A 102500-nucleotide genomic window follows, 5' to 3' on the forward strand; every position below is an offset into this window, starting at 1 on the left:
TTAGAGTAATGAGGGCCCACTTTAGAGTATGGAGGGCCCACTTTAGAGTAATGAGGGCCCACTTTAGAGTATGGAGGGCCCACTTTAGAGTATGGAGGGCCCCTTTAGAGTATGGAGGGCCCACTTTAGAGTATGGAGGGCCCCTTTTAGAGTATGGAGGGCCCACTTTAGAGTATGGAGGGCCCCCTTTAGAGTATGGAGAGCTCACTGAGGGTGTCAGACTTTGACTCTGATAGATGTGTTTATCTCTTCCTCCTCCTCCTTCCTCTTCCTCCTCCTCCTCCTCCTCTTCCTCCTCCTCCTCTCCCTCCTCCTCCTCCTCTTCCTCCTCCTCCAGGCTGGCTGCAGCACCATGTCCTCCGCTCTAAGTGGGGATATATCAGGCTACCATCTGAGTGGTGAGTGGACCGTTCATCTTCCTCTCCTGGTGTCGTTCATCTGTCGTGTTTCAGAGGATGAGAAACCCGTTTGTGTTTCTGATGGCCGTCGACGTGACAACACATTTAGACGCGCCCTGTAATTGGCTTGTCTCTTAAAGAACCAGGAGTAAAGATACAGCTGTCAAAGCCGACTCGGCACCGGCTCATCATCCACCTGTAAAATGTGACATGAGACGCTTCAAGTTTTAGGATCGGCATTTAATTTTTATGAACAATGATCTGATTTACATAAAACTTTAGACACCGTGAAGTCATCTCATGATCTCAATACTTGAGGCGGATTGTGCTCAGTGATCGTGAACTTCTAAAGACTCCTACTGATCTCTAAATAAAATAAAACTCTAAACTCTCGGTACTGGGCACCGTCACGTATAAAATAAACACGGTTATGAAGCCAAAACGTCTCTTGGAGCGCTTGTTTTGTGTGCTTGTTACAGTGGTGCGGAACCCACCCGGCTGGGAGTTGGGGATCTACCTGGTGGGCTTCTTCGTGCTCCTGGCCGTGGCCGGGATCAACATCTGGAAGTTGTGGAAATCTGGAACCTTCCCCGCGCCCTCCCCCTTCCCCAACTTTGACTATCGAGTTCTGCAAGAAAAATATGGAACCTCCTTCTCAGAAGTCAGACAAAAGGTACCTATGTGTTTATATATTTTATATATATGTATATATATATATTCATTTATTTAAAGATATATATATATATATATATATATATATATATATAAATGTATTTATTATTCATTTATTTATTTATATATTTATTTGTTTATATATATATGTATATGTATATAAATTTATTTATTATTCATTTATTTATTTATATATTTATTTGTTTAAATATATATATATATATAAATATGTTTATATATATATAAATATGTTTATATATATATATATATAAATATGTTTATATATATATTTATATATATAAATGTATTTATTATTCATTTATTTATTTAAATATTTATTTGTTTATATATATGTATATGTATATGAATGTATTTATTATTCATTTATATATGTATTTGTTTATATATATATATATATGTTTATATATATATGTATATGTATATAAATGTAGTTATTATTCATCTGTTTATTTATTTATCTGTTTATTTATATATTTATTTATATATATCTCTCTCTTTAAAGGCAGGGAGGTGAGAGGTTTAGTGAGGTTGAGGTCAAATCAAGAATCTTCTTCGCTTGGCGAGCCCTCATGTGGCATGGAGGGTCGATGGGTTTTCGTTTCCAATGAAGACGGAAGCGGCTGATTTCAAAGGAACTTCTGGTCTTTTAAAATTCATTCGCTTTGGTCTTCACCGTCAGAGTCTTAGGCCTCGATGGCACGTCAATGGCTATCTCCACGTCAGAAGATAATCCTGGTTTCTTACCACTTGGGGTCTTGTTGTTGTAATTGCCATAGAGTTTCTAGATCTCACCCGCCACTTAGGCCAGTACAATAATTGAGAACTAGAAGATGTGATGGTTCCTCCTCGGCCTACGCTCCAAACCATCCGCCGAGCGTCATGAAATTTGGGGCGAGTGATATTTCTGTGTTCCCGCTGAGAAACAGACGAACCAAACCCCCGAAACGAGAACCTCCTCGGTGGAGTTCATGACGGGACCAATGCTCCCAACGAGGAAACTATTTGAGTTGAAAGGCAACCGATGTGAAAGGTGTGGTTTGTAGTGATGCAACTGGAAGTGGAGCATTTAGCTTCCTTTGATAGGAGGTGGAGACCAAAATCAGAGCTAAAAGGAGTGACTCATGATTCTCTCTCACTGTGTGTACATGTGTGTTCCTGTTGTTGCAAACAGTTCACTGTGAGTTAGTTGTCCATCTCAGTACCCTCTAAATGTCCTTACACCCTCTAAATGTCCTTCCTCGACTCCTCCCTGAAGCGAGTGGCCGCCAACAACCACCGGCGGACCTCCACCACCTCCAGCCGCAAGCCCAGCCTGGCCTTCGGCGACACCCCGGACTGTTTGCGGGATCTGGGTCACCTGGAGCTGATCAGCAGGGAGCTGGACCCGAGCGGCCAGGCCCAGCTCAACAGATCCATGTCCACCGACTCGCTCAGCTCCATCTCCTCCATCGCCAACAACTTCGGCCACGACTTCACCGTCGGCCAGCTGGAGGTGACGCTGGAGTTTGAGCCGTCCAGGCATCCGGGCCACGGGGCGGGGGTCCTCCACATCACGCTGCACCAGGGCAAAGACCTGCTGGAGAGGGAGGAGGGGGACTTCCCCGGCTGCTTCATCAGGGTCTCCCTGGGGCCGGATGAGATCAGCGTGGGGGTCACGAGGGTGAGGAAGTCGAGTTGTGCCTGTGGACGCATGCTGTTGTGTTCTACTAATCGACAGGAAGACTTCATAAAGTTAACGTTGAAGGTTTCAATGAATCAGCTGCAAATGTTTTGCAAACAAAGACACAAGTGAGGCCTCAAGGAGTTAGAGGGTTAGAGTTAAAGGGTTATGGTTAGAGGGTTAGAGTTAGAGGGTTATGGTTAGAGGGTTAGAGTTACAGGGTTAGAGTTAGAGGGTTATGGTTAGAGGGTTAGAGTTAGAGGGTTATGGTTAGAGGGTTATGGTTAGAGGGTTAGAGTTAGAGGGTTATGGTTAGAGGGTTAGAGTTAGAGGGTTATGGTTTGAGGGTTAGAGTTAGAGGGTTAGAGAGTTAGATAGATGGGGATGAGTCCCACGAGATGAGAGGCCTCCATCCTGCAGCCGGGCGGAGCCCCGTTTCAGTTACTGGACGTAGTGGTGGAGGTTGTTTCTACGCCCTGTACCTTCATCAGGAGTTGGTGTGGTTCACTTTCAGCTCACTCTAATTTAACCTGCGTTTACTCTCATTTTAGGATGTAATCATCGTTATGTGTATTAAGACATTTTTTTACGATGATACGATTTGTCGCGATCCTAATTAAGAGTCATAATATAATAAATCTGTGTAGAGTTTAGATGATTGGGTTATGCGATGTGTGTAAACTATATTTATCCTGAGTGTAAGAGACAGTAAGATAGATAGATACTTTATTCATCCCCAGGGGGAGATTTGTTAACTCATGTAAATCATTGAGCGAGACAATGTAATGAACAAACACATTTCACCGAAGGTGAAATCCCCTCCCCCTCCCCAGATGTACTAAATGTCATTATTTATATCACAATATGAACTTTAATATATTGCAATATAGGATTTTTAATTTTATGGAAATCTATTTTTACAAGATCCAACAATCTGACTTTCATTTGAATCTCTCCTTCAAACACATTACATTATATATATTTTAAGAAGGGTGCGCTTTTCTTTGAGAAGCAGTTTAAAGCTTTTTAAAATACAAAAAAAAAAAAATTTATATTAATACTCACCACCATGACTACCATATTATGAGTTCCTGAGTCAAACTTTAGTAAAAATAATAATTATATATTATGTGATTTCGCGTTAGTCGCAGCGAGAGAGGACCCAAATGCCGACATTACTGCAAAAAAACAATCTTTAATCCAACAAACCAGAAGGGACGACAAAAACTCGGACCAAACAGTTCGAAGCCACACCGGGAATGAGACAAACAGGGTTTAAATACACAGGCAAGGTGAGAGGATTGGACAACGGGGAACAAGACACAGGTGGAAACAATGAGGGCGGGACCAGCAATCACACAGAAGGAAACAATCAGGGCCAGGGCAGACAATCACAGAGAGACAGACGACACAAGGACTTCAAAACAAGACACAAAACGAGACACAAACTCCAGATCCTAACATTATATATATTATATATTATATACATAACATATTATGTATTATTTATACATATATATATATAATATATATGTATAAATATAATATATATATATATATTATTTATATGTATATTATATATAATATTTATATATATATATATATTATATTTATACATATATATATATTATATTATATATTTATAATATATATATATATTATATATATGTATATTATATATAATATATATATATATATATATATATTATATGGTGAAAAGCTTGAACCTGAGGTTTAGGGTCAGCTGAGACAAGAAGAGGACGGGTGGCGTTCACCTGCCGCTCGCCTTCTGCTCTCGGAGCGATGCCAGAGGACCGGCTCCTTCCTGCCGGGCCTCTGTGGCCTCGTACAGCCGGTGACTCAGACTCACCGGCCCTCACCGGCCCTCACCGGCCACGAGCATGATGTTGTGTTGTGTTAACATCATTTAATCTAGAAGAGTGAAGACCAAAGAAACGCTGACATCGGCTTCTCTCGCCCTAGTGTTCAAGCCAGCTCCTCCTCCTCCTCCTCCCTCTGTTTCCCTGTGCTTTCTGTCGTTCGTTTTTCTCCTCTTTGCTGTCACTGTTTCTCTTTTTGCCCATCACCCGTCTATCACTCCCTCTTTCCACAATTGTTGCCCCCTCATCTCTTTTTTGTTGTTGCCTGAAACAATGTGCATGCCACTCTCCTCTCATTCTCCCCCAACACACACACACCTACACACACACACACACACACACACACACACACACACGTTATCTCTCTCTCTCGCACACACAAACATACACACACACTCTCTCTCTCTCACACACGCAGACAAATGCACATGAACACAGACACACACACACACACACACATTGCCATTGCCAAGAGAGATACTGCGTTGTATCTTTATGTGCTCAACATATGTTGCAATTGGTTGTAATATTAAATATATATATATATATAATATAAATATATATATATATATAGATTATAGTGCTCTTCATCTGTTCGATATGAGGCATGCACTCAATTTGGCAACTCACTCGTGACCTCCTCACTACACTACACACTCCATGTTTTTGTTGTATTCATTCCTACTGTATCTGTATTAACGTGTTGTGTTGAGCAGATATATATCTAACACTTCCGAGAAGAATCACAGGTGTGAGAAAGAGCTATTATTAGATCCACTCTCTCCCCCCTGCACATTCACCAGTTGCCTGGTAACCTCCGACCTCCTCGTAAACCCTCGTCTCAGCTCCTTCTCCAGCAGACGCTGGCCAAATCAGCTTTTTATTGTAAAAGCTGATTTGGGTGCCAAGAAAATCAATTGAAAAGTGGTTTTGAAACCGGATGATGAAAAACACACAAAATCAGTGTTTTCATGGCGTGCAGACGGGTTTGCACGTCACTATTTTTAACCGTGTGAAACTCAGTGAAAACATTTCTTTGCAGAGGGAAACAAATGTGTTTGTAAACACAAATATCCACCATGACCGTGTCCTCAGAATGTTCTCCATGTTCTCAACTATCCAGACACTAGAAAACTCAAATGTTAGACATATATTCTGATAACACATTTTGTTATGGCTTGTTGTTGCTCCTGGTATTAAGCTAAGTTAAGTTGTACAGCTTCACTGTCTGTCTATTTTGGCTGGTTCTAAAAAACATAATAATTTGGTACAACAAAATATATATTGGCAGGCATCTAAATATTATATATATATATATATAAAATATATAATCTATCATATATATAATATATATATATATTTAATATATAATATATATATATAAAATATATATTCTAAATTATATATTTATATATATATATATATATATATATATAAATGAGGGATGTGCACAGAATAATTGCAGCTCCCCTCCCACACAATAAAGGTGATTATAATTTAGTTTGAGTGCTGAAAATTGCATTTAAGAAAACAGCAACGTGCCTTTTTTAGAAACAATGACCCCATTATATATGGTTAATCCCACACGCTGCTCGGAGTTTAATCGGTACGATGCCGAGAGTCCAAAACAAACGAAAAAACCAAAAAGTTCACCTCATTTGTATTGAGGGAGCATAAATCTCAGAATCTGTAAATATTGGGTGTACCGCTTGAACAAAAGCTCTAATAAATGTAAAGTGTTGGTCATTGTGTGCTTCACAGCCGGACTGTGAAGGCCAGAGACATGCTTTCGATGTAAAGTTGATTATTGTGATGTATCTTACTGCAAACAGCCAGTTATGTGCAGGAGTTTTAGTCACCTCTATGTGTATTTGACCATAAATCATAAGTAGCAATCAACCCTTAATTCAACTCAGACCCCCGTGTCCGGTGGCGCCTCTCAAATGAACCCAAAGATCACTTATCCGAGATGTTACGAGTAAAAGAGAAGTGTCCTGTGCCTCTCACAGATCCAGAGCAACGCCTACACCGTGCTCTTCGACGAGCACTTCTCCGTGCCCATGGACTCGTCCCTGCTGGAGGAGTACAGCCTGCGTTGTGCGGCTTTCGGTATCGACGCTGACGAGAGAAACATCAGCGCCGGGGTCGCCGACCTCAAGCTGTCCGACCTGGACCTGACCATCCGGCCATTCAACGCCTGGCTCTACCTTCAGGACGTCAATAAGGTCGCTTAGAATTCTAGTATTGTGCATACAATTTGATACGATGCAATGCAGAAAATAATACACACACACACACACACACACACACAATATGCATCATATCACAATACTGCTGTAACAGATGATTTGGTTTCAGGCATAGTTTAGTTTTCAGTCGTTCCTGCAGTAAATTGAAGTGCTCTCTGGCTCCCCCTGCTGGACGTTCAGCAGAACTACACGTCACATTCGATAAATAGCAATAACAGAGTTGAGTGCGTTCCTCAGTAAATGTAATGAGATTACAGTCACAGCAATGCTGATGCTGACTCACATTAGTTTTACACCATCAACAGTAATCATGGCTGTGTGAGTCTGCAGTGTGCCAGTGGAATAATGACTCGGCTTTGAGCATGTTTCATTCACAATTAATAAATAAATTTAGCAGCTTTCAAAAAAGCTATCACGAATTAATTAATTGCATTTTCGTCGACATCACTCGGAATAAAAACGCAGAAGTAATAAGAACCCTCAAACGTGTGAATTCTATGTACTTATTCTGTCTTTTAAATGATGAACTTACAAAATGAATAGTGAAATGGAATCGCACCATTTAGAATTTTTCAAGTTTCTATTAAGTAATTGCCCGCATTAGATCAACGAGCTCCGCTCGGCTACATTCCAGCTCCGTGAGAAGGGATTTGCTTTTTTTCCCATGGACGACGTCGTGCTCGTGCAAAGTGCTTTAAAGCCACGTGTTGTCTTCCATGTCTGCCTCCGCAGGCTGTGGACGTGGTGGGGGAGATCCTGTTGTCGCTCAGCTATCTGCCGACAGCGGAGCGCCTCACCGTTGTTGTGGCCAAGTGCAAGAGCCTGGCGTGGACCAACAGCAAGAACACCGCAGGTAAGTCACTGTTACACTCTTGAATTACAGATCTGTCATCTTTATATAATCTACATCCACACTTCTTTTAACCCTCCTGTTACCTTCACATTTACTAACATATTTTACCCTCGGGGTCAATTTGACCCCAGCAATTAAAACCTCCAGAAAATTATTAGAATTAATATTGCTTCCCAAGTTTAAGTGTGAGGTACTTTATGTTTGTTTGTTGACTCCCTAAATAGACCTTTAAATATATAAAAAAGTTGATATTTCTTATATGTTTGACACAGTGAAAAACAGCCTGGGGTCAAATTGAACCCAAAGAACACCGACGTTAAACATTGAATGGGGTCAAATTGACCCTAAAGGTAACAGGAGGGTTAAATCACTCGTATGTCGTGACTCAGGCACGTGCACAGGTAGACCCCTAGTGGCGCTCAAGCTCCTCCCCTTTGACCCTGGATGAGAAAAGTGGCCCTTCTGCTGGAGCCCAATTTTGTCTTCATTCATAAGTATTTAAGAATAAAAATGACTCTGTCATCTGACGGGGCATTTATTTGAGTTCTTGTGAGGATTTCGCCCCGTCATGCTCCGCGGTAGCTCCTCCTCCTCCTCCTCCTCGCGCGTTTATTACGTGGCATTTTTCGCTCCCATCATTTTGTAAATGAAAATAAATTATAATAGAAAACATGTCATTTTGTTTAGCTCTCATGTCTTCTCACGACACAATGTGTTTCAGGTGTTGCGTAGCAACCAATTACTTGCTCACGTCAAGCTACAGTGATCAATAGATGCATCATTTTGGCCCGATCACTCTTTCATGAGGAGTTTATTAGACGCGTCACTAACTGAGTGTCGGGGGGTGTTTTTTTTGTTGCTTTTAGAACATGTAAGTATAAGTAAAGTTTATTTATATTCCACTTATCACAGATAAAGTGTCACAAAGTGCAGTGCAGTCGTCAATTTAAACAATTTGGCAATAACAGGGGCCAAAACACATCCACAGGTAGAAGAGCAAAGTGCAATACACTGTAAAAGATATACAAATAATAATAAATGAACAGGGAAGATAAAAAGGAGGAGATAGAATATTTGAATTAACCAAATGCCAGTGTAAACAGGTGTGTTTTTGAGATGGATTTCCTGCAAACCTTCGGGCTGCAGGCAGAGCGCTCCGCAGCTTTGGCGCCGCTGCTCAAAAACTCGGTCGCCGCGAGTTTTAATGCAAGTTTTTTTCCCGCCGTCGTCATTATTCAGATCCGTTCGTCAAAGTGTATCTCCTGCAAGACGGACGGAAGATCAGCAAGAAGAAGACTTCCACCAAACGGGACGACACGAATCCCATCTTCAACGAGGCCATGATCTTCTCCGTGCCGTCCATCGTCGTGCAGGTCTGTGGAGGCCGGGGGTCCCGAAGCAGGGAATGATGGGATGCCACTTTATTGATTCAATTCAATTAAATTCAGTTTATTTTATAAAGCCCATTGTCACAAATAACAAATTGGCCTCAGAGGGCTTTACAATCTGTACACATATGACATCTCTGACCTTTGACCTCACATCTGATCAGGGGAAAACTCCCACAAAAAAACTTTCACGGGGAAAAAAGGGAAGAACCCTTCAGGAGAGCAACAGAGGAGGATCCCTCTCCAGGATGGACAGAACAATAGATGTCATGTGACCAGAGGAGTATGACAGTGTATGAATATCCACATATAGGTCAAGGGGAAAGATGAGATAGAAATTTGATGACATAAAACAGACTCAGGAACCAGTGTTGCCAATAAATAGTAACTGAAATGACAGTACTTAAATAATTACAGGAAAAATAACAACACACACAAAAACAGGAGCGCAGGTGTTGACCTCTTTAAGATTAAAGGTGTGTAAGATTCCCATATCTTTAGCCATGAATACTAATACACCCATCGCTATGACATCATCTTTAAATGCTCCTGGAATATAAAATGACTCGTATCAGTCGATGCATTTTTTTTTTTTTAATCCCAAATATCTAACTCTATATAAGGTGATGTTTTAAAAAAGCGGCTACCATTACTCCACATGTCCATTACGCTAATTCCATTTGCTAAGAAGACGCTGACTCATGCTGACGCGGCGGGTTGCGTAACCCCGTTGTGTTGTTTCCAGGAACTCTCCCTGAGGGTGACGGTGGCCGAGGCCACGGACGACGGCCGGGGTGAGAGCCTGGGTCACGTGATCATCGGCCCCGAGGCCAGCGGCATGGGGATCACCCACTGGAACCAGATGCTGGCCACTCTGAGGAAACCCGTGTCCATGTGGCACCCCATACGCAGGATCTAGCTCGCCGTCCCTGTCGTACGAACCCGTCTCAAGTAAAACACTCGATTGTCGTCGCGCGTCCCCGTCGCCCTCGACGACGAGTCTGTTTCACTGTTTGAGGGAGATAAGAGTTGTTGGCCCACAGGACGATACCGTGTGTGTGTGTGTGTGTGTGTGTGTGTGTGGGGGGGGGGGGGTATGTGTCACTCTGCTAGTGAATAATAAGTTGGAGTAAACACCTTATCTTCATGGGGGGAGGAGGGGATGTGACACAGTGTTTTTACTGACCCCCCCCCACCCCTTTTGGTTGAGAATCATGGCTGAATTAAAAAAAACATCTTTCAGTTTGGACTTTTATTAATCTCCAGGAGCCCAGTCTAGGCAGGAGTGACCACCCCCCCTCTCTCTGCATGGTGCCTACTCTGGCTGCAGCCTGTTCTGTCGAGAGAGTGAGCGACTGGACGGAGGGGTGGACTCGCCTCTCATTTGTCTCCACGTCATCGATTGAGCCGACTCGATTGATTTGTTCCCGGCGGGTCGAGTTAGCTCTGCTTGTGTCATTTGTTAACAGTGAGACGGACAAATATTAGAGGAGTTTGGTATGTTCAGTATTTATTGTGCTTTTGAAAAACAACAAAAAACAAAAAATGAAAGAAAAAAATTAATCCAGGTATACTCTTATCCAGGTGAAATAATTGTAATTTGTAGCAGTTGTTACAGGGTGGCCAAATGTAATCAGCGTATGAATATCACATGACATTGTTCTATTTTTAACATTATGAATGCAATACACATTGCATCAGCCTATTTAACAGTGTAAATAGTGTACTAGAACATTCTTCTCTTTGCCTTTTTTGTTTGAGTGTGAATCATTACAACTTTACATCAGTCTCAGAGTTCATTTACACGACACTATATTTAACACCAATATCGCTGCTGGTCAATTAATTGTGATTAAAAAAAAACCTCTGGGAATTTAACTTGTAATGTAAAGTATACTAACCCCTTTAAATGGTTTCACGGTTCATTTTGTCTTTGAGGAAACACCTTGATATTCTGATTTATAGTTGTGTGTGTCACTTTTTCTTCTTCTCATTAGGATACCTGCAAACTTCTCATCAACGCTGTTCCTGGTTAAAACACCATAAGAGACACTTTGCAGCCTGAATTGTAATTTTGCTAAATGTGTTGATGATGAAAATGAAGATAATGTGACATGTGTCTCTCAAAAGTCAGAAAGTCAAGGTGGCTTTTCACCCGTCCGAGATATTCTCTACAACATCGTGCAATAGTGCTATTTTGTTGAACTTTGAATGTGAATTACCGTGTGAAATACTGCTAAATCTAGAAGCATCATCCGCTTCGTGTGATTTACGTTTCAATCACGCAGAACATAGATTATATTTCTGGTTGCGTTCCTCACTTCACTTCACTACAATCCAAAAAATAACACACCGAGACAATATTTCCTTCCGTGCCAAATAACAAAGCAATATTTTCATTTGCATTTGATTCCACAAAAGCTGTAGCCTTCAATTTGACCACGCATGAAGTTATTTAGCACTCGATGTGAATGTGCCTCAAGAATACAGTGTATTGTGTGAATGCTGTTTGAAATAAAAGAAATTCAACAGTACAAGTCTGACTCCATGTTTATCTTGTTGGAATGACCAGAAATAGAAGAGAACATGTAGGTTTGTGTCCAGGTTGTGAAAAGGGGACTGTTAAAATGAGCTATTGTGGAAACAAAAAGTAAGATTAAAACAGATATATATGTTTGAGAATATGCAGCATGGAGTAAAGAGTATTTAGATGTTTTACAGATAGTAAATTTAGCAATAGTACTGCTGGTATAGCTAAACTAATGATAATATATAATATCAAAAAGCTTTTTTGTGTTCATAATCTACATATGCAAAGGAAATTTTATTAAAGCGATCAAATATAATGCAGTGAAGTAAAGACTATCATGCATGCCCACGAGACGTAGTAAACTATAAAGTAGCGCAAATAACAGTAAAGAAAAAGTAACTTAAAATGTAACTTTAGCATCCTACGTTAATTACTTGAGTGCATGTATTTGGTGCGATTTTTACCATTAACTAATTAATATGACAACGGCCTGAGTTTATGACCTGAACTTTGTCGAAGGTTGGGAAAATATGACCAGGACGGCAAAGTAAAATTCAAAACAAAGTGGATTTAATTAAGTGTGGTAAAACAAAAAGTCCAAAGACACAAAATATTTAACGTGCAGCACGGGCCTGGATGAAGTCAGCTCAAAGCATCGTTCAATAACAGACTGCAGTTCTCCAGGAGAACATGACTCTTTATATCTTTAAGAGCCAGCGTGATTAGATAATATAGATGGAGACGTCACTCGGTTTAATCTTTGTCCGTCTCATCGTTGGAGCTCAGGGTGGTCCCACCCTCTGGGCTCACGACAGCAGCAGTGGTTGGTTAAAATGGAGGTGTTCCTGGTTTAGACTTTGAACACCTTCTGATGGAGCTCGGGGTCATCTTCTGGCCGAGGTCAAGAAGTGTTTGTACCTACAGTATCTGTGCTTCCTATCCAGCAGTGTCAGTATGTTCCACAACATGTGGGTGAGCATGCGTATGAGCTGTTCTCTCTGAAAACGGCATCGAGCCATAGAAGGACACAAGGTTTGGTGCTTCGGGGCCTTAATGCAATGTGAGGGACATGGGGTACTATGTATGTATTTTTATATTCTTAACAACTTGAAGATCTCCGGTAGTCTCGTGAAGACGCCTCATGACGCGTCCTCCTCTCGTGTCCTCAACAGCACCGCGGAAAGTGGGTCCCCACCTTCTTGGCTCACGATCTTCTCGCCATCATCATAATCAGTGTGTGTGTGTATGTTGTTCTCCATCTAAAGCAGGACCTGTGTAGTTTCTTTAATATAATAGAAACTAAAAAGGCATTGAAACTATCTGTTGCTTACATAAATAAATTATTTGACGGTGACAGGTAGGCTACGGCTCTTATTTAAATCTCAATTCTACGACTGAGCGGTCAGGGTGAGGTCAGAGCCTGTGTGGGTGTGTGTCATGTCTCGTCGATTGTGTTAAGTTTTAGGTTTAAGTCCTGTTTTCCATGTCTGCTTTTATTCTGAAGTAACTGTCCTCTCTCATTTCAGAAACTTTATTTCCTCCACTGGTGTTTCCTCGTTAGTGTGATTGTCTGCTCCACCCCTGATTGTGTCCACCTGTTCCCCGTTTCCTCATGTATTTAAGCCTGTGTCTACCTGTGTCTTGTGTCAGATCGTCTTGTCTCTTGTCTCGTCATGATCGTTCTTTATAGTGTAGTTTTTGTCCTGGTTTGCTTTTCCAACATAGTTGTGATTTTGTTTTGTACTTTGTTCAAAGTCTTTTTCCAGCATAGCTGTGATTTTCTGTTTGTCTTATAAACCCTTTGTTGATACCCCTGAACTTTGGAGTCGTGCGTTTAGGTCCTGCTTTTTGAGTCGTGACAGTACGATCTGACCACATTATGGACCCAGCCGATTCTGAGGCATTCAGAGATGCCTTGAAGAGTCAAGGCACCCACCTGCATCAACACGAGGAGCAGCTGTCCGCGATTAATCAGGGAATCAGCCACCTACACAATCAACAGGGAGAATTCCAGGCCTCGGTCTCTCAGCAAGTTGGCCTCCTTTCTGAGCAGATGCACCAGATGCTGACCCAGCTGAGAGCTGCCCCACAGACCTCACCGGTGCCCGTGATCCCCAGACCATGCCAGGCAGACCCTCACCTCCTGGCTCCGTCCCGCCTGGCTGACCCAGAAAGATTTTTGGGCGACTCCGGAGATTGTAGACCATTCTTGGTTCAATGTGGCCTGCACTACAGCCACCAACCTGCCTCATTTCCCACCGAACGATCCAAGGTGGCATTCATGATCTCCCACTTGACGGGCCGAGTGGCGGCATGGGCCACGGCTGAGTGGGACAGATACTCTAATGTGTGTGATTCTATTAGTTTATTCAGTGACACTTTACGAAAGATTTTTCACCACACGACTCCGGGGCGAGAAGCTGCTCGAGCCCTGATCGAGTTAAAACAGCAGCAGAGGCGTGTTTTAGACTATGCCATTGAATTCCGCACTCTGGCTGCTGACAGTGGGTGGAATGAATCGGATTTGTTAGATGCCTTTTTACATGGACTTTCTGGTCCTATTAAGGACCAACTGGCTCCTCTGGACGTTCCTGCTGACCTTGATTCTGTTATAACCATGGCCACAAGGATTGACAACCGTATCCGGGACCGAGTCAGACAGCGAATTGACTGCACCACGCTCATCTCAACACTGGGGGCGCACTCTCCCCCAGCACCCCCGGAGACTACCTTTCTCTGCGACTTCAGACACCAAGGAAGGAACAGCAGAGAGGAACCCATGCAGCTGGGGCGGGCCAAGCTGAGTCCCGAGGAGCGGCAGCGACGTCTACAGGAAGGGAGGTGCTTTTACTGCGGGGGACTAGGACATCTGCACGCTACCTGTTCAGTAAAAGAACAGGCTCATCAGTGAAGAGAAGGGCGCTGATAAGTCAAATTCAGTCGTTTGAGTACCCTTCTCGCCCTTTGTCTCAAGTGACCATAGACATGCATGGACTAACCGAGGTTATAGGTGCATTAATTGACTCAGGGGCAGACGAGAGTCTGATGGACTGGGGGTTAGCTAAGAAGTGGGGACTTCAGTGCACACCGTTGACGCAACCCCTAACTGCTAGAGCTCTTGACGGAGACCATTTATTCAAGATAACCCATGTTACTGAACCTGTCAACTTGATGATGTCTGAAGGACATCATGAGAGGATTACTTTTTATTTGTTTGACTCTGCGCAGAATCCACTCATCCTTGGCTACCCTTGGCTCACCCTCCATAACCCTCACATTGACTGGGAGTCTGGTAATATATTGAGATGGGGGGAGAGTTGTGGAGGCAGATGTTTTGCAAAGATTCCTAAGACTGGTCCTGCCATGGGCAGTGACACCACTGATTACAAGGAGGAGCAAGAACAGTTCCCTGATCTCTCTAAAGTACCTGCCTGTTATCATGGGTTAAAAGAGGTTTTTAACAAGGTTCGAGCCACTTCTTTACCTCCACACAGACCCTATGATTGCACCATAGAGTTGTTGCCGGGAGCGGCCATTCCCAAGGGGCGACTCTACTCCATCTCTGGGCCAGAAAGAGAGGCCATGAATGACTATCTCTTCTTCATTAAAAGCAGGGCTAATACGACCATCCTCGTCTCCGGCAGGGGCCGGATTCTTCTTTGTCAAGAAAAAGGATGGGTCACTCCGACCATGTATTGACTATAGCCCACTGAATAACATCACGGTTACGAACAGGTACCCCCTCCCACTCATGACAGAAGCATTTGAGCAGTTACAAGATGCTAAGATTTACACGAAACTTGATTTACGTAATGCTTATCATCTGGTCAGAATTCGGGAGGGGGATGAATGGAAAACGGGGTTTAATACCCCCACGGGACACTACGAGTACCGGGTAATGCCGTTTGGCCTCACTAACGCACCAGCTGTGTTCCAGGCCCTCATAAACGATGTGTTAAGGGATTTCCTGAATGTGTTTGTTTATCTGGATGATATTTTGATCTTCTCTCCTGATGAGAAAACCCACATCAAGCGCGTGGAACAGGTTCTACAACGGCTATTGGACAACCAGCTGTATGTAAAGGCTGAGAAGTGTCTTTCATGTCAACAAGGTGTCATTCCTGGGCTTCATCATTGAGGAGGACAGCATCAAGATGGACCCTTCTAAGGTCAGTGCGGTGGCTAATTGGCCGACACCCAGCTGCAAGAAGCAGGTTCAGCAGTTCTTGGGTTTTGCCAATTTTTATAGATGTTTTATCAGGAACTTCAGCTCTATTGCTGCCCCCTTGCATGGCCTGACTTCTAATCATATACATTTTGAGTGGAATTCCCAGGCGGAGGACGCTTTTCAGAACCTCAAGAGGAAGTTCACATCCGCCCCGATCCTCATCGTGCCTGATCCTCATCGGCAGTTTGTGGTGGAGGTGGACGCCTCCAACGAGGGGTTGGGGGCTGTCTTATCCCAACGCTCGGTCAGCGACAACAAACTCCACCCCTGTGCTTACCTGTCACGCAAGTTTTCCTCAGCTGAGCGGAACTATGATGTAGGAAACCGCGAACTGTTAGCAGTTAAAGCTGCCTTAGAGGAATGGAGACATTGGTTGGAGGGAGCCGAGCACCCTTTTATAGTCTGGACTGATCATAAAAACTTAGAATACATCAGAAAGGCTAAAAGACTGAATGCTCGGCAGGCTCGATGGACTCTATTTTTTTAATCGTTTCAACTTTACGTTATCTTACCGACCTGGTTCCAAAAATATCAAGCCTGATGCACTGTCTAGGATATTCCCTCACACATCTAATGCCAAGGAGCCGGAACTCATCCTTCCACTTAACCGTGTGGTTGGAGCGGTGACTTGGCAGATAGAAACTGTGGTCAAGCAGGCTAATCTTGAGGTTCCAGCACCTAGTGGCTGCCCTCCGGACCGGCTGTTCGTGCCGGAGACGGTGAGGTCACAGGTCATTCACTGGGCTTACACTTCCTTGCTTACCTGTCATCCTGGGGTGAAGCGGACTATGTTTGTGATCAAGCAGAGGTTTTGGTGGCCGGCCATGGAGAAGGAGGTGGGAGAATATGTTGCTGCCTGTCCCACCTGTGCAAGGAACAAGACTTCATCCTCATCTCCGAAGGGACTCCTGCATCCCCTTTCCATCCCCAGCAGACCGTAGTCGGATATTTCCTTGGATTTTGTTACGGGACTCCCGGTGTCCCAAGGGAACACTGCCGTGTTGACGGTAGTTGACCGTTTTTCCAAGATGGTACATTTCGTAGCTTTACCTAAATTACCCTCGGCTAAAGAAACGGCAAAAGTTATGATGCGACATGTTTTTCGAGTGCATGGATTTCCCAGGGATATAGTGTCTGATCGGGGCCCACAGTTCGTTTCCCGTTTCTGGAAGGAATTCTGCACTCATTGGAGCCACGGTGAGCCTTTCTTCTGGGTACCATCCCTAATCCAACGGGCAGACGGAGAGACTCAACCAGGAGTTGGAGACCTGCCTACGCTGTTTGGTGTCCCAGAACCCGGCCTCCTGGAGTCTACGTCTGATGTGGGTAGAGTTTGCCCACAATTCCCTCCCTACCTCGGCAACTGGACTCACTCCGTTCCAGGGTGCCTATGGTTATCAGCCCCCCCTGTTTCCGGAGGGGGAGAAGGAGGTACATGTACCGTCGGCTCATGCACTGATCCGCCGATGTCACCGGGTCTGGGCGGCAGCTCGGAAGGCCCTCATTCGCAACGCGGCCAGGATGAAGAGGATGGCCGATCGACGGCGGGATCCGGCCCCGGAGTACAGGACGGGGCAAAACGTCTGGTTATCCACCAAGAATTTACCCCTTCGTGTGACCTCCAAGAAGCTGGCTCCCAGGTTTGTGGGCCCCTATACCATCTCCAAAGTGGTTAATCCTGTGTCTGTCCATCTCCGCCTCCCCAGGTCCCTCCGGGTCCACCCCACGTTTCACGTTTCAAAGATCAAGCCCGTCAAGGAGAGTCCCCTAGTTCCGGCGGCTAAACCACCGCCTCCTCCTCGGAGGTTGGATGGGGGTCACGTCTACACGGTGAAAAAACTGTTGGATGTCGGGGTCGGGGACAACAGTTCCTGGTTGACTGGGAGGGGTACGGTCCTGAGGAGAGATCCTGGATCCCGGCTAGGTTCATTGTGGACAAGGGCCTGATTACAGACTACTATGCACAACGCTCACAGAACCCTGGGCCGTCTGGAGACGTCCCTAGAGGGAGGGGTACTGTCATGTCTCGTCGATTGTGTTAAGTTTTAGGTTTAAGTCCTGTTTTCCATGTCTTCTTTTATTCTGTAGTAACTGTCCTCTCTCATTTCAGAAACTTTATTTCCTGCACTGTTGTTTTCCTTGTTAGTGTGATTGTCTGCTCCACCCCTGATTGTGTCCACCTGTTCCCCGTTTCCTCATGTATTTAAGCCTGTGTCTACCTGTGTCAGATCGTCTTGTCTCTTGTCTCGTCATGATCGTTCTTTAGAGTGTAGTTTTTTGTCCTGGTTTGCTTTTCCAACATAGTTGTGATTTTGTTTTGTACTTTGTTCAAAGTCTTTTTCCAGCATAGCTGTGATTTTCTGTTTTTCTTATAAACCCTTTTTTGATACCCCTGAACTTTGGAGTCGTGCGTTTGGGTCCTGCTTTTTGAGTCGTGACAATGTGTCATCTTCTGGCCGAGGTCAAGAAGTGTTTGTACCTACAGTGTCTGTGCTTCTTATCCAGCAGTGTCAGTATGTTCCAAAACATGTGGGTGAGTATGAGCTGTTCTCTCTGGTCAGAGCCCGAAAACGGCATCGAGCCATAGAAGGACACAAGGTTTGGTGCTTCGGGGCCTTAATGCAATGTGAGGGACATGGGGTACTATGTATGTATTTTTATATTCTTAACAACTTGAAGATCCCCGGTAGTCTCGTGAAGACGCCTCATGACGCGTCCTCCTCTCGTGTCCTCAACAGCACCGCGGAAAGTGGGTCCCCACCTTCTTGGCTCACGATCTTCTCGCCATCATCATAATCAGTGTATGTTGTTCTCCATCTAAAGCAGGAGCTGTGTAGTTTCTTTAATATAATAGAAACTAAAGGCATTGAAACTATCTGTTGCTTACATAAATAAATTATTTGACGGTGACAGGTAGGCTATGGCTCTTAATTAAATCTCAATTCTACGACTGAGCCGTAAGGGTGAGGTCAGAGCCTGTGTGGATGTGTCAAAAAGTGTTTGTACCTACAGTATCTGTGCTTCTTATCCAGCAGTGTCAGTATGTTCCAAAACATGTGGGTGAGCATCAGGGATGGATTAACCAACGGGCCTACCAGGCCCAGGGGCTCAGGGGGCCCCTGGGCCTGAGCCTCCGCGCGTGACATCGCTGTTATTAACATTGATATGAATATGATGATATGACACGATGTGCCGTGGCTGTATATGCTAGGCTTAAGTCATTCATGTCAGTAACAGGGCCCCAATAGTCCTACTGAGGATGGATTACCGAACGAGCCTACCGGCACAATGGGCCCATGAGCTCAGGGGGCCCCTAAGCCAGAGTCTCTGCGTGAAGTCGCTTTTATTAACTTTGTATTGATATGACACGATGCTCCATAGCCGGTATATGCTAGGCTTAAGTCATTCATGTCATGGTCATATAATTTGCGTTATGTTGTCTGCTCAGCGCCGGTATCGTCGTTCCATACGGACTGTTTTGTTAGCGATGTTTTTCTTTTTTTTAAATACATTTTTTGTGTCACTTTTTTTTTTCGGGGGGGTGGGGGGGCCCTTGACACGTCCAGGCCCAGGGGCCCGTGGTTTCTTAATCCGTCCATGGTGAGCATGAGTATGAGCTGTTCTCTCTGGTCAGAGCCCGAAAACGGAATCGAGCCATAGAAGGACACAAGGTTTGGTGCTTCGGGGCCTTAATGCAATGTGAGGGACATGGGGTACTATGTATGTATTTTTATATTCTTAACAACTTGAAGATCCCCGGTAGTCTCGTGAAGACGCCTCATGACGCGTCCTCCTCTCGTGTCCTCAACAGCACCGCGGAAAGTGGGTCCCCACCTTCTTGGCTCACGATCTTCTCGCCATCATCATAATCAGTGTATGTTGTTCTCCATCTAAAGCAGGAGCTGTGTAGTTTCTTTAATATAATAGAAACTAAAAAGGCATTGAAACTATCTGTTGCTTACATAAATAAATTATTTGACGGTGACAGGTAGGCTATGGCTCTTAATTAAATCTCAATTCTACGACTGAGCCGTAAGGGTGAGGTCAGAGCCTGTGTGGATGTGTCAAAAAGTGTTTGTACCTACAGTATCTGTGCTTCTTATCCAGCAGTGTCAGTATGTTCCAAAACATGTGGGTGAGCATCAGGGATGGATTAACCAACGGGCCTACCAGGCCCAGGGGCTCAGGGGGCCCCTGGGCCTGAGCCTCCGCGCGTGACATCGCTGTTATTAACATTGATATGAATATGATGATATGACACGATGTGCCGTAGCCGGTATATGCTAGGCTTAAGTCATTCATGTCAGTAACAGGGCCCCAATAGTCCTACTGAGGGATGGATTACCGAACGAGCCTACCGGCACAATGGGCCCATGAGCTCAGGGGGCCCCTAAGCCAGAGTCTCTGCGTGAAGTCGCTTTTATTAACTTTGTATTGATATGACACGATGCGCCATAGCCGGTATATGCTAGGCTTAAGTCATTCATGTCATGGTCATATAATTTGCGTTATGTTGTCTGCTCAGCGCCGGTATCGTTGTTCCATACGGACTGTTTTGTTAGCGATGTTTTTCTTTTTTTTAAATACATTTTTTTTGTCACTTTTTTTTTTCGGGGGGGTGGGGGGGCCCTTGACACGTCCAGGCCCAGGGGCCCGTGGTTTCTTAATCCGTCCATGGTGAGCATGAGTATGAGCTGTTCTCTCTGGTCAGAGCCCGAAAACGGAATCGAGCCATAGAAGGACACAAGGTTTGGTGCTTCGGGGCCTTAATGCAATGTGAGGGACATGGGGTACGATGTATGTATTTTTATATTCTTAACAACTTGAAGATCCCCGGTAGTCTCGTGAAGACGCCTCATGACGCGTCCTCCTCTCGTGTCCTCAACAGCACCGCGGAAAGTGGGTCAGATTCCTCAGCCAATCAGAAAGGGAGTCGCGCGAAAAGGGGGCGGAGCCACGTCAAGCAAAGTCTAGGAGGCATTATTTATGTCAACACATTGGGACGTTAACTGCACTCCAGCATCGATCGGCCGGACAGCGAGTGACCTGTCGAGATGGCCGACAACAGGGATAAGGCGACCGACCAAATGAAGACGTGGAAGGAGAGCAGACTGCAGCAGGTGTGTGTGTGTGTGTTTTGTGCTGCTTGGTCCGATTTGGGCTAAATGGGCGAGAGGTCGTTAAGGGTAGCTAAACCAAACTAACGTTAGCGGCCAGAAAAACCTAAAAGCTATCTTAACTCGCGAGCCAGCGGAGCCGTGACTTTGCAGATATTTACCGAGTTACGTTACTTTAGTGCCGTTTGTGTCGGGGGTGTAATTTGTAATCGTTGTAACAGCAAACGGCTCGATAGAAAACTAGCGTCACCCAGTAGAAAGAAACTGACTAACGTAAAGCAGCGTGAACTGTCGTACAAAGGGGGGCAATTCAGCCCAGATAAAGAGAGTAAGTAACGAGGGCATTGTGCAGAGGCATGTTTATGGTTGAACTTCAACCCTTTGAGTTATATAACGAGAGCAAACAGCTCCTATCGCCTTAAATATCTGAACCCTTGTTCTTGTCCACGTCCCTCCAACCACTTTATGAGTCTGGACGTTGTACCTATCAGTATTATTATTATTATTATGATGATTGATTATGCTGTTTCAGCAGCTGTGCACGTTTCCACTCATCGTGTATTGAAAACACCCATAAAACTGTGAGCAGAGTGCACCTTCTGACAATTATTTAAAGCTGTGAAAATAATGAAGAAGGCACAGCTTGATATTGGTAATTCATGGAATCTAATAGTCTTGGTGCAATACTGCAAACATTGGTGTCACGCCAGTTGCAGGAATATGCACCCAGCTTTTCTGCATGTATTTTCATTTTATTCTGTTTATCCACTCATATTTAAAGGGATTTCTATTTATTTTTTCACTTAGTCGATTTTAAGAGATTGGACTGCTGACAGAAATGTATCTACAATAACAGATGTTTTGCTTCAGTTAAGATGAATATAACCTTTTGGTATGTTTAAAAAATAAATAAATATATATGTTCTGTTTCTGACTAAACAAGACCCTTTGAAGTTGTCACCTTAGACTCTGATGTATCGTAAATATATCGTATGGCTTGTTTTCAATATGTTTAAAAGTGTTGACCTAAGATGCATATCTTGCGTTAACTTAATGTGTAGCGTTTCTTTTAAAGACGGTTGTTTTTTGCAACAGAAGCCAGACATCCTGACCACAGCAGCCGGCCACCCCGCCGGGGACAAGCTGAACCTGCTGACGGTGGGACCGAGGGGCCCTTTGCTCGTCCAGGATGTGGTCTTCACGGATGAGATGGCCCACTTTGACCGGGAACGAATCCCAGAGAGAGTGGTGCACGCCAAAGGGGGAGGTGAGTGTTTGTTTAATACTGCTGTGTCACCTGCGTTGGCTGTAGCTAATCGGGTTCAGGTTACTTTATTTCTCCACGTAGGTAGACTCTGTTCTCAGTGGCGAGTGAGGCTTTCATCTCCACAAAACATGACAATCTACACACAAAAACAAGACGGACATGATGAGAAGAGGACACAGAGCCACAACGCGGTGTTCTAATTCTAATGTGTTCGCCTGAAAGATGGCGGCTGGAACAAAGCAGTTTTTATAGCGCTTAGTTCAGCACCGTGATACTAAATACGTCTCCGGGGAAGAAGCTGAAACTCACCGTGCAAAGGGTGTGAGTCGTCCTTTAAGATGGAGCCGGCTATCCGTTGTATCTGTGTTGTGTTCAGGGACTCCAACAATCTGATGTTGAGAGTTTCTGTTTTTTGAAGACAGTCCTCCAAACCACCACACCTATGAACTAGAACGGGCACTCGGTAGAGCGCATACCTTCGCATATCACAAGATTGGGCATTGAATTATGAACATTTTGGCATTAGTTGCATGCCAATTGGATAGAAATTGACCGTGCTATGGTAAAAAAAAGATGTTGACCTTTTCATGATCTTGACATTGACCTTTGACCCGATCGATCCCAAAATCTAAGCAAATGGTCCCCGGATAATAACCAATCATCCCACCAAATTTCATGCGATTCGGTTTAATACCTTTTGTGTTATGCGAGGAACACGTGGACAAATAAATAAATAAATACACGGTGATCAAAACATAACCTTCCACATTTTCAATGCGAAGGTAAAGATCAAATAAAAGCACGATAAAATAAGGTCCTCGTGGTTTTGTCAATGTGGACGTATAGAGACAGTTTCCTCAAACAAAACAAACGCTGGTGCCCCTTTTTTTGCACACGGCTTTACAAGTTTGCATCAAAATAAAGTTTGGGGTCAATAATTATCCCAAGATATTTGTAGGACTTTACACATTCCAGTGTCTGACCCTGAATGCATACGACCTCATGTGTGTGGGCATGTTTTCTAAAATCAATCATCATATCTTTAGTTTTGGACATGTTTAATTGAAGATAGGACTCCTCACACCACTTCACAAAGGCGTGGATGACCTCATCGCCCTGGAGCCGACTAACAACAACAGAACCATCTGCATACTTTTTAAATGGTCCTATTTTCATATATTAATAAGAGGAGGAGCCAGTGGAGGAGCAGAACTCCACTTACCCTCACTCTTTGTGTCCTATTGCTTAAAAAGTCCAGAATCCAACCCGATTGGCAACACAAGTTGTCTCCTACTTGTTACTCCTACTTGTGGTTTTTTTACATCGTGATTATGCTCAAAAGTTTGGGGTCACCCAGATAATTTTGGGGCGTTATAATCTGTGCACACCTCACATCCGCACAGAAAAAACTCCCCCAAAAACAGGGAGTAAAAAGGGAAGAAGCAAAGTAACGTTAACTCAGAAATTGTAATCGTCAAACTTGTTTTTTTATTATTTTACGTTATTGATTATATGCAAGCTATTCAGATCAAGCTCAAATACTTTGGGCAGATATTGAGCATATTCTTTTTATTGGCTTTTTTCGGAGGGAGCTGCATTTTTTTAATTTAATGCTTAAATAATCTGAGTCGACTACATTTCCTTTCATTCAGGCGTATTTCAAATGTTAAATTCTGTGTTTTTTTTAAATGTCCTCCCTGATGCAGGGGCGTTTGGCTACTTTGAGGTGACTCATGACATCACCCGCTACTGCAAGGCCAAAGTGTTTGAGCACGTGGGCAAGACGACTCCCATCGCCATCCGCTTCTCCACCGTGGGTGAGAACCACCACCTCGTGTGTTTCAGTCGGATTCAGTCCCGACTGAAGCATACAAAATAAGTAAAACGTAAGCGCAAAATGTCTTCTCATAAGCTTCTAGAAATATGACTGAATGTTGTTTCAGCCGGCGAATCAGGATCAGCAGACACGGTGCGAGACCCCCGAGGCTTCGCCGTCAAGTTTTACTCTGAGGAGGGCAACTGGGACCTGACGGGCAACAACACCCCCATTTTCTTCATCAGGGACGCCATGCTGGTGAGCGAGTGTCAGATGGCGTATGAGCCATCATTTAAACCGTAACTTAAAGTAACATTATGCAACAATTGTACCTTAAAATAACAGCTTGAAAAAAATTGTGCCGCTACAATGACTTTTAATATGGCGATTTGCGCCTCCGCCATTGCCATCGGGGGTCTGTGGGGAAATAACTCCGCTATGTAGGATTCTGGAGCCGCCCGATCCGGGGCGGATGTACTTCGACCTGCTTTCTGGCAGTGATTACGCAATGTCATAAAGTGCCACTCCACGCTCGCAGCTACAGTATAAGGGCGAAGCAAGCGAAGTCTCTTGTCATGAATTACACGTTCCAATGTAAATTATGAATATGTAGCTTTTTGGTGTTGTCAACAAGATTGTATTCGATCACACGTACTCCACATTTAGAAAACAATGTATATAGGCTGAAAACGCGATCGGTATTTCATCTAAACTAAATGTTGTCATTCTTTTGGTTATGTTAGCATTCATCTCCGATATCACAATGAATAAAACTATGCAGTCATATTTATGTAAAATCTTTGAATATTCTTAGCTTATCGGTTGACATCATTTCTTGGTTTCTGACTTCGTCTGGTCATCAATACAAGTGTATGCGAGGCTGCATCTATCGTAACTGCGTATTTACGACACTGAAGTAAACGTTAAATACCTCCAAAACTGAAGGGGGCTCTAAAAGGGAAAAACTACATTATGGGGCTTTAACCCTTGTGTTGCCTTCGGGTCAATTTGACCCGATTCAATGTTTCACCCTCCTGTCGCCTTCGGGTCAATATGACCCGATTCAATGTTTAACCCTCCTGTTACCTTTATATTTACTAACATATTTTACCCTTGAGGTCAATATGACCCCAGCTATTAAAATCTCCAGAAAATTATTAGAATTAATATTGTTTTCCAAGTTTAAGTGTGAGGTACTTTATGTTTGTTTGTTGACTCCCGAAAGAACACCGACATTAAACATTGAATCGGGTCAAATTGACCCGAAGGCGACAGGAGGGTTAAATATTGAATCGGGTCAAAATGACCCGAAGGCAACACAAGGGTTAAGGCTGGATCCAAGTAAATCTACCGTTTTGTTTTTTAAGAACTAGTTTAAACAGTCATGAAAAACACACACAACCAGTGGAGTGATCGAGGAATGATCGGACACACATTTTTCTGAGTTCCTCCACATCTTTCCGTGTCCCTGTGCAGTTCCCGTCCTTCATCCACTCCCAGAAGCGCAATCCCCAGACCCACTTGAAAGACCCCGACATGGTGTGGGACTTCTGGAGCCTGAGGCCGGAGAGTCTGCATCAGGTAGCCGATTCTGGTTAAGTGTGTTTAATTCAAAATATTCTCATGTTAGCTGCTGCCGCACAATCTCAATTGTATCGATGCCCGCATCCATCTTGCTGATGGTTCACAGTCGTGGATATCGCGGGACTCGTCAATATTTTTCGTCTTCTGTCCCGTCTCTCCCGCCCAGTTGTCCTTCATGTTCAGCGATCGAGGTTTGCCTGACGGGTTCCGCCACATGAACGGCTACGGCTCCCACACCTTCAAGCTGGTCAACGCCGAAGGCGAGCCCTGCTACTGCAAGTTCCACTTCAAGGTCGGTTTTTGAGTCCGAGCTTAACCCCCAGTTATCTGAATAGATCCACTTCCTAAGAATGTTGGCTTTGCTCCGTGCTGATTCCAGGAAAAAGAGCCAAGACCGTTACCGCACATAACTGCCAACCACTTAAATCTGCCGGACCTCAAGTTTATAGCTGACTTAAAAAGGAAAAGTACCACTGTTGCTCCTCCCTCGTGTGATGCTGATACTTTGCTATCACTTCAATTGGATATATTCAATTCAATTCAGTTTATTTGTATCGCCCAATTTTACAAATTTGTCTCGGAGTGCTTTACAATCTGTACACATAGACATCCCTGCCCCAAAACCTCACATCGGACCAGGAATAACTCCCAAATAACCCTTCAGGGGAAAAAAAAGGGAAGAAACCTTCAGGAGAGCAACAGAGGAGGATCCCTCTCCAGGATGGATAGATGTCATGTGTACAGAAGGACAGATTTAGAGTTAAAATACTTTCAATGAATATGACAGTGTATGAATAGTTCATAGTAGGATATATGAACTGTAATCTTCAGGGAGGCTTGCATTAAAAAAATTCTTATTTTATTTCCACTGAAACTTCAAATCTTCTCTCAGATAAAGATGAAAGTTTTTGTTCTTTGATTCTGAAGAAACTGGAGAAGAACTTGTTGTTATGATGAGGAATTAAATGAACAATGAAATATAATATCTTGTGTTTTTTTTATAGACTGATCAAGGCATAAAGGATCTGTCGGTAGAGGAGGCGGAGCGCCTGGCATCCACCAACCCCGACTACGCCATCGCAGACCTGTTCAACGCCATCGCCAACGGCAACTGCCCATCCTGGACGTTCTTCATCCAGGTCATGACCTTCGAGCAGGCTGAGCAGTGGCAGTTCAACCCCTTCGATGTCACCAAGGTACCGCGGGCCGCATTATAACCGGCTGCAGGATAACTAAACTGTTTGAGAGAAACTGTTGACATTTAACACGGATGTGTTTGTGGGATTGACATCATTGTAAGACGTTCTCGATAAAACCAACGAACTAAAGGGTGCGTTGCTTTCAGCTAATTGTGTTTTATTTTGTTTCCATTCAGGTTTGGCCACACAAAGAATTCCCTTTGATCCCTGTGGGGAAAATAGTGCTGAACAGCAACCCAGTCAACTACTTTGCCGAGGTGGAGCAGCTGGCCTTTGACCCCAGCAACATGCCACTGGGCATCGAGCCGAGCCCCGACAAGATGCTGCAGGTACCGACACGACGCAGACAGTGTTTCTGTCGAGAATTGGCACCTAGTTTTAATTTAATATGTTTTTGGAACAAACCCATTCACCTGCTTTCAGTATCCAATCACATGCTTCCTGGACATGGAGACAAGGGGTTCACGGTCCCTGTCGGTGGACCAGATCATCCCTCTGTTGTTATTTAGCCACTCCCATCTCTGGATAGTTTTATTCTCCATTCCAGCGGACTAATTGCTCTGTAATAAATTGCCCAAAAGGTTTAGAGAGCTCTGGCGTAACAATGCTAAGCCTCCCGTGTCTTTGTGTAGGGTCGTCTCTTCGCCTACCCGGACACGCACCGACACCGGCTCGGAGCCAACTACCTGCAGATCCCCGTGAACTGCCCCTACAGGACCCGGGTGGCCAACTACCAGCGCGACGGTCCGATGTGCATGTTTGACAACCAAGGTGAGTCCTCGGCCGGCCGAGTCCTCCCATTTACCACGTCGCGTGCGTCTTTCTGTCTCTCCACACATTTGCTTTGACATTGTCTGAAGCGCTACCGTCGTTCTTTCTAATAGCGATTTTGGTTGACAATTTATTTATTTTTTATTTTAAATATCTTTTCCTAATTATATATATATATATATGAAGACTAACCACATGAGAAATCTACACCGTATCAAACCGCTAAAATACCTTTAAATATTAGTGAACATACTCGTGACTAATCTAATTGTGTCAACGTTGAATTAACCGATCAGATTTACTCACTTTTCTTTTGGTTTTCTCAGTTAAAAAAGTAAAAATACAATGTCGTTCAACCCTGAACAGCGTTCTCTTCATCATGTGTGCGTGGCCTCTAGGTGGCGCTCCAAACTACTATCCCAACAGCTTCAGTGCCCCACAGACCCAGCCTCAGTTTCTGGAGTCCAGGTTCAAGTTGTCTGCAGATGTGGCTCGCTACAACAGCTCAGACGACGACAATGTCACACAGGTAAAGATACCATCACACTTGTATGGGCATGTTTTGATACTATATATATATATATCTGTTCACGTTGTTTGTGGATTGATTAATTATATTACGGCACTTTCAATACTTACTTTCAATATTATTTAAAAGCTGCTCTGATGAATATGTTCACGTCAACAACACCGACTCTCTGCAGCTCCCCTCAGCGTCGCAGACTCTCTCAAGTCTCTTTTTATTTTGAACCTTTTCTTCCGGCTGCCACCTCGGCGGCTCCTGTTCCCTCTTTTGCTTTTGTAAACCAACTGCTCACTTCCTGCTGGCACCGCAGGGCAGACGCACCGAGCTGGCCACCGAAATGAATACTGCTTTCACATAATGTCATATCGATCGATAATCCATATCTCATTACACCACACATTTAAAATACAATCAAAAGGAGATGGCTGTCCACATTTGGGCAGAGGCCGCACTACATCCCGATTCTCGTCCTCTTTAGCATATCGGCGGGGTTGAAACGCGGTCCTAGATTACCTCGCGTTCTTCTTTAAACGGCCATTTCTGTATGAAATGCGTCTGATGAATCTCATTTTGAGGTAACAGACTTTTTCTGTGTTTTTTTTGACCGCAGGTTCGCACCTTCTACTTGGAGGTCCTGAACAATGCGCAGCGCCAGAGACTTTGCCAGAACATAGCCGGGTCCCTGAAGGGAGCCCAGCTCTTCATCCAGAAACGCATGGTGGGTCCAGATCACCTGTTGTAGTATTAATAGAGGTTATTACTTTTCTTTTTTCCTTTACATTCCTTTAAAGAACATGTCAACTGATTTAAATAGCGGATATACCATTTACTAGCATTTATACACACATACAGTATGTATACACTACCAGTCAAATGTTTTAGAACACTTCCTCCATTTTTAGAACACTTCCCCCATTTTTCCAGTTTTTATTGAAATGTAAGCTGTTCACGTCCAGTAAATAACCTGAAATTAGATTAGATTAGATATTCCGTTATTAGTCTTATGAGTGGGGAAATTGCAGGATCACAGCAGTTGATGTATATTATTATTATTAAAATGATATACATATAAATAAATAAATATAGTTGTAAATATGGATTTATTAATAGTAAATAAATATATGTATATATTATATATATATAGTTATATTTATTTATTAAGAAATACATGTGAGTGAGTGGGATATCCAGTATTTAAACTAGTTGACATACTTTTACATGTTCATTGCACAATAGATAAATGCATCATTTAAAAGAATGATAGTTGGGTTGGGGAAACGGATCACATGAAATAAGCTTCGTAATGAAACCACAGGATTTTTCTTTTTTTTGTACAACGGTGAGCCTGTGCAGGGAACATGTGGTGATGTGGGCTTAAGGCAAGACATTTTTTTTTTTTAGTGTTTCAAAGAGCAATTAAAAACAACACAATCTGAAAGGACTTAAATCAAACTTTCTAAGATTGAATACAGGAGCATGTGTATGCGTGTGGAGATGAGGATCGGTCAATACTAGAGGTTTTACAGCTGCTTTTAAAGGCTGATTAAGCAGGTTAGCCCTTAATGTAGCTCTATAGGCCATTTAGGGATTCATCAGTTTTGGGTTATAGAGTAACATTTTAATTTAGTCTTTCTGGGTTGGAGAAAGTTTTGGGTCATGCATTATGAAATCGCCTTAATGCACTGAAAATATGATTCAACAAGATTAATGATGCCAGGGGAAAGTGATGTCTGACATCTGAGGACGATCTGCACGGTTATGCGGAGAAATTACAAAAAGAACACATTGTTTATGCATATTATTGGGTTTGGATTTGTTGTATTCATCCATCATAGTATCATGCAAATAATTATATGTTTAAAGAGTTTATCAGAGGCTTTGTGAAGAAGTGGGTTTTTCAGTTTGTAAAAAAGGAACCGTCGAAAAAAATGTTAAAAGCTCCGAAAACGTTGCTTCAATTTCGAAGAATTTCTCGAGAACGTTAACAACTAAAAATACAATCGTTGGGTATAACTTTGAAGATGTTATTCATCTCTACTTTAACAACGCTAACCTGCTGTCAATCGGATCACAACCACACAATCCACACAGCCCCCCCCCCCCCCCCCCCGTTGGTCACCACATCCTGATTTGAAGTGTTTCTAAATCACATTTGGTGTCCCAAAGGACGTGTCATCACCTGATTTCTCAAAGAACCTGACTCGCTTCTCATGAGAAGTAACTAAAAACTTGAGTCAACTTGTAAATCTGAGTCTGATCGTTTGGTTCTGCGTGCAGGTTGAGAACCTGAAGGCCGTCCACCCGGACTACGCGAGCCAGGTTCAGGCGCATCTCGACAAGCACAACGCCGAGGCCAACCAGGTACACGCACTTCCTGTAGAGGCTCATCCAGAGTTGAGTCCATCTCTTTGGCTCCTGCTGAACATGAGCATGTGGGCATTGTTACTGATAACATATGCAGGTTCATTCACATTAAATACAGGTTTCATCATTATATTCGAAATTGAAATGCATTTTAAATATGTGGGCTGTCCTTTTGAAGACGTGACATTTTCTGAACCCTTGAGTGCCACCACTGAATTTAAAGATTTTTAAAAATTTACATTTAAAATGGGGAAGTTCACCTATATTTGGGAGATATAGGATCATATTTCATGAAATTTCACCTTTTTTGTGTGTAGGGGAAGGGTTCTTATCATTTATTTTTTAACGCCACCATTTCATTGTTCATATGCTGGACATTATTATTATAATCTTTATTTAAAAGGGACCATGTACAGTTAAAACATAAATGATGCACTGCACCAGTGTAGCTACACAGCTCCTTTTTGCATCTGTCGTCCCCTGACAGACCATAATAAACATAAATCAATCACAAATACATAGTGTACAGGATGAGACACCCTACAACCGCACATGTGGTAAGAAGAACACACGATACACACAATGCGAAGCTGCAGTGCAGCACAAAAAAACGAAGTAATGCATACTCATAAAAGTAAGTTTTAAAAACAGCCCTTTGCTCTCTCTCTTCCTTCCACTTCCTCAGAGCGCAGCCGTGTACAGCCGTCCAGGCGCCACGGCCATCGCCGCGTTCTCCAAGATGTGAGGACTCGAACGTCCGCCTCTTCCGTTCATCTCACTTTCGGGATCACCGACTGAAGCGCTCACCCCGTCGGGTTCAGTCGGACGGGGTTCGTGTTTTTTTTCCTCCAACGTTTCAAATATCATGTCATCTCCGTTTTCAAGTGCTCAACTTTTAACACATAAAGGCCTTAAATACTAATTTTATCTCATTTACATGTGTGTTTGGTTGCATTTAATCAATTAACCCCAGCTGCTGCTGAGCACTATCACAGGCGATGATTGCGTCCGATAAGTTAAACTCAGGTTTCCTGCGATGTCCTGATGACCCTTTTTAAAGGAATCCAGCTCTTCTCAAAGTCTTCTGGCAACATGAGTCTTCAGTCTATGTTATGATTAGTAAGAATACCTTGATTTGTGACGCAGGTTAAGCTCCTGGCGGTGCTTTTTAATGAGCGATGATCAGTTTTGGCTATTTTTCTGGACATAATTCAGAAATGGGTGTTTTTATTTGAATGAGTAGAAATGGCAAAGGAAAACCCTCGTCCGTCTTATTATTAGCTTATTCCTTGTATATGTAATGGATGAAGAGCAAGGTTCACGATGAGGAGTTATTCACATTACAGCTAAAACAATAGTGCCTTTTTTGTGTGGATTAAAACTACCAAATACAGATGATTTTGACCTTAAACGAGAGAAATCCGTTCTGATTTGCCTTCAGTTTGATGTCTTAGTTATAACATTCAGAAGAGACCGTCAATAGATGCTAATGTTTATTAAAGGTGTAAATTAAAAGTAAATCTACATTGAGTAATAAGTTCTGGTCTGAAATGGTAAAATGTGGTTTAGCTGCAGAGGAGCTAAATTATTTCAGTTTAAAGCCATCATATCCGTCACAAAGTATCACGAATCGTCCATGTGACATAACATGCTTTGTTTTTCTTATTAATTAAAATTAAAATGAACCTTTCAGATGGGACGTGTGTTTTTTGTGTTCCTGTTTTAATGAAAGCTCGTCGGCAGCTTTCCTTCGTCTCCTTTTCTCTGCTTCCAGGTCTGGTCGATCTTTCGACGCAGTGTGCGAGGTGAACTTGATATGCGCTGAAGGAATGAAAACGTTGTTATTGTTAATGTGCAGTTTGCAAAACCGCCGTCATCTGACATGCGCGGGGTTTCCTGTTTGATGCTTTAACCGTCGAGTGGTCTGAAGGCTCTACATCAAATACCTGCGACGCAGATATGCGATATGATCTGTTTTAGACTCTTTTGATTCAGAGATTTAGATTTTTTAAATTAAATTTTTTATTGTGATTGTATACACAAATTAACATTAAAATCATAAGTCGTCCAGTATGACAGCACAGGGTGTCATATGCAGTCATAAAATAAACAGTCATAGTGGAGATTGTCTCATAACATGCATAGTATAGTTTTATTTCGCTGTTTTTCTTTTAAACTTATTTTTTTATTCGATAAGGGACGGTGCACATTAATAAAAAAACATTTCTGTAAATGTGCCAAAGTTAGCCAAGAGGCTATTTTTAATCCGAGAGCAAAAATAGAGATAAGATGACATATGCAAGGTTTATACAATATTAATGCTTTTAAATTAGTGCACAAACAATAGTGAGAATAGTGAGTATCCTCACTCAGGAGACTCTTAGACATTGTCATGTTTCAATTCATTTTACTTGTCAGTTGGAGGGGGAGGGGGGGGGGGGATTAGAAAGATTGTTTAATATACGACATGGACGGACTGTTTTTAATCGAATGCAAACTCTTAACACAGTCGAGAGGCGTGTGCTTTGCATCTTCCTCTCCACAGCCAACCCATCCACCTGTGGTGCGTTTGCCATTTCCTCATTGAAGTTTTGGTAATCCTACAAATAAAAAAAAGATGCGAAATGTGAGTCGTTGCGCAACTTCACTGTGCGCGTCTTCCTGCGACATCACTCTGAGCTGCAGTCGAGCCGACGGCCATGGATCCCGCGCGCTACCCCACCGAGAACGTTCAACTGGAGAGGAGCGACGGGTACCGCGGAGTCCCCGGAGTGACCACATCGGTCCACTACACCACCGTGGCCCCGGGGGCCCCCAGCGACCACGTGGTCTGGTCCATCTGCTCCTTCATCCACCTGAACCCCTGCTGCCTTGGACTGTTGGCTCTCATCTTCTCCATCAAGGTGAACTTTCATTCATGAGGGAATCGAGGAATGATCATCTCTTCTAGAAAAAATAATTTAAAAAAAAGTTAGATATCACGAGGAAGGAAAAGGAAAGTTTAAATAATACAAATAAGTAAAGGGGGGAGGGGACCTTTACAACTTTAAACGCTCAAACTAACAACTCTCACCTCTCAACATGTTCAAATGAAAGCTGCAACAAGTCATAATTGACTGCTATACTATTCTTTTTATTTGTTTTGTACATATGTTTATTAATTTTCCTCTGTAGTGTTTATATTTGCTCGTGTGTGTCATCCCGTGCACAAAGCTGATTTTCCCAGCTGCTCCTGAACGCATCATCTCACTCTTCCGGTAAGCTTTGGTTGCCAGCTCAACAGCGAGCATGACTTCTTCTTCTCTCCCTCCCGCTCCCTCTTGCTCAGTGTGTCTCATGTATAGTTATCCCCCTGCCTCCCTTAATGATAACGATACATGCAACAAGTGTAGTTTATTTGCTAGGTTGGAGGCAGGTCTAAGTGGGTTAGATGCACGGCTCCGCGCTATCGAAGCTCAGACAGCTATGCTAGTTAGCCCGCCCTCTCCCGTAGTCGGCGCGGAGCTACAGTCAGCTGTTAGCTGTGCCCCGGCGGTAACCGTGCAGCCGGATGGTTGGGTAACTGTTCGCAGGAGTCGTAAGTCTACACAGAAGCCCGCTGTGCACCAACCACTTCACGTTTCGAACCAGTTTTCCTGCTCAGCGACACACCCGCTGAGGAACACACCCTGGTTATCGGGAGCTCTATAGTCAGGAACGTGAAAATAGCGTTGCCACGGACCAGAGTCGTGTGCCTCCGGGGCCAGAGCGGGCGACGTGGAGTCTTGTTTGAAGCTGCTGGCTAAGGATAAGCGGAGATACAGTCAGATTGTAATACACGCCGGTGGTAATGACGCCCGAGCCCGCCGGGCGGAACTCACTAAAATTAATGTGGAATCGGTGTGTGCTTATGCCAAGATGTTGTCGGACACCGTAATTTTCTCTGGCCCTCTCCCAAATTTGCAGACAGACGAATTGTATAGCCGAATGTCGCTTTCAACCGCTGGCTGTCGAGGTGGTGCCCAGCGAATAATGTGGGCTACGAGACAACTGGAAGACTTTCTGGGAAAACCTGATCTGATAAGGAGAGACGGCATTCATCCCACGTTGGACGGAGCGTCTCATTTCTGCGAATATGACCAAGTTGATCACCGGACTTAATCTATGACAACCCAGGGTTCAGATCAGGAACCGGGAGCAGAGTTGTAGTTTAACACCCTTCTCTGCTCTTCCATTCGAGCAGTTACCCACCCTTGACTTTAGAGTAGAGACTGTGTCTGTCCCACGGCCACTTCAATTAAATAAATCAAAAGTAAGCAGAAGAGGAGTCGTACACAATAACCTTATACAAGTTAACACAATTATTTCAGCAGTGCAACAAAATAGGTCTATTAAATGTGGTCTCCTAAATATTCGATCTCTGTCATCTAAAGCTGTGTTACTGAATGATTTAATATCAGATAATCACATTGATTTATGTTGCCTAACTGAAACCTGGCTGAGCCATGAAGAATATGTCTGCCTGAATGAATCGACTCCTCCAAGTCATATTAATACTCACATTCCTCGAGGCACCGGTCGAGGAGGTGGAGTAGCAGCCATCTTTGAATCGAGCCTATTAATTAATCCTCAACCAAAATTACACTACACCTCATTTGAAAGCCTTGTTCTTAGTCTTTCACATCCAACCTGGAAAACACTACAGCCAATTCGATTTGTGATTCTGTACCGGCCACCAGGTCCATATTCAGAGTTTATATCTGAATTCTCAGAATTTATATCAAGTTTGGTTCTTCAAACCGATAAAGTTATTATTGTTGGAGATTTTAATATCCATGTGGATGTTGATAATGATTGCCTTAGTGCTGCATTCATCTCCTTGTTGGACTCGATTGGCTTCTGTCAGAGAGTACAGAAACCCACTCACAGCTTTGGCCACACGCTTGATCTTGTTCTTACTTATGGCGTTGACATTGAGCATTTGAACGTCTTCCCACAGAATCCTCTTCTGTCAGACCACAACCTCATAACTTTTGAATTTATACTACCGGAGTGTACTCCGTTAGTCAAAAGTTTTTACACTAGATGTCTAACTGATAGTGCTGTAGCTAAATTTAAAGAAGCGATTCCTTCTGTATTTGATTCGATACCACGTCTCAATATAACAGAGGACTCCTGGTCTAACTTTAGTCCGTCCCAGATTGATCATCTTGTTGACAGTGCCATAGGCTCTCTGAGAATGACACTGGACTCGATAGCCCTCTGAAGAAGAAGACAGTGAGGAAGAGGAGGTTTGCTCCTGGTATAACCCTCAGACCCGCAAACTGAAGCAACGTCACGAAGCTTGAACGCATATGGCGTTCAACTAATCTCGAAGAATCCCGCTTAGTTTGGCGAGATAGTCTTAAAACATATAAGAAGGCCCTCCGTAATGCCAGAGCAGCCTATTACTCATCAATAATAGAAAAATAAAGACAACCCCAGGTTTCTCTTCAGCACTGTAGCCAGGCTGACAGAGAGTCACAGCTCTGTGGAGCCGAGCATTCCTATAAACCTTAGTGGTAATGACTTTATGAACTTCTTTAATGAAAAGATTTTAACTATTAGGGACAAGATTAATAATCTCTTGCCCATAACCAGTGCCAATCTGTTCTCAAGAGGAATGGCCTTGGAAACCGCTGTATGCCCTGGTGTATATTTGGAGGGATTTTCTCCTATCAACCGTGACCAATTATTTTCAACGGTTTCTACTTCGAACACGCCTACCTGTCTCTTGGACCCCATCCCGACGAGGCTGCTTAAAGACGTTTTGCCTTTAATTGGCGGCTCTCTATTAGATATTATCAATGTGTCTCTGCTAACAGGCCACGTACCACACTCCTTCAAGGTGGCTGTTATTAAACCTCTCCTGAAGAAGCCCACTCTGGATCCAGAGGTATTGGCTAACTACAGACCGATCTCTAACCTCCCTTCCTCTCCAAGATCCTTGAGAAAGTGGTCGCAAATCAGTTGTGCGACTTTCTACATCATAATAGTTTATTTGAGAAATTTCAATCAGGATTTAGAAAACACCACAGCACCGAGACGGCACTGGTGAAAATTACAAATGACCTCTTAATGGCAGCAGATAAAGGACTCCTCTCTGTCCTGGTCTTGTTAGACCTTAGTGCTGCATTCGACACCATTGACCATGACATCCTGTTACAGAGACTGGAGCAGTCGATTGGCATTTCAGGCACGGCACTAATTTGGTTTAAATCCTATTTATCAGATCGATCTCAGTTTGTATTTGTAAACGATGACGCCGATAACCACCAACGTTAATCACGGAGTTCCACAAGGTTCTGTGCTTGGACCAATTTTATTTACCTTATACATGCTTCCTTTGGGCAATATTATCAGGAAACACTCCATAAACTTTCATTGTTATGCAGATGACACTCAACTATATTTATCGATAAAACCAGAGGAGAGCAACCAACTCTGTAAAATTCAAGCATGTCTTAAAGACATAAAACATGGATGACCTGCAACTTCTTGATGTTAAACTCAGACAAAACCAAGTAATTTTAATCGGCCCTGAGCACCTCAGAGATCAATTATCTGGTGATGTGGATTCTGTAGACGGCATTGCCCTGGCATCCAACACCACTGTAAAGAATCTTGGCGTTATCTTTGATCGACTTGTCCTTTAACTCCCACGTAAAGCAAATCTCAAGGACTGCATTCTTTCATCTACGTAATATTTCAAAAATCAGGCACATCTTGTCTCAAAAGATGCAGAAAATTGGTTCACGTTCGTTACTTGAGACTGGATTACTGCAACTCCTTATTAGCAGGCTGCTCTAATAAATCTCTTAGGTCCCTCCAGTTGATCCAGAATGCTGCAGCTCGTGTTCTCACTAAAACTAAGAAAAGAGATCACATCACTCCTGCACTAGCTGCTCTGCACTGGCTCCCAGTAAAATCAAGAATCACTTTTAAAATTCTTCTCTTAACCTACAAAGCCTTGATTGGTGATGCTCCATCATATCTTAAGGAGCTTGTCGTACCATATTGCCCACTAGAGAGCTACGCTCACTAAATGCGGGACTACTTGTAGTTCCTAGAGTCTTAAAAAGTAGAATGGGAGCCAGAGCCTTTAGTTATCAAGCTCCTCTTTATGGAACCAGCTTCCAATTTCAGTCCGGGAGGCAGACACAGTCACCTCGTTTAAGAGTAGACTTAAGACCTTCCTCTTTGACAGAGCTTATAGTTAGGGCTGAATCAGGTTTGCCCTGGTCCAGCCCCTTGATATGCTGCTATAGGCTTATAGCTGCCGGGGACGTTTAGGATGCACTGAGTACCTATCTCCTCTTTTTCTCTCCTTAAGGATGAATTTTCATCTCTCAATCACACGTTACTAACTCTGCTTTCTCCCCGGAAGTCCTTTTGACTTTACGTCTCATGGGGTCATCGGACCCTATGAGACGGCATAGATCCTATCTGCCTGATGGATCGTCTGGGTCGTGGAATTCCTGCTCATGACTACGCCACTGTCCTGTTGAGACTCCGCCCTCCTCCTCCCCACCGCCATCTGCCTGATGGATCGTGGAGGTCTCCATCGTGGAATATGCCTACTATGAACTATTCATACACTCTGTCATATTCATTGAATGTATTTTAACTCTAAATCTGTCCTTCTGTACACATTACATCTATTGCATCTGTCCATCCTGGAGAGGGATCCTCCTCTGTTGCTCTCCTCCAGGTTTCTTCCCTTTTTTTCCCCCTGAAGGGTTATTTGGGAGTTTTTCCTGGTCCGATGTGAGGTTTTGGGGCAGGGATATCTATGTGTACAGATTGTAAAGCACTCCGAGACAAATTTGTAATTTGTGAAATTGGGCTATACAAATAAACTGAATTGAATTGAATATGTTTATTAATTTTCCTCTGTAGTGTTTATATTTGCTCATGTGTGTGTCATCCCGTTCTGTATCTGTGCTGCTTGTGTCACTCGGTGGACTGCGCTACGGCCTCTTGGTCATCATTGTAAATGACAAATGGTTCTCAATTGATTTTATCTGGTTAACTTAATATTAATATTCATATAAACGTGTTTCAGGACATTCTTAAATATGAAGAATCAGATATAGGACAATGATGCAAGGACAACTATATTTGGGGAAATGGGTGAAAGCAACTGAACATGTTGGCAGTGAATATAATCCACTTCTTCTTTTTCTTCTCTCTTTTTTTTAAAACATCGATGTACTTTGGTGCTTCCAGGCCAGAGACCGGAAGGTGGCTGGAGATGTGGAAGGCGCCCGGAGCTACGGCTCCACTGCCCGCAGCCTCAACATCGCCGCCATGGTCATGGTGTCCATCTTGATCCTTATTGTCATCATTACGCTCAGCGTCGTGTATTCAAAAGTGGCGGCGTTTAGCCATGCTTATGGTGGTGGTTATGGTTATGGTTACAGAGGCTGAGTTTCAAATAGTGTGAGCGCGGCCTGCTGCTGTGGCTCAGTGATGCTCGTGGCTCTGCACTTTTTTTTTAAGCTTACTTTTTTCTTTTTTTTCACTTTACTTATATCCTCAAGCGAAACAGATATATACTTTTTTAGGGGAGTCTCAAACTCTTTCCTCGTAATCTGTAGCGCACATTTATGCCAGACCATGTTGTTTGATTCTGATTTCAGGCATTTTGTCTTAACAATGGTTCTAAACATTTTTTTAAAGAGAGAGAACTTCTTTATCTGCCAATAAAGATGTTTTATAACTCTGAAATGTGTTTGTGAGATTTTCTAAGTAATTAAACAGATTTTGTATGCTATGGTGTTTTGACATTTTCACTGGTGCTGATTTCAAGCCAAATAACTAATTTCTCATTGTAACTCTCTGAACATATATATTTATTTTCACGGCTTGACCCAGTGTTACAGATGCCAAGACAAAATAGTGGGTCCTATAAAATATGCATGAATAAATGCCAGAGATTTTCTGATGAGCTGATAAAAATTCTGCGTTAAACCAAAGGGACAAATATAAATATATATATATCTATATATAGATGCATATATGTATATGTGTGTTTGTCTCATTTACATATGCCAAACATTTCAAGATTTACGACGACTTTCAAGCAAATATGAGGAAAACATGTTTTTATATCACATTTGTGACGCCTCACACATCATGTGGAATGTAGATACACATGTTTGTAATGTCGGATTAACATTGTGTGGGTGGGTTTGTGTGTGTGCTGAGGGGAAATACAGAAAGGTGAACCACAATAAGCTCTGCAGCCTGAGACTCATTTCAGAGTTCCTGTCTGTTAAGTTTGAAGATTAAGTAGAATTTTTTTTTCACACCATCATGCTTGGTGCTGCACAAGCAATGTAATATAATTATAATTCAGTCGCAACACATCTGTATGTATTGCAATAAAGATCACATCCGTTTGTTTCTGAGGCGTTAACACAAACTGGAAACTACTGACGACGACAATCAGGGATTATTCTGAATTACCACAGAATGAGTGTTGACATGACGGTTTTGGATTTGATTTGACGGACTTTGTTTGGTTGTGAACTAAGAATTTGGCCTGAAGTACATTTTAAATACTGCAGATTTCAAAACTAAAAGATATTTTGTTTTAAAAGGTTTTAATCTCAGTGAAAAAAACAGTTTATTCTTAATGTTTATCTAGTATAATGTGTTTAATGTAATGCCTGGTGACGACTTGTATCAGTTGAGGAGTCAATGCTTTTAGAAATGCTTATTTTCAGATCATCTGCATGTCCTCATTGCTGTTGCACAGAATCCTGCATCACAAAGAGTCAAAGTAACAATAAATTAAACAATATAGAAACAATTTTCAAAGCATACGTGTCTCATAATAAAGTATATAGCAGTGAAATGGTCAAGAAGGACTTATTTATATCTTAACTGGTTTGGCTGCAGAGATAATTTATCTGTTGTAAAGGCCAAAATTATCAAAAATAACAATCTAGATGTTAACTTAAACACAAGCCACATTAAATTGTACATCTTCTCCAAAACTGGACCCATGTACAGGGTTACATTTCAGGTGACGGAATAAGTTTGCTAGAACTGTATATACAAACATGATAATAATGTGATACAATAATAATACATATATATATATATTAGGGCTGTCAATCGATTACAAAAACTTAACTAATTAATCGCACATTTTGAAATGAAAAGTTTTTTTTCTTCTAAAGACTAAATCTTCTAAATGAACGAGTAATCCCTTCAGACAGCGTGTATTTTAGACACTTGTTTAATTGTATTCTTTTTTAAAGACAAAACTTCACACAGAGCTGTATTTTCAAAGAGGCTTCTACCTATAAAGTGCCAGCGAGGTATTTAATATCGTGGATGATAAATTGTTTCTTCAGTGAAACATCCAGATTAAGTATCTTGTTTAAATTAGTTTCATCTGCTAAATTACTGTTGTATTTGTTGTTTAAAGCTGCTCGATTGTTAGTCTGTCCTGTTTTAGGATTTGTTTTGGTAGAGAGGTGTGTCCTGTGTTCCGACACCTGAATCTTCACTGATTGGACGAGCGCTCATCACCTGGTTTCTATTGAGTGTCATTTGAATACCAAAAGCCAAGGGGCGGTGTCAACTTGGGCTCATAACCGGATCGGGTCTTTAGCGTCAGCGTGACTCTTCGGACAAAGACTCGGAGGACAAAGACATAGGAGTCTTCCGTTGGAGTCTTCGGGGGTGGCTGAGTATTTCACCATTTTGTGAATGTGTGTATTTTCCATACCTGTGCGTATCTCTACTCGTAGTTACTATAGGACTCGTTCATTCATGTACCAGAACCCCTCCTCTGTTATCCTTCCTACCCGTTCTACTCACACCCAGCACCTTGTCACGGGAGGCCTCTGGAACTGTCAGTCAGCCAACCGCAAGGCCGACTTCATCTCTGGCTTTGTTATGGAGCAGTCGCTTGACTTCCTGGCTCTCACTGAGACCTGGATCACAGCAGACAACACGTCTACCCCGGCTGCTCTCTCCTCTGCCTACTCCTTCAGCCACACACCCAGACCCTCTGGTCGGGGTGGAGCTCCAGGTTTACTCATCTCACCCAAATGGTGTTTCGCTCCCTACCCGCTTCCACTCTTTAGCCCACTGACTTGTGAGTTCCATGCTGTGACGGTTACTCATCCGGTTCAACTACACATTGTTGTTCTCTACCGTCCCCCTGGTTCTTTGGGAGATTTCTTGGAAGAGCTAGACGTCCTCCTATCGAACTTCTCGGAACACGGCCCCCCGCTCATCCTTCTGGGTGACTTCAACATCCAGACAGAGAAGTCATGTGATCTCTTACTGTCTTCCTTTAACCTCTCACTCAGTCCCTCCCCTCCCACTCACAAAGCCGGCAACCGCCTTGACTACATTTTCACTAGAAACTGCTCTACCTCCAACCTCACTGTGACTCCTCTCCATGTCTCTGACCACTTCTTCATCTCTTACTCTCTCTGGTACTGACGACCCACACATATCTACAGACTCTGCACCTGTACGCCACAACATTCGCACCCTCTGTCCCCAGGGGCGTGTCTAGGGGGTGGCCAGGGGTGGCACGTGCTACCCCTGGAATCTGATTGGCCACCCCAGGTGCCACCCCATATGCTAAACTATGATTGGCTATCTGCCCACGGAGGCGGGAACGTTTGAATTGTGTGACTACCGAACTTTCATTTTCAACCGACAAGAAGACATCAAGAGATTGCGGCTACTCGCTCCTGAAAGATGTGAGTAGCTAGAATTATTGATAACAGTTACACATAATGAGTCAGTGGTTTAAAAAGTTTGAACTGTAATAAGCTAAAACGTTTTTTGATTTTCACGATATGTGGTGCAGGTCTGTCATCATCGCGACTGTCGACAGTGTCGACTGACTCAGCTTGCTGCCTAGCAAACCTGTCCAGGGATTCTTAGCTCCTGAAAGATGTGAGTAGACTTATTGATACACATGTGTGAATGGTTTAAAAGCTAAAACGTTTTCCCATCTTATTTTATTATTTCCTGACTCAGCTTACTAGCAAACCTGTCGTCATCATTGTTTGGTTATTGTCAACGATGCTAACGCTAACGCTAATGCTAACGCTAATGCTAACGCTGATGCTAACGCTAGCTAACTTAACGTTACAGTATGTAAATCTGTCTTGTATCTCTTCTAACTTTGTAACATTAGACCTGAGTAAGTTTTGCATGTCACATTCATTCATGCATTCATAATTAGGCTAAATGTATTGTGCAAGATATAGTGACATGCATCATGACATGCGACTATTACAGTATGAAAAGAAATGAGAACATTCAGGGATTCTTCAAAAGAAAGAAATCCAAAACAACAGAGCAGGACAGAGCAGCAGAAGCCAGCAGTGCTAGTCAGTCTGAGGATGAGAGCCAGCTTGACTCTGCTAGGGATGTACAGCAGGAGCCTCCAGCTTCAGCTGTACACATGGGTATGTAAAATCCTGATACCACTTAGCCTACTTACAAAAAGGCTGATTTTATTATCATTCTGATGACAACGTATGTGTTTTTGTAGACTCAGACAAGGATACTGGTGATGAAGGCCCTTCATCTTCACTTGCACATCAGGGTATGTAATGTATGCATCTTTATAAAACTATCTGCTATGACTTGAGATGTTTCACTTTTGCTATACTTATAGTGGCTTATACTGAGATTCAGGGCAAAGCCCTATTTTTAACAATACAGGTGTGAAAAAGCTAAATATGACTAATTTGACATACAAATAAATTGATACAACTGTTAAAATCCCTATATTACTTCAGGTGTGTCAAGTCAGCCACTCTCTGACAATGACACTGACACTGATTCAAGATTCAAGATGTTTTATTTCAGGAATGTGCAAGGGGCAACAAGTACACACTACAAAATAAAAAACAACACAATATTTACAGTAAGTGTGTGTGTGTGTGTGTGTGTGTGCCTAAGAGGGGCCTGTGTGGGTCTATGGGGGGGGGGTGTGGGTGAGGTCGACAGTCCTGATGGCCTGAGGAAAGAAACTCGTCTCAGTCTCTCTCTGCTTGTGCGCAGTGACGGCGCCTGCCTGACCCTGACCGCAGAGCTGGGTGGGAGTGTAGTTCAATAGTGCCGCCAGCCGAACGCACTACTCTCTCAGAGCCCTTCCTGTCCTGAGCGAGTAGCAGTAAACCAGGCTGTGATGCTTCCTGTCAGGACGCTCTCTAGCTCAGAGTAGAAGGACTGAAGGATCCTCTGGGAAACTTTAATTTCTCAGCTGCCTGAGGTGGTAGAGGCGCTGCTGCCTTTCTCACCAGAGTGTCTGTGTTTGCTGACCATGTCAGATCCTGATGTGATGTGGGACTCCAGGTATTTATACCCCACTCCAATCAGCTCCTTAGTTTTGGTGACATTCATGATGAGGCTGTTGTCGGCGCCTTCTCGTCGTTGTCGGATCAGGCCCACCACCACTGTGTCATCCGCAAACCACAGTCATGTGTGTACAGGGAGTACAGTAGGGGCTGAGGACGCAAGGGGGATCCTGTGTTCAGGGTGAGGGATTTGAGGTTGTCTGCCACCCTGACCACCTGTGGCCTGGCGGTCAGGAAGTCAGGATCAAGCACACACAGGGGGGTTCCAGTCCCAGCTCAATCTTGCCGGTCTGTCTGAGGGGGACCATGGTGTTGAAAGCTGAACTATAATCAATGAACAGCAGTCTCACATAGCCCCTCTGATCTGTTTGGGCGATAAGCAAACTGCAGCGGGTCCATGGAGGAAGGGAGAAGCGCAGATGTAGTCCTTTATCAGCCTCCTCAAGCATTGATGACCACCGAGGTGAGGGCCACCGGCGGTGAGTCATTCATACATGCTGGAGAAGCATTCTTGGGCACAGGGACAATGATGGATCTCTTGGCGGGGGGGACGGACTCAGCCAGGAGAACACTGGAGCTAGCTGGTTAGCACAGGTCTTCAGTACTCGCCCAGATATGCCATCTGAGAACCATCCAGCAGTACCTGCAGGCCATGCAGTGACACGTGGGGATGGTGATGCAGCAGCCCTTGTGGCCCCACCTGGACCTCATGGTATGCCTTAATATTTCATATGAAATATATTGTACTTAATTCAATTCTTTCATCTGTACTAATGCCCCAATGAGCACTTCTGTCCCAACAAGTACATGACACTGATCCAATTCTCATGCTTTTGTCACTTTCAGATATTTCACAGTCAAGAGCAGCAGGTCCCTCTCAGCCTCGTTTAAAGGTTTTTCCAAGAACCCTCCAAGGTGAGAAGAGGAGGCGTTCAATCCAGTGTGGTTTAACCACAATTCCTGGCTTGAATACTCACAAAGCAAAGATTCAGCCTACTGTTACGCATGCAGACACTTCTCCTGCCTGGCGTCAGAATCTGTTTTCTCCTCAGAATCAGGCTTTTCACACTGGGAAAAAGCAACGTACAAAGATGCTGGCTTTAAGTTGCATGAGAAATCTGAGTCTCACATTAATGCCATGTTTGCTTTGAATGAGCACAAGAGGCTATTGCTTACAGATTCTTCTATCTTAGATATGATTAACAAAGAGTACAAAAAGAAAGTTGAAGAGAATCGCAGTTACATTAAAACAGTTGCAGATGTACTGCTTTTGACAGCAACACAGAATATAGCACAAAGAGGTCACCGTGAATCGGAAGAATATGACAACAAAGGGAATTTCTTAGGAATTCTAGAAATGATCGCTAAACACAATCCTATGGTAGCCCAAAAAATGAAGGGACAACGATGCAAAATACACAAGCAATACCATACAGAATGAAATTCTGCAGTGCTTAGCAAGTATGGTGCGTGATGAGATTGTGAAGGAAGTGAAGGAGAGTGTGGTATTCTCTGTCATTGCTGATGAAACCAAAGATCTGAAAAAGAAGGAGCAGCTGTCATTAGTAGTTAGGTATTACTACAACGGGCTGTGCATGAAAGCTTTCTTGATTTCCAACATGCCCAACATCTAGATGCTAAGGGCTCAGCGAAATGATCATCCAGTGTTTAGAAAGATATGGCCTTCAGTACAAAGAAAATCTTGTTGGACAAGGTTATGATGGGGCCTCAGTGATGAGTGGCAAACACACAGGTGTGGCAGCCAGAATTAAGACAGAGGCTAAACATGCGTTTTATGTCCACTGTAATGCGCACTGTCTGAACCTGGTCTTAGTTGACACTGTGAAGTCAGTTCCAGAGGCTGATTGCTTCTTCTCACTGCTTGAGAAGCTCTATGTGTACATGTCAGGATCTTATGTGCACCAGAAATGGCTGGATGTTCAAAAGGAGATGTATGGGGCCAGCCTAGGAGTTACAAAACTTAGTGACACAAGATGGGCATGTAGAGCATTGGCTTGCAGGAACTTCATGGATAGGTTACCAGCTGTGTTGTGTGTCCTTCAAAATATAAGCGAAGAAAATCATAGAGACAGATCCACTGATGCTCGAGGTTTGCTTGCACAGATTGACCTCACATTCATATCCTCCTTGCAACCTTCCGAAAACTGTTCGAAACACAAAGCTGCTTTCTGACCTGCTACAGTCACCCTCAGTTGATTTAGCTATGGCAGTAGACATGGTGGAGTCACTTCACGATACACTTCAGGAGTACAGGACTGAGACATTTTGTGATCAACTGTGGCATGACATAGTAGAGACAGCCAAACAGTGTAATATAGCTGTTGAGAATAGTGAGAAGAAGAGATCACAAAAGGTTAGCTCCAAACTTGGTGGGTCTTATGTGACATGTACTATAGGCCTGCGGAAGGGTAATGATGACAAAGATACATTCAGACAGAGACTACTCTACCCCATCCTTGACTCCATGATTGGTGAATTGGAAAGAATGTTCTCAAAACCTAACTGTTTAATAATGAAGGGTTTACAGGCCCTAAACCCTAAAAGCAGTACATTCCTTCAAGACAACCAAGTATTTGGCTTGGGTGAAATGTATGGTTGTGATCAAGAAGATCTTACTCATGAGCTTCACCAGGCTAGGAGAATTTTGAAAAGGAAGGCTGAGAGTGGGGCAAGAGAGTTGGCAAGCATTCTAGACTTGACTGTGTTTTAGAACCGTACCAAGAGGTGTTTCATGAGCTCTTCAGGCTGTGCAAAATAGTTGTAGCCCTTCCAGTCAGCAGTGCTGCCTGTGAGCGGAGCTTTTCTGCTCTAAAGCTAATTAAAACCATTTGAGGACAACAATGGTAGATAGCAGGCTAAGCCATTTAGGTGTGCTAAGCATTGAGTCAAGAAGAGCTAAGGCATTGAACATGGATGACTTTATAAAACTGTTTGCAAGCCAACACAAGAACAGGAGAATTCAACTGTTTTAAATGTATCTGGGCTGCCTTTTTTGTTGGCACTTTACTTTATACTGTGACAGTTTTTAATTGTATTTATTTTATTGGCACTTTACTTTATACTGTGACCGTTTTCAATATTGTTGGCATTATTACTTTATTTTAAGTTTGTTGGCACTTACTCTGAGAATGTGCATTTTCTTTTGTATATACAGTACTGTACAAGTTGTTAAAGAATAAAGTATGGAAGTTTTATATTACATTTGTATGGTGTCACTCTGTTGAGATTGGTAGGTCTGTTTATCTTTTAAATTAAACTTTAAACACAGGAATGTAAGACACTATAAAGTAATTAAAGTAGATATGGATAGTAGAGACAAAAATTGTAAATTAATGCTATTCCGTGCCCCCCGCCCCGATGTGCACTCGTACTTCATGCCACCCCTACATAAGTCAGTTCCCCACTTGGGCCACCCCAGTCAAAAAGGTCTGGACACGCCACTGTCTGTCCCTCCTCTCTGGCCTATCTGCTCTCCCCTCAACAGACTGCTTCTCACTCATGCAGCCTAATGGTGTGTTCACACCGGACGTGTCAAAATTTTGACGTGCGTCGAGATTACATGTTAAGTCAATGCAAAGCTGCGTCGAAGCTGCGTAGCTGCGTATTTTCCAGCGAGCAGCGCGTCAGACGCGTTTGAAGCAGCACGAACAGAGGGTTTGTCGCGGGGCGAACAGCGCGAACAGACGCAGCTCGTTGACGCGCGAGTTCAAATTTCCCAACTCTGGCAGCAAAGACGCGTGAGTCATAGTTGCGTCAGCCAATCAGCGTTGAGCAGCTCCGCTCGTCATCGTCCTGCCGGTCGAAAAAAATGGAGGAAAAGATTATTGTCGCTGTCTGTGGGCACCCCGAACTTTAAGATACAACTCTATATGCTTACCGAAACCGGAGCTATAAAGATAAAGCGTGGAACAAGGTCGGAGAAGCCGTGGGACTACCTGGTAAGTTTTTAATGTATGTATTTGCTTTTATTCTCGCTATTTGTTGTACTTTACTATCAACCAGTTCACTAAAAAGTGGAAGTACTCTGCGGTCCTGTCGTTCCTCGACTCATTTATTATACTCCGCCCCCGACGCGTCTGGTGTGAACACACTTTTTTCGACGCGCTGAGTTGAGCTGCACTCCCACTGCGCTTCTCGCTGCTCTCTCTCTTCTTCTCTCTTTGATACGTGTCTCTGAGACTTTTCCACCTCCGGCGGCAGATCTCCTCTGCCATGAAACACATATGCCGGCGGTTGGTTCATAGTAAAGTACAACAAATAGCTAGAATAAAAGCAAATACATACATTCAAAACGTACCAGGTAGTCCCACGGCTTCTCCGACCTTGTTCCACGCTTTATCTTTATAGCTCCGGTTTCGGTAAGCATAAAGAGTTGTATCGTAAAGTTCGCGGTGCCCACAGACAGCGACAAAAATCTGTTCTTCCATTTTCTAAACCGGCAGGACGATGACGAGCGGAGCTGCTCAACGCTGATTGGCTGACGCAACTATGACTCACGCGTCTTTGCTGCCAGAGTAGGGAAATTTGAACTCGCGCGTCGAGGAGCTGCGTCTGCTCGCTCTGTTCGCTGAGTTCGCCCCGCGACAAACCCTCTGTTCGTGCTGCTTCAAACGCGTCTGACGCGCTGCTCGCTGGAAAATACGCAGCTTGGACGCAGCTTTGCATTGACTTAACATGTAATCTCGACGCGCGTCAAAGTTTTGACGCGTGTCAAAGTTTTGACGCGTCCGGTGTGAACACACCATAACTCTGCCACAGACACTCTCCTCTCTTCCCTGTCTTCATCTCTTGATTCTCTTTGTCCTTTTAAGACAGGACCGGTTCGGAAATCCTCTCCGGCTGCATGGTTGTCGGACTCGGTGCGCGCCGAGAGAGCCACCCTGCGAGCGACGGAAAGAAAATGGCGCAAATCGAATCAAGCGGAAGACCTGCTCTTCTATCAATCTCTCCTCTCCTCCTTCTCTTCCTCTATCTCTGCAGCCAAAAGCTCGTTCTACCTGACCAAAATTCAGTCTTCCTTCTCTAACCCCAAACAACTCTTCTCTATCTTTTCCAACCTCCTTGATCCCCCCTGTCCCCCTCCTCCTTCCACCCTTTTGCCGAGCCACTTTGTCGACTACTTTACAAACAAGATAGACGACATCCGCTCCTCCTTTACTCATCCATCTTCTATCACCTCACCAACACTAACTTCTTCATCCCCCTCTCGTTCCTCTTTCACCCCCTTGTCTCCCAATCAAGTTCTTAGCTTGGTGACCTCCGCTCAACCGACCACCTGCGCCCTTGACCCCGTCCCGTCTCCCATTCTCCAGGCTATTGCTCCTGACCTTCTGACCTTCCTCACCCATCTTATTAACAGCTCCCTCTCAACTGGCTGTTTCCCCAACTCTCTGAAGGAGGCGAGTCAACCCTCTCCTGAAGAAACCCACGCTCGACCCGTCTGAAGTCAGCAACTACAGACCGGTCTCTCTTCTTCCTTTTCTCTCCAAAACTCTGGAGCGAGCTATCTTGAGCCAAGTGTCCTCCTATCTACACAGTAACAACCTTCTTGACCCTCACCAGTCTGGATTCAAGGCCGGCCACTCGACAGAGACTGCCCTCCTTGCTGTCTCTGAGCAGCTTCACACTGCTAGAGCAGCCTCTCTCTCCTCTGTCCTTATCCTTCTAGACCTTTCTGCAGCATTTGACACCGTGAACCACCAGATCCTGATCTCTTCTCTTCAGGACCTGGGGATCTCAGGCACTGCACTCGCTCTTTTCTCTTCCTACCTTAACGACCGCACTTACCGGGTAACGTGGAGAGGATCTGTGTCTGATCCTTGTCCTCTCACTACTGGGGTTCCTCAAGGCTCTGTCCTGGGTCCCCTCTTCTCTCTGTACACAAATTCTCTCGGCTCTGTCATTCGTTCGCACGGCTTCTCCTACCATAGCTATGCTGATGACACCCAACTGATCTTCTCGTTTCCACCGTCCGAAACACAGGTGGCGGCGCGACTCTCTGCCTGTCTGACCGACATCTCTCAGTGGATATCTGCTCACCACCTGAAAATCAACCCTGACAAGACCGAGCTACTATTCCTTCCAGGGAAAGGCTCCCCCACCCATGACCTGACTACCACCTTCAACAGCTCAGTGTTGGCCCCTACCCCGACTGCCAGGAACCTCGGGGTGACACTAGACAGTCAACTCTCCCTGACGGCCAACATCGCTGCGACGACGCGTTCCTGTAGGTACATGCTGCACAACATCAGGAGAATACGGCCTCTTCTTACTCAGAAGGCGGCACAGGTTCTGATCCAGGCTCTGGTCATTTCGCGCCTCGACTACTGCAACTCCCTCCTGGCTGGTCGACCCGCTAAGGCCATCCGACCCCTGCAGCTCATCCAGAATGCAGCAGCTCGACTGGTCTTCAGCCTCCCGAAATTCACCCACACCACTCCGCTCCTCCGCTCTCTCCACTGGTTACCGGTGGCTGCTCGCATCCGCTTCAAAACACTGGTTCTGGCGTACCGTGCTCTGAACGGATCGGGCCCCGTCTACATCCGGGATATGGTCACACCGTACACCCCGGCACGTTCGCTCCGCTCGGCAACAGCCAACCGACTTGTGACTCCTGCACCTCGAGCTAATCACTCTACATCCAGACTGTTTGCTGTCCTGGCTCCTCAGTGGTGGAACGAGCTCCCCACTGACATCAGGACAGCAGAAAGTCTCTACATCTTCCGCCGGAGACTAAAAACACATATTTCCCGACTATCTGGAGTAAAACACAGATTTGCACTTCAGTGGCTCTTAAATAGCACTTACTTATGGTACTTTTGTAGTTCGACTATGTTGAGGAAATGTTACTTCCTGTATTCTTGTTGTTCTTAGTTTGTACTCTAGGTTGAAATGCACTTATTGTAAGTCGCTTTGGATAAAAGCGTCTGCGAAATGACATGTAATGTAATGTTTGCCATTTCCTCATCGAAGTTTTGGTAATCCTATAAATAAATAAAAAGATGAGAAATGTGAGTCGTTGCGCAACTTCTCTGTGATTTGAGTGGCGGCGCGTCTTCCTGCGACATCACTCTGAGCTGCAGTCGAGCCGACGGCCATGGATCCCGCGCGCTACCCCACCGAGAACGTTCAACAGGAGAGGAGCGACGGGTACCGCGGAGTCCCCGGAGGGACCACATCGGTCCACTACACCACCGTGGCCCCGGGGGCCCCCAGCGACCACGTGGTCTGGTCCATCTGCTCCTTCATCCACCTGAACCCCTGCTGCCTTGGACTGTTGGCTCTCATCTTCTCCATCAAGGTGAACTTTCATTCATGAGGGAATCGAGGAATGATCATCTCTTCTAGAAAAAATAATTTTAAAAAAAAGTTAGATATCACGAGGAAGGAAAAGGAAAGTTTAAATAATACAAATAAGTAAAGGGGGGAGGGGACCTTTACAACTTTAAACGCTCAAACTAACAACTCTCACCTCAACATGTTCAAATGAAAGCTGCAACAAGTCATAATTGACTGCTATACTATTCTTTTTATTTGTTTTGTACATATGTTTATTAATTTTCCTCTGTAGTGTTTTTATTTGCTCATGTGTTTGTCATCCCGTTCTGTATCTGTGGACTGCGCTACGGCCTCTTGGTCATCATTGTAAATGACAAATGGTTCTCAATTGATTTTATCTGGTTAACTTAATATTAATATTCATATAAACGTGTTTCAGGACATTCTTAAATGTGAAGAATCAGATATAGGACAATGATGCAAGGACAACTATATTTGGGGAAATGGGTGAAAGCAACTGAACATGTTGGGAGTGAATATATTCCACTTCTTCTTTTTCTTCTCTCTTTTTTTAAAACATCGATGTACTTTGGTGCTTCCAGGCCAGAGACCGGAAGGTGGCTGGAGATGTGGAAGGCGCCCGGAGCTACGGCTCCACTGCCCGCAGCCTCAACATCGCCGCCATGGTCATGGTGTCCATCTTGATCCTTATTGTCATCATTTCACTCGGCTTTGGGCTTTCAAAATTGGTGCCTAATGGTGGTGGTTATGGTGATGGTTACAGAGGCTGAGTTTCAAATAGTGTGAGCGCGGCCTGCTGCTGTGACTCAGTGATGCTCGTGGCTCTGCACTTTATTTTCTTATTTTTTTTCACTTTACTTATATCCTCAAGCGAAACAGAAACATACTTTTTTAGGGGTGTCAAACTCTTTCCTCATAATCTGTCGTGCACATTTATGCCAGACCATGTTGTTTGATTCTGATTTCAGGCATTTTGTCTTAACAATGGTTCTAAAAAAAATGTAAAAGAGAGAGAGAACTTCTTTATCCGCCAATAAAGATGTTTTATAACTCTGAAATGTGTTTGTGCGATTTTCTAAGTAAATAAACAGATTTTGTATGTTATGGTGTTTTGACATTTTCACTGGTGCTGATTTCAAGCCAAATAACTAATTTCTCATTGTAACTCTCTGAACATATATATTTATTTTCACGGCTTGACCCAGTGTTACAGATGCCAAGACAAAATAGTGGGTCCTATAAAATATGCATGAATAAATGTGAGATTTTCTGATGAGCTGATAAAAATTCTGCGTTCAACCAAAGGGACAAATGTACATATACATATATATGTATATATATTAGGGCTGTCAATCGATTTAAAAAAATTAACTAATTAATCGCACATTTTGAAATTCATTAATCGCGATTAATCGCAATTAAAAGTTAAAAGTTCATTCTTTTTAAAGACCAAACTTCACACAGAGCTGTGTTTTCAAAGAGGCTCCTACCTATACAGTGCCAGCGAGGTATTTAATATTGTGGATGATAAATTGTTTCTTCAGTGAAACATCAGATTAGTAAAAAAGAAGTATATTGAGACCCCATTGGTCCTGTCATCTTTAACATTGAACAGCAGCAGAACCAGTGGCCTTGGTAACTGACTGACGTTCAAATATGTCCCGTTAACCCTCTGGAGGCTGAGCTCATTTTATACATTTTACAAAAAAAATGTAAATGCACCTTTTAAAGGCGTTTGCATATGACACATACCCACGTGTGTTATACATCAACCATTCCAGAACAATCTCAGCTCTATTCAATGAGGCTCAGTTGTCCTGGTGCTGTGTTCTCTGCTCTCTGACTGACAGGCTGCTATAGAGCCTCACCTGTGAGGTGGGAGGTCCTTTGTGATTTACTGAGTGTTCATTGGTTGTTTTTTTTCCCAAAATGTTGACAGACAAAAACGGATTGACCAATCACAGTGAAGATTTCGTGTGACGAGTTATTTCCGCGCCGCGTCACCCGACAGGTCGCCCCTCCGTGTCTCTGTGTATCAGAGGGGAGACGGGAGGAAGGAGGAGCAGGAGGAAACCCGACTGATTCATCCACGAGTTTAAACTGATTTCTGATCCTTATTTTCTCGGAGAAATAATTGTTTTTAAAACGGAAACAGTGTTAAACCGTACTGCCGCGGTCTGACACTCGGTTTGAGTGTAAAAACTTCAACGAACACCGGAAGTAAACAAAGTTGCGTTAATTGCGTTAAAATATTTTAGTGCAGTTATATACATGACCTCATCATACAGCACACCCCCAGCCGGTCCTTACGGTCAGCTGACCAGGGGCTCCTGGCAGTGCCGCGCACACGATTAAAAACAAAAGGCGATCGGTCCTTTGCTGCAGTGGCCCCACGCCTGTGGAACACACTTCCGCAGGTGTTGAGAGCAGCTCAGTCCGAAAATAGCTTCAGAAATCAGCTAAAAACACATCTCTACAAACAGGCATTTCTGGGTTAGGTTTCTGTGTGTTATCGGTTTTCTGCTCTCTATGTTTAATTTATTGTTTGTTGGTTTCTTCTACTGCGTTTGTGACTGCTCAAAAGTCTTGTGTACTGGAGGTAATGCACCCGCAATTTGTAATGTAGCACTGGCTTCTGCACCTTGCTGCTATGCTTAACATGATGATATTGATGATGTTGTACTGTTTTTATTGTTTTTATTGTAAAGCACTCTGTGTATTCGTACTGCGAAGGGCGCTATATAAATAAACTTTTATTTACTTACTTACTTACTTAACGCTGCGAAATTAATCGCATAGATTAACGCGTTAACGCTGACAGCCCTAATATATGTGAAACGATGAAAATTTTTAATCGGATTAATCACAGGTTTTTGTGGGTTAATCATGATTAATCACATATTACCGATATTCTCGGTATATTTTGTGAGAACATAGAGATTTATGACAAAAGACGGATATATACATTTATACATTCTTCTATACAATGGTGCTGCAACTCAGCAGTTATTTAGCAGTTTTCTTCCATATGGAACATTAATACATCTTCATCCTAAACAGAATGTTTAACCCTCCTGTTACCTTTCGGGTCAATTTGACCCCATTCAATGTTTAATGTCGGTGTTCTTTGGGGTCAATTTGACCCCAGGCTGTTTTTCACTGTGTCAAACATATAAGAAATATCAACTTTTTATTTATTTAAAGGGCTATTTAGGTAGTCAACAAACAAACATAAAGTACCTCACACTTAAACTTGGGAAGCAATATTAATTCTAATAATTTTCTGGAGGTTTTAATTGCTGGGGTCAAATTGACCCCGAGGGTAAAATATGTTAGTAAATGTAAAGGTAACAGGAGGGTTAAACAGAACATTTTTCTCTTGTTTGTCAACCATTAACTCCACCATGATACAATCTAAAGGCCTCTAGTCTTCCTCTAGCAGCTGCTGAGGCAAACTGACTGTGTGGGTTTTCTTCATGAACTGGGCCGTGATGAAAGGGACGGCGGGGACACCGCTGCAAAGCTGAAACCTCACCGGCCCGGACACGGGGACAGATTGACAAGTGACTTTTTTTTTGCTCGGTCCCGATGCGCGCGCACGGAGCTCTGCGGCGCGCGAGACGGAGATCGATAAGTGTTAACGCAACGCGAAGAGACAGAAATGACATGCTGCTGTGGAGATACGATCAACAACAGACGTTTAGTTTATTAAAAGAACAAAGACGTGCTATAGAGAACATGTCAGGGGGCGGGCCAATCTCTTTAATGTCATGCGATCTACCAACACTACGCCCAGGGTTGCCAGGTCTGTGTGACAAAACCAGCCCAATGGCCAATCAAAACCAGCCCAAACCAGCCCAATGGCCAATAAAACAAGCCCAAAAAACAAGCCCAATATCAGAACTCAAAATATGCCTGTGCCAAACCATATACACTGCTTTTAAAGTCCAACAACATTGCTATCATTTCCAAATGTATTGTAATATCTACAAAGTAACACCAAATGGTTAGTATGCCAGCATTAAAAGCAGTTTTCCCTAAACTGTTATTTCACCTAGGTCCTAAAATGGCCTTGTGTAATTAGATACAGTATATTATCATAAATAAAATATAGCTCTGTGAAGGTGTAGACCAATTCACTGACGGACAAACTAACCTGTTGCTTTGTCTTGAGGCTTTCTCTTCCCTTTTCTCTCTTCCTCCCTGCCTGGACAACATGAATGTATTGTTTTTACTTCATATGCATTTACTGTAGTTAATGCAATACCTTATTTCAACTGAAACACCTTATGTTGCTTCACTATATTTTTATCATATACTTATAGTTCAAACAATGTACGCACTCGACAACTGGAGAACGGAGCAGCATTTCGAATGTGTTTCCCCGTTTTGCTGTGGTTTTGGAGATCACTGTGGTGCGCACGAATCTCGGTTTTGCAGTACCGACAAAAAGCTTTGGTATCATCCCCAGCCACACGTTCTATCCATTCTTTAATTCCGTTTTCACTTTCCCATTCTTTCGTATATTTCTTCCCGTATTTAGCCCACTTACCGGGTGGCATGTTTCTCCAGTGTAGCTAGCTACACTAACTACCAGACCAGAGTTGGGATCGAGCGGGTCGCGGGAGACTGAGAGCGGCGAGAGCTTTAGGTGCGTGTGTGTATGTGGGCGTCTCCCATGTCCATGTGTGTAGTGCTGATCTGGAGTCAGTTTGGTAGGATTTGGGTAGAAATAAATTATTTCATTTAAAATATGGATTTTTATTTAAAGATATTCATGTAATTTGCATGTAAAATAGGTCTACCCGAACCAGCGGACAAGAAATTCAACCCGCGGCAACACTTCAAAAGTAGCCCAATTCCGCGGGAAAACCGCGGACCTGGCAACGCCGCGATCGACTGGCAGGTCGCGATCGACGTGTTGAGACCCTGATCTACAGGAAGTAAAAGTCGTAACAAGGTTTCCGGAGGTGAACCTGCGGAAGGATCATTACCGATGAACAGACCGTCTGCATGAGAGCGGACAGAGTTCAGATTGAAGTGGTGTATTGGAAGCTCATTTTGCAAGTGACTGTTTTTTCGTCCCGACGACCAACAACAGACAGATTGGAAGCTCATTCTGCGCATGCGTTAAATGCGTTAAAAAAACAAAACTAGTTAAACCTGTAATTGAATTAACTTGAGTTAACGCGTTATTTTTCACAGCACTAATATATATATACATGCACTTTAACTTAAACACACGCCACGTGTAACATACACTTTTAACTAAAACACACCACTTGAAGCACACACCCAAACACTTTCACATTATTTGTTGTCTTTCTGTCGTGTTGATTGTTGTTTGTTTGTCATGTCCAAATGTTGCACCTTCCACCAAATAAAATTCCTCGTTTGTGTAAACATTCCTGGCAATAAAACTGTTTCTGATTCTGATTCTGATTCTGATATAAGCTATACAACTGGCCTTCCTTTCAGCTTGAAGTTTGTAGAACAAAATGAATACTTCAAATATTAATCATTATTTCAATTATCTTGTCAATGTCTTGACTACATTTTATATTCATTTGATAAATAAAAGTGTGATTTTTCATGGAAGACACAAAATTGTCTGGGTGACCCCAAACTTTTGAACGATAGTGTATATATGTGTCCCACATGGTCATATATATATATATATATATATATATATATATATATATATATATGTGTGTGTCCCACTACATATGCCAAACATATTTCAAGATTTACGACGACTTTCAAGCAAATATGAGGAAAACATGTTTTTACATCACATTTGTGACGCCTCACTCATTATGTAGAATGTAGATACACATGTTCGTAATGTCGGATTAACATATGTGTGTGGGTGGGTGTATGTGCGTTTGTGTGTGTGCTGAGGGGAAATACAGAGAGGTGAACCACAATAAGCTCTGCAGCCTGAGACTCATTTCAGAGTTCCTGTCTGTTAAGTTTGAAGATTAAGTAGAATTTTTTTTCACACCATCATGCTTGGTGCTCCACAAACAATGTAATAGCTGCCGGGGGACGTTTTAGGATGCACTGAGTACCTATCTCCTTTTTTCTCTCCTTAAGGATGAATTTTCATCTCTCAATCACCACACTAACTCTGCTTCTCTTCCCTCCCGTCTTTTTTTTTTTTATTATCATGGGGTCATCGGACCTATGAGACAGCATAGATCCCTATCTGCCTGATGATCGGTCTCGTCGTGGAATTCTGCTCATGACCACGCCACTGTCCTGTTGAGACTCCGCCCACCTCCTCCCCCACCGCCATCTGCCTGATGGATCGTGGAGGTCTCATCGTGGAATATGCCTACTATGAACTATTCATACACTCTGTCATATTCATTGAATGTATTTTAACTCTAAATCTGTCCTTCTGTATCTATTGCACCTGTCGATCCTAGGAGAGGATCCTCCTCTGTTGCTCTCCTGCAGGTTTCTTCCTTTTTTCCCCCCTGAAGGGTTATTTGGGAGTTTTTCCTGGTCCGATGTGAGGTTTTGGGGCAGGGATGTCTATGTGTACAGATTGTAAAGCACTCCGAGACAAATTTGTAATTTGTGAAATTGGGCTATACAAATAAACTGAATTGAATTGAATTGAATTAATATTATTATAATTCAATTGCAACACATCTGTATGTATTGCAATAAAGATCACATCCGTTTGTTTCTGAGGCGTTAACACAAACTGGAAACTACTGAAGACGACAATCAGGGATCATTCTGAATTACCACAGAATGAGTGTTGACATGACAGCTTTGGATTTGATTTGACGGACTTTGTTTGGTTATGAACTAAGAATTTGGCCTTAAGTACATTTTAAATACTGCAGATTTCAAAACTAAAAGATATTTTGTTTTAAAAGGTTTTAATCTCAGTGAAAAAAACAGTTTATTCTTAATGTTTATCTAGTATAATGTGTTTAATGTAATGCCTGGTGACGACTTGTATCAGTTGAGGAGTCAATGCTTTTAGAAATGCTTATTTTCAGATCATCTGTATGTCCTCATTGCTGTTGCACAGAATCCTGCATCACAAAGAGTCAAAGTAACAATAAATTAAACAATATAGAAACAATTTTCAAAGCATACGTGTCGCATAATAAAGTATACAGCAGTGAAATGGTCAAGAATGACTTATTTATATCTTAACTGGTTTGGCTGCAGAGATAATTTATCTGTTGTAAAGGTCAAAATTATCAAAAATAACAATCTAGATGTTAACTTAAACACAAGTCACATTAAATTGTACATCTTCTCCAAAACTGGACCCATGTACAGGGTTACATTTCAGGTGACGGAATAAGTGTGCTAGAACTGTATATACAAACATGATAATAATGTGATACAATAATAATACATATTTTATTAGGGCAGATCTTTTTGAACTTAACTTTTTATTTTGTTATATATATATATATATATATATATATATATATATATATATGCAGGGGTGCATATAACTTTTTCAGTGAGTTACTCAGGTGAGTACCGGTAGATGGTGTTTGGTACTCACTGTTAATGCGACACGTAGAGACAGAGTGACATGCTGCTGTGTAGAGATGATCAATATCAGATCGGTCAACTACGCAAAGGCGGGAAGTAACACAAGTGGCATTACGCATTGTTGATTATCTTCGCGCATGCGCACCTACATACCAGTTATGTGCACCTCTGAATATATATCACAGGCTTTTATTTTGACTTTCATGTTAAGCACTTCCGTTCTAGCGTTTTTGGTTTCAGACAGAAACGGAATACACAAGTATGTTTCCGTGTTTCCGTTTTTGGTTTCAAACGGTAAACGAAGAAACCACGTTATTTCCGTATTCCGTAATTTGAATGAGAAGAAAAAAAAGACGAACAAGGCCTACACGGGCAGACGAGGTCAACCATGGAAACATTGTCACATGACATCTTTGCTCTCTGGTTCTGTGACGTCGCTAGTGACGTCACGGACCACCGAAACAGAGTTTATGTAAAGAAGTGAATTGGCAGAAACCCCCACCACGACGTGTGGTAAGAGAGGTAATGGGGTGTGGGGCTCTGTGAGATTCACAGAAAGGGTGGGTGGGAAGGCGATTCTCGAATCGCCAAGGTCCAAAAGATAAGAGGAACAAAAATGGAATTAATTTCTTACATAAAGAAATTAAAGAAATTAAAAACGTGTTCAAGTGCGTTGTCTTTTTGAATGCATTTTTATTCCTTTTTATTCCTTTTTAGTCGTGGATGTATTCAAAATGTATTTGCAGAAGTATTACAGGAATCATCCCCAATAGTGTGGTCTTTGTTTGTTAAAAATTGCAAATGTAGCGTTTTGACACAATTACATTACTTTTGTTCCTCTTTTTTTCCACTTTCACTTTTGAACCGGAAGTCTTGGAAACAATAAATATGTCATTCTTGGACCAGATGGATCGACCCATATAAGCCACACCCATAGGTCGTTTTAATTCTATTTTTAATTGTTTGTCATTAGTGTTATTTTGTTGCTGCTTTTCCTACAGAGTTGGAGCAATCGTCCCCACATTTAGTTCAGAACATCCTGGACTTTTTGATTTTAAATGCTTCATTCAGTTTTGCTTTCGCTGTCCCTCTGAGTTTTTTTCTCAAATGCTGGGCTCAAGGTTTACAGCATATTTACTTTGTGCTTTTGCGACCACATTAGATATGATGTCTGAGTAACCATGTTGTTTAGCCACGAGGTAGCGCTGCAGCAGCAGCAGCAGCATCTATACATTTATGAATCTGACTGTGAGTGTGTGTGAGAGGGATGCTACAGCTAACTCAGCATTACATTTGAACAATGTGACGGTGAAGACTAATAATTAGCAATATCCTGGTCCCGGTGGGAGTCACGACACTTCCTGCACAGCCTCTGAGATGCCGTGGAGTCTGTGTTGTTGTTGTTGTTGTTGTTGTTGTTGTTCAGACAATGTTGGTTGTTGTGTTAAACTGACTGCTGTAGGAAAATGAAGTGGGTGCTAAATGTGAAAATGAAGCTGCAAGCTCCAGGTATCGCAACAGGCAGCACAGGGTCAAGAAATGAACTGCTTTGAGTGTTTATTTTCCTTATTTGGGTGTTATTGTGCCTCCAGAAAAATAAAAAATAAAAATGTAATACATCTTCTAATACATGAGTTTTATTATCCGTTTCATTTGCTTGAATTATTGAACCACCAGTCTTACAATTAACGCAAACCCCATTTATATTTCTATAGGTACTGAGATATGTGGGTTCACTTTCTACGGTTATTATCCATATTCGTTGAATCAAAAGAAAAAATATCTTTTATGACGAAGCAGCATCACTCTTAGAAAAAAACTGCCGGATCTTTATGTTGCCCAGGAATATGACAATAAACAGGAAGTTGAGAAATTAAGAAAGGCAGGTGACTTGAGACCTTGGTTGAGAAAAAAAAAAGGTTTTATTGGACCACCTGATCATTATTCTGGGTTGTTTCCCAAAAGACACAAATGGAAATCACCTTTCATATTGGATGTACAACAACCAGCTTACCGTCTACCAGACTAAGAGCAGGAGAAATTATGAAAGGGAAATAATTACATTTAAGGCGCCCTGATAACTAGAAACCATGCATCCTAAATGTGAAGGTAACACATTTATGGATTATCACAAGGCAGCAGTAAGCAACCACCTGGGAGACAGTGGGTCAGCTGCTTCTGCGGTGTTCGCCCAAGAAACAGCAGAATGAGGTGGAATTATAAATATGATAACAGCAACAACTCTGCACAGACACATTACTTTGATTAATCTATAGTATGAACTGTGTTGCATTAAACAATGCAACGATTAAGTGACAAGTTGATTCTTGCTGTGTACACACACACACACACACATATATATATATATATATATATATAAATATAATATATATATATATGAATATTAAGCTTCCTGTAGTCACCATTGTCGCTAACATATCCAGGTTTATTTATTAGTATTTATATTTATTTATTAATATTCTTCTAATGTTACCCTGCTATGTGTTTGCATCATAGAACACTGTAAATACGAATATATTATATATATATATATATTTTAATTTTTTTTTATACTTGATATTTTATTTAGGTATTTTTACAGAAATACAACCTTCAAAAGTAAGAATGCATAATAATAATAACACATACAAATAAAGTAAAAATTAACCATGCATCTGGCCACAAGGAAACACAAAAATACAAATGTTAAAGCAGGAAAATAATTATGAATAAGGAAGCAACAAAACAAATCAAATATTTTGATATATGTATTATATGTATCACTCTCTCAACCCAGTAAATATCAGACCAGAGGGTCACTTACAAGAGTTACTGCCCTCTGGTGGGCTGTTGAGGTATGACAATCGGAGTTGAGTTTTATGTGAACTCAAATTCACTGTCATAATTTAGTGTTTATTTATTTTTCATATCAAAGTTGTGACAAGATAAGGGGGAACATGTGATCTTCCAGAGGCCGGGCCAACCCGAGGGACCAGGTGCTCTGTCTCGGTCTCCTCCCGGATCACCGGCTGCGTTCCAGACCTGCTCCTGCGGTCGGGCTCCGCCCTGAAGCTGGAGGCCCCCGGATATCATCACGGAGCAGCTGCACGGCGGCTTGGTAATTAATGTGTTCCTATAGAAACACTCCGGTGGTCCTCGTACCGGTATGAAGAAAAAATAAAAATAAACGATATCTACACTTATTCTATTTTTTAAAGTGATAGGCTAGTCCTATTGTGTATTCTTTGCGGTAGAAGTTGCTAGTTCAATAATGTAAAGTCAACTTTACACAGAAAATATCAAGTACAATATATAATTTCTGGGTTTAAGTCAGCTGAACCTCAGGATCTTATTTACTACATCGGTCCACAAGCTGGTTTTATAAAATCAAGCGATTGGTTGTTCTCTTTATTTCTGCTAACAACTAAATAAATACCTCGTCTACTTCGGGTTATTTCTCAACACGTTCAACTCCTTCAGTGTAACACCATTGTGATTAATGTTGACTTTTCCTGAGCCCTACGTCACTTCCGGTTTTTTAAATGCGAAAATTAGAAAAAGGCACAAAAAAAACTACATTCATGCAAAAACATGAAATGTCCTCACTGTGGGACAAATAAAGGAATATCGAATCAAATCGAACTACCCCTGATCACACACGTGCAAAAAGGAAAATAAGTAATGTGGACGTGACGTCACGTAGACGCCTATAAAACCCTTCTGCCCCGCGCTACGTCTCATGGAGCAGAGTGGCGCAGCGGAAGCGTGCTGGGCCCATAACCCAGAGGTCGATGGATCGAAACCATCCTCTGCTAGCTTTTATTTTTTTTCTCCACATATCTTTTTTCTTTCTCTCAATTCTCGACCATAGATATATTACTGAATGACTTACGTCAACGAAATGAGGAACAAACATGTCTCAATGTGGAGGCACGCTGTGGGTACTAAATGCACGAACCTCATTGGTCGATATATCTGGCGTCTGCTCGTTGGCCAACATGGTGGACACACTGTGCTGCGTCTTAACAGAGCGTGTGCTTCACTGAAACTTGGGGAGCTTCATCCCGGACCTTCATCCAAAAGCTTCCTTCACTCCCCAAAACGGAGCTGGAATCTGTTCAATATAAATGAATCAACATACAGATGTGACAGTGTTGAAGAAAACATGCAGACCTAATTTGGATAATTTAAATAATCATAGCCGGAATCTCCAGACTGGCTGAGGAACAACACAACTCTCAGACAGCTGTTCTTGAGGACTTTGGTATGTGTCCCACCAGAAACACACAATGTACCCAATGTAGGGCCAATTCTTCCCTCAAGTTATTTCCTCTCGAAATGTTTTTTAACTTTATTTTTATTTTTATGGAAGTTTATAATTCCTGACTTCCAATCTAAATGTGTCCCAGTGGAGCTGCTTATGAAAACATAAACACTCGCACACACAACCTTGAACCCTTTACAATCCAGGATGTTTAATTCTACAATAATGCTTTCTATTTGTTAACATCATATATTGCAGTGAGTATAAAGCCAGAGAAGATTTTTACCCCCATGTATTCACCAATAAATATATATATACATATATATATATAAATATATGTATTTCTTTATAAATACACAAACAACATTCACCCAAATTATACATATATATAAATATATATACATATAAATATATATAGATACATATAAATATCTATCTATATATAACTATATGTATATATATATATAAATACATATATGTATTTATTTATAAATACACATACAACATTCACCCAAATTATATATATATATAAATATAAATATAAATATATATAGATACATATAAATATCTATATATATATAACTATATATAACTATATATATATAAATATATATACATATATATAAATATATATACATATATATATATACTGCTAAGCCAATCCTATATCCATTATCAATTTACCTGATAAATGTGATTTTTTCAAATTAATCTATTGGTCATTTTTTCTAAAAGATGTCAACAAATATTGAAAAATGGCCATTATCAGTATTTCTTAGAGCCTATAATGTGACACCCTAAACCCAAACATATTCTGTGAATGATAATCTGATGACAAGCAGCAACTCCTCACATTTTAGAAGCTGAACCAGCGAATTTTTTTGCCATTTTTCTTTTCCTTGAAAAATGACAGAAACTATTAAAGAAAAGGGAGAATCAACTGATCGTTTTTTAAACTAAATTAAAACCAGAGCGGATGATTTCTGTGCATAATTTTCATTACACGTTTTGTAACTGCACATAAATAACAAATGGATTGTCACATATTTTACAAACAGGTTGTAAAATGTATTTCCCTAAGAGACCATGCATATCGCACACTGGGGCCTCTGGCCATCGGAACACCTTCCAATGCCTCTGCTTGTCCTACCTCCACCCAACTCAACCACCTGACCCACACCACCTCTCAGAACTCTGAGGTAGCGGTTGCTTTGGCGGAGGAGACTTTTTCCCCGACTCCCATGTCTCCGTTCGCTGTCTCTCTTTCTGTCTTCCCTCTCATTCCGCCTTCATGTGTCCCTGCATCTCTATTTCAGTCTCTCTCTCTCTCTGCCCCGGCCACATAATGACAGACCTGCCGTGTATCAACGCACCCTGCCCATGCGTCCTCTCCCCGGTCACCTCCCTCTTCACGGGCCTTTTATAAGCCTCTCGTGAAAAGGGCACGACTTTCCAAAAAAAAAGAAGAGGGACAGTGCGCAGGCTTCAGGAAAGGTCTCGATCAGTTTGTAAACCCCCTCCATCCCGAGGATCGTCTGCCTGAACGCTACAACCATGGACAACCACTCGTACAACTTCCCCTCCGACTGCACCCCGCTCACCAACTGTAAGTCTGCCCGGAAACCGGCTGGATCCACCGTGGTGAACATGGACAACGCCGGCAAGAACCCTCCCCGGGACTATCTGGTGTGGTCGCTGTGCAACACCTTGTACGTCAACTTCTGCTGCCTGGGCTTCATGGCGCTCATCTACTCCATCAAGGTGAGGTCGTGGGCTTTTTTTGGGGGGGGGGGGGGTGACATTTCTGTAAAACCTGTCTATTTCACTTTTGACCAGTTCCATGAATCGTGCAAGAAAGTAAAGCGTCAAAAAAAGGAAGAAGATAGAATGAGGGTTAAAGAAGATGTCAAAACAGTGAGCAAATGCAACAACACGAATAATAACAGTCAAGCCGTTGTTCACTGTCATAAAAAAAGAAGCAATTATTTGACATTAATTTGACAAAAAAAAGGAGTATTTTAAAATATTTTGCATTGCACAATTTTACGAGTGCCGTGAAAAGAATCAAACATGCGTCATGCGTTCCAAAAAAAAGTCTTTATTTGACATTAATTTGACAAAAAAAGGAGTATTTTAAAATATTTTGCATTGCACAATTTTACGAGTGCCGTGAAAAGAATCAAACATGCGTCATGTGTTTCCAAAAAAAAGTCATTATTTGACATTAATTTGACAAAAAAATGAGTATTTTAAAATATTTTGCATTGCGCAATTTCCCGAGTGCCAGACTTCAGAGTGATGCCATGAAAACAATCAAACACGCGTCATGGGTTCCACCTGTTTCAGACTCCGCAGACGGTTATATGTATTGTCCATGGCGAGGAGCTGGTGCTCCCCCGACCACAGGAATGGGCAAACAAAAGCTCTTTCAGACTTAAAGACGACTCACAGATCCTCGAAAAAAGAAAGAAAAAAAGGCGTGTGCAAAGCAGGATGAGAACGACTTCATGACTACCTGAAGAAAAAAGGTTTCTTGGAAAAACTCGCCACAAAAAAGGCTGTGCACGTAACACTCTTTATTTAGAAACCGTTCACCTTGGCTCCGCGCTCAAATTAAAGACATGTGACCGGCTGCTCGTCTGGAGAGTTAAAAACGGCGTAATTGGCATCTTCTTAATGGGCGAGTACTCACGGGGAAATTAGAGAGCGCTCGGGAGAGAGACTCGGGATGCATTTAAGGACTCGAGGCTCCGCCCCTCGCTCGGCCTCGGATCGCCGCTCGATGGCCAAATATATGAACCAAATATTTAAAAAAGAAACGCCCGGACGTTATGATGTCCTCCCACGGTTTACAGTGGACACACAGCGTCGTTGTTCCCTCTGGATATAGATTATCTTTAGAAACTGCTCCACCATGAAGCGGAGTCGAAGCTTTTTACGGTCGTCTCCCGTCTTTTATGAAACACACGGATTCTTAATTTCTAGTTCAAACGGACTTCAGTGGTTGCATGGTTTAATGCGAGTGTGTGTGTGTGTGTGTGTGTGTGTGTGTGTGTGTGTGTGTGTCTATAGGCCAGGGACCATAAGACTCAGGGCAACCTGCAGCTGGCCCATGAGTGTTCGGACAAGGCCAAGTGGTACAACATCCTGGCCGCCGGCTGGAACATGCTGATTCCGCTTCTGGCCGTCGGCCTGCTCGTCCTCCTGCTCGTCCACCTCGGCACCTCCGAGGGATCCTTCGACTTCTTCGGAGAGGACGGCTTCCAAAACTTCATGAAGCTGTTCAGCTGGTAGACGGACGGAGGCAAAAAGGGGCGAGAGAGAGAGAGAGAAAACACACAGATGGCCCTCAAAGTTCACACGAACCGGGGTTATCGGATTGTTTAGCCGATCGAAGTCGAGGGGAAATCTGCTCAGCACTAAAATAATCACGATAAATGGTGGGAAAGAAAAGTACGCCTTGGTTTGTGTATGACGAGAATGACGCACCAAAGAATATGACCAATAAAAGACCAAAACAGCTATTATCACAGAGTTACACGTATCAAGAAATGGGATGAAACAACTGATTTTAACACTAACAATGAAAGTGTATGTCTTTCAGTTAAAGCAACAGCGGTTTGATACTTGTGGATCAAAACTGATCAGAATATTTAACGTGAGGCTGTTGGATATCAATATTGGTGCGTTCCTAATTTTAATATCAGTATATATTAGTAAAAAGAGTCTTCATTTCACATCAGACAGCCTGAAATGGAAAAGAGGGGCACACAGATCGACCACCTCACAGCTAGTCTGGGTCATTTCGTCGTTATTTATTGTATTTATGTTGAAATGATCTTTATAGTCCGGTTAGAAAAAGAACAGAGGAGCCGACGTGGGAATGTCACAATGATGACAAATGATAATCAACATTCTCCTCCCAATGACGCATATTTGTCTTCTTTCAGCAGATTTTTTTTTTTTTAACATTCTACATCAGTTTTGGTCATCTTTCGTGTATTTTTAGTATCGTATTGTGCTAAGTGTTCTAATGTTCCATGTAGCTGAATAAACCTGCATACTGTTAACTCAGTGTTGCATTGAAGCAAACCAAACAGCCTTTTATTTTCTCTCTCACGTGATGCTTTTTTTACTCACTCTAGCTAAAATATCTACAAACAACTTCAAGGTCTTCTTATTCGGCTCATGAGCACGAGGGTGAAGAGATGTTCCTACCCAATTATAAAAAAAAGAAAGTAGGGTTTAAGTATGATTCTGAAGGATCGGGCAAGGCTCGTTTTCTTTTTCTTCCTCCCTGTGAGCTACTATATACAGAACATCTGTTTTAGGTGTGTCCTGCAGGGCCGACCACTAAAGAGGAGTCGGCGGCGACGAGGCACGAGGTCATTTCCAGTCAATCTGCTCTCAGTCTGAGGAATTATTGTCATTTTTTACATGTATTCTTCCGCTGCATGGTTCATCATCACAGACGCATGTTGTACACTTTAAAACTTAGAAGGCAAATTAAAACCCCAGAGGCCCGACTTCCACCGATACCAGATAGGGCATGCTAAATCTCATCGATTTAAAAAAAATATCACACAAAAATATGTTATTTGATACAACACGACATTGCACATAATTGCTTGTATTAGTGTTATTAAATAAAGGAGTGGAAGACGGGATGCAGATCAAGGACGATGTGATTGCAGAGGACGGGTGGAGCTTTTTCCTCGCACCTTCCGAGGGGCCGTTGAGCAACGCGGAGACTAAACTTGCCGCTCCATGTCTTTGATGACTTGGGTGTCCCGCTCCTCCAGACCTCCCATCATATTAGCAGCCGCTCCTTTTCTCGCAACTTTATATATACACGCACACAAATCACAGCCTGGAGCTTCCAACTTACTATTTTTCTCCCGCGGTCAGAGGCGAATGTTTTGCAGATGTCTGAGTCGAGGACAATTACAGACTAGGAGCTGGCACTGCAGAGGGAGGGGGCGCTAACGTCTCGCTGCTCTGTTCTGGGAGCTGTTCGCTACACAGCGGATGCCTTTAACCATACCATAATAACCTAAACTTCATCAGGAAAAGGAGTTTTATCAAATGGATTGGGGCCGTTTGTTCACTTTTGGTCAAACGAAGCACAGTGTTCATGGCATTCATGATAAGTAGACAATCAACATCCCTAAAACATGTTGAATACATTTTAAATAACACGTTTAAAAAAAGAAATTCTGCAGTGTGCGTGATCTGGCGCCATCTAGCGGCGAGATTGCAAATATCAACCAACTGCAACTTCTCCTGCCTCAAGCATGTAGAAGAACTACAGTGTAGAAGAACTACAGTGTAGAAGTAGAATAACTACAGTAGGAGAACTACAGTGGAGGAGAACTACAGTGTAGAAGAACTACAGTGTAGAAGTAGAATAACTACAGTAGGAGAACTACAGTGTAGAAGTAGAATAACTACAGTAGGAGAACTACAGTGGAGGAGAACTACAGTGTAGAAGAACTACAGTGTAGAATAACTACAGTGTAGAAGTAGAAGAACTACAATAGGAGAACTACAGTGGAGGAGAAGTTAAAACGCAAATGGACCTCTTCACTACTCACGATAACACAATGATTCTTAATTCTTCCTAAAAAAAACATTATATTCAATTTCTGCCACAAGATCCTCAGAATTGCTTCCGGCTGTTCCTTTAATTTCTTTCACTCCAAGACGAACCAAATATTGTGTCTCAATCCGAATCGATTTAGTCTCAAACATTTGGTCAAATGTAATTCTCCATCTCGCTGAGTATTAGTATAATAGTACTGAAACCAGGGGAAAGTACATTTCTGATCTTATTTGGAAACATTCCCAAAAACTAACAATCAATCAACATATGTTGAAGACATTTTAAATAGCATGTTTAAAAAGAAAAGAAAAGCTGTAGTGTGTGTGATCTGGCGCCATCTAGCGTTGAGATTGCATATTTCAACCAACTGCAACTTCCCCTGCCTCAAGCATGTAGAACTACAGTGTAGTTTAAACCTTACCGGTTCAGCCCATTACGTCATCCGTCCTCTTGTGTGCACACAAGATGGAGCCAGAGGAGAGCTCTGTGAGCATCTGGAGGGTTTATTGTTCTACATTTTAGACTTTGACATTTGAACATAAGTACATGTTGACCCACATGTGGCTTTACATTAAAGTTCACAGGGGTCCCCAAAGATATATGAATGTATACACAAAGGATCCAACAATAATCCCCAAATAGTTTCATGGTAATCTGGTCAGAACAGTAAATAGTAAACATGTGTATTCAGGAGTTTGTCCACATAAATATACATATTTAAAAAATGGATGTTGAAATATGCTGATGATGACATCAGTGGATGTTTCATTATCCCGGTATAGTTGTATATAATGTATCTCAGTGATACCTATTTGAAATATGCAAGGTCATACTCACATGCATCAAATTATAAAATCAAGAAATGTCAGTTAGTAAATGAGTGAAATGATATTTCCTCTGATAATGGGTGCGTACTATAATAGTTCAACTGCCTCCTCTGATAATGGGTGCATATTATAGTGGTTTAACTGGTTCCTCGGGTTTCGAACCCCTTTGTCCCCGTTTCAAGTTCAAATTCAAGTGAAACATTATCAAAAACCGACGAGCATTTTGGGGCCAATTGTGAGCACAAGACTGAAATATGGGATTAGTTATGTTTGTTCTATCTCGTGGAGCGTGTCTGCACCGCGTGGTTACGTATACATCTCAGCTCATTGCAAACTTCCTCTGACCTTTTGTGACCTGCTGGACTTAAAAAGAAAAGAAAAGCAATGGCCTCAACATAGGCTCATAGGGACCTTGTTTATTATAAATGAAAACATACATTTTAAAATCAGGTATGCATCATCTTGGCAGCATCTCAAAAACAGTGACAATGTTCTCAAATATTTAACATAAGTACAATTTTGAGGTAACCGGTACTTTATTTCACACTCCACTACCATCTCAGAGGAAAATATTGTTCTTTTTACTGGTTTATTTAATAATTTACGGGCAATAGTTACTTTGCAGATTCACATTAATGACACTGAATGAGTATTATAGGTTAGGATAACACACTGCCTCATACACATATGATATATAAAGTAACTCAAATGAACTCATAGCCCAAACATCAAAGTGTTGTGCATTAATGACTATAATCCAGTAATTAACATGTGGTATTCTAAAATAGACCCTTTTGCATGAAGTGTGGAATTACTTTAACTTTGGACCTCTTGTTCTTTTACTGATATAAAAAGTAAAGTAAGTAAAAATTGAAAGCAGGGCTTTTACAGTAAGTTCTTTTTATAGTATAGTTTTGCTACTTTTAAGTTAAATATTCAAGCACTTATTGCACTACTGGTCGGTCATTAGTTTTCTGCAGAATTTATAAAAATAAGTAAGGAAATAAGGTAGGGGGGGGGGGTGCTCATTGTAAACAACAACAAAACATAAGAAACTAGAACGGGCACTCGGTAGAGCGCATACCTTGCATATCACAAGATTGGGCATTGAATTATGAACATGTTGGCATTAGTTGCATGCCAATTGGACAAAAATTGACCGCGCTATGGTAAAAATAATATTTTGACCTTTTCATGACCTTGACCTTTGACCCGATCGATCCCAAAATCTAATCAAATGGTCCCCGGATAATAACCAATCATCCCACCAATTTTCATGCGATTTGGTTTAATACCTTTTGAGTTATGCGAGGAACACGCATACAAATAAATAAATACACGGCGATCAAAACATAACCTTCCGCATTTTCAATGCGAAGGTAATAAAAGCATGACTGAAAGGCTTTGTGAACACGTCTCTATGTTAGTGCAGTGTGTCTGTGTCTGTGTGCGTGTGCGTGTGTGTGTGTGCGTGTGTGAGTGAGTGTGTGTGTCCTTTCCCCTGCCTGCCTCTACCTGTCCACACCTTAGCCTGAAGCGATGCTCACATCGGTTACCACAAGCACTGGAGACGTTGGGGGACAGTACGCAGTGCCGTCTACTTCCGGTCATACTTACACAAACAACAACAACAGCACCAACAACCCCCTTTCCATCGCTCTGCCAATCCCAAGTCCGGGAGGACAACCCGTGCGAGCCCGGGGACAGGCCACCAACCGCGCCTCACACTTGTGCGTCAAAAGGCACAGTCCCCGGGACGCGCGCAGCCTCTCGGGCTGCAGCAGGCAGGGCCCGCGCGCCGGCGACGCCCACAGACACACACGTCTCACCAGCTTTGAAAAAGGAGGGGCGTTTCCTAACTTGTATTTTTTGTGTGCAGGGTTTTTTGAGGAGGAAGTTGTCTCCGCAGATCACCGACAGCAGCAGATCACCAGCACCAGGAGCCAGGAGAACCACCGCCGACCTGAAGCAGCACACAGCCGGACAGTCACCATGACCAGGTGAGGACTCGACCCCGAGGGCACTAAGGTCAACGTGCGCGCGGATGAGCCGCAGAAGTGGAGCGTAACAAAGTAGGTCCTCAAGAAAGAGGACTGCGGCACGGTTATTATTACTGTCAGAAAAGGTGCATTACGTGTACTTTGACTTTGGCTGTATTTTGACTTGAGTAACTTTTTGAATGCACACTTGTAATCGAGTATTTCCCCCCAGTGTAGTACTGCTCTCCAAGTACTGACATACTTATTCCACTGGGCCATCACACAAAAAATCATTGAAGGTTTTCTTCTAACTAATTTGCAAAGTGGAACGAAAGAAAGTTTACAGTCAACTTGAACAGTTTGTATGGGAAACAACGTGCATTATTTGACCCCAATTCTGTTTCACTGTGTGTTTGTGTGTGTGTGTGTGTGTGTGTGCTCTCCTAATCTGATTTTAAAAGCACATTTTATTTTGTCTGTTTCATGTGCAAACTTTTAACTTTTAAAAGTTACTTTTTGATCTTTTTTAGTTATGTTTTTGTACATTTTATTCATGAATTGAAGGCTTCATCAAAGCAGAGTGATGCAACTATTTGCTTCCTAGTCTGCACAGTCAACTTCTGGCCACACTTCAGTTTACATTTGAACTTCTGGCTTCCGCCCAGTTCATACAAAGTTGTTAAATAAACATCAAGTCAAAATACAACTGCACATCCACGATCAAGAGGATCCTCACTTTCCTCTCCTCCTTGAGGTCTCTCGCTGTCTTTCGGAGCACTTGATGAACGCCTCAAGAGTTACTTGTGTCTCCTCTTCCATTGTTGTTGTTTTGCACGTGTTGACCCCTCTATGGACACACACTGTACGCGTCCCAGTAGACTTGTAACATGAACCGGTAAAGGAAACAGAGGCCTCGATTACCTTTCTCCGTTTATTGTTTATGGCGCCTAAACAAACATTATGAGGTCCTCGGTGTGACCTTGGGACGTGCTACCAGTCGCTGATAAGACTGCCTACTGTTACGAACTCAGACACTTAGGAGAGGAGACAATTTGCACGACAGGAGAGAGAAGATAAAGTATTTGTAAATACTTTCTTCTTTCTGTTCTGAACAAAACAAAATGAGCTCGCCAGTGAGGAAAAAAAAAAACTTTCAAGAGCACAACATAACCCGACCTGATCATGGCAAAGACCAGACGGAACAGGAAGGAAAACAGACAGGGAATTTAAGCAACAAGACACCAGTGGGACCACAGAGGACCAATCAGGGGGGCTGACACTGATGAGGAGACAAGAGGTGTGTGGTGAAGGTGAAAACAATCAGAAGCCTGAGAGAAAGAAGAAATAAATGATGAAATGAACCTCTAGTCTCTCTGTCGGTGCACAACACAACCCCCCTCCCCCTCCAACTCCTGATGGCCCAGGCTGATTCAAAAAGTGGATATAAGAGTCTTGTCTCACGATAAATGAAGCAAACTATCAGCTTCTAGCCTCAGGACCCAACTTCAGGAGTACTACAGGAATTGCTTGCCCCCTATTACTACGGACCTCCCGTAGGACCCGGACCTTGTTCACTTCACCCCTTCAAAGAACTGGGGCTTGGGAGGGCTTGGGCTTGCTCACACAGTGTGCTCTCACACACGCTTGCGTTTACTGGCGTGCAACGTTGGGGGTTCTCAAGGTCCTGGGGTGGAGTTGCACCACCCTCCTGGATGACTCTTGATACTGAACAGGAGCCCACAAATCTGGGAGGCGTTTGCTTTGGTGGGATGGTAGTAAGTCTTTGGGTACCCTCCAACTTTTTGGCCTGGAGGAGGGAGGAGGCGAGCGTCCCGAGCAAGCATCCACAGCCTTCATCAGAGCGAACGGAGAAGAGACTGGAGAGCGGCCAAACAACTGATCAGCGTACAACGCATGATCTCTGCATGTGCCGATGTGAAATCCTCGTTGTTGGAAAAGTGGGCTGAAAAGGAGATGAGCTGTGGCCGCCGTGGAGAGAGGGGTGGCCGGTGAAGGGTGTGAGGCTGGTGGAGGTCCATGTGAGGTGGTCAGTGCCGGGGAGGGTCCGTACAGGTGGTCTGGACAGTCGGGCAAGCTCTAGTTCTTAGAGTTGGTGGCCCTGTGACTGGGTGACTCCCTGGTGATATCCTGATGACAGGCGGTGGCGAGTGTAATCGACAACACCTGAAAAAACAAAATCATTGTGGACCAATGACCCGAGAATTCATGAAATGTCATGAATCATTCCGCATGGATCCTCAATGTGATTGATCGATGGATGAGAAATCCCTGTCAAATCCATCAAAATGTGTGTGACCAAGAATGATGGGGAATCGGGCAGCGCCTGGAGCAAGCCCATCAACTGAGAGATTATTCTACATACACACGGACAAAGCGCTACATACTCGGCCATTTTTTTTCATGGATGGCCACCAGAAACGTTGTTGAATGAACACATTTCTTGCTTGCCTCCGGATGGAAAGCACAGCACAGATGACCAGTGAGCCCAGTGGACCTTGATGACTGGAACTTGGGACACTCGCTGGCGCTGGATTCATGACATTTGCCTCTTTAACGTCTGACTCCACTTGCCAAAAAGGCTCCCGACACCGGTTAAGTGTGGAAGGATGGTTCTTCTACGCCGTGGTTCGGGGGATCGTAAAAAGAAAAAGGAGAACAATTTTGTTTTTTTGATTCTGACCCGGGGAAAAAAAAGAGAGAAGAAGAATCTACTAAAAAAAAAAGTCTGGCTGGCCTGGCCAGAGTGAGTCTTATCTTACTTATATTCTTATTTCTTGTGATCTGTCCAGACTAACTAAAGTTGCTCTGCACCTCCAGCCAGTCCTCCATTCCTCGGGGCAGCTTAGCTAACAATTCCTTCCTTGTTTCCCACGTCATAATTCCGCGCGTTGTCAACTTCAGCCAGGTAAGCACATTTTTGCATCTTTGGATGCTCTGCATTGCAGAGCTGCTGCTCTCCTCATTCCAATTCCCTCATTGGAAGCATCACCATAAACCTGCGCTGGGGATCTGGAATGGTGAAGGATGGAATGGGGTGAATCTCTATCTCTGAAGTTTAAATCTCGGTGAGAGGTAGCGACAAGGCTTTTAGACTGTTAACGCCTTTTAATCATGGTAAACAGGAAGGTACTTTGTGTAGATCAGGATAGTCAGGTGATCGGTTGCGGTTACACCTGCCCCTACAATCCTCCCATTCCTCCCACACCAGTCTATGCCAGTCTATGTGAGATCTTTGATCAAACCAAACAAACCCCAAAATAAAGTCGACTCAAAAAAAATAAAAAAATGCATCTCTACGTGCATATTTATTAATAGTCCGTATAGGTATCTCAAGTGGGCTCTGACAACAAGCGGCCAGCAAACATCTAAGGCACTAGGGATGAGATAGGCACGATACAGATTTTTTTTTTTGATTTTTATTTTAGCCACTTTGTCTGGATCTATAAGGCTTTAACTCCCTCAGCCCTTCTATTATTAATGGTCCAAATGTGTCGAGGAGGGAAGTCTGCGGGCTTGCTCACCACCGCCCCTCCTTTTGACTGGTGAACACGATTTTTTTCCCGGGCATAGCGAGTTTGATGGACGCGCTGCCGCAAACACAGCAACCCTCCGTCCGCCGAGCGCTCCTCCTCCCAGAAAGTCACGGGTCATTCGGGAGTAGTCTCTGATGGTCCGGTAACATGAGCTAAATCCTCTCCGGCTAGCGGCGCCGACCTCCGTCTGGAAGCTGGGAAGCTGGGAATCTCATGCGTCGGCGCTCCTCTCTTTCTTTTTCCGGTTGTCGATCCGGATGATGATCGCGATGATGAGAGGGATCAGGTGTCCTGGTCTCCCAGTGCGGGTCTCTGGTCTCCTCGGTTCGGTCATGTCCTGTCATGAAGGACACGGAAGGGCATCCGCTGTCCGCTGCTGCTGCTGCTGCTGCTCGATGGCAACAATCATGTCACATGGCGTGAGGTTGGTTGGCCTCCGTAGCAGGCGATGGTGGTCAAAAAATCCTCTCAGTCTCTATGATCGAATCGGCCAATACATATTTCGGTTCGTCTCTCTTCCCATTCGGATAAAAAGCTGCTGGTTGTGTTGAAAAATGCAGATCACACTGTACAGAAAGGCTCTGCAATTCGAAGTCTCCGAAAATCTCTCCGGAAGCCAGCGCCGGGGAAAAACAGCCACAGCCTGACCTGGCTGGAGTATTGACAGGAGGGCGGGGGCTGACTGATGAGCATAGGCCTACTTCCTGGTCAAAGTGTTCTATTCTTCCATTACTCCGTTCTCATTTCTTCAGACATCATATGATGTTTTTATTCTTTCTTACATAAGACGTTGCGTAAGTTTCCACTGAGACCTCCTCCATACTTATTCTGGATTTCATTAGGTCTGGTATGTGTTTTGTCCCCCCACCCCCCCATCCCAAGTGCAGCCTCCCTGCAGATGTTAGGGCTGTTACCTTTGTGAATGCCAGACGGGTTTGTGTGTCTTCACGAAGAGGGCCTGCATTAGAAGGTCGACAAGGTCAACGAGGTCAACGAGGAGAGGAATCTGACCATGAAATAGTCCAGTTTCAGGATGCATCAGAAGTGCATGCTGCTTATTAATAATCCTGCACGATGCCTTTGAGGTTCCTGCAATAATGTTGTTGACATTTTTTTTTTAACGCAAGTAAATCATTGATTTCCCTCCATGATAAATTAGTACGGTCTTCATTTGTAGCTCTACCTTCTGCTGAATCTATTTATTTATTTATCGCACTCTGACCCGACTCTCCGAGGTGCAGAAGAATCGCTGACTTGCATGAGTGCATGAGTTATTGCTTTATGAGCAGAGTCTTTCGTACACAACGTACTGTTATCTTTGGGAGAAACCGAGAACCCTCCGAAGTCGATCCAGGTTCCCCCCCCCCCTCCCCCGGCATCTCGAATCTGGACTCGATTACCAAGCGTTCCAAAACTTTCCGTTCTCCAACAACTGAATTCCCCGAAGAATAAAGGAAACGAGGGAAGGAGTAGAGAATGGAACGACAAGGGAGAAGGAAGGATGTCCAACGGAATGTTTACAGCATTGCAGACGAGCAAACACTCGACTGCCTCGTCCTTTAAACAATGTGTCAATGAAAACACGAGTTTAACATCAATCATCTTCTTTTTTACAACTCATTTGCCGTTTGTCTTCCATACAACGATCTCACCGTGTCACGGGGGAGATGACCCCGTTGTGCCTTGTGCTGATCGAGGGACCATGTGCTTTTGATTAAGTTGTGTACCAAGTCAAGTCATGTGACCTCTACATTCACATAGGACCCGTGTGAAGAAAATTGCAAAGGGACATTTAAAAAAAAAAGGTTTGATCTTGGACTTAAAATGGCATGTAAATCAATAATCTTAGTTTCACTGACCGCTTTAGTTACGACCCTAATGTATTCCACACATCTCCCACACTGTTGCACTGCAGAGCCCTGAAGGCTTCTCACGCACGTGACGGGAAGCCGAGACAGGGACTCCTCTGTTTATGGCGTGGGGAGGGAGGAGGGACCTTTTACTTTCTCAAAACATCATCTGGTACACGGAGTCCTGCCGACTCTCATATTTACACAGCTCCGACTTTCCTCGTGAAGTCGGCGGCGGGTCAACGTGTTTAGTTAACGGCCTTGTTACCGTCGGCGTGTACTGTGTGCAGTAACAACACCATGTAACACTGTAGCTTCAGTGTGGTGACCTACATCCTGTTGTGCAATCGCTGCTGCAACGATGGACTTCAAACTAATAGTGTGGGGAGTGCGGTCGGTCAGTTCCTAAAACATGTAGAGCACAAAGAGTGCACTGCCTCACATTAGGGTGGACTCAAACTGGCTCTAAATAAGTCATGTTTTATTTGTAACTCCATTAGGACCTGACAGAATAAAAAGAGACGGACTATTGTTCTATTGTCATACTCGTTAATCTACCACAACAACATTTGTTGATACAACACCAACATGATGTTACACTTCCATTATTAATTACCTTTTTCAAACGGGCATTATTATAATTTTTTGTTTCTTAATACTTCAAAATACAAAGTCCAGCAATGAAAATAGTCTCATTTGTAAAAAAAAAAAAAGGATATTATCATCAGATTATGAATCTTCCCCCTCTGCAGATGTCTGATTAGCAAGCCGGAGGTGCAAGGCTTCATCGAGAGGTGCATGACGAGCGTGGGCACCCAGGCGCATCACGCCCGCAGCCTGGCCGAGGTGCTGGTGGAGGGAGACCACCGGGGCCACTACAGCCACGGGCTCAACCGGATGGGTCAGTGGGGCGCCGGAGCTTTGATTTTAAAAAAAGATAAAAGAAAAGAAAGTGCCATCCGTCATTTCCACACTTCCCATTATTCGTTGTTCATGTCAGCACGAACCGTCTTTAAAGTGTTAGGATATATACCAGGAATGCATTTGAGAACGATTGGTCCATTTAGATGTATCTTTGATCCAAGTATAAGAAACTCTGTGGCTAGAACTCTTATAATATATACATATATATATATATATAGAATTAATTTGTTTTCATATTTGATGGTTGGACCAAACTCATGGTTGACACAATTGACTGACAGTGTTGAAGTGATGCATGGTTGATTTGATTGTCGTTGTTTTTTTCTTATATTATTTCCTAATATTTTTACTTACTTACTTGCGTCAACGTTTATTTTATATTAAATGCTTTTTTATGGCCAGATTTGTCCAGATGCGTGCTTAACTTCTTTTATCCTTCCTTACTTTGAAAGGATTCATTCCTTGTCAAACTGTAAATATACCAAAATGAAATACTAAGTATATTTAAAAAAAAAGATTGGTCAGACTAATGTAATGTGTTTTATTCAGTCATTGCATATAATAAAATGAGTAAAGCCTGTATACAATCTAATATACAAAATATACAGTGGGTACGGAAAGTATTCAGACCCCTTTACATTTGTCACTCTTTGTTTCATTGCAGCCAATTGCTAAAATCAAAAAAGTTCCATTTATTTCTCATTAATGTTCACTCAGCACCCCATCTTGACAGAAAAAAACAGAAATTTAAAATTTTTTGCAAATTTATTAAAAAAGAAAAACTGAAATATCACATGGTGAAAATGAACTTTTTGGATTTTAGCAAATGGCTGCAATGAAACAAAGAGTGAAAAATATAAAGGGGTCTGAATACTTTCCTTACCCACTGTATACTAAACTAATATTATAATTAAAGCATCAAATCTCTCGGACAGCTTTTGACTCCTTGACTCCTATTTTTTTGCCGATATTGAACTATTTGTCTTTGTACTTTTTTTTGCCAGACATGTACGTGAAGGACATCCAGACGGGAATCTGTGCCAAGGACGGCGAGCCGGTGGTGGAGAAGGAGAGTGCCGGCACGGCACTGGTTGATGGGAAGAACCTCCTGGGTCCCGTGGTGGGAAACTTCTGCATGCAACTGGCCATAAAGAAGGCCAAAGAAGCCGGCATCGGCTGGGTGGTGGCACACGGTGAGACCACCGAGCACGCTGACAACCGGTTGCTGTGATTGGCTGTAGGTGAATGACGAAAAGAACCTGCTGTAAGATGCATTTGGAATTAATATAATTATATTTAGAGAGGAAAATGTACCGATTTAAATAAGCTTTCTCTGTAAAATCCCGTTTCAGCTTCTAGCATATTATTTCAGTAGTGGTCAACGAATCCCGCCAAAATAAAACGATGACAACGCATGTTTACCATCTCAGGTTCCAACCATTACGGCATCGCCGGCTACTACGCAATGCAAGCTCTGAAGGAAAACATGATTGTGAGTAAAAGGTTATTCTGCCATCTTTTAATGAATTTTATTTAAACAAAATGTCTTTTTTATTAAGTACTGGGAGGTAAATGTGCTGTTTCTCCCCTAATCTGACCATTACAGGGCATGTCCTTTACCAACACGTCCCCGCTGGTGGTTCCCACACGTGGAAAAGAGGTACAAATCTTATTTATCCTCAAAAACAAACTGTACCTCATGCCATAAACAACTTCTCGGACTCGCTCTAACACAATGTGCTGTTTGTAGTGCACTTTGGGCACCAACCCCATCAGCGTGGCCGCGCCTGCTAAAGACGGAGACAGCTTTGTTCTGGATATGGCCACATCTGCCGTCGCACTTGGAAAGGTACGACTAGGTTGACACTGATTGGCCTTCAGGGTAATTATGTACACACAGAACATAATATAGGTTAATCAGGCTATTTATTTTAATTTGTTTTGCATTAGTCGTGGCAGTGGTGAGCTCTGAGTTTAATGTGTACACCAACTTGGTTGATTCGTACATAAATGCATCGCCACGATCCTTAGAACCACTGAACAAATAAGCATTTTAAAGAGGCCAATTGAAGTTTTACAGATATATTTCCAACTTTCGAATGTCTTGTGCACAGGTGGAGCTCCATGAGCGGCGTGGAGACACCATCCCCGAAGGCTGGGGCTGCGACGCTGGGGGCACGCTGACCACCGACCCCAAGAGAGTCCTGAGCGGAGGAGGACTGGTGCCCATCGGCGGGAGTGAAGCCACAGGTCAGAAACCAGCCCATGGAAAAAGTCTGCTCAGGGAGCATTTGTTTTCATACTGTCATTTAAAAGAAATGTAAGTTATGTCTATGGTTAGATTTTAGACATTTTTCTTAGTTTCGTGCTTTCTTTCATTTACAAGAACAAAACTTCTAAAAACTGAAAATCCATAGAAGACAGGAAGTAACAGTAAGCCTGAACAGGGTAGGATGATGCACGGGAAGGGAGGGCTAAAATATCATATGTGATACAAATGGTGTGTGTGTGTGTGTGTGTGTGTGTGTGTGTGGTCCTCAGGAGGCTACAAAGGCTACGGTCTGGGAATGATGGTGGAAGTGTTCTGTGGCATCTTGGCCGGGGCCCAGTACAGCAAACACGTCCGCACGTGGAAAGTAACCGACCGCGTTGCAAACCTGGTACGTTATTTAGTTACTCATTTGTTGTGTTTTATAGATCATAGACACTACCGTTCAAAAGTTTGGGGTCACTTAGAAATGTCTTTATTTTTCAAAGAAAAGCACTGTTTTTTCAATAAAGATAACATTAAATTCATCAAAAATACACACTATACATTGTGAATGTGGTAAATGATTATTCTAGGTGGAAGTGTCTGGTTTCTAATGAAATATCTCCATAGGTGTATAGAGGCTCATTTACATCAACTATCACTCCAGTGTTCTAATGGTACATTGTGTTTGCTAATCGCCTTAGAAGACTAATGTCTGATTAGAAAACCCTTGTGCAATTATGTTAGCACAGCTGAAAACAGTTATGCTGGTGATATAAGCTATACAACTGGCCTTCCTTTGATCTTGAAGTTTGAAGAACAAAATTAATACTTCAAATATGAATCATTATTTCTAACCTTGTCAATGTCTTGACTATATTTTCTATTCAATTTTCAATTCATTTGATAAATAAAAGTGTGAGTTTTCATGGAAGACACGAAATTGTCTGGGTGACCCCAAACTTTTGAACGGTAGTGTATACAAAATATATACATAAAAGATGTGACCCTTTGTCCCCTTTGTGTGTTATCGTCTAAGACATGAGAAATGATTCGTCTGTAACTCATAGCTGCATTTGTATATCTCAAGTGGAATATTATTTTGACTTGCACCCACCGTCGTGTGACCTTTGTTGCTCCGCAGTTTGAAGTGGAGCTGCTAAGCGGCTCAAATATAACCCACTGGTTTGATAACATCCGTGTGTTATGTTGCTATTCAAACTAGAGCTGGTGACAAAGCAGTTCCTATTGATTTCATCGAATGATTGACTAGATATTGGGACAGAAACAGCTGTTAAGCAGATTAACCATCAGCGGAAAAACAGCCAAGCAATGTTGGACTGTTTCTGTACGTGCTTAAACGCTCCAGTGGTATCTCAACGATAAGCCCAATCAATGAGTCCGACACAAGCCATTTGATGTCTCGGCTTTGCATTGGTCCACAGTGTTGTCATTGCTGTGTCTTTGTGTTCTCAGGGTCAGTGTTTCGTGGCGATTAACCCGGAGAACTTTGCTCCCGGGTTCGACGGCAGGATGTCTGACCTTCTGTCCATCCAGAGAGGGCTGGAGCCGGTGAGTAGACCCTCCCGCTGCCGTGATAATACATTAGCACAGACTAATTAGGAGAATGAAATATGAAGACGATGGACCCGGCGAGCCGCTGCGTCTTTATTATGTTGTGTTCAAAGTGTTACCGTTTGTGTCAGGTTGACCCCAGCGCTCCCGTGTTGGCTGCCGGAGATCCAGAGAGGATGAACGTGAAGAAGTGTGAGGAGCTGGGCGGCATCCCCTACCACATCAACGTCATCAACTACATGGTAAGAGCTGCACGGAATGAAGTGGTCTTCTGGAACATTTAGAAAAGTTTTTTTTTCTTTTTTTTCCTAAAAGTTTTTTAAATTCACTTCCTGGTCTGTCGACCTCACCGTAGCAACACGACTTCAAGAGATAACTACGCGTCGTCTTGCCAAGAAAAAGTGTCAAAATGACCACTTGTAGAGTTATGTAACATACCAATGTTTTTCTTTACAAATGTGATATATGCATCTTTTAATAAGTGATTTGTAACGATACTAGAATGTGGAGTTTGAAAACTTCCGACAATGCTAGACTAGCTTTAGCCCCACGCTTCCATTTTGTTATGCTAAGCTAAGCTCAGCTAAGTGCTGCTGCTGATGATGACTTTAAATGTACCGAACAGGAAGTGACTCAATCTTTTCCACCAGCTCTCAGTGAGGGAACAAGCACATTTCCCTAAATCCAACTATTGCTTCGAGGGGGGGGGGGGGGGGGGGGGGGAAGCCTTTTTAAGATTTAGCTAACGCAACTCAATTTCTTTGCATTTTACTTCCGCAGAACGAATGCGGCAAGAGAGTTGGCGTCAGCCCTCTGCTGCCATGTGACAACGTCATCTCCAATTAGTCCGTCTGGTCGAGACTGTCACCGTTGGAAAGCGGAAACGTCTGTATCCAGTATCTTCAAGCTATTTGGGAAAGCATTATATAACAGCGAAGCATTTTTCTTTTCTGTCTGAAGATGCATTCAAATGCTTATTTCCAACATGTCTTCAAGATGTCCGACAGCGACACGAGTGCATTCCTTATCTACAGCTGTTGTAAATTCCCGGTCATTCCCTGTTTTTACTTTGTTTCAGTTCAAATGCAGTGCAATGTTGTATCTCTGTGGTGATATAGTTTCTGTATGACGGACATAATATTTTTTTTAGTACTGATCTTTAAAAAAAAATTACTCTGAGAAGGTTTTGCTACTTTTAGCAAGTTCAAATCCCCTTTTTTTTTACTCTCACGCCATCATTAAAACATTAGTTTGTGCCTTATTCAATAAAACTGACTAAAGACTGCCTCACATTGTCTGAATTCAGTAGATGATGTTTTGCTTTTTTTGTCACGGTTATGCTTCATTTACATGTTTACGGTGCTTTGCAAAAGCAGTCCTCTTTTGATGCGTTGCAACCTGGAATTAAAGTGGTTTTTTAAAGTTTTTGATTGTATGTAATGAACTTACGCAAACATTACAAAAAGGTTCAGTCGAATGAAAATAACGTGTCTAAAAAGATTAATTTAAAAAACTGCTTTTTAAAAATTGCCTCGGTTTATCGCCACTGCAAAATATTAGCTTTGAGCACAACCACCACATTTTAAGTCATAAGTAACCCTATACATATTTGACATAGTGGAAAGACTAATATTGATTATTAGAGCTGCAGACCAAGGTTAAAAAACAGTGTTTATTAAACACAAAATAATCAGTGAAACTTCGGGGCTTTATTGATTCGTGCCCTCCTTGCCTGTGTGTACGGATGTGTAGGTCATGTGACAATTAGATTGAACACAGGTGGACCTTATTTCACTAATTATGTGACGTGTGAAGGTAACTATAGCGACACCAGATCTTATATAGGGATTTGTTAAAGGAGCCCAGTCTCGTGTTTAGGCTACTGGGGTGTTTTCCCCTCGGATTGATCTGGCTGACGCGCTCTTGTTCAGCCTCCACCTCCTTTTCGCTTCCCTGACATCACCCACGAACACATTTAATGATGTATAAATATAATGTGTTTATTCTCTTTGCCGAGACATGCCAACACAGAGGTGGAGACGGCTAATACGCGTAACTCCACAGCTCGTGGTCCAACACCTGCTGTCAATCATGATCTGATTGACTATACAGGCGAGCACAGCGCCACCCAGTGTGCATATATATTTACTTTTTCATGAACACATTCTTCACTTACAGGTTTCATGGCAAAAGGGAATATATATATATATATATATATATATACGCACTCACCTATTTTCAGTTTTCAAAATGTTCTTTAAAATATTTTTTTAATTTCCTTCTACCAATTTCTAGTAATTTGTGTAGGTCTATGAAATCCAGATACAAACATATTCCAGGTTGTAATGCAACACACCAAGAGGGGTGAATGCTTTGGCAAGCTACCGCATACCACATATTAAATGTAATTGATGTCATGGTCTCATATGTATTTCAAGTGTTCCCTTCAGTTCATAGTTATAATTAGGAAGCACAAGCTTAAAAACAACAGATTATTTTTATTTATATTTTTATTTTTGTTTTTTATATATAGATATATGTTTGATACATTCATACAAAACAAATATGTAAATATATATTTATATATATGTATTTTATATATATATATATATATGTTTTATATATTTATATAAAACAAATATATACATATATATTTATATATATATTTATGCATCGAAGAAAGTAGCTACAAATCAATGCACTAATTTTAGTTATGTGATCCATTCCTTTAACAGTTTAAACTGTTTAACGCCACCTTTGCCAAACATCACGTATAACTATGTCTCAATCAAAGTGCATTATATGAAGTGCTTTGTAGGTAATTGCTTTATTGTGACAATTTTGCTAAATGCTTCATTAAATTATGTAGAACTCAATATCATCATAGCACCATTACAGTAGACACATGGAGGCGGTGTTTCGAAACAGTTTGTTAAATTCAACCTTCCTATAAAATCCACAAGTCACAGCTTGCACGTCACGTCTCTCACCACTAGGGGGAGACACAGGACGAGCGAACTTCTGGGTTTGAAGCTTCGCTCATGAATTGTTATACACGTTGCACGGACTGTGTGATGCTGGTGTGGGTGCTGGATTGCTTAATCTTGACAGGTTATGTATTATTTTACTTTATAAAATCATTCAGTAAATGTTAAATTAATGGAAATGTTAACTTAATTATTTTACTTATTTATTTTAATGATTATCCTTTCTGGTATATACAAGGCCGATTCATAAATAAATATACAAACAACAACACCTTTTAATCAAATCATTGTTTAAAGTAGTCGTTATTGTTTCAACAAGCTTGGTTGAATTGGACAGACTGGATTATAATTATTGTTATAGGCCTAGTTTTTAATATCAATATGAGTGTGTATGTGTATGTATAAATAAACAGTGTGTGTTTGTGTGTGTATGTGTGTGATAATACACTCAAAAGTACAAGTCAAGTACAACTTACATTTTTTTAAATAAAAAAGTAGAATTGTATTTATTGTAATTCATTTTTTAATAGCATTATTCATTATAATTATTGTTTGACAACAATTGTATTGTTTAAAATAATAAATAACGTTCAAATATTTATATATTTTTTGTGAACTGCTTCTTTCTTTCTCTTCCTGATTAAACTCTGTTCATTTGTACTGAAAATGGACTGGAGGCCTCTCCCAGAGCCACAAGGGACAAGGGGCACTGGCCAGTGACAGATGCCCAGATCAGGGCCCTAATCTCCCATGCCAAAAGTCCTGGCACTGGGCCCCGGACCCTGGATGTCTCGTTAACACTCGGCCGGCCGCGGACAAAAGAGGAGAAATCAACAAATCAATGGGCTTTCAGTCCCACCGAGGGAGGGGGGAAAGGAGGTGGAGGAGGGTAGATGAGGGCCAGGTCTGCGAGTGTGTATGAAGGGTGATGCATGGAGATTAGGTTTAGGGAGGGGGAGGGGGGGGGGGAGGTGTGCTGGTTGGAGGGCTCCACCGAGTCCAAGGATTAAGGGGCCGATTCAAACACTCTTTATGGGGGCAGACTCGGAGGTGTGTGCGCATGGATGGATAGATGGATTTTGGGCGGTTTAATCTGTCCTGGCCTTGGCCCGGTGCCCTTGTACCGGATTAGACCCCCCCCCCCCTCCCTCCGAGAACCCCAAGAGCAGGGCCGCTGTCTAGGATTAAGCATATTCTAACAGGTGTTTTCTTTTGTGGTGCTGAGGGGGGATCTGTCCATCACTCACTAAACAAGCAAATCATGAAGTGACTACCGATGGAGCGAAGATACCGAAAAGCCCGACGTGTGTGTGTGTGTGTGTGCGTGTTGGACTCGTAGACACTACAGGCTGCTTAGGGAGGAGTGTGCGATGGTGGTTTTCTTTCTCCATAAACCAAGGTCACATGATCAGGAAATTAGTGACGCTATAGGGAGAGAATAACCTAACAACTCAGATTATTAATACAGACATAGTGAACACAGCTGGTGAAATCATTGGTGCCCCCTTCCTTGCAAGACATTTACACCACCCGCCTCACCCGGAAAGCTACCTCGATGATTGTGAATGACACCAGCCACCCTGCACACAGTCTGTTCAGCCTCCTACCCTCTGGAAGAAGGTATAGGAGCCTCCGTTGCCGCACCACCAGACTCAGTAATGGCTTCATACACCAAGCTGTCAGGAAGCTAAATTCTCTCCCCTCACTCCCCCCAGCCATATCCTCCAGTCTGACAGGAAGCTGAAAATCCCCCCGCCCCCCTAAGAAATCACTCAAAACTCTGCACTTTAATCACTTGTATTCACTTGTTTAAAATTGTATGACGTATTTATAGTATTTATATATATATATAGTATTTATAGTATTTATATATATAGTATTTATAACAACTTTACGTGAATCTTTATGTTTACTTAGTATTAGGAAATGTCTTGTCTTATCTGTTGTGCCTGTGCACTTTTATATGTTTCACCGTGGGAGAGTGGAAAATGTCCTATCGATTCCTTTGTATGTCTTAACATGTGAAGAAATTGACAATAAAGCTACTACTACTACTACTACTACAAACACTTCTTTTGTTTTGAAGGTGACATCCTGATGCCGCTGATCGCTCACTGGGGCTGTGAGGCAGCAGTGCCGTGGAGAAGATTAGTGTCGCTGCTCCTGGAGAGCGTTGGTGAACACTTTCAATTCAATTCAGTTTATTTGTATAGCCCAATTTCACAAATTACACATTTGTCTCGGAGTGCTTTACAATCTGTACACATAGACATCCCTGCCCCAAAACCTCGCATCGGACCAGGAAAAACTCCCAAATAACCCTTCAGGGGGAAAAAAAGGGAAGAAACCTTCAGGAGAGCAACAGAGGAGGATCCCTCTCCAGGATGGACAGATGCAATAGATGTAATATGGACAGAAGGACAGATTTAGAGTTTAAATACATTCAATGAATGTGACAGAGTGTATGAATAGTTTATTTCACACTGTATGAGGATCAGATCAGTAGAGCTTAGAAGAGCTCGTCCTCCACCCCCTCAGCCAAGAATCAGAAACGCACATGCAAGCAATAGAGCTGGTGAGATACAAGGTGCAGATAGAGAGATATGACACTCGGCTTCTACAAAGAAACAATTATATACTTTTTATCTCTTTATGTAGCTCACAAATTAAAGTTCTCATAGTGAGAAAACTCCATGTTTGATTAAAAAACACACCATTTTACATGATTTCCCCCCCAAAAATCACAGATTTTCCCCAATTGTTCACCATTTAACATGTTTTCCCCAATTTTTTTCACCATTTTCCCACAATTTCCCCCATTTTTTTCCCAATTTTACATGTTTTTTCACCATTTATTTCACTATTTTTCATCATTTTTTTTTCTTCTTGCATGTTTCCCTGATGTATAAATGTGTTTTTTTGGAAATCAACACCATACCGACGTTATTATCCACCTGAGTGTAAGTTGAACTACAGCCCTCTAATACTTCAACATTAAGAGGTAAAGCATTAGAGTAGATCGGTATAAACATGGAATGAGTATTGGCTAATTTAATTTTCATGGTCCTCTCCACCGCCGGTGAGTGTTTTGCATGTAATGACAGACGCAGGAGGGAGGAGTGAAGTGATGGAGAGAGTGGGAGGAGAGTGAGTAAAGCTCTGCTGGGTCTCCTGCTGGGTCTTTAATGAAGTGGAGAACCTTCCTGGTCTGGTTCCTCCCAGCTGTTGGCCCTACAAAGCCAAGATATTTTGGCCTTGGCTCTTTGTCCCCTGTCGGGCCACCATACCTCCGAATGATCGCACAGACGCGTACAAATAAAAAAGCAAAGCGTCTGTCTTGTCTCCAACTGCGCCGGAATGAAAAACGTCTCTCCATATGTTGAATTGGTGTTAATCAAGCTGCCCAAAAATCTGAATGCCATGAAGTTTTTTGGGGAATACCCTAATAGTGTTATTATTGGCTCAGAAAACATGACTGAACAATTTCTTGTCATTAATTTTCAATATTAATTCCCCAAAAGGACGAAGCCCTGTGCTGATGTGTTACCAGGGCAACAATATGTTGCAGACATCAACCCTGAATCACACACATATTAAGATGTGCATTGATTTCTGCGACAGGCTCAAAATCATTTCCACTCGCGATGATTTAGAAGAAGAAAAACAAATAAATAAAGAAAAAAATCAAGCAGGATCAATTCTGAAGGCTGAAATGTGTAGTGTAGTAAATTAAAATCAATAAGAATAAAAGAAATTGTGGCACCTCCCATCTGCATTGAGTTATGAAGGATCAGAACGCCACAAATCACTTTGAATTAGAAAAGAAAAAGAAGAGGGGGAAACGCACCAAGCTGCTCTCAATTACTAATCAGGAGCCACTCACAGTGGAACAGGTGATCTAAATGCTCTTCCAATCAATTCAGGGGAAATGTGACGTTCAGTTAAAATGGGAAATAACAGCGAGTATACCAGCAGATTGAAGAACATATCTAGGAAAAGCCATCAGAAATACAGTTATTAAAATAAGAAGATGAGAAATATGTGTGTTTTAGTCCAAATATTCAGCAAAATTAAATAAAATAAAATGAGGGAGCAGAGGTCAGATCAAGCTCCAAATATTCAAACATTTCCCATAATTCAGCTTCATCTATATGCATAATTCCATATCAATAGTGCTGTTATCATGGGAAAAGCTTCTGTGTGTCTCAGGGAAAATAGACATGCCATATCTGAGTTTTTGTTATAATTGGTTTCCATGAAAGCGTCGTTCAGTGATGTTATAGCTAAAAAGACCATGAGGGGGAGGAAGGGAATATTACGCACACCCAGCAAACTAATCACAAGAGGCCTCGTGGGGTCAACAGTTTGAGACACAGATCAGACCAACCGGGAGAGAACTTAACACTGGCTCATATCCTTAGAGAATACACTTCAGGTGAAGCTTCTTCTTTTTCCATCTTCCCAAAACAACAACAACAACAACAACAAGTGGCATCTTCCGCCGTCCAGCTCGACTGCAACATCTGGCTTCTTCTCGCCCACGTCAAACTCCCAGAAAGCTAAAGAGTGTGAACGGGTAAAATTCTTTAGACTGGGGGCTTTTATTCCTCTGCCTTCTTGTAAATCAGGTGCCTCATGTTATATATATATATTTTTAAACCTGAAATGAGGGAAGAGCAAATAAAATCTTTCTCTCTCTCTCTCTCTCTCTCTCTACCTCTCTCTACCTCTACCCCCCCCCCCCCCTCGCCTCTCTCTGTTTCTTTGGAAACTTGGAAACTGTGAGAGAAGTCTCAGCTTGCTAATAATAACACGCGACCTTAGTATCAAAGTTGATATCAAACAGGAACCTGCTCTCTCTCTCTCTCTCTCTCTCTCTCTCTCTTCCTCCCCTTTTCTCACATTGTGCTGGTGAGTGGGTTTAATTTCCTCTGTGTATTTTTGTGTCAACCTGAAATGAGGGAAGAGCAAATACAATCTCTCTCTCTCTCTCTCTCTCTTCTTAATTTCCTCCTGTGTGTTCTGCACACCTCTGGACACGGTGACCACCACCGTGGCTTCTGGCGCTTACACCCGCGTGTCGACAGACAGCCGAGGTGTTGGATGGCCCTCGTGTGTGTGTGAGGTCCTCGCGACGCCTCTCGACAGTTGGCTGCATGTGATGATAAGCCTCCATTCACCTGTCACACACACACACAACAGGTCTGTTATAGTTTTATTGTATCTGTCCTTTTGTAGCTTTTTAACATCAATGCATCCTTTTGAGCACCAACAATAGGATTTACGCTCTTTTAATGTTTTTTCGTACTGTATTTAAAACTTAAACACACAGTTTGAATTCTTCAAACGGGCCCCAGATGACACACTTCCTGGAGAAGAGCGAGCTCCTGTCGAGTCGTGAGGATTTTGTCACTTTGCCGGTGCTTAAACCAACTCCGTCTCCCAACGGGGAAGTGACATCCCGAAACAGAAGCATCACAGAGCAGCAGGACTTCACGCGGCCCCCGAGGAAGCCGACGGGACCCTGCTCGTCCCGTTATGAGGTGACCGGTACGACGCGCAGCGACAAAGAGCTATAATCTGTCATTATGGTTCAGCAAAACCATAAATAAAAAATAAAAAAGGATCCACCAGCTGCCAATCAATTGTTCTTGCTCCGTCCCCTGTATTAGATCATTTGCATCAATACCTCCTCTATGGATGAAATCAATGCACATTTAAAATCTAATTAAAGAACAATGGCCATTGATTGAAATGCCAGTCTCAATTTATTTTTCAACTGCGATAAACAATAATGGACGATTACATGTTAGGAATTTAATTCTCAAGCTTGGTGCCCCCAGAGTGTCAGAATCGAAAACACCCACATGGGATGAAAGCAACACAAATATAACAACAATTTTCAATACATTTGTGTATTATCTGTCGGTATGAATATAAAGCGAGGGAGGATCTAATCAACGACACGATGACGTTGCATTATGGGAAAAGTTTGAATGTTTGGAGCTTGATCTGGCCTCTGCTCTCTCATTTTATTTCATTTAATTTAGCTGAATAATTTGACATATTTGTCCTTCTTAGTTTAATAACTGTATTTCTTATGGCTTCTCCTCGATATGTTCTTCTTCATCCTTCTTTCATCCCCAATTTCCTCCTGTAATAAACCATGTAAAAAAATAAACTCCATATAAAACCTCGTTAGGTCTTTTAATGTGGTGGGTACTCACGTGATTTATTCCTCCTGATGATCGAATGTGTTGAGATGTTTGCTGAAATGTTTCAGGACAAGAAAGCTCAAGCTGGCCGTTCACATCAAATACCATAAGTGTGTCTGTGAGATAACTTCAAAGCATGAAGAGCTTTTGATCATTGACAGACAGAGAGTCATATTGCCGCCCCTTCCTGCTGAAAAAAACCAGCCATTTCCTCTTTTTGTTGTTGCTTTGAGGTCTGCGAGCCTCTTTGCTCCTGAGATGAAGGCGCTGCGTGGGCCAGTGTGTGTTTATCTCTGCCCTCTGGGCCAGAGACGCCTTCATCTACAGTAGAGAGGGTTGCTACCTGGACCCAAGAAACCAACCCTACACTTTCAGAGGAAACCCCGAGCCCTACACTTACACACACACACGCACGCACACACACACCCACACACACACACACACACACACAGAAAGAGGATGCTCTGCTCCATCAGGCCAGCTGCCGCCCCGTTTACTGTTTGTAGCCAGGAGACGGGAGGGGGGTAGGTGGTGGTGTGGGGGGGGGGGGGGGGGGCTTTCCGATGCCTCACGACAACGACAGGTGATGGAGGGAGGGGACGGGGGGGGGCGGCGGCTCACCTTTCTCTGTGGTCACATGGCGGTGTTGGTTTAGGGGCTCCCGAGGCCCAGAGCCTGCGGGGGCCTCTGAGACGGATGGGTACAGCTGAGACTTTCCTGATCTAATGAGGATCGAGTGGGGGCACCACCTGACCCTGAGGAAACCACGACCCCCCCCCCCCCCCACACACACACACACACCCCAACAGCCTTCTCTGAATTCCCTATTCACTCTCTGATTGGACATTTTGGTCATCAGTGAATCTCGATTCATACATTTGAATGTATTCGCATTTAGTTTTAATTCTCTAGTCTGGTTCTAGTCTTTCAAAATGTTTTTTCTGTGATTAAAACTGACTAAAAAATGAAAGAAATATCTGATTAGAGTTTTTCTCTAAAAATTGGTCAATGTTTTTAAGTATTAAAAATGTTAAATATTTAAGTGGAAGGTGTTTTGAATCCCATGATGGTCTAAAATCTCTTTCAGAAGCAATACCTACACACTTTTGGGGAGGAAACAAATATTCTGTGTATATTTACTCAAACTATACTACCTACTTATGCATTTATTTACACATAAAAAACGTATTTTTATTTTTTATTTTTTTATTCTTCACATCCAGTCACCGGGTGGACTTCAAGGACAAGACGGTAGAGAGGAAATGGGATTGCATCGTCATCTTGATGTACAATTTCATTACCGTGCATTAGACTGTAATGTCGTTTACAGTTTCATTACATTAAATAAAAGGGTAATTTAATTCAGTGTCAGCTGGACGGACGGCCGTGTCAACCGCTCTGACCTTCAGGCTCCCACCGGTGGCATGTCGCTGTGTCTCCGCCAGCAGCAACTCACTTCCCATCCATTATCCATCTGGGGCCCCCTACTCCCTCCATCTCTCTCTTTATCACTCTCACACACTCACACACTCATTTACCCACTCACTCACTCACTCACTCACTCACTCACTCACACACACACACTCCTTTCTGCTTGGTCATCCGATAAATCCCCCCACACCCCTCCCCACACACATAAACATGCACATGAAGAGACAGAGACGCACAATCCTCAAATGTTGTCATCTAAGCATCAAGTCTAATTATGTCATACTTTGACATCTACGCTTACTGAACAGTGTAATTTTCTTGTTTTATGTATATTTGTGCACAATCCTCAAATGTTGTCGTCTAAGCATCATATTATATACAGGACTGTCTCAGAAAATTAGAATATTGTGATGAAGTTCTTTATTTTCTGTAATGCAATTAAAAAAACAAAAATGTCATGCATTCTGGATTCATTACAAATCAACTGAAATATTGCAAGCCTTTTATTCTTTTAATATTGCTGATTATGGCTTACAGCTTAAGAAAACTCTAAAATCCTATCTCATAAAATTTTAATATTTCCTCAGACCAAGTAAAAAAAAAGATTTATAACAGCTGAGTGTTTGTCACGGCTCAGGAAACCCTTGCAGGTGTTTCGAGTTAATTAGACAATTCAAGTGATTTGTTTAATACCCTACTAGTATACTTTTTCATGATATTCTAATATTTAGAGATAGGATATTTGAGTTTTCTTAAGCTGTAAGCCATAATCAGCAATATTAAAGAATAAAAGGCTTGCAATATTTCAGTTGATTTGTAATGAATCCAGAATGCATGACATTTTTGTTTTTTTAATTGCATTGCAGAAAATAAAGAACTTCATCACAATATTCTAATTTTCTGAGACAGTCCTGTATATATATATATATCAATAATTTGTATTTCTTCATTTTTTAAAGAAATATAATGTGTTTTCATATATATAACAATAATTTGTATTTTTTCATTTTAGATGACAACATTTGAGGATTGTGCATAACTATATATATATATAGTTATATATATATATATATTTATTATTATTATATATAATACGATATACATATGTATTTAGATATATTATATATAGGATTATTGTAACCCAAAGCTTTATATTAATATATTTTATATAGAATACATTTAGATATACAGACCTCGCTGTAAATTTTGCTGACATATAAATACTAAATATGTATTACTTATTTACTGGAAGTACACTAATCTTGAGTCCCATTACTCTGTAAAAAAAATGTAATGTAGTTTTTTTCTGTCCTTTTCTGTGTACGCAAGGCTTTCTAACATCAATACGTCTTCAGCACATTAGTTTGAAGACGTTAGCTTAATTTCAAAGAGATCATAATACCAATAGTAACTGACAGTCTTTAATGATTTATGTTGCATGAAAAATATTTAAATCTTGAGGATACAAAGTGGTTTTCACATATTTAAACAACACAGATGAAGTACAGCCAAGAGAAAACATCCGAGGACGAATATAAAGGCTAAATCCGTATTGTTTACTATAATTTACAGTCTCAACAATAACAGAACAGCACAACAGCTGTGCTCACGCCTGAACCGCTTCACACAATTTCAGACATAAGTTATAATAAAAGAGCTGATTATCCAAACAAGAGAGTGCATTGCTTGTAAAGGTGTGAATGTCGAGCAGGTATGTGTGTCTAAAAAACAATATCGACGTTGAATGAACCTCTCTGGGGTGAATAGAAGTCAAACAGTCTGGCAGGCATCACGTCTCGGTCCGCTGGAATATTTGTCATCCTAATTCAGGATTGTTTATCCAGCTGTGCTTATGGACATAGTAAGTGTTAGAAAGATAAATCAAGGTCAGGCTGGGGGGGAAGTGTAACTCTTATTAAAGGCATAATTTACTCCCCTCCCCATCCAGTGTTTGAATAAAAAAACAAGGAGAGCAAGATACACAAACCTGTAATGTGACCGGAGCTCCACGGAGACCCTTAACCCAAACTGATAATGAAAAGCATTAACAAATATACTTATCTTCACCTTATACTTGAAACTGTGGTCGGGGGAACCGGTGTTATGCAAGAGAGAGAGTGTTTTTCATCATTATCTCAGGCTGTAGTCAAAGTAATCATTAACCAGGAAGTGTAAGGACCGCAGGAATCCACCCAAGATGGGCGGGGAGGTCGACGGTGATTTATTCATCAGGTCAAGTCCAAACTCAAGAAATGACCCCTCCGTGGTCATTTGAACTCAAACCACAAGCTTTTCTTAAACCTACCAAAGTAACTAGGTTGCGCTTTAAAAGAAAAAGGCGAATAAAATAAAGATACGTATTTTGAAGTTGTCAAGTGTTGATGGGCAATCGCACAACAAAACGCACAACAAACCTTGATTACCACTATTATTACTCCCAAAGATTGCACTATTATGTCCTAAAAGAGTGCACTATTATGTCCCAAATAATCTACTAGTGTCCCAAAAGAGTGCACTATTATGTCCCAAAAGAGTGCACTATTATGTCCCAAAAGAGTGCATTATTATGTCCCAAAAGAGTGCACTATTATGTCCTAAAAGAGTGCACTACTATGTCCCAAAAGAGTGCATTATTATGTCCCAAAAGAGTGCACTATTATGTCCTAATAGAGTGCACTATTATGTCCCAAAAGAGTGCACTATTATGTCCTAAAAGAGTGCACTATTATGTCCCAAATAATCTACTAGTGTCTCAAAAGAGTGCACTAGTATGTCCCAAAAGAGTGCACTATTATGTCCCAAAAGAGTGCATTATTATGTCCCAAAAGAGTGCATTATTATGTCCCAAAAGAGTGCACAAGTATGTTCCAAAAGAGTGCACTAGTATGTCCCAAAAGAGTGCACTATTATGTCCCAAAAGAGTGCATTATTATGTCCCAAAAGAGTGCACTATTATGTCCCAAAAGATTGCATTATTATGTCCCAAAAGAGTGCACTATTATGTCCCAAAAGAGTGCATTATTATGTCCCAAAAGAGTGCATTATTATGTCCCAAAAGAGTGCACTATTATGTCCTAAAATAGTGCATTATTATGTCCCAAAAGAGTGCACTATTATGTCCTAAAAGAGTGCACTATTATGTCCCAAAAGAGTGCACTATTATGTCCCAAGAGTGAACTATTATGTCCTAAAATAGTGCATTATTATGTCCCAAAAGAGTCCACTATTATGTCCCAAAAGAGTGCACTATTATGTCCCAAAAGAGTGCATTATTATGTCTCAAAAGAGTGCACTATTATGTCCCAAAAGAGTGCATTATTATGTCCCAAAAGAGTTCACTATTATGTCCTAAAAGAGTGCACTATTATGTCCCAAATAATCTACTAGTGTCTCAAAAGAGTGCACTATTATGTCCTAAAAGAGTGCACTATTATGTCCCAAAAGAGTGCATTATTATGTCCCAAAAGAGTGCACTATTATGTCCCAAAAGAGTGCACAAGTATGTCCCAAAAGAGTGCACTAGTATGTCCCAAAAGAGTGCACTAGTATGTCCCAAAAGAGTGCACTATTATGTCCCAAAAGAGTGCATTATTATGTCCCAAAAGAGTGCATTATTATGTCCCAAAAGAGTGCACAAGTATGTTCCAAAAGAGTGCACTAGTATGTCCCAAAAGAGTGCACTATTATGTCCCAAAAGAGTGCATTATTATGTCCCAAAAGAGTGCACTATTATGTCCCAAAAGAGTGCATTATTATGTCCCAAAAGAGTGCACTATTATGTCCCAAAAGAGTGCATTATTATGTCCCAAAAGAGTGCATTATTATGTCCCAAAAGAGTGCACTATTATGTCCTAAAATAGTGCATTATTATGTCCCAAAAGAGTGCACTATTATGTCCTAAAAGAGTGCACTATTATGTCTCAAAAGAGTGCACTATTATGTCCCAAAAGAGTGCATTATTATGTCCCAAAAGAGTGCACTATTATGTCCTAAAAGAGTGCACTATTATGTCCCAAATAATCTACTAGTGTCTCAAAAGAGTGCACTATTATGTCCTAAAAGAGTGCACTATTATGTCCCAAAAGAGTGCATTATTATGTCCCAAAAGAGTGCACTATTATGTCCCAAAAGAGTGCACAAGTATGTCCCAAAAGAGTGCACTAGTATGTCCCAAAAGAGTGCACTATTATGTCCCAAAAGAGTGCATTATTATGTCCCAAAAGAGTGCATTATTATGTCCCAAAAGAGTGCACTATTATGTCCCAAAAGAGTGCATTATTATGTCCCAAAAGAGTGCACTATTATGTCCCAAAAGAGTGCATTATTATGTCCCAAAAGAGTGCACTATTATGTCCCAAAAGAGTGCATTATTATGTCCCAAAAGAGTGCACTATTATGTCCTAAAATAGTGCATTATTATGTCCCAAAAGAGTGCACTATTATGTCCTAAAAGAGTGCACTATTATGTCCCAAAAGAGTGCACTATTATGTCCCAAGAGTGAACTATTATGTCCTAAAATAGTGCATTATTATGTCCCAAAAGAGTCCACTATTATGTCCCAAAAGAGTGCACTATTATGTCCCAAAAGAGTGCATTATTATGTCTCAAAAGAGTGCACTATTATGTCCCAAATAATCTACTAGTGTCCCAAAAGAGTGCACTATTATGTCCCAAAAGAGTGCACTATTATGTCCCAAAAGAGTGCATTATTATGTCCCAAAAGAGTGCACTATTATGTCCCAAAAGAGTGCATTATTATGTCCCAAAAGAGTGCACTATTATGTCCCAAAAGAGTGCATTATTATGTCCCAAAAGAGTGCATTATTATGTCCCAAAAGAGTGCACTATTATGTCCTAAAATAGTGCATTATTATGTCCCAAAAGAGTGCACTATTATGTCCTAAAAGAGTGCACTATTATGTCCCAAAAGAGTGCCCTATTATGTCCCAAGAGTGAACTATTATGTCCTAAAATAGTGCATTATTATGTCCCAAAAGAGTCCACTATTATGTCCCAAAAGAGTGCACTATTATGTCCCAAAAGAGTGCATTATTATGTTTCAAAAGAGTGCACTATTATGTCCCAAATAATCTACTAGTGTCCCAAAAGAGTGCACTATTATGTCCCAAAAGAGTGCACTATTATGTCCCAAAAGAGTGCATTATTATGTCCCAAAAGAGTTCACTATTATGTCCTAAAAGAGTGCATTATTATGTCCCAAAAGAGTGCACTATTATGTCCTAAAAGAGTTCACTATTATGTCCTAAAAGAGTGCACTATTATGTCCCAAAAGAGTGCACTATTATGTCCTAAAAGAGTTCACTATTATGTCCTAAAAGAGTTCACTATTATGTCCCAAAAGAGTGCACTATTATGTCCTAAAAAAGTGCACTATTATGTCCCAAATAATCTACTAGTGTCCCAAAAGAGTGCACTATTATGTCCTAAAAGAGTGCACTATAATGTCCCAAAAGAGTGCATTATTATGTCCCAAAAGAGTGCACTATTATGTCCCAAAAGAGTGCACAAGTATGTCCCAAAATAGTGCACTAGTATGTCCCAAAAGAGTGCACTATTATGTCCCAAAAGAGTGCATTATTATGTCCCAAAAGAGTGCACAAGTATGTTCCAAAAAGAGTGCACTATTATGTCCCAAAAGAGTGTATTATTGTCCCAAAAGAGCGCATTATTATGTCCCAAAAGAGTGCACTATTATGTCCTAAAATAGTGCATTATTATGTCCCAAAAGAGTGCACTATAATGTCCCAAAAGAGTGCACTATTATGTCCTAAAATAGTGCATTATTATGTCCCAAAAGAGTGCACTATAATGTCCCAAAAGAGTGCACTATTATGTCCCAAAAGAGTGCACTATTATGTCCCAAGAGTGAACTATTATGTCCTAAGATAGTGCATTATTATGTCCCAAAAGAGTGCACTATTATGTCCCAAAAGAGTGCACTAGTATGTCCCAAAAGAGTGCATTATTATGTCCCAAAAGAGTGCACTATTATGTCCCAAAGAGTGCACTATTGTCTCCATCTGTGGTACATTATTGCTTTCCAGCCGTATTGGGCCCATTCAGAATAGGTAAAATCATTGAAGATGTCTTTGGCATGACGGTTGTTTGAGGTCAAATGAGCCTCTAGTCTGAATTGTTTACGATATTGTTCTTGTTTACATGTCGACGTTCTGAACTTCAGCCTGATGTCTTATCTGAGACATGGAGTGTAATTCCTGTGTGTTTTAATGTTGCGTGGCATCCAGCGGGTCAGAGGTCAAAGGGTAGACACTGTGTGACCGCCGCGGTCCGGAGCAGCGGTGACAGGAGGCCGGGCCGTAGCGAGAGCGTCAGCTGGTCCATACAGTGCGACGACACGGCACCACCTCCTCCTCCTCCTCCTCCGCTCCTTCCTCAGCCAACCACCAGAGTGAGGAAGTCCCCCGGTCCGTTTGGTGAGCGATCATCAGGACAGCTGGTGCCTGGGCAGCTGCACGGCTGCGGGGTGGCTGGGAAAGAACCCGGCCCCGGCAAAACCCAGAAGGGGCTTCTGCATCTGCTCAGCTGTCGACCCACCCACTCCCAGCCCCTCCAACCCCCCGCCCCTCCCCCGCTCCCCTACTCCATCAGCTGAGAGCAGCAGGAGAGACAGCTGGCCAGTGCTGCGAGAGAGAGAGGAGGGCGAGGGTGTGTTTATCTGTGTGTGTGTGTGTGTGTGTGTGCGGTGGGGGTAGACCAAGCAGCGATGACATCACTGTCAAAGTGACAATAAAATGATAACAAGAAGGGCCAATTCAAGGTGCAGAGGATCCAGGTGGGGTCCACGTGACGGACATTTTTTTTCCTCCACCCCAAAATGTCGGATTGTGATGTCGCTGTTTACGTTTGTATGAACTTTATTCCACATCCTGAACAAAGCAAGTACGGTCCGAGGAGCCAAAGCCCAATACATCTCATTCCTCTGTGTCAAGGAGTTCCATTGTTCTCCAAAACTATTAAAAATCCATCAAGCATAATGTTGTTTTTTTACTATGTTGGAACTCAGTGCCAGAGACACATCGCAGGGTTCGGCTTCTTTTATGGGATTTATTCACAAATTAAAACAAATAATTAAAACGGCACCACCCTTATTTTTTTCTTTCTATGCCTGCAAGATTAATGTGTAGATTAAAGTTCTGGAATATAGCAATATAAATATAATTTTAAAAATCCTCTTTCCACCCTCTCTTTTTGTATTGTTGCGGTTGGCTGTAAAACAAGAACTGTGTGTTGTGACTAAATCTTTCGTCTTCAATCATTAGCTCTCATCTATATTGAAGTAGGTATCGTCTCTTATCAAGTCAGGATGGACACAAAAATACACTTTTTTTTTGATATGTGTAATGTGAAATGTGTCACAATGTGTTGCCATAAATCACGCGATAAGTCCAAAAACTCCTCGTATGATTTATTTCCCCTCACAGCCCACGGATCAAAGTCCAGAGCAGGTTGTGGCATCCACGTCTATTTACATAACCACATTGCACAACTCATCTATGGCAATAATCAGCGGACGTAGTCGAGGGTGGACAGGGGGGTAGAGGAGGAGGAGGGGAGGAGGAGGGGTTTGTTGTGTGTGTGTTTGGGGGATGGGGGGAGTCTGGGGAGTTTAAATGAGGAGAAGTCGAAGTCGAGGGATGAGGGAGGAGGGAGGAGGAGGGATGTACGAGAGAGCAGGGTTCCTTTGTCCTTATAAAGTCTGGCCATACAGGTCGGGGGGGGGGGGGGGGGATACAAAAAAACACATAGTTTCAAGAGATTCGAGAGAGGCGAAGAAAGGAAGAGCGGCTGACGTCGGCGCTTTGTAATTATCGTACAAATCATCAGCGGCAGCAGGAGACGTGTTTATAAATGGTCGTTCGTGTACATGTTTGGAGAAAGAGTGGACTTTAATCTCTTGGAGAATGATGTGTTTATAAAGGAGCAGGTGGGGGGGAAACAGTTAAATTGGGATTAAAGTTGCAGTCTAATAGAAGAAGTCATTTTATGCTTCAGGGATCAGGAAGAGACGTATAACTGTGGCCACGTGGGGAGTTTATGTACTGATTTGAAATCTGCTGAGGCGGCAAATAATTTATGAGAACAGATGATGTGTAGATACATATTTTATTAATTTAGCGAGAGCTGAAATGATGCACATTAACTGATTGGTCGATTGACCGAAAAAAGTGTCATGCACTTCTTTCAGAATCTTAGTTCACTTTTATAGCTAAAAAGGCAAAAATGTTGTACAATAATATAGTATTTAAAAAAGTAAAAGTGTTTCGCTTCTCTGTTTTCACAGAGAAATTTAAAACAATTATTTTTTAATGGAAAAAACAAGACATTTAAACATTTCCCAGCAATTTTTCTGACAATACGAACATCAATTAATCTCGCAAATAATCCCCAGAATAATCAACGTTGAATTTAATCTCGAGTTGAAGCCCCATTATTTATTATTGTGACACGTCTTGAGATGATGGACACGGAGAAAACACTCAGCTTATAGACTCGGGTTTAACTTCACTTTATCCTCGGGGTTAGAAAATAAGATCTCTCGGGGGGAGAGTTGTGGATGATGGGGAGGCAGGAGGGGGGGGGGGGGCTGGAGGATGAGGGCTACACATATCCATCTGTCTGGGAAAAGAAAGCACAGTTCATATCCACCGTTATGCAGCTATGGTTTCATCTAAGTGGCCTCGGCCCATCTGGTCCGAGCCGGTGACCATTGATCCCTTATTGATTCCCCCGAATTGTTTCATGACCACCGAGGTCAATTAATTAACCGTTTGCTGGGTGTTTTAATTGCCCGGGGCTAATTTAGGTCCGCTGATTAATTCTGGGTCCCCGATGGTGGAAATGGACCTCACTGTCAATGGTGGGATTAGGAGCCCCACAATGGATGACAGCTGACTGACAGAGCCCCGAGTGGCTTTGGAAAGCTGCGCTGATGTTTGCGTTGTACATTTTAATGAGCCCATTGTGTTCCGAGGCCTCAATGAACTCACCATATTGTGCCGTGATTTATTCCAGACTGCCACGGAAACACATTGGACAATTTCTTGTTATTTTTGTGAGGTCAACCGCGTCGAAGAACAAAGACTGTAAATACATATTCATATCACAGGGATGCGAGACTTAAACTATTTATTCAGACACCGGCAAAACGGGACCGCTAAAGATCTGAGCGCAGAGGTGAGAAACTCGGTGGCTTCATAATTGGGTCTGATTTTAATAGCTTTTGGCCAGATATTGAATATGATAATATACTCATAACCTCTCGTGGTGTCAATGTCTTCAAAACAAATACATGAACAATTGGCAACACAACAAACAACATACATGCAACAAGCTTATTCTTAACGGCACAACTGCACGGGTCATTTCTGTTTCGCTAAGATGATCAACAAATAACTTTACCTGGACACCTAAATGACCGAATTCAACACCAATGTACGGTATTGATCAAGGTTGAAATAACATTTATTTTTACAATCAAACACTTGAAATGATGAAATGACACGGTAGAACAAAATGTAAATCATACTTTGGTGTTTCATTTTTACCTCTTTTTCTTTTCTTTTCAAAATGTACCAAAACACTGACAACGAGGAAGATCTCGGGTAGATAATGACAAGAATAAAGATGAAAGAAATTTAAAACAGGGAGCTGCACAGTTGCGTAGTGGCTAGCACTGTCGCCTCACAGCAAGAGGGCCGTGGGTTCAATTCCCGGTCGGGGCGGTCCTTCTGTGTGGAGTCTGCATGTTCTCCCCGTGGCAGCGCGGGTTCCCTCCGGGTTCTCCGGCTTCCTCCCACAGTCCAAAGACATGCAGTCAGGTTAATTGACCTCTAAATTGCCCGTAGGTGTGAATGGTTGTCTGTCTCCATATGAGCCCTGAGATGGACTGGCGACCTGTCCAGGGTGAACCCGCGACCCTAAAGAAGAATAAGTGTTATAGATGGATAATGGATGGATTATAATGGCTTCTGGAACAATTTCGCAACGGCCAGTTTGAGTGATCATCTTCTTTTTGTCCGATTATTTTAGTTTTTATCGCCTTTTTTTACACCGCAGCTTGGAAAAGAGTGAACAGAGAGAGGGAACGACATGCAGCTCAGGTTCAGCGGGTGGGACTCAAACCTGCCGCCGAGGCGGGAAGTCACAGGGAGTCATTATTTCAACCTTTTCGTGTCTCGGAAGAAAAGAAAAAACATGACAATGAGAGCCGAGTTGTAATAAATCAAAAGTATCTCTTATTGCAGAACAACCTGTA

General features: G+C 42.4%; 6 protein-coding genes, 3 long non-coding RNA genes and 1 other non-coding gene across 14 annotated transcripts in view; 8 read left to right on the forward strand and 2 right to left on the reverse strand.

Moving 5' to 3' along the window:
- The window catches only part of syt12 (synaptotagmin XII), a 25278-nt gene extending 13620 nt beyond the window's left edge, over positions 1-11658 (forward strand). The window contains exons 2-9 of one of the 2 annotated variants that reach the window (XM_056416357.1): positions 338-398; positions 878-1071; positions 2347-2751; positions 6641-6856; positions 7613-7733; positions 8973-9106; positions 9867-10072; positions 11119-11658. In XM_056416357.1, the coding sequence (XP_056272332.1) occupies positions 353-398; positions 878-1071; positions 2347-2751; positions 6641-6856; positions 7613-7733; positions 8973-9106; positions 9867-10040 (1290 nt within the window). In that variant the 5' untranslated portion in view covers positions 338-352 and the 3' untranslated portion in view covers positions 10041-10072; positions 11119-11658. The remainder of the gene's footprint in view (positions 1-337; positions 399-877; positions 1072-2346; positions 2752-6640; positions 6857-7612; positions 7734-8972; positions 9107-9866; positions 10073-11118) is intronic. The other variant, XM_056416358.1, reaches the window with a different exon arrangement.
- Positions 11659-20888: 9230 nt separating this feature from the next.
- On the forward strand, positions 20889-32213 carry cat (catalase). The gene is made up of 13 exons (XM_056416355.1): positions 20889-20999; positions 22092-22263; positions 23970-24080; positions 24207-24337; positions 25556-25660; positions 25830-25955; positions 26668-26859; positions 27039-27191; positions 27495-27633; positions 28032-28162; positions 28770-28877; positions 30437-30520; positions 31209-32213. The coding sequence occupies exons 1-13, from the start codon at positions 20934-20936 to the stop codon at positions 31266-31268; spliced, it is 1578 nt and encodes a 525-aa protein (XP_056272330.1). The 5' UTR covers positions 20889-20933; the 3' UTR covers positions 31269-32213.
- An 801-nt stretch (positions 32214-33014) lies between these two features.
- Positions 33015-39271, forward strand: LOC130195085 (dispanin subfamily A member 2b-like). Of its 2 annotated transcripts, XM_056416375.1 has the most exons (3): positions 33015-33426; positions 33737-33780; positions 38771-38968. In XM_056416375.1, the coding sequence occupies exons 1-3, from the start codon at positions 33223-33225 to the stop codon at positions 38871-38873; spliced, it is 351 nt and encodes a 116-aa protein (XP_056272350.1). In that variant the 5' UTR covers positions 33015-33222; the 3' UTR covers positions 38874-38968. The 2 variants fall into 2 exon arrangements, with proteins under 2 accessions (XP_056272350.1, XP_056272349.1); XM_056416374.1 differs by lacking the exon at positions 33737-33780 and having other exon boundaries at positions 33030-33426; positions 38771-39271.
- Positions 39272-40719: 1448 nt separating this feature from the next.
- On the forward strand, positions 40720-43372 carry LOC130195094 (uncharacterized). Of its 3 annotated transcripts, XR_008832012.1 has the most exons (4): positions 40720-42475; positions 42824-42993; positions 43080-43133; positions 43330-43372. It is a non-coding gene; the product is annotated as an uncharacterized LOC130195094 (long non-coding RNA). The 3 variants fall into 3 exon arrangements; XR_008832011.1 differs by lacking the exon at positions 42824-42993; XR_008832010.1 differs by having other exon boundaries at positions 43080-43361.
- Positions 43373-47458: 4086 nt separating this feature from the next.
- LOC130195098 (uncharacterized) lies at positions 47459-48321 on the reverse strand. The gene is made up of 3 exons (XR_008832017.1): positions 48209-48321; positions 47789-48116; positions 47459-47703 (listed from the first exon to the last, which is right to left on the reverse strand). It is a non-coding gene; the product is annotated as an uncharacterized LOC130195098 (long non-coding RNA).
- Positions 48322-50906: 2585 nt separating this feature from the next.
- Positions 50907-52314, forward strand: LOC130195086 (dispanin subfamily A member 2b-like). The gene is made up of 2 exons (XM_056416376.1): positions 50907-51211; positions 51792-52314. Exons 1-2 carry the CDS (start codon positions 51008-51010, stop codon positions 51978-51980), a joined length of 393 nt encoding a protein of 130 aa, XP_056272351.1. The 5' UTR covers positions 50907-51007; the 3' UTR covers positions 51981-52314.
- A 2688-nt stretch (positions 52315-55002) lies between these two features.
- On the reverse strand, positions 55003-55642 carry LOC130195096 (uncharacterized). Its single transcript, XR_008832014.1, has 3 exons — positions 55554-55642; positions 55367-55417; positions 55003-55017 (listed from the first exon to the last, which is right to left on the reverse strand). It is a non-coding gene; the product is annotated as an uncharacterized LOC130195096 (long non-coding RNA).
- Positions 55643-62486: 6844 nt separating this feature from the next.
- trnam-cau (transfer RNA methionine (anticodon CAU)) lies at positions 62487-62558 on the forward strand. Its single transcript has one exon. It is a non-coding gene; the product is annotated as a tRNA-Met (tRNA).
- Positions 62559-64416: 1858 nt separating this feature from the next.
- On the forward strand, positions 64417-67104 carry LOC130195084 (interferon-induced transmembrane protein 5-like). The gene is made up of 2 exons (XM_056416373.1): positions 64417-64768; positions 66080-67104. The coding sequence occupies exons 1-2, from the start codon at positions 64562-64564 to the stop codon at positions 66299-66301; spliced, it is 429 nt and encodes a 142-aa protein (XP_056272348.1). The 5' UTR covers positions 64417-64561; the 3' UTR covers positions 66302-67104.
- A 3958-nt stretch (positions 67105-71062) lies between these two features.
- On the forward strand, positions 71063-82854 carry LOC130195078 (uncharacterized oxidoreductase YjmC-like). The gene is made up of 11 exons (XM_056416364.1): positions 71063-71436; positions 77572-77720; positions 78748-78936; positions 79174-79235; positions 79350-79403; positions 79494-79592; positions 79858-79993; positions 80285-80403; positions 81471-81566; positions 81701-81811; positions 82350-82854. The coding sequence occupies exons 1-11, from the start codon at positions 71429-71431 to the stop codon at positions 82413-82415; spliced, it is 1089 nt and encodes a 362-aa protein (XP_056272339.1). The 5' UTR covers positions 71063-71428; the 3' UTR covers positions 82416-82854.
- Positions 82855-102500: the final 19646 nt, after the last annotated feature.

Source organism: Pseudoliparis swirei, chromosome 6 (assembly GCF_029220125.1).
Source record: "Pseudoliparis swirei isolate HS2019 ecotype Mariana Trench chromosome 6, NWPU_hadal_v1, whole genome shotgun sequence".
Classification (NCBI taxonomy): domain Eukaryota; kingdom Metazoa; phylum Chordata; class Actinopteri; order Perciformes; family Liparidae; genus Pseudoliparis; species Pseudoliparis swirei.

Excerpts from the sequence above, each read along its gene's own strand:
- LOC130195085 (XM_056416374.1), top strand. The coding sequence starts at position 33,223 with ATGGATCCCGCGCGCTACCCCACCGAGAACGTTCAACTGGAGAGGAGC. Across the intron at positions 33,427-38,770 it reads CTCTCATCTTCTCCATCAAG|GCCAGAGACCGGAAGGTGGC; the intron begins GTGAACTTTCAT and ends TGGTGCTTCCAG.
- LOC130195086 (XM_056416376.1), top strand. The coding sequence starts at position 51,008 with ATGGATCCCGCGCGCTACCCCACCGAGAACGTTCAACAGGAGAGGAGC. Across the intron at positions 51,212-51,791 it reads CTCTCATCTTCTCCATCAAG|GCCAGAGACCGGAAGGTGGC; the intron begins GTGAACTTTCAT and ends TGGTGCTTCCAG.
- LOC130195084 (XM_056416373.1), top strand. The coding sequence starts at position 64,562 with ATGGACAACCACTCGTACAACTTCCCCTCCGACTGCACCCCGCTCACC. Across the intron at positions 64,769-66,079 it reads CGCTCATCTACTCCATCAAG|GCCAGGGACCATAAGACTCA; the intron begins GTGAGGTCGTGG and ends GTGTGTCTATAG.
- cat (XM_056416355.1), top strand. The coding sequence starts at position 20,934 with ATGGCCGACAACAGGGATAAGGCGACCGACCAAATGAAGACGTGGAAG. Across the intron at positions 24,338-25,555 it reads TCATCAGGGACGCCATGCTG|TTCCCGTCCTTCATCCACTC; the intron begins GTGAGCGAGTGT and ends GTCCCTGTGCAG. Across the intron at positions 27,634-28,031 it reads GTGCATGTTTGACAACCAAG|GTGGCGCTCCAAACTACTAT; the intron begins GTGAGTCCTCGG and ends CGTGGCCTCTAG.
- LOC130195078 (XM_056416364.1), top strand. Across the intron at positions 79,236-79,349 it reads CTCTGAAGGAAAACATGATT|GGCATGTCCTTTACCAACAC; the intron begins GTGAGTAAAAGG and ends TGACCATTACAG. Across the intron at positions 81,567-81,700 it reads TCCAGAGAGGGCTGGAGCCG|GTTGACCCCAGCGCTCCCGT; the intron begins GTGAGTAGACCC and ends CGTTTGTGTCAG.